This window comes from Pristiophorus japonicus, chromosome 20, assembly GCF_044704955.1.
Source record: "Pristiophorus japonicus isolate sPriJap1 chromosome 20, sPriJap1.hap1, whole genome shotgun sequence".
In the NCBI taxonomy this organism is placed as follows: Eukaryota; Metazoa; Chordata; class Chondrichthyes; family Pristiophoridae; genus Pristiophorus; species Pristiophorus japonicus.
Genome location: NC_091996.1, coordinates 20,505,518 through 20,627,413, shown reverse-complemented (window position 1 = coordinate 20,627,413; position 121,896 = coordinate 20,505,518). Strand labels below are relative to the sequence as shown.

At 45.4% G+C, this 121,896-nt stretch overlaps 1 protein-coding gene across 4 annotated transcripts; it reads right to left on the bottom strand.

The window, feature by feature from the left end:
- Window positions 1–23,120: 23,120 nt before the first annotated feature.
- Window positions 23,121–75,252, bottom strand: LOC139232426 (ras-related protein Rab-14). Of its 4 annotated transcripts, none has more exons than XM_070862584.1 (9): window positions 75,078–75,252; window positions 69,833–69,935; window positions 51,604–51,662; window positions 45,730–45,783; window positions 41,967–42,144; window positions 33,305–33,371; window positions 31,815–31,902; window positions 26,551–26,581; window positions 23,121–25,501 (listed from the first exon to the last, which is right to left on the bottom strand). In XM_070862584.1, the coding sequence occupies exons 3-9, from the start codon at window positions 51,653–51,655 to the stop codon at window positions 25,324–25,326; spliced, it is 648 nt and encodes a 215-aa protein (XP_070718685.1). In that variant the 5' UTR covers window positions 51,656–51,662; window positions 69,833–69,935; window positions 75,078–75,252; the 3' UTR covers window positions 23,121–25,323. The 4 variants fall into 4 exon arrangements, with proteins under 4 accessions (XP_070718685.1, XP_070718686.1, XP_070718684.1 ...); XM_070862585.1 differs by lacking the exon at window positions 75,078–75,252 and adding an exon at window positions 74,753–74,773; XM_070862583.1 differs by lacking the exon at window positions 69,833–69,935.
- Between the last annotated feature and the right edge of the window lie 46,644 nt (window positions 75,253–121,896).

Genomic DNA, 121,896 nt, shown 5'->3' with positions numbered 1-121,896 from the left:
TGCACATGTTAGCCCTACCAGTACCATCAGGACCAGGCCTTGTATTACTACAAGTGCATGTGATATAATTCTTATCCATGGGTGGATCTGAATATTAAGTCCAATGTTCCACAGTTTTGAGTACCAAGGCTGGTTGGCCAGCATCGCGTTAGTGTCTCTTTGTAGGTTTGTCTATTTCTTCCATCAGCTGGATATTGCACCAATCGTTCCTCACTTAATTCGGGTATCTGTTTTTCTTGCGGTTCCCATACTGCCTCCTTGTACCCTTCTCGGAGGATATTCATGACCGTTCCGTGGATGATTTTGTTGTCTCGGGAGTATGTGGTATCCATTTATGTCTATTTTTCCCATGGGCCTGAAACAGAAGATGGGGTTGGTGATGACACAGGGGGGCGACTCCTCCCCTGGTCTTAATCGTCGGGTTGGCTGCTCCTGTGCTCACGCACCAAATCTCCATTCCCTTGTGGAGCAGCAATTGTTTTGGAATCGTGTTCGAGAGGAGTGATACTCAGCATGCATCCGTTTGTTTGGTGGAATCTGCAATCATCATTCGTCATTCGTGGCGTACCTCGACATAAAACCACTTGGTTAATTTTATTGCAGTCGGTTATGTCAATGCCTTTGGTACTATTGTTAATTTTAATCACCCGTCTGGCGGGCTGATGGTAACGCAACCGAGTTTGGTTTCTTACTTCACCGATATTATCGATCAGGGTAGTGGATTCCGGGTCTTCGAGGAGCCGTTGTGTCAGGTTCTGGTATGGACTTATAGTTTCATTCCCACAGAAGCTAGGAAGAATGATATCCATTAGATTTAGGTTAAGTAGTCGCTGATGCACCCCAATTATATCCTTTCTTTAGATTCTTTTATTACTAGCCCCCCTTTGGCTCCAGTCTTTATGGACGGGCTTATGAGGGGACTTGGGTGGTTGTGCTGGGAAGAGTTGTTGTCCCCAGGGTGGTTGTCGGGGCAGCGGTAAGGCTTCCCAGGGTCCCTTTGGGCGTGTTTGGTGTCCCAGCCGGACTTTTATTGTCATCTTTCCTCCACATTCCATCCGCCCCCCTTTTTAGGTTGTATTCCTTCTTGTTTGCGCTGCGCATGATCAATACCGGCTTCTCCGAGTTGTTACTGTGTCACGCTTCAGGACATACACCTTATATTCCAGAGACCTCCCTTGGTCTTCATTTTATCCCACTGGCCAGTTTTCCTAAACATCCTGGGGTCCCACCCCCCTTTTTGCTCCGTTCTGTTCCCACCCTTCTGTTTCTTGCGGGGTGGATTTAGCTGCTTGATTTGCAGCTTCATCCACCCAGGCATGAGCTTCAAGAACTGAAATTCCATCCAGTTGGATTTCTGCGCCCTTCCCCTTTTGTTTCTATGAACTTGCTCCTGTCCTCGGAATCTACTGGTGCCCATGTCATTGGCAGCCTGCTGCATTACAACCTTACTTAATACACTATACATAGCCATGCGTTAAAATAAGTTCTGTCCTTGCTCCAGTCCTTGGCTGCTGGGATGCATATTTCGTCAGTTAAATTAAACAAAGATAGTTCATGTAGTTGTGTCTTTCCTGTGTGTGCTATATCTCTCGTAGTCCATCTGTATTATCCAGTGCTTGCGTGGGCCTTAAGGTTCTCAGTATCCTGAGTCTCCAGAGTCGAAGTAGCCGCTGTGGTCCCATCTCGGTGAGTGTTTTATCTGCAAATTTTAAAGAGATAGCCTGGTCGTCACCAGGTGTTAGGTTCTGGTCTACTCATCTTTTATCCATGCATGTCGAGGTCATTCTGTGAAATCGGAGGTAAGGGTTAGGTTGGGTTTGTGGACTACACTTATCCATCGTGAGGTACATTGGCTCTATTGCCATAGGTGATGGTGCTATGGCTGCGCACTGCACTATCCGTCTGGTCCCGTTTTTAAAAAAATCTCTTCCAGCTTATTTATCTTGGCTTTTAACTCTTGAATTTGTTTTGTTTGAGTATCTTTCTTTTATTTGTATCAGGTGAGTATTATTACATAGGGTAGTTCTGTTTTATTTTTATTCTGACTATCCCACCATTTCCTCTATCTGTCAGGTGAGTCTTTTTTATTCTATTAAGAAATCCAAATTAATAATGTCCAGTATAAAACAGCTGTCAATGGAAAGGGTTAACTCCTTTACAGGTTTGTAAGAAGGCCTGATGTCATTACGTGACTTTGCGTAATCATCCGAAAAATTTTTTTTAAGTCTTTGTGCCTTCAAAACTTGCTTAGAAATTAGGAATCCGTTAAAACAGCAGAAATCATTAGTAAAGCTGTCATAATAAAAGTCTTCTCATCAGGAAAGACGGCATTTTAGATTACACTCCAATTTTTCAGTAAGATTCTCTAATTCCCAATTTTTTTCTTTCTGTGCTGAGTTCGTATAGCTTAGATCTTTTCTCCTCGTTATTTTCAAAACCTTCCTGCTTGTTTAGACTGTTCGGGACTTTTCTTGATAAACAACGTCCATTTTGGAAATCTTTCAAACTGCAGTGAAACTTTCTCGTAATTTAAAATCATTAAACCAATATCTTTTCACAGCCGATATCAACTAGTATTTAGTAAGTTATGTCTTTTTCCATCACAAACACCCCTTTTTTTTGTCAGCACCTTTTTAGTACGTTACGTCTTTTTTTTTCCAGATCTCCTTTCTCCAAATTAGGTTTTGTATTTTACACGGAGGGCTCGTGTCTCTGTAAATTTGTTAATTTAATATCATCAGACAATCGAAGACACCTTTTCTTTCAAATTCGTTCAATTTGTTTTCTTTCCAAAGTTGCGTCTTTATCTTTTTTTCTTTTCTTCATAACTAGAATGGAGTCTAGCACGTAGGCTTTGAGGGCTGCTTTTCATTATCTCAAATGTTCCAGTTTCAAGGCCGTTACAATCTCCTTTTTTCTAAACTGCTAAAGCTTGCCGTTTTAACCTTTTTTTTTTCAAAAGTCCCTTTTATACCTTCGCAGATAGCTTGCCACTCGCCCAGGAGTTTGACCTGATCCCTGGAGGTATTTATAGATTGTTTCCAAACCTTTTGGTTTTATTCCTCCTTTTTTTTAAGAGATCAGATTTAATTTAATTTTTTTTTAGTTTGAATCCATCTCAGTATTTTGCTGTGCCTTCTCTTAATATCATCCGAATAAATCCACACCTGCGTTTCTAACTTAAAACTTCCTACATACAGGACAACACTACAAAGGTTAAAAAAAACTTTCACACTGTCTGAAAAAGTGGATGGAACTAAAACAAACAGACAACTCCCCCATTGTTCCAAACAGGCTTTCAGACACAGGAAAAATTCAATCTGCAGTCAAAAAATCACACAAGGACTCTCACTCAACGACAGACATTCACAAAAGTCTCTCTTCATTCAACAAAGCTTATTAATTGTTTGGCCGGCTCTATTTTTGGATCCATATGTCACTTAAGATAGTCACTATCAGCTTTTTTATGGCATTACGTAGTTACGCAAGTTACAATTAATGATTGGTTTTATTCGTCTTTTTACTAGCCATGTTACCCATCTTCTTCCGTGCTATCTTGGGCACTCTCTTTAATTTGTGTTAGGTATGCAGGACGTTATTTATATCTATATGTCTTCCCTTGGCGCCGTACACTCATACTGCCACGCTTTGGGTCAATATGTCTCGTCACTGCGGGGACGTCGTCTCCATGTCCTCACTCTCTCCTCCCTGCACCGTGCGCTCGTACCACTTCGGGTCAATAGACCTTCCCCTATAATCTTCCCTTGCGTCGTACCCTCGCACTGCCGTGCTACCTCCACGCGTGCATTTTAGGATGTACCTTTTGACCCCTTTCCACCCCTAGATCGTCCTTGTCCTCCGTCTCCGTCCCTCCTGGACCTGCTACAAATGGTTCTTTGTACAGATGTCCTTCCCTTGCGGTTTACAATGACACCGCTCTAATCTGAAGGTGGTAAATTAAAACATACTCACCCCAACAGCTGGGTCATTGTTCCGTTCGGGAAGTCCGTACCCTGCTCGCAGCGCCAAATGTAAGGGGAAAATGGGAAGGCTTCTCCTCCCACGAGCGGGCCCCCTGATATAGAGGGTCGACGCTCGCCCCAACCCGCATAACAGCCCCCGGAGTTAGAAGACAGAGACGAATGGCAAGGTATAACGATCTTTTATTACGAACGTCCGAGAGCACCTCTCATCACAGCCGCCTGTGAGTGGAGATGCTCCCCGAACAGCACAATCATACAACTTTTATACATTTCAAAAACCCCTCCGTTCCCTGGTAAGAGCACCCTAGATCTCTAATTGGATTACCTTATCAGTGCTACTCCGGATTGACAGGCCAAGACCCTCGTGACCACCTTAGGCCGTGACTAGAATGACTTCATTAGGTCAGAATTTGTTGATTCTCCTTGATGCCCGTGAGTCTGCCTCGAGCCTCTTCGCAAGGTCTTATCAATGTCTGTTAAGGTTCTCACATCGTATCCTGTCGGAATATTATTGAATTGATAACTTCTGGAGCCTTGGTACTGGAATGTACAAGGCCAAAGAGAGGCCTTTTACCTCCTTATGGGTCGGTGCAGGAACCAGCACTTTAACCCTTGTCCCGCTGGTACCCCTAATGCCAAACTTTTCTCTTACAGCGTGAAGTCGCTGTATTTGCTCAGTAGATTTGAACTAAACTCACCACGGAAAGTTAAGTCTTGGCATTACAAGCGCAAGTACCCTTTTAACGACAATAATAAGTGTTAATTATTGGCAATCAACCTGTCAGGCACTGGAAATTAGCTAGTAAATGTGTGGAGTCTCATTCCTTCAGGTATTAATTGTTGAAGATTTTTTAAATGACACATCTTTAAAAGAAATTAAAATGTACGTTTCCTTTGTCACTTTTCTCTCTCGCTTAATCCAATCTTTCTTTCCCTCTCTATTTGTATTTCTGTCCCTGACTTGACATTGAATTCACCTGCTCTAACTTACACTGCCTTCTCCGTCATCTCATTATTTCACTTTATCACAGACAATCCTTCAATCTGATTGGTTAAGGAGATACGCAATTGCTTTCCCTGTTCGCTCAGGTCCCAGATGCCCTGTTTCCCTTGCTGTGATCTCATCAAAATTAAAAACCTAACTGCAAGGACAAGTCTAATTAATGGCAGACAGCATTAGATGCCTGGCTACAGCAACATCTAGGCCAACGTATTTTGAATTAGCAGTTTCTACAAGCCTGAAATGACATGGACATCAAAATTACAGTAGTACGGTTTACATATAAATTACATACTTTTCAATTTGCCAGAGGCCTTTTTGCAGTAGGTTATTTCTAAAATCCATTTGCAAGCAATGTTTATATTATAGCAGCACCTTAAACATCCACCATCGGTGCATCGTGGCTGCAGTGTGTACCATCTACAAGATGCACTGCAGCAACTCACCGAGGCTTCTTCGGCAGCACCTCCCAAACCTGCGACCTCTACTGTTACGTATGCAACACTATGTAACCAGCATTCTACTGCCACCAGAGGGCCTATCTGTTGGAGTCCCAAGGGATCTCAGCATCCCTTGGGAGCACTGTATATAAGCAGGCCTCCCATGCTGTACCAACACTCTGGAGTTAGAACAAAGAGACTGAGGTCGCACTTACTCACGTCTACAGTACTCAGTCACAATGCTTTATTCAAGACATAAAAACTGTCGACAAGATAACGGACCATGCAGAGAATGCAGAGAACTGTTGGTATCCTGGAGAAATTCTCAGAAGGGGACGATTGGGAGGCCTTCGTGGAGCGACTCGACCAATACTTCGTGGCCAACGAGCTGGGAGTGCGAATGCTGCCAAATGAAGGGCGATCCTCCTCACCATCTGTGGGGCAACAACCTATGGCCTCATGAAGAATCTTCTTGCTCTGGTGAAACCAACAACCAAATCGTATGAAGAACTGTGTACGCTGGTCCGGGAGCACCTAAATCCGAAGGAGAGCGTTCTGATGGCAAGGTATCGATTTTACACGTGTCAACGGTCTGAAGGCCGAACTAAGGTGCCTTGCAGGACATTGCGAATTCGATGGATCCCTGGAGCAAATGCTAAGAGACTTTTTTGTGCTTGGCATTGGCCATGAGGTTATCCTTCGCAAAGCATTGACTGTTGAAACAGCGAACCTGAGCAAAGCCATAACGATAGACCAGACATTTATGTCCACCAGCGATAACACCAAACAGATTTTGTAGCATAAAGATGTTCCAGCAAGTACTGTACACAAAGCAATGTCGTTTTCAGGCAGCAATGCATATGGCAGAACGTACACGCTTGCAGCTGCATGACCTCAGATGATTCAGATTCCACCATCAGGCGTTAATGCGAGGCAATTGACAGCATGTTGGCGCTGCAGAGGTGATCATCGAGCCTGTAAAGCCCTGTCCCTGCAGTACAGACTCACACAAGGCACATGCTGATGTCAAGGTCACTCAGGACCTGCACCTTTATTACACAGCTCTCGAATGCCTCACTTGCCTGAGACCTGCCTTTATATACCTGTATGGGCATCCAGTGTCTCCTGCAAGTGCACCCCTGGTGGTAAGGTATGCTTGTGGTTACAGGTCATCTCTAGTTAGTCATGTATAGCATGGTAAGATACAGTTATGTACAGTAGTGTGAGATACATGACATCACCCTCCCCCAAGGTCTTATTGTCTTTATAGATTCAGTCTGTCAGGTGGTCTACGCTCTCGTGTGGAGCATCTTAGTTGTGGTTCAGTTGTTTGCCTTGGTGCCTGTTTTTCTTTCGGTGTGATTGCTGGGATCTCGCCTGGGCTGTCTGTTTCATTCAGTATGATTGCTGGTATCTCGCCTGGGCTGTCTGTTGAGATTGCCCATTCCTCAGGTTCTTCCCTCTGTCTGTCCACCAGATGTGGTGTGAGTTCCACATTGTAGTCTGCCTCTGGTTCTGCAGTGTTGTTGGTGAATCTACTTTTTACTTGGTCTACATGCCTCCGGCAGGTTTTGCCATTGTCCATTTGTACAACCATTAGCCTGTTTCCTTCCTTGCCTGTTACTGTCCCTGCAAGCCATTTGGGACCCCTGCCATAGTTTAGCACAACCACTTTGTCCCCTACCTCATTCCACTCCCCTTCGAATTTCGGTCATGGTACTCAGTTAGCATACGGCGCTTTGCCTCAACGATTTCATGCATGTCTGGGAGGATTAATGAGAGCCTTGTCTTTAAGATCCGTTTCATCAATAGATGCGCGGGGGGAACCCCAGTCAATGAATGCAGACGAGATCTGTATGCCAGCAGCAGTCACGAAAGGCGGCCCTGCAGCGTGGAACCTTGGATTTTGAGCATGCCTTGTTTAATGATTTGCACTGCCAGCTCCGCCTGGCCGTTGGAGGCCGGCTTGAACGGTGCCGTTTTAACGTGATTTATACCGTGGTCAACTATCAAATCTTGGAATTCTGCACTGTTGAAGGATGGACCGTTATCACTGACCAATATGTCAGGAATTCCGTGCGTTGCGAACATGGTTCCAAGGCTCTCCACAGTGGTGGAGGTGGTGCTCAAGTTTAAAATGATGCATTCGATCCACTTTGAAAATGCATCTACAACTACGAGGAACATTTTGCCCATGAATGAGCCCGCATAGTCTACGTGCACCCTCGACCATGGTTTGGTGGGCCAGGGGCTCAGGGGGGCCTCCCTGGGGGCATTACTAAGTTGGGCACAAATGATGCACCGTCGGACGCAGAGCTCCAAGTCCGTGTCAATGCCAGGCCACCAGACGTGGGATCTGGCTATGGCCTTCATGAGAACGATCCCCAGGTGCTCGCGGTGGAGCTCCCGGACAAATGCGTCTCTGCCTCGCAGAGGCATGACTACTCGGCTGCCCCGCATCAGGCAGTCTGCTTGTAGTGATAGCTCATGCATGCACCTATGGAAAGGTTTGATCTCCTCGGGGCAGGCATCGCGAGCCTCTGCCCAGTCGCTGGTTAAGACACATCTTTTTACTAAGGATAACGTGGGGTCGCTGGTTGTCCAGGCTCTGATTTGGCGAGACGTCATGGACGGACCTGTGGACACAAAGGCATTGATTGCCATAACTATCTCACAGTCCTGTTCATCAGACCCTTCCGTGGTCGCCAGGGGTAGCCTGCTAAGCGTGTCGACACAGTTGCCTGTGCCTGGTCTGTGCCTTATTGTGTAGTCGTAGGACGCCAGCATGAGTGCCCACCGTTGAATGCGCGCCGAGGCGTTGGCGTTTATTGTCTTGCTCTTGGATAGCAGGGACGTGAGGGGCTTATGGTCGGTTTCTAACGCGAACTTGGCCCCGAAAAGGTATTGGTGAATCTTTTTGACACCGTACAGGCACGCGAGCGCCTCCTTCTCCACCATACTGTACCCACGCTCCGCCCGTGAAAGTGACCTGGAGGCATAAGCTATGGGTTGTAATTTACCCGCACTATTGACATGCTGTAAAACGCACCCGACCCGTACGCTGACGCATCATGTAAGAACTAACTTTTTACCTGGATCAAAAAAAGCCAAAACGCTGTTGGAACATAGAAGGTTGTGTGCCTTATTGAAGGCGCGTTCCTGGGCGTCCCCCCAAAACCAATCGCACCCCTTTCTGAGTAGCACGAGGAGAGGCTCCAGCAGCGTGCTTAAGTTCTGCATAAAGTTCCCAAAGTAATTGAGTATCCCGAGAAAGGCACGCAGTTCCGAGACATTCTGGGGCCTGGGTGCCAGGCGAATTGCTTTGGTTTTGGACTCTGTTGGGCGGATTCCATCAGCGGCAATCCTTCTGCCCAAAAATTCAACCTTGGACGCGAGAAACAGACACTTGGATTTCTTAACTCGTACGCCTACTTGATCCAACCGCTTTCGTACTTCCTCCAAATTGCGGAGATGGGAGTCGGTGTCCCTGCCCGTGATAAGTATGTCATCTTGAAATACAACCGTCCCCGTGATGAACTTGAGCAGACTCTCCATGTTGCGCTGGAATATGGCAGCAGCCGTCCTGATGCCAAATGGGTATCGATTGTACATGAAAAGGCCTCGATGTGTGTTGATGGTGGTGAGTAGCTTAGACTCTTCGGTCAGTTATTGCGTCATATACGCAGATGTGAGGTCTAGTTTCGAGAAAAGTTTTCCTCCAGCCAATGTGGCAAATAGGTCCTCCGCTCTGGGCAGCGGGTATTGGTCCTGCAGGGAGACTCTGTTTATGGTAGATTTGTAATCCCCACAGATTCGTACGGATCCATCAGGCTTCATGACTGGGACGATGGGACTTGCCCAGTCGCTAAATTCCATGGGTGAGATAATGCCTTCCCGCAGAAGCCTGTCCAGTTCATGTTCAATCTTTTCCCTCATCACATAGGGCACAGCTCTAGCCTTGTGATGGACCGGTCTAGCATCCTGTGTGATGTAGATTTTAACTTTAGCCCCTTTGAAGGTGCTCACACCTGGCTGAAAGAGATGTTCAAATCAACTTAAAACTGTTGAGCAGGAGGTCCATTCCTCTGACGACATGGCGTGAACATCATCCCATTTCCAATTTAGTTTTGCCAGTCAGTTTCTCCCCAGCAGTGCTGGAAGATTTCCGGGGACAATCCACAGGGGAAGTCGGTTCACTGTCCCTTTGTGTGTGACTGAGAGCATGGCGCTGCCAAGGACTGGGACGATTTCTTTGGTATAGGTCCTTAGTTTGGTGTCGACCCTTGTGAGTTTTGGTCTGTTGCTTTTGTGCGGCCACAGCTGTTCAAATTGTTGAGCGCTCATGAGAGATTGACTCGCTCCCGTATCCAGTTCCATGTTGACGGGTATCCCGTTGAGTAGGACCCTCATCATTATTGGAGGCGCCTTGTTGTAAGAACAGTGTCCATTGATCGTGTTGACCCGCTGTATCTCGGTGTCCCGGGCACTGTCCCCATCGTCTTCTGGTCCGCTTTCCGACCCTTCCGATTCGTATACCAGCCGAGCTGCTGGTTTTTCTTACACATGCGGGCCAGATGCCCTGTATAGTTGCAGTTCCTGCAAACGGCATGCTGAAATCGACACCCCCTTAATGAGTGACTTCCCCCACATCTCCAGCACAGACCGCTTCCATTGTTTCTGAAGGATGAGCTGCGTCTGGCTGATCTCTCTTGAGCTTTTCTCAGTTTGTAGTTGATTGCTCGCATTGTGGGTTGATGAGGTGTGAATGGCCGTTCATGTGGCCCTTGATGGCTTCTGGCACCAGTGCCTGCTGTTGAGGGCCTGCTCTCCTGCCTTTGTCTGTGTGTGGGGGTAGCGGCTTGTTTCACGCTGTGAACCCCTTGTTCCGATGTTTCGTTAGTTGTCGTACCCGCAGTGTAGATCAACCTTGTTTCTTCTTCTCCTGCCAAGAATGTCTGTGCAACCAGTGCTGTTGCCGCTAGGGTCAAGTTCTTGGTCTCTATAAGCTTTCGGAATATGCCTGCGTGGCCTATTCCTTCAATAAAAAAGTCTCTCCGTACTTCTCTCCTTAATTCATCGGAGAACGCACATAAGTTAGCCAGTCTCCGAAGTTCCGCCACAAAGTCGGGTATGCTCTGGCCGACACAGCGTCTGAAGTTGTAGAACCTGTGTCTGGCCATGTGTAGGCTGCTCGCTGGCTTCAGGTGGTCTCTTACCAGTGTGCTCAACTCTTCAAACGACTTGCTTGCTGGTTCCTCGGGTGCCAGCAGGTCCTTCATTAAGGCGTATGTTTTCGAGCCACAGCTGGTCAAGAGATGGGCTCTTCTCTTGTCTGCCTTATCATCGCCTAACCAGTCTTTGGTTACGAAGCTTTGCTGGAGTCTTTCTATAAAGTCCTCCCAATTATCTCCAGCATTGTATTTTTCATCTGAGCCGATGGTCGCCATTCTGTGGATTCTGTGATCCCGTAACTCGTCACCACTGTAATGTCCTGTCCCTGCAGTACAGACTCACACGAGGCACATGCTGAAGTCAAGGTCACTCAGGACCTGCACCTTTATTACACAGCTCTCGAATGCCACACTTGCCTGAGACCTGCCTTTATATACCTGTGTGGGACAAATATGCAGTGTCTCCTGCAAGTGCACCCCTGGTGGTAAGGTATGCTTGTGGTTACAGGTCATATCTAGTTATGGTCATATATAGCATAGTAAGATACAGTTATGTACAGTAGTGTGAGATACATGACAGAGACCATCAATGCCGCTTCAAACACTATGCGTGCAAAGGCTGTGGAATAATGGGACACCTCCAGTGATTGTGCAGACGAGCTGCAAACCCTGCAAACCATCATGTTGCAGAGGAAGACCGATCCATGGTGGATCAAACTGAACTAGAGTGAACTAGAGACTCAAACCGAGGAGGCAGAAGTGTACGGGGTACACACCTTCATCACGAAATGTCCACCGATCATGTTAAAAGTCGAACTGAACGGGATTCCAGTATCTATGGAATTGGACATGGGTGCGAGCCAGTCCACCATGAGCAAAAAGGCCTTCAACAGGCTGTGGTGCAACAAGGCACACAGGCCCAAGCTGAGCCCCATTCATACCAAGCTGAGAACTTACACTAAAGAGCTGATCCCTGTAATTGGCAGTGCCGCAGTGAAAAGTCTCCTATGATGGAGCAGTGCACGAAGTCCCACTACGGATTGTACCAGGAGATGGCCCTGCACTGTTCAGCAGAAGCTGGCTGGAACTGGGACGACATCCGAGCGCTTTCGTCCATCGACGACGCCTCATGTGCCCAGGTTCTGAACAAGTTTCCGTCGTTGTTTGAACCAGGCATCGGAAGTTTCTCGGGGGCGAAGGTGAAGATCCACTTGATTCCCGGTACACGACCCATCCACCACAAGGCATGGGTGGTGCCATATATGATGCGAGAGAAAGTGGAGATTGAACTAGACTGGCTGCAACGAGAGGGCATCATCACACCGGTGGAGTTCAATGAGTGGGCCAGTCCGATTGTTCCGGTTCTCAAGGGCGATGGCATGGTCATAATTTGTGGGGACTATAAAGTAATGATTATCCGTTTTTCGCTGCAGGACAAGTACCCGCTACCCAAGGCAGACGACCAATTTGCGACGCTGGCAGGAGTGGGGTCGTTCACCAAGTTGGACCTGACCTTGGCCTACGTGATGCAGGAGCTGGCGGAATCTACGAAAGGCCTCACCTGCATCAACATGCACAAAGGTCTGTTCATCTACAATAGATGCCCGTTTGGAATTCGATCGGCCGTGGTTATTTTTCAAAGGAACATGGAGAGTCTGCTAAAGTCGGTTCCGCGCACCGTGGTTTTCCAGGACGACATATTGATCACAGGTCGGGACACCATTGAACACTTGAAGAACCTGGAAGAGGTTCTAAGTCGGCTAGATCGTGTGGGACTCAGGTTGAAACGCTCGAAGTGTGTTTTCCTGGTGCCAGAGGTCGAGTTCTTAGGGAGAAGAATCGCAGCAGACGGCATCAGACCCACCGACTCCAAGACGGAGGCCATCAAGAGTGCGCCGAGACCACAGAACGTAACGGAGCTGCGGTCGTTTCTGGGACTCCTCAATTATTTTGGTAATTTCCTACCCGGGTTAAGCACCTTGCTAGAACCTCTCCACATGTTGCTACGCAAGGGAGATGACTGGGTATGGGGTAAATCACAAGAGACAGCTTTTGAGAAAGCCCAAAATCTGTTACGGTCCAACAAACTGCTTGTCTTGTATGATACATGTAAACGTTTAGTACTAGCTTGCGATGCGTCTTCGTACGGGGTCGGGTGTGTGTTACAACAAGCTAACGAATCGGGAACATTGCAACCGGTCGCTTATGCGTCCAGGAGCTGGACCAAGGCCGAAAGGGCCTACAGCATGATTGAAAAAGAAGCTCTGGCATGCGTATACCGGGTAAAAAAAATGCACCAGTATCTGCTTGGGCTTAAGTTCGAGTTAGAAACTGACTATAATCTGCTCATATCGCTATTCTCAGAGAGCAAAGGTATCAATACCAATGTCTCTGCTCGCATCCAAAGATGGGCGCTCATGCTGTCTGCATATAACTATGTAATTCACCACAGGCCAGGCACAGAGAACTGTGCTTGATGCTCTCAGTCGGCTACCATTGCCCACCACGGGGTGGAAATGGCACAGCCTGCAGACTTGCTCTTGGTGATGGATGCATTTGAAAACTAAAAGTCACCCGTTACGGCCCGCCAGATCAGGACCTAGACCAGCCAGGATCCTGGTAAAAAAAACTGTGTCCTTCATGGGAGCTGGTCCAGCGTCCCAGTGGAGGTGCAAGAGATCAAGCCGTTCCAGCAGCGTAAAGACGAAATGTCCATACAGGCGGACTGTCTTTTGTGGGATAATCACGCGGTTTTGCCTAAGAAAGGCAGGGAAATGTTCATATGCGACCTACACAGTACCCACCCAGGCATAGTAATGATGAAAGCTATAGCCAGAGCCCATGTGTGGTGGCCCGGCATCGACTCAGATTTGGAGTCTTGCGTGCGCCAATGCAACACTTGCTCCCAACTGAGCAATGCACCCAGGGAGACACCGCTAAGTTTGTGGTCATGGCCCTCCAAACCGTGGTCCAGGATCCACATTGACTTCACTGGCCCATTCCTAGGCAAAATGTTTTTGGTTGTTGTGGATGCTTATTCAAAATGGATTGAATGTGTGATAATGTCTGTAAGCACGTCCATGGCCACCATCGGAAACCTACGAGCCATGTTTGCCACGCACGGCCTGCCTGATGTCCTTGTCAGCGACAACGTGCTGTGTTTCACCAGCACTGAATTCAAGGAATTCATTACCTGAAATGGGATCAGGCACGTCACATCTGCCCCGTTCAAGCCCACATTCAACAGCCAGGCAGAACGGGCAGTCCAAACCATCAAGCAAAGCTTGAAACGCGTGTCGGAAGGCTCCCTGCAGACCCGCCTGTCCCGAGTCCTGCTCAGCTACCGCACCAGACCCCACTCGCTCACCGGGGTTCCCCAGCTGAGCTGCTCATGAAAAGGGTGCTCAAAACAAGGCTCTCTCTAGTCCACCCTGATCTCTAGGATCATGTCGAAGGCAGGTGCCATCAAAAAAGCATGTACCATGATCGTGCAAATTTGTCACGCGATATTGAAGTCAATGACCCTGTATTTGTACTCAACTATGGACATGGTCCCAAATGGCTTGTTGGCACCGTCATAGCCAAAGAAGGGAGTAGGGTGTTTCAGGTCAAACTCGCAAATGGACTAACTTACAGAAAGCATTTGGATCAAACCAAACTGCGATTAACAGATTGCCATGAGCAACCTGAAGAGGACACCGCCAACTTCGACCCTCCGACACACACACAAGTGGCAACCAGCATCACGGCTGACCATGAAGCTGAACTCATCATCCCCAGCAGCCCAGCGAAGGCCCAACCAACTCACCTGCACTTGTACTGAGACTATCGACTCAGGGAGCGGAAAGCCCCAGATCGTCTCGCCCTGTAAATAAGTGTATTATTGACTTTGGGAGGGAGTGATGTTATGTATGCAACACTATGTAACCAGCATTCTACTGCCACCAGAGAGCGTATCTGTTGGGAGTCCCAAGGGATCCCAGCATCCCTTGGGAGCCCCAAGGGATCCCAGGATCCCTTGGGAGCACTGTATATAAGCAGACCTCCCATGCTGTACCAACACTCTGGAGTTAGAATAAAGAGACTAAGGTCACACTTACTCACGTCCACAGTACTCAGTCACATTGCTTTATTCAAGACATAACATCTAGTATCTAGAAGGGCAAGGGCAGCAGGCATATGGGAACACCACCATCTCCACGCTCCCCTCCAAGTCAGACATATTCCTGACTTGGAAACACATTGCCGTTCCTTCTTTGTCAGTGGGTCAAAATTATAAGAATATAAGAAATAGGAGCAGGAGTAGGCCATTTGGTCCCTCGAGCCTGCTCCGCCATTTAATAAGATCATAGACTCGGCTCCACTTCCCTGCCGGCTTCCCATAACCCTTTATTCCCTTATCGCTCAAAAATCTGTCTATCTCTGCCTTAAATATATTCAATGACCCAGCCTCCACAGCTCTCTGGGGCAGAGAATTCCACAGCCTTACAACCTTCTGAGAGAAGAAATTCCTCCTCATCTGTTTTAAATGAGCGGCCCCTTATTCTGAGACGATGTCCCCTAGTTTTAGTTTCCCCTATGAGTGGAAATATCCTCTCTGCATCCACCTTGTTGAGCCCCCTCATTATCTTATGGAACTCGCTCCTGAACAGCACTGTGTGAGTACCTTCAACACATGGACTGAAGAAGGCAGCTCACCAGCACCTTCTCAAGGTCAATTAGACATGGGTAATAAATGCTGGCTTTGCAAGCACTGCCCACATCCCATGAATGAATTTAAAAAAAAATAGTACGCAGTGTAGGTAGGGCTGGGAAGATTGCCAATCAGATCAGGTTACAGGCAGGATCAGGCTTCCGAAACAATAAACAAATTTAGCTTTTATTGGATTTGTGTTCAATAGCTGCTAGCCATACAAATGGGGGAGTTCAAGATTGACAGTAACTGCACAGATTGTGCAAAGGACTAATGGGAAGGACATGGATCAATACCTGGAATTTCTTCCAACTGGTTAAGAATAAATTTCATTGTTAAATGACCCAACCTGTTTTTTTTTTGGGGAGGGATGTTACACTTTTATGGCTTTTTAATACCAGATGGCTTTTTGACCAAATGACCTATTTGCTCCCAGGGCTTTTATATAGAATTTACAGCACAGAAACAGACTATTCAGCCCAACAGGTCTGTGCTGGACAGGTTTAAGCTCCACATGAGCCTTCTCACACCTTCCTTCATCTCATCCGACATCAACATATCCTTCTATTCCTTTCTCCCTCATGTACTTATCTCGCATCCCTTTAAATGCATCTACACTATTCACCTCAACCATTCCATGGGTAGCAAGTTCCACATTCTAATCCCTCTCCGGGAAAATAACTTTCTCCTAAATTCCTGATTAGATGTATTCATAACTATCTTATATTTATGGCCCCCCATTTGGACTCCCCCACAAGTGGAAACATCTACTCTATCAAACCCTTCATTATTTTAACAGACCCCTATCAGGTCCCCTCTCAGTCTTATTTTTTCTAGAGAAAAGACCCTAACCAGTTCAGTCTTTTCTGATAGCTGAACCCTTTCAGTTCTGGTATCATCCTTGTAAATCTTTATTGCACTTTCTTCACTGTTTTTGTATCCTTTTTGTAATATTGGGACCAGCACTGTGTACAGTACTGCAAGTGTGGTCTAACCAAGGTTCTATATAAGTTTATCACTTCTCTGCTTTTGAGATCTGTTCCTCTAGAAATGAATCCCAATGCTTTGTTTGCATTTTTTATGGCTTTGTCAACCTGCATTGGTACTTGTTGTGTATGCAATAACTGTTAGACTGAGTACTGTTTAACTCCCAAAAGGTATGACCTTGGCTCTGCTTTATTAAGGCCCAAAGTGACAAAATGGCTGGCCTTTTATACTTGGGCTGCACACACGTGCGTACAGCCCAATAGCCTCCAACAGTGACGCCAGCTAGTGGCTAGTGATTCCAAAAGTACATACACGACAGTATTTTTAATGATTTATGAATCTGTACCCCCGGATCCCTTTGCACTTCTATCCAATTTAGACTCTTAATTTCCGAGGAGTAATAGGGCTCCTTATTCCTCCTACCAAAATGCACCACCTCACACTTACCTATATTGAAATTAATGTCATTTGCACACCCATTCTGCAAAATTAGTCTGAAAGTGCATGACTGAAAGCTTGGTGCGGATGTGACTGGTCTCACGACTCATCTCTCAACCGCAGCTCTGACGAACTGTGTGGGTGGAAGACTAGGTATTCATCATTCTTATACTGTTTTGCAGCCGGTTAGCATTCCAATGTCTGAAATATGCTTAAAGATGTTCTTAGTATGCATGAACTGATCAAATAATTACCAGTTTCACATGAGCACTAATTTTGACCAGTCTATTGTTCCTGTAGCTTGCAGTCATGTGAAAGTTCAGCGACACCCCGCTCCATCTTCTCCAATACTGACTATCTTAGCACGAGCGGGGCCCCAGTGCTTGCCCTCAGCCGGGAACTAATACCTGGAGAGCAAAGCATTCCCTCAAGTTTCTTACTCTCCAAACATCGGCTCCCTCATCATCTCTCCTAAAGACGCTGCTCAGCTTACGGTTCACATCCAACCGTAGGCAACTAGACCCATAAATTAAAGCCTGGCCTCCAGTCGTCTTGGATTCCCTTGCCACAGGGCCAAGACCTCGCTCTGCTAAGCCCGTGTGGTAGCTGGTGTCCAACGGCCACCCCACATTAAAAGAACTCGGGCACAGGCGTCTTCCACACTTCAAAATGAAGTTCAGGACCTGGAATGGCAGGACCCTCATGGACAATCCCAACAGCGACAGACGGGAACGTCGCACTGCCATCATTGCCCGGGAACTCAGGCGCTGTGACATTGACATCGCCACCCTAATTCAGACCTAGCGGGCAGGGGAAGGCCAGCTCAAAGAGCAAGGTGGTGGTTACACCACCTTCTGGAAAGGCAAACCAGAAGAACGCCGCTTCCATGGAGTTGGCTTTGCCATCAAGAATGAACTGGTGGGACGTCTCAGAGACTCCCCTTGCGGGATAAGCAAACGCTCCATGACTCGTTGGCTCACTCTAGCCTGGAACCAGTGCGCTATGGTCATCAGCGCGTACACCCCAACACTGGACGCTGCAGATGAGACCAAAGAGGGATTCTACTCCAGCCTCGAACAATCCCTGTCCCGAGTCACAATGAGCAACAAGCTGATCCTCCAACATCAGGGTCGGAAAGGACACAGACCTCTGGGGAGGTGTGATCGGCAGAAAGGGGGTAGGGAAAACCAACTCCAGTGGTACCCTGCTCTCGACAAAATGCCTAGAACAGGACCTTGTCATTACCAACACCTCCATCCCTAGCATGCTACCCGTCACCGTCTCAGTACAACCCCAGCCCACCACAAGGTAGAAAAGGCCATCCGTCAGCTGAAGAAAATATCAGGGGCAGATGGAATTCCTGCTGAGGCACTAAAGCATGGCGCAGAAGCACTATTAGCACAAATGCATAACCTCATCTCTCATCTGGAAGGAGGAGAGCATGGCAGATCTCAGAGATGCCGTAATCGTGACCATCTTCAAGAAAGGGGACATGTTCGACTGCAGTAACTACAGAGGAATCTCCCTGTCAGCCACAGGGAAAGACATTGCAAGAATCCTCCTCAATCGTCTTCTCCTTGTGGCTGAAGAGCTCCTCCCAGAGTCGCAATGCGGATTCTGTCCACTAAGGGGTAGAACGGACATGATCTTCATGGCGCGACAACTGCAAGAATAATGCAAGGAACAGCACCAACCCCTTGTACATGGCTGCCTTTGACCTCAAATGGATCCTGACCAATGGATCCACCACAGACCGAATCCACACCCGGACCGGCGTCAAGCAAGGCTGCATCATCACACCAATGCTCTTCTCGATCTTCCTTGCGGCAATGCTTCATCTCACCCTCAGCAAGCTCCCCGCTGAAGTGGAACTAAACTATAGAACCAATGGGAACCTGTTCAACCATCGCCGCCTCCAGGCTAGATCCAAAGTCATTGCATCCTCGGTCATTGAACTACAGTACGCAGACAACGCTTGTGTCTGCGTACACTGAGGCCAAACTCCAAACCATAGTCAACACCGTCACCGAGACATACAAAAGCATGGGTCTTACACTAAACACCTGTAAGAGAAAGGTCCTCCACCAACCTGACCCCGCCACACAGCACTGCCACCCCAGTCATCAAAATCCACGGCGAGGCCTTGGACAATGTGGACCATTTTCCATACCTCGGAAGCTTATTGTCAGCAAGGGCTGACATTGATGACTAGGTCAACACCACCTCTAATGCGCCAGTGCAGCCTTTGGTCACCTGAGGAAGCGTGTTTGAAGATCAGGACCTCAAATCTGGCACCAAGCTTATGGTCTATAGGGCAGTTGTGATAACCACCCTTCTATATGCCTCAGAGATGTGGACTATATACACACAACAGACATCTCAGAACGCTGGAGAAGTACCAACACCGCTGCCTTTGCAAGATCCAGCAAATCCATTGGGAGGACAGACACACCATCAAGTGTTCTTGCTCAAGCCAACATCCACAACATCAAAGCACTGACCACATTCGATCAGCTTCGTTGGGCAGGCCACATCATCCGCAAGCCCGAGGGGAGACTCCCAAAGCAAGCGCTCTATGTGGAGCTTCGGCAAGCGAGCCCCAGGTGGGCAGAGGAAATGCTTCAAGAACACCCTCAAAGCCTCCTCGATAAAGTGCAAGATCCCCCCCAGGCACCTGGGAATCTCTGGCCCAAGACCGCCCGAAGTGGAGGAAGAACACCCGGGAGGGCGCTGAGCACGTCGAGTCACATCGCAGAGAGCAAGCAGAAACCAAGCGTAGACAGCGGAGAGAGCATGCGTCAACCCAGGCTCCCCATCCACCCTTTCCTTCAACCACTGTCTCCACCTGTGACAGAGACTGTAGGTCCCATATTGGACTCTTCAGTCAGCTGAGAATTCACTTTTAGAGTGGAAGCAAGTCATCCTTGACTCCGAGGAACTGCCTGTGATGGCGAAAGTTTAGGCAGCATTGACCAGAAGGCACATCACAGACAAGCCCAATCCTGTCCCCACCCTACAATCACACACAGTTCTAAGTTTTTAGAAAAAGGGAAGGGTGTGACTCACTGTCGAACCTGCTCCCTGTGGCAAGAAAACCAGGTAGCTCTCATCTACAGATAGTATACAAACTACCAAACATGCAATGGAGAAAAATCCATAACTGGACAAGTATAGGCAGGGAAAGCAAAGCGCACACCATAGCAGGAATCACAATAAAAGGATACCCGAATAGGTATATGTGTTGGAAGGCTGAAGTTATCACAGGGATTTGTGCTAGCTTTGTGCTCTTTAAAATGATTAAAAGGGCATTTTCTGTGAATGAGGAATAAAAAAGACAATGTAAAGCTGGAGAGAGCTTACTTCTTGACCCAGTTGGGAATGAAAATTCAATACAGGTACATAAGCTTCAAAAGGTTTCAATGAATAACGGAGCAAAAATCCTGATTATAGAAATCATAGAATCGTTACAGCACAGGCGGCTATTCGGCCCGTCAAGCCTGTGTCAGCTCTCTGCAAGAGCACTTCAGCTCGTCCCAATCTTCCACCCCTTCTCCGTAGTCCTGCAATGTTTTTTTTCCTTCAGGTACTTATCCAATTCCCTTTTGAAAGTCACAACTAAATCTGCCTCCACCATCCTTTCAGGCAGTGCATTCCAGATCCTAACCAGTCACTGCTTAAAGTGTGTTACCTTTGGATCATCTGCCAATCCTCTGGTTCTCGAACATTTTCTCTATCTAGACCCCTCGTGATAGAGTTCAGCCATGAACTCATTGAATGGCGGTGCAGGCTCGAAGGGCCGAATGGCCTACTCCTGCACCTATTTTTTATGTTTTTATGAACACCTCGAGGAACTATGAGCAATATTGCTCACTGTTAAACCTTGATAAATGTATGCTTAGGTCAGTTATTAGGATATTCTTAGAGTGCATAGAACTTTCAAATTAAAAGTGCAGTTCAAGATCCATCAGATTACAAATACAGTAACTTTGTATTTAAATAACTAGATATTTTGCAAATGAGATTGTGCCAGTACTAAACTCCAATGCAAAAGGTCTTGCATTTGATTCCTGGTTAATCAGTTTCAGTCAGAGCACTGGGAATGCTACTACACTTGCATCTGTAATGCAGCAAAACTTCCCACACCACGAGAGAGAAGTAGATGACGATAAATTAGGCAAGATAACCCAGAGCATAGGTGAAGCAGCAAGGATGAAGAGCCATTTGAAGTTAGGAAGAGTTTAGTTTAGGAGCTCGAACAGGGCCGGGACCGTTGGAGGTTCTTCCAACTATGGCAAAATGTGACAGTGGGGAAAAGATTAAATTTAATAAAGGGAAGAGTTTAGTGAGGGGGCCGCAGTTGGAGAGAACAAGGGTGTACGCTGACTATTTACAAGAGTGAAATAAGTGTTCTTGGACAAGGGAGATGATTTGAAGCTCAGCATCAAACAGAACATTGAGCTTTTGTAGCCTCAGGTTCAAGGATAGAATGAAGTCAGTCAGTGTCAATGGTAGTTTTTAGCAGGAGCTGAACAGAATGCTTTTGGAGTTGCTAATGTTAAGATGGAAAAAGGTCTTGCTTATCCAAAACTTGATGTCAGACAAGTAATTGGACAGAGTTGTGGAAAGGTAGAGCAGGTGTTAATGTAAATACATCAGCTGACTCCATGCCTATGGATAAGATCACCAAAGGAGAAACATGTAAGCTAGGACAGGGCCAAGGATGGATCCCTAGAGCACACCAAAGGTGTACGTGCAGGACAAGGAAAAACCATTAACAGATATGCTGGATCCATAAAAGTGGAAGCAGGCAGGGACAGTCCCACAGAAATATCATTGAAATTCCACAAATACATCAAGGAGTTGGTGACTTTGACCAGGAATTTAAACAGTGGCAAGGAGATGCAAACCAAGCCGAGTAACAACAATGCGTTCAAGTACCCGAGAAGGGTTTAGTGAGGGAGCCGCAGTTGGAGAGAATTGAGTCAAGGGTGTACGCTGACTATTTACAAGAGTGAAATAGAGTCTGTACAAAACAAGCAGTTTACATTAGTAAGTACTGAGACAAGGAAAGTTAATTGTGCAGCAAGAATTTGGTTTGGGAGGATCATATGGAAGAAGTGAGCCATCACCACCGCTAGTGACCTCCACTGTCTCTAAATTGTCAGACTGCTTGTCCAACATCCAGTACTGGATGAGCAGAAAGACCGAAGCCATTGTCTTCATTCAGCGCCACAAACTCTGATCCTTAGCCACCAACTGCATCCCTCTTCCTGGCAACTGAGACCGAATCTGACTGCTTACAAACTTGGTGTCGTATTTGACCCAAAGGTGAGCTTCCTACCACATATACTTGCCATCACAAAGACTGCCTATTTCTACCTCTGGAACAGCACTCAACACAATCCCTGCCTTAGCTCATCTGCTGCAGAAACCCTCATCCATTCCTTTGCTACCTCTAGACTGGACTATTCCAACACACTCCTGGCCAAGCACCCATCTTCTACCCTCCTAAACTTAAGGTCATCCAAAACTCTGCTACTCGTGTCCTAACTCGCACCAAGTCCCACAGACCCATCACCCCTGTGCTTGCTGACCTACATTGGCTCCTGGTTAAGCAATGCCTCAATTTTAAAATGCTCATCCCAGTTTTCAAATTCCTCTATGGCTTTGCCCCTCCCCAACTCTAATCTCCTCCAGCCCCACAACCAAGATGTCTGCACTCCTCCAATTCTCTAGCACCCCTGATTTTAATTGCTCCACCATTGCTTTCTGTGCCCTCAGCTAAGAAGACACTGCACTCTGGAATTCCCTCCCTAAAAACACCTCCACCTTTCTTCTTGTAATGCTCCTCAAAACCTACCTCTTTGACCAAGCTGTCGGTCATCTGCTCCAATATCTCTATGTAGCTTGGTGTCAAATTATGTTTTGGAACATTCCAGTGAAGGCTTTGGGACATTTTACTACGTTAAAGCCATTATATAAATAAAATTTGGTGTTGTATCAGCTATGGTTTGAATTCCTGACAGTTATCCAGGAATCTATGAAAATCAGGAGCAAAATAGCACTGGCCCAATGTTGGTTATCTTGGTCAAGAATGCCTAGTGACTATGAATAATCGGCTAGAGGGGGCACCGGTTATAGAACCATACCACATTTGGAGGTGCAACCATTAGGAGAAAATAAAATAAAATGCTACGAATGCAGTGTTTCACAAGCTTCAAGACCACCCGTCTTACAGGAAGTTCTTGTTGCTGTATTTAACTTTTTTTTAAAAACTGAAGAGTGAAGTCTGCATCCCGCTTTGCTCCGGCCTCTTATTGTAGCATAAAAAAAATTCAATGTTTGAAATTTGTCCAAGCTGATACTTTATGAAAAGTTTCTTCAAAAAAGTAAAAGGCAACTCAGATGGGTTTGCCAACTTCCATCATTTATTCCACAAATCCCAAATTCAGTGCCATTTGGCTACAACGCAACCTGGCATGAATGGTTTCTTTTCCAAGTACTTAAGTATACACTGCATTGCCAGGGCACTGCACACATCTAGCTCCTTATGTCACATTAAGGAATGTCAATTAACAACTGTTTAGAGGCAGGAGGATCATATGTAGTTACATTCTTAAAAAGAGTACAAGGACAAATTAACTAGATACAGGTACTTTATTTACAAATATTCAGATTAATAGCATTTTGTTCCATCAAATGAAAGGTACAGCAGTTCAAAGTAATTTTCTTCGTCACAGATATAAACAAGACCTACTGTAAGCTGTTCAGGAGTAGTTCAGATCTCATACCACCTAATAACTAAAGCAAACTTTAGCAAATTTAGAATGAAACACCTTGCCAAATCCCTGCGTGTTGTCTCTGCAGGCTGTGGTCCCTGGGCAACAACTCACTAAAGCAAAGGCTTAAACATTGTAACCAAGACAAGAGACTCCTAACTATATTGCCTTTGACAATACTCCCATATACTCAACAAAAAGGCTCACATTCTTAAAATTAATAGCAAGACACTACAAACAAGGGACAGTGCACAAATGGACAGAATTTCCAATATATTGCAGATTCCAGTTTTGGCCTTCCTACAGCATTTCTGTACAGGATCCCATTTTTCTACAAGGGTGTGAGGATTTTCAACTGCGTGTCCATATTATGGGGGATTTGAACATTATTCTTAATTTCTTGATAGAAATAATGCTTAAATAGTACAGACTCATTTTATACACAAACTGAAGATGTAAAGCATCAATCAGCATTTTAACCACAATTATGCCACCCGGGGCAAACGTGCTGAACCACTATTTGAAATTTAAACTACTTTCATCCCTTGAAATAAAGTTAGGTCAGAATCACCTTCCCCGAAGTGTTTAATACAATGAACAACATTTTTTTTTAAATAAAACAACTCTCCCTTAAAGTCTGCTTTTTTTTTTTTAAATGGAATTTGGCTATCCAGTTCATCAAGGACAATTGCACCTAAATGCGTTGAGTAAAAAAAGCACATGTATGCATTCATTCACCCAGTTTGTTTTTGAATGATGTAAGGCAGTAAACACAGCCATAAATGCAAGACATCTACAGAGAACAATTACACGGTCGATTGCACAACAACAGGATTATTAACGGTAGAGATTTTCCACAGTGCAATGATGGAACAAGACGACAAGAGAATACGAAACTCAACTAGTGTTAAAGTACTGCTTGTTTTCTTTTTAAAATGTGATTATATCCACTCTGTGCTTAAAGGGGCAACATGGTCACTTGGATTGTACTGTACAAACTGGCACCTTAGTGCCAGTAATCAATTTGTTTCTTCATTAAAATCATATACACAGATGTATTTAAATGTTAGTTCAGTTCCTTCAAATTTTATACATATTTACGTATGTTAATAAATGTAAAGAATAAAATGACAAAAAGCACACTAAAGCCTTCTTTTGCGTCGTAAGAGGGAAAGATGAGTAATAGCCATTTCCCTGTGCAAGGTTAAGACAAGAGCTGGAATTAGAACCCCATGAAAACATGTAACTGGGTGGGGAACTCATGAACAGCAACAAGCACACTCTACATGTTAGACACCCTATCCGGTTTGAGTTGGATGTCAGTTCACAGTCAAAGAACTTCTCAGTAACTTTGAACATCATAGACAACAGTTGTATGGCAGAACAGAAGGATTTTTACTGTACAACATTTTTTTTGAATGAACAGCAAGGTTATGTCTATAGCCCCGTCCCTGTGAGGAGGAGGAGGAGGGAAGTGGAGAATGGAATTAGGCAATGTCAGCGTGACGTTTAGCCAACAGGGGCACTGAAATCAGATCACAGATTGAGGGATGATGATGATGAGGAACTACCACAAGAACGAGTAAGAAAATATTTCAATTCTAAATTCCATGCAGGAAAGGTTTTATTACTCTACTCATTTTCCTTGTAACCTGATAAACATCTATGGTGGTTTAGCGAAGAGCCATTTATCATCGTGTTAAACTGTTGTCACAGCAGCAAAATTTATCCTGTCAGATTATCAGCAGACAAGGAGGCAGCTAGAAATACTGCTTTGACAAAGACACAAGAGAAAGATGTGAAAGGTCAAGAGGTTGGCTGGCTGAAGATCACTAGCAGCCGCAGCCTTCTCTCTGGGGTTGGGGTTCACTGATTAATCGGCCGCCTTGAGGAGCAGAGGGTTTGTGCTGTACTCCAGATTCAGCAGCATTGAGATCCAGGCTACCATCCTGTATGTTCTGGTAGATTTTCTTGGCAGCCTCCAGGAATGCGTCCTCAACATTCTCACCTCTAGGAACAAAAGGAAGTGAGTCATTTTTATTTATTGTAGCTTAATTAAAAATATATATTCAATGCTAATATGAGCCCCGATTGAAAACATGGCCTAGACATATTTATACATTTAATCATCATCATCATCATCATCATAGGCAGTCCCTCAAATCGAGGATGACTTGCCTCCACATCAAAAAGTTCACAGGTGTTTCAATGAAGGACCTAAAATTCCAGGTCGGAACTAAATCTTGAAGGGTGGAAGATGCCTGGCCGTGGATTTATTTTTAAAAAAACGTGGGGTGACCGTTGCACACCAGCCACCACACGGGCTTGACAGAGCTAGGCCTTGGTCCTGTAGCAAAGATTAACCAAGATGACTGGAGACCTGCTCTGCTGCACGGACCTAGTGCGCACACATATCGCAGTGTGGGCTGGCTCGTGCTGCCCCTGGGCCCTCACCCCTTATGGGCCTCAAACTCACGCCGCTCCTGCCCATGGCTCCAATCAATATACATTTATACATTCCTTTCCCCGACATGAATGGAACAGACAATTTAAGATCAACAGAATCACTGCTCACTTTTTTTCTCCCACGTTGGGGAGGACTTTAGGTTCTTCGCAGGTTTTTCAGTGAAAAATATTCACTCTGCAGAGTCACTTCTGTATAGTTACTTGCTGAGTTTACAACACCAGCCCAAATATTTTTCACTGAAAAACCTGCGAAGAACCTAAAATCTTCCCCAACGTGGAAAGAAAAATGAGCGGTGATTCTGATGATCATAAATTGTCTGTTCAATTCATGTCAGGGAAAGGAATGCATCAATACAACTCAGCTTGGAAAAAAAAATCTCAATACAATGAGATTCGCTTTAAATGAAGTCAAAAAAAATGACAGCTGTGTTATACCACAGTTTAAGACAGGAACAGCAGCAGGAAAACCACACTTAAAAGTCAGTCGTTTTCATCAAAGCCTTACACTCCGATTCATGAATTTGAAGTAGAACTATTCAAAGACCCATGAACTAAGTTTATTTTTGGTGATTGATGTCGAGAAGCACACTTACGTCTTTGCACTTGCTTCAAGGAATAGCAGACCTGTCGCAAAATAAAGCAAAAAAAAAAAAACTTTAGAAGCAGCAGAAATTCTATTTACAAGATTTCAGAGGTTAAAAATTAAACTTCACGGGTTACAAAGACCACAGATCAAATTCAACCAATGCATCTAAAATCCCACAATTACATTTTAAGCAACATTATTCTTAAACATCCATTGCCATCTTGTTATAAAGAATGATTCTACTCTACAATACTGATCAGAGGCCTGCCGTCGTGGGGGGTGTTGGGATGAGGGAGGGGGAAGAAAGATAGGAGGAGGAGGGTAGGGAAGAAGCAGGTGTCTCATTTAAAACTGAGATGAGGAGGAATTTCTTCTCTGAGAGCTGCCTCAGAGCTGTGGAAGCTGGGACACTGAATAAATTTAAGACAGACAATTTCTTAACAGATAAGGGGTATGGAGCGGGCAGTGAAGTGGACCCAAGTACATGATCGGATCAGCCATGAGCGTATTAAATGGCAGAGCAGGCTCAAGGGGCTCTTATTTCTTATGTTCTTATTATTCAACTTTAGTGGATTCAGGAGTGAAATGTAGATCCAATTTCCAAGTTGTATTGTTATTCCTTTTGGAAAAGAATGCAAGATAGCATTCCATGTTGTAACAACATTGCACCAAAGTTGAAACCAGTGGTAAAGTGGTGGTCTTGCTCTCTATGACAGCAGTTCTTCACCCCACCCACAACACATTTGCAAGTGGACCAACTCATGATGGTACAGTGAAGATTAGCCACACCAACAGCAATACAAGACAAACTGTACAGGTCATTCAATGATACCAATCAGATTTTCAACCTAAACTTCGCCAACATCAAAAGAACCATTTTAGTCTCACTTTAAAAAAAATCAGCTAAGCAATGGAACCATTTACAGCCATAAAGAATCACCATTATTTAAAAATACACTTGATAGTTGGACTTGAAGAAAAATTGTAGGAAGAATTTATACTAAAACAGTTTTAATATTTGAGGTGCATACAGGGAGCTTCTGGTCTTTATGTAAACAGCATTATAGCTGTGAGGGGACTTGTACAATGAGGATTTACAGTTTTGAACAGTCATGTTATTAACTATTGCCTACACAAAAGCACCCAGTTAATAAGACAGACTTACTTATCTTAATTAGTAAATGGGTTTATAATAGGTAATGACAGCTGCTTTCCAATTATTAGTGTGTGTGTGTGTGTGTGTGTGTGTATACAGGATGAGAGTGTCGCTAGCAAGGCCAGCATTTATTACCCATCCCAATTTCCCGAGAAATGGGTGAACCGCTGCAGTCTTGTGAAGTTACTCCCACAGTGCTGACTTTGTCACAGCAGTTTGGTACAACGGAGTGGCTTGCTAGGCCACTTCGGAGGTCAGATTTCCTTCTCTGAAGGACATTAGTGAACCAGTTGGCTTTTTACAACAATCTGGTGGTTTCATGGTCACCATTACAGATACTAACTTTTTAATTTCAGATTTATTTTTTAATTAACTGAATTTAAATGCCCCAGCTGCCGTGGTAGTATCTGAACTCACATCTCCAGAGTATGGCTTCAGACCTCTGGATTACTAGGCCAGTAACATAAGCACTATGCTATTGTACCCCTCTTATGGAGCAAGCAAGTCCTCACAATCCAATATCCAACCAAACCCTGCTCCTTCCTCAGACATTGAAATGATTAATATGCATCGGCATCTACAGCTTTGAAGTCATTTAGCATTCGGAATGGCAGTCTGGATAGACTCAATGATATTGAAGAGCTCTGGAATTATCCCTAATCAGTTTTGCCCTCTTATGAAGGCACTGACTCTTGCTGGAGTACAGCTCCATTTTACATTAATATGGATACAACCAAGGCATTCACATATTACATATCAACTGAATTTTATAATGATCCAACTTGTGAAATCAGAATGAAAAGTTACACTGCATTTGGTTCTGTAAATGGATGTCACCCAAGCCACAATAAAAAAAGTGAAGCGCGCACACTGTTGGGTAAACGGAATGAAAATAGGTGGTTTTCAGGCTCACCAGAACTTCATTTAAATGGACTACTCATTGAGCTAACTTCAGATGGTGAAAGCACCAACATGACATGAATCATCCATAATTTTAGATAAAATTAATGAGCATTTAGAAATGCGCAAGTCAGTCAAGGGTAGCCAGCCAATCTGTTAAAGGCAAATAGTGTTAACAAATGTAAGGTTTTTTTTTATTAGTGATAATGGGAATGCAGCAGATTTTCAGTTTGATAAAGTATCAGAAGAGGCTCGTTAGAAACATTCAGGCATATCGTAAAAGAGAAAATGCAATAGCAAGGAACGAAAGTTGCTTGATGGACGAGAAAGTGTGTTAGAGGAAGTGGATGTTGCTTGGATTGGAGAAGGGGTTCCACAGGGTCCAGGGTCTACTTTTATTCACAGTACAGATAGCTGATTTGGATGTCAGTACAGTATAGGGACCCGGATCTCAATTGGCTGATAACATGAAAGGGGGGAGGGGAGGTGGTTGGCCAACAGTGTAGACTAAAGACTTGAATACAGACTGCTTAGTAGAATGGGCAGATAGGCACAAATTTAACATGGATAAAATGTGAGGCAATACATTGAGATGAATAGGAACATAGAAAGACACAGCAGGTATGGATAAACAGACCTCAAATAATCAAAGCCATAAAAAGGGCAACATCATTGAGTTTTATAAATAGGGGCTATGGAGCACAATAAATGTGTATGAAATATTGGTTCGGTACCATATGCAGTTTTGGACATCCCATTATAGGAGAGACATTAAAGTCTTAGTGAGCATACAGCATAGATTCACCAGGAACATGCCAGTGATGAGAAACTAGAGTTATGAGGAGAGAGACTCTAGATAATAGGACTACTTCCACTGGATCAGAGAAGGCAAAGAGCAGATTCAAGAGGTTTTTCAAAATTATGAAAGGTTGATAAAATGAATAGGGACAGACTATTTCCTCTGGTTGGGAAGTCAATGATAAGGAGTTTTCAATTTAAGAGAGTCAGTGAGGAGGGAGATTAAAATAAAAAAATGTTATGCAGAAGGTTGTTAGGAGCATGGAATGCTTTGCTCAGAGAGTGGTTCAAGCAGACCAATGCATTTAAGGGAAAATTGGTAAATATTTGATGAGAGATCAGTTTTGGATAGTTGGCAGATACAATGTGCCAAACGGCCTCCTCCTGTTCAGGAAATATTAATGGAATAGTTTGTGGCTTGATACAGTGGAAAATGTTACTAATGGATTCGTAACCTGAGCAGAAACAATTCACTGTCTTTTCTGCACAGTCTGGGTTTAATTATAACCAGATCTTGGATAAGTGATGCTGCACTGGAGAATGGCATGGAACCAACATTTTTAACGTAGGCACTGTGGAATCTCATGCTTGGCAAGGGACTTCAGATAATCTCAGATGACGATTCACTTACTTTAGTAAACATTTTAATACAAACCATTTCCTGGACATATTTGGGTTACCTTTCTGTGAAGTGCCCAATGTAAAGTGTTGCAAGAGAGTCATACTTTAAAAGGTTCTTTCTCCAAGAAGTAAAAACAGATCAATACTCCTCAACCGTCACTATTTCAGGACTAGTTATTTAGTGCAGTTTCACATTTTCTTTAATGGAGGTATCATCTTTTTTTAAAGGGTTGCTCAAAGAACAGCAAAAGCATAATTGTTCCGGAAACCCTTCAACCCAACCATAACCTCCCATTCTACATTAAAGAACCACGTTAGTATCAAACAGCCATCTTCCCAAGCCATAAAATACAAAACTTTATACATGTGCAATGTCGAGAATCCGGAGTTCCTGAATCTGGACCTGTCCGGTGGCAGGGTTGTCCAGAATCCGCAAAATGTTTCAGAATCCGGACCCTGCTGACCTCTGGGTCCACCCGATGACGACATTCTCGGCGGGGCCGAACAGCCCTTCGGCAGGAATCCGCCCCACCTTTGACGTTCCGAAATCCGGAAATACCCGAACCTGGGCTCGGGTGTTTCCGGATTCATGACGTCAAAAAAAAATGCGGAACGGCCTTGGATTTTAGTTGCTGCACCTGTACGCACGAGTCTGATGCAATTTATATCAACAATCACTGCAAAGTAAAGATTCAGTGGAATTTTACAATGTTTTAGCCTGTGTTTAATGTCTGATAACTCAAAACAGAAGAAATCATGACTAGAAACATCAGTTCATTATAGCATCTTCTGTAACTGGTGACAGTTGAAAAGAATGAGCAGGAAATGCTTTTTGTTGCAGACTTTCATTCCTCTTCACTTTTCTGTGTATCCCCACGCCATGTGTCATTCCCAGTTGAAAAGGTAGGTCGCCCACTTCTAAATGTTATTCTGAAGCCAACCACGAGGAGGTACAAGCGCAGCCGGAAGAGGTGAAGTGTCTCACCTCCGCAAAATGGCAAAGCCGACAGCTCAGCCTTGATGATAACATGCGAACTGCTGTTCTACCTCTTTGTAAGACAGCAAGTTATGAGGCTTTCCTACATTGAGATCAAGCACTGAATCCCCATTAAAATCAAGTGGAGTGGGGAGGGGAGAGCGCGCGGAGAGGGAGACACACAGACTTCTTTTCAAACGCAAAGAATTTATTTGCACAGCAGTATTTGAAATCTTCCTTTTGATAGAGTTTATGCAAGTTATCTTAATAAGGAAAATGGGTAAACAAAAAACAAAACCTGCACCACTTTTAGATTCCAGAATTCACTGCAAGGCCAACATGTTAAAGGATCTGCCCAGAGAAAGGATGCAAGCCTGAAGGGGCAATAACCAAAAGGCAAAGCACAAAACACTTCCAACCCACAGAAGTGCGTCACTGGCAAGAGAGAAAATGGCTACGATTTTTTTTTTGAAGCGTGAGATCTTCACATCAACTCAGAAGTATTTATCAAACATTAATGATAGTCAACATAAAAAAGATATTGAAAGAAGAATATTCTATTGAATTTTATGTTGCATCATTGAGGAAAGTGACTGACTGCAGACACCACTCAAACCTTCAGATACTTCGTCTGGACCTCTCCTTTGCAGAAGGTTAAGGAATTATGCAGCAAGTCAGTATAATTTAGATGTCATTATCCCTTGCACAGAAACATTTATTCAGATCAAGTTTCTGAATTTAGGCCATCTCTACAGAGCCCTCCCATCAATTATTGTTTTTCAAAGACTAAAATGCTAATACCTGCAGCCAGGAAACCTACCATTTTCTTCAGCAAATTGCTTGGCTTCTTCGTACGTTACATCTCGTTGAGCTTCAAGATCTGCCTTATTTCCTATAAGAATAATCACCTGTGTCAACAGAAAACAAAGTAAATATTGCAGATTTCCACCAGCTCATTTTAATCTGTCCAAGTTGGTCTGAGCATTGCAAAACTAAAGTGGGGGCCTAGAAGCTGGAGGCTTGCCTGGTTAAAATTCTGGCTTTATACAGAAGTGGATTTAAACAAATGTACTGACTGTTCTGGTTATAAAACAAAAAGCAATGCTGTAACTGAACTATACTGTAAAAACATTTTCAAACAAGTACACATGATGGCTAATAATCTGTAAATTCCCAGTGACAGGAACATTAAACATTCCTGCAGCCAGTGAACATGACCAGGTAACATTAACCCGCAAGTAAATGCGTGGTATTTTCCAATTAATATAGTCAGATCACATCACAGGATCTATTCTTTGGCATTAGCTTTGCACATTAGTTTACAGTATGCATTTGGGATAGGGAGACAGCAAGCACATTGAGGTTCTGCCATCAGAGCCATTTGCCAGCCCTAAAATTTGGCTTGTAATGCTTCTATATAGTTTCATTGTAAGGAACATTCACTATGTGGATCAAGCTCTTTTGGTGCTTGGCTGATTTAAAACTTAGGTGAAAACTGAGTAAGTCAACGTGGATGTTTTACCTAATTTTTTTTCGTGCCACTATCTGGCTGCCCAAAACATGCCAGGCCTCCAGTCAATTACTCAACTACAGCCGTTTTGTAAGCTACCAAAAGTTGGCTGCTAAAGAAAATTGTTTTTAAAAAAAAAAAGTGTGTAAAGCACAGGAATCGTATGCTGCTTTTAATGTGCAATTTTAATTCAGATTCCAGGACCCGGCTCCCAGTGCTTAAGCTGCTAAATCCAGATTTCATAATCTGGCAGTAGACTTATAGATTCAGCTCAAAGTGGGAAAAAAAGCTTAAACTTGAGAGCTGACTCCTGAAGTATGAATTAAAATACAACAGGAGTTTTGCAGTGTTCAGTTCTGCTGCAGAGCTGATGAATGCTGTAAAAAGCTATTTACACATTAAAGGGTCAAACAGTCGTCCTAGTTGTGTGTATTGCAAAGTGTGTATATAGTTAAGATCCTTGCTTCTGTAAGTCAGCTAACTGCAAACAAATGATCGGTTTTAGTCTGTACAAAGTGAGTATGTTTTGACATTTTCTTTCCAGATCAACAGGAAACAGTGCAAAGCTCTACACAAGTTCTAGATCAGTGCTACTGCTAAATAAGATTATTGGCCTGGACTATGCCAACTCAGGCGAGAGTGTGAATGGTGCAGGTTTCAGCCTATAAAAGGTTACAGTCCTCCAACACGCTCAGGCTGCTTGCGCTAAAAAATGGGGGGGGGGGGCAGGGAAAGAGAGAAGAGAAAGTTTGAAAACCAGCAAGATGCACACCTTTTAAAAGTCATTCAATTTAACTTACGGTATTTGGATTAGTTAAGTTTCTTGCATCTGTTAGCCAGCTACTAAGGTGGTTATAAGTACTTCTCCTGGAAAACAACAGAACAATTCACAGGGAATTACAACTAATACACAAGCATTATTCAATTTCATATTTCAAGAGTATGTTTCATCTGCAGCTGCAAGAAGGCACAAAAGTTAAAATACACAGGCTCTTTCTCCTGTCCAATATATGAATTTAAATTGCTAAAGGACAGACTCTTAAATGAGACCTAATGGTGACATTGGACTTGGTTTAATTTCAGGTTACTGCTTGAAGCTAATCATGCACACCTCGTAAACTGGAGATATCTTGAAGTTTAATATAGGTTTGTTGCTCACAGCTAGTGGTCATGCATGCCATACCAAACTAGAGATGTTCTGCAGTAATATCCTCTAAAACACACTGCATAATGAAGTCAAAAGAAAAATATAGCCTACATTACAGCTCCAGCTCCTCTGTACTCATTTCATCTTTTAAAAAAAAACAGCTTTCCCCAGTTGCTCAACTTGTAAACACAGCTGCACCCAACACACACTTAGTGAGTTAGCAGGCTTAAGCAAGGATGGAGTTATTACAATGGTTCTCAGCACTACTGGAGAATAATATTGGTCAAGATTACAGCTCCTGAAAATTAACCAGCTATGCCAGTTGAAAGTACTTGTGTCAAAAGGGCATGGTAGTGACGCCAGCCCCTCAGCCAAATAAGCGACTGTCACTATCTAGACTCACAAATCAAGAATGGCAACTTGAGATACTTCAGCTTTTAATGGCACTCCAAGTCATTAAGTGGACAATACATATGGACCACAGAAACTAAAAGTGTGTAATTCACATGATTTAACAAACTATGAAACTCAATTTTTTTTTAAGTAGTGAAGCATTTCTAAATTAATGGAATTGATTTGTTGCTGTCTATGGAAACCATTTCTAATACATTGTCTGGAATAAAACCTCCCAAAAAAGGATACTCCAGGTACAATCTGTGCAGACTAGTACACTACTGTAAAAAGCAACACAGCTACCACTACTCAAATACACTGGCTTTGGAGGGAGTTTAGTTAGTTGGCTTTGCCCTTACCCAGATGAAGTGTTACACTAAGCAACAGCAATGAGATGGTAGATATATCTCAACAGTTGTTAGAGTAGCATGGACAGCACACGTAAAAGATTATGAAAAGTCCAGGAGGGAATTGAAAAAGTTAATATGGAGGCAGAGAGCGCTTACGAGAAAAGATTAGGAAGCAACATTAAATTGAACCGTAAAAAAATAAACATAGACCCATAATTTGCAGTCAGTGGCAAAGCAAAGAAAGCTTCCCACAAAGATCAGGTGATCTGTGTCAAGTTCCACTTTTCTGACATAATTGAAATCAACACAAGTTAATGGGAAATCCCCAACATGAGCAGTTGTGGTGTCAGCAAGCTGTCTAAGCAGCCAATCACAATGCAGAATTCTCAGACAGCGAACCATGAAGTGAGTAATCGCCTTTGATTCTAACTTTTTAAAAATGTTAGCGAGCAAAACAAAGATTGGGGCTCTTACATGGGGAAAAGGCAAACCAGAAATAAAGATGGGAATTTCTTTAAAATTTTATTTTAAAATGGATAAATTTGACAGTCCACAAAATTTAAATTATTTAACAGTGATATTACTGCGGAAGAGCCAATGTTTGCGTCAGTTTCCATAACGTATCAGATTACACCGATTGCTGGCTGTGGGGAGGAGTGGGGATGGGGGAAGAGAACGCGCACAGCACAGCCTGTGCAGGACCGTAACTTCAAGATTGCCATGTTAGAATGCGCATGTGCTACATCCTGAAGTTGGTCAGTTTCAAAGGGGTAACAACAACAAACGCGGTTCATTCGCTCTTACTGCACACCGCAAATTCCAGGTCATAAAATGTAAACCGTTATAGCTCGGGGAAAGTTGGGTCTATTAAGGGCCCAAAGGGAAATCTTTATGTAGAGGCAGAGGACATGGCAAAAGTATTAACTGAGTACTTTGCATCTATCTTCACAAAGGACAATGTCAAGGTTAGACTAAAAGGAGAAGGCAGTTACAGAAAGGATAGTAATAGATAGAGATGATGTACTAAAAAGATTTGCATTACTGAAAGTTGGCAAGTCATCTGGTCCAGATGGATTGCATCCTAGGTTGCTGAAAGGAGGAAAAGGTAGAAATAGTAGAGGCATTAGTCACAATCTTGCAATCCTCTTTGGATACAGGAGTAGTGCCAGAAAGACTGGAGGTTGTAAAGAAAGGGGAGATAAGCCAGGAAACTACAGGCCAGTCAGCCGAACAGTGAATGATGAAGTTATGGGAAATTATTAGGGACAAAAATAAACTTTCATTTGGAAAGGCATGGGTTAATCATGGATTTATTAAAGGTGTCTAACTAACTTGATTGAATTATGTGAGGGAACAGACGGTTGATCAAGATTGTGCAGTCGATGTTGGACTTTCAGAAGGCATTTGACAAAGTGCCAGAGGAGGCCTGGAAGAAGATGGAACAGAATTGAGGGGAAAGTGGTGTTATGGATACAAAATTGGCTGAGAGGAAGCAAAGCGTGGTGGTGGATGAATGATTTTCACACTGGGAAGTGGTCTTTTCCAAGGGTCAGTTTTGGGCCCATTACTCTTCAATTTTTATAAAAGACCCATTCTTGGGGAGTAGGGAGCAGTATTATAAAGTCTGCAGATGATACAATACCTGGCAAAGTAAATGATTTGAGACTTCAGGATGGCAGATAAGATGGTGAAATGGGCAGAAGCATGGCAGATGGAGTTCAGTGCAGAGAAGTGTGAAGTGATGTACTTTGGGAGGACTAATATGGAAAGACAGCATACAATAAAATGACACGCTTTTGAAAAATGTCAGTGAGCAGAGACACCTTGGTGTCAATATACACAAATCCTTAAAGGTGCAGGGCAAGTTAATAAGGTGGTTAAAAAAAGCATATGGGTTACTTGGGTTTATAAATTGAGGCATCGAACATAAAAAGCAAAGAAATCATACTGGAACTTTATAAATCACGGATTAGGCCTCAGCTGGAGTATTGTCGGCAATTCTGAGCATCACACCAGGAAAGATCCAAAGATCTTAGAAAGGGTACAGAGGAAGTTTACCAGGAATGAGGGACTTCAGTTAGGAGGTTGGAAAAGTTAGGATATTCTCCTTGGAGCAGAGGTTAAGATGTGACCTAGTAGATGTTTGCAAGGTGACGAGTGGTTTTGAAAGAATAGATAAAGATTGTTCCCTCTGACGAGTGAGTCAAAAAGCAGAGGTCATAGACTCAAAAATCATTGGCAAAAGATCTAGAGGGAAGAGGAGGAGAAATGTTTTCACTCAGTTGTCGGGATCTGGAACACTATCTTTGAAGGCCAGGGAAGCCAATTCCATAAATAATTTTGAAAGTGAGTTGGACAGGTATCCAAGGAGAAGGAACCTACAAGGTTACAGACAAAAAGCAGGAATGTGGGACGAAGCGCGACTGGTCTTTCAAACAGCCAGCACAGGCACGAAAGACAGAATGGCCTCCTGCTGTGCTGCAAGTTTCTATAATTCTATGAATAAGTCCTTTTTGCAAGACCTTTCTATCCTCGAGGCTGGACAGGAATAGGCGAAAACAAAAAGTATTGTGTATAAAAAAAAGATAAAAAGGGCAGAATTGTCAATTTTAGCAATACTCGATTGCAATGTCTGCTTGCATGGAGAAGATCAGTTAAATATCAGTGCTCAAACTTGTGGGAAATCCATTGCAAACTTTTGCCACGCTCCTCAGCACGCCATGTATTAACTCAGACACTGTCAGCTATCAAAAGCAAAACTGGACTAGCTGATCAAAACTATACCACATTGCTGATTGAAAATAAAATCTGATCAACCTGAAGCTAATATGCCCTTACCATACAGTATAAATGCACGAGGCCCATGCTTGAGAGAAGGTCACTGTGACCAGCAACTTTTATTCCAGCACTGAAGTGATGAAGGTGGGTGGAGCTTCCCCTTTTATACCTGAAAGGCCAGGTGAGGAGTGTCTCCCACAAGTTCACCACCTAGTGGTCAATGTAGTCAGTTTATACATGGGTTACAATGTCAGTTAAATACATGACATCACCTCCCCCCCAAAGTCTTATTGGGATCACAGGTTAAGTCTCTCAGATGGTTTATGCTCCATTGTAGAGCGCCTGAGTTGGGGCTCCGGTTGTTGGGCGCTGGCCTGAGTGTCTGCTGTGTGCGGTGTCTCAGGCCCATCCGGACTGCCCACAGTGACTGGGCTCTCCTCCACTTGGTTCTGGTGTTTGGCACCTGTGGGAGGAATAAACTCTACATCGTGTTCTTCCTCTGCTTCTTTTATGGGGTTGCTGAACCTCCTTTTTGTTTGATCCACGTGTTTGCGGCAGATTTGTCCACTGGTAAGTTTAACTACCAGAATTCTATTCCCCTCCTTGGCAATCACAGTGCCTGCGAGTCATTTAGGCCCTGCAGCGCAGTTGAGAACAAAGACATGGTAATTGACATTAATACATCGCGCCCTCGCATTCCCGTCGTGGTAATCACATTGTGACTGGCACCTGCTCTCAACAATTTCTTTCATGGTGTATAAGGGATAACCTGGTTTTGAGCGTCCTTTTCATTGGCAGCTCTGCGGGTGGGACCAGTGAGCGAGTGTGGTCGGGATCTATTGGCCAACAGGAGGCATGATAAGCAGCTTTGTAGGGAACCCCCTTGTATTCTGAGCATCCCGTTTGATTATCTGCACTGCTCATTCCGCCTGGTCGTTTGAGGCCGGCTTGAACGGTGCCGTTCTGACATGGTTGAGACCATTTTCTGCCATGAAGTCCTGGAATTCAATGCTTGTAAAGTATGGGCCATTGTCACTGACCAAGACGTCAGATGGACCATGGGCGGCGAACATTGCCCGTAGACTTTCTACCGTGGCAGAGGATATGCTTAAATTGAGAATGTCATACTCGATCCCTTTGGAGTAGGCGTCTACTACAACCAAAAACATTTTTCCCATGAAATGACCTGCGTAGTCCACATGGATGAGTGGTCATGGTTTGGCGGGCCAGGACCTAAGGGGGGCTTCCCTGGGCGCATTGCCCAGCTGGACACACGTGTTGCACCTGCAAACAAAGTTCCAGGTCTGCATCTATCTCTGGCCACCAAACATGTGACCTGGCAATTGCCTTCATGACAATGCCCGGGTGCTCATTGTGGAGTTCTCTGATGAACATCTCTCTGCCCATCTGGGGCATGACTACTTGGTTTCCCCAGAGTAGGCAATCGGCCTGAATCGAGAGTTCATCCTTGCGCCTGTGAAATGGTTCGAATTCCTCAGGGCATGCCCCGTATGTGGCTGCCTAGTCCCCATTCAGGACACATTTCTTGACTAAAGACAGTAGCAGGTCTCGATTTGTACAGACTTTTATTTGACGGGCTGTCATGGGTAAGCCTTCACTTTCGAAAGCTTCCACAGCCATGACCATCTCAGCAGCATGCTCAGTTGCCCCCTCGGTGGTGGCTAGTGGGAGCCTGCTGAGGGCATCTGTGCAGTTTTCAGTGCCCGGTCTGTGCCGAATTGTAGTCATAGACAGCTAACGTGAGTGCCCACCTCTGTATGCGGGCCAATGCATTTATGAACTTGTTGTTGGCCAAAAGGGACGTCAGGGTTTTGTGATCTGTCTCCAGCTCAAATTTCCTGCCGAACAGGTACGGACGCATTTTTTTTAATTTTTTATAAAAGCGTTTCCTTTTCTACCATGCCGTAGCCCTGTTCTGCCTGGGACAGACTTCTGGAGCATAAGCTACCGGCTGTAACTGACCCTTGGCATTAACATGCTGCAACACACACCCGGCCCCCTAGGACGACACGTCGCACGTTAAAACAAGTTTCTTACATGGGTCATATAGCGTTAACGGATTGTTGGAGCATAACAAATTTCGTGCTACATCAAAAGCCCTTTCCTGGCTGTCCCCCCCAGACCCATTCACGACCTTTGCATAGGAGCACGTGTAGCGGCTCCAACAGCGTGCTCAATTTGGGAAGAAAGTTACCAAAATAGTTCAGGAGCCCGAAGAGCAAACGCAGCTCCGTCGTGTTACGGGGTCTGGGTACTCTCTGGATCGCTTCTGTTTTGGACGCAGGTGGTCTGATCCACTCTGCTGCTGCCCTCATACCCAGGAATTCTACCTCTGGAGCTAGGAAGACGCACTTCGCCTTTTTCAGTCGCAGATCTACCCGGTCGGTCCAGGTTGCGGAGGTGCTCTTCAGTATCACAACCTGTGATGATGATGTTGTGTTGAAAAACCACTGTCCTTGGAATCGACTTGAGGCGACTTTCCATATTACATTGAAAGATTGCGGCGGCCGAGCGAATCCCAAACGGACATCTGTTGTACTCAAACAACCCCTTGTGTCGTGATGGTGGTCAGCTTCTTCGACTCACTCGCCAGCTCCTGGGTCATGTAAGCTGAGGTCAGGTCCAATTTTGAAAAAAGTTTGCCACCGGATAGCGTCACAAAGAGGTCCTCCGCTCTCGGTAGCGGGTACTGGTCTTGGAGTGACACCCGATTGATGGTGGCCTTGTAAAATCACCACATATCCTGACCGACCCATCCGCCTTGAGCACTGGCAATCGGGCTCGCCCAGTCACTGAATTCGACTGACGAGATGATGCCTTCCCTCAGCAGGTGGTCCAATTCGCCTTGTATCCCCCCCCCCCAGCACGTACAGCACTGCTCTGGCCTTGTGGTGTACTGGCCGGGCGTCCGGGTTTATGTGAATCACTACCTTGGTCCCTATGAAAGTGCCAATGCCGGGCTGAAATAGTGAGTCAAATTTGTCCAGGACCTGAGAGCATGATATTCGCTCCACAGAAGAAATTGCATTGACATCGCCCCATTTCCAGTTCATGACAGCCAGCCAACTCCTCCCCAGTAGTGCGGGACCATCCCCTGGAACAATCCAGAGTGGCAACCTGTTCTCCGAATCTTTGTGGGTCATGACTACTGTGGCGCTGCCTAGCACCGGAATGATCTCCTTTGTATATGTCTGCAGCTGTGCGTCAATCGGCAAACATTTTGGCCTCCTGGCCTTGGATGCCCACAACTTGTCGAACTGTTTGATATTCATCAGGGACTGGCTGGCCCCTGTGTCTAGCTCCAGTAATACTGGGATGCCATTGAGGAGCACTATTATCAGTGGCGTCCTGGTGTATTAACTGTATATGTGCGCCACATGAACTCGCTGAACTTCAGCTTCCAGCGATTCCCCCCGGTGTCCATTTGGCCCCGTAGGGCTTACATCGTCCCCGTCCTCCTTGTACATCAACCTGGCTGCAAGCTTCCTGCACATACGTGCCAAGTGACCACTGATGTTGCAATTCCTGCAGGTGTATTGCTGATACCTGCAAGCTCTGGCTGTGTGTTTGCCTCCACACCTCCAACATGAGCCGTTGTTGGAAACAAAGGGCCCATTACCAGTCGATCGTCTGACTGTCACTGTTTTTAAGCACACCATTAACAGGTGTTGATGGCCCCATTACTGGCCGCATTGTCCCTTGCGATGGTGTGAATCGCTGTTCAGCTAGCCATTGTCTCTGTTGAATTCCCCCTTTGGATTCGACTACATGCTCAGGCATGTCAGATTGCCCCCGTCTGCCTGGGGAACTGTGTGCCACGTTAACAATGTTGACTCCCTGTCCATTTGCTGCATTTAAACCAAGATTTTTATCAATCATTCTGGTCTCTTACTCCCTTGAGATATAAATGTCTGGGTCATCAAAGTCACCGTTTCCAGGGTCAAGTCTTTGGTCTCAATCAGTTTCCTGAAAACCCCAGCGTGCCCGATGCCCCCAATAAAAAAGTCTCGCAGCATCTCCGCTCTGCATGCATCTGGGAACTTCTAGGCTCGCCAATCGCCGGAGGTCTGCCACGAAGTCTGGAACGCTTTGCCCTTCTCACTGCCGGTGAGTGTAAAACCGATGTCTCGCCATGTGCATGCTGCTCGCCAGTTTAAAGTGTTCCCCGATCAACTTACTGAACTCTGCAAAAGTCTTGTCCGCCGGCTTCTCTGGCGCTCGAAGGTCCTTCATCAGGGAGTATGTCCTGGACCCACAAACAGTCAGGTGAGCCCTGTGTTTGTCGGCTGAATCCTGTCCCAGCCATTCCTTAGTGACGATGCTTTGCTGTAGTCTCTCAATAAAGTCGTCCAAATCATCAACACAGTACCTCTCGTCTGTGCTGCTAGTGGCCATGCTAGTGTGGTTTAAATCCCAGTTTCTCATCGCCAATGGTATGTCCTGACTATTCAGTACAAATGCACACGAGGACCATGCTTGAGAAGGTCAGTGACCAGTAACCTTTATTCCAGCACTGAAGTGATGAAGCTCTCCCTTTTATACTTGAAAGGCCAGGTTAGGAGTGTCTCCCACAAGTTCACCACCTCGTGGTCAATGTTCTCAGTGTACATACAACTAGTCAGTTCATACATGGGTTATAATGACAGTTAAATACATGACAAATAAACAGCACAAAAATCATCTGGTTTCATTGGTGGAAGCTACCACTTGAAGCCACTATTTCAAGAGCAGAATCAATGTGTGCGTATAGAATCAATGTGTGCGTATAATTACCTGGTGATATCATAGACCATGAGCGCTCCAGCAGCACCTCTGTAATAGCTTCGTGTGACAGCCCGAAACCGCTCTTGGCCAGCTGTGTCCCAAATCTGAAGCTTGATCTTCTGACCACTAACTTCAATTATTCTGGTTCCAAACTCTACCCCAATCGTATGGGGACAATCAGCCATAACTAGGTCGGAAGAAAATTGAGATCATTTAAGAGGAATGAGTTGTAGGCAATATGCCTTGATATTACTGGAGCATCTTATTACTAAAAGCAACACAAAATGCCAACTCTTTGAATCTTCAAGTTTACGAAGTTTTCAGTCACCTCTGCACATGGCCTCAATTAACAGTGTGATAGTGAACATCTGCCATATTCTGGATTTGGTGTGTATGTGCGGATACACAAGAGCACACAGCTTAAAAGCAGATCTCCCAAACTTTCCTCCGGCGTATACATCAACAGCTACGGAATGCCAGATGATTAGGTACAGTAATCGTTCCTCTGAAATTTGAATTAAAAATAAAATAAAGCATCCTGGAGCACTAGAGTAGTAAGAGAAATTCTCCACAGTCCGACTTCTTGACTCGTGCTCTTGTAGCACATGCCTGGACAGCATCCGCTTTATGGGATCACAGAAGAGCGAACGATAAAGAGGTGGGCAACGGAAAAAAAGAAAACATGAATGTTGCCTCATGCTTATGCTAAGTTAGCAGCCGGAACATCGGTAAAGATAACTGCCCAAGGTCAGAGCTTCCAGCAGAAGACAGGCACAACTGACTGGGCAAAATTCACCCTATTTTCCAGAATACATCCTGGAAAACACAGGATATCAGAGGCCAAAGAATCAAACAAACTGGATGAAATTATTCCAAAAATCAATCAAGTACAGTGGATAGATAGATGGTTTATATTTTGTGTGATCCTCAGTAGACCACCAGAGAACTCAAGCGTCTATAACCAAAAAGGGAAAAAAAGGGCTTTAGTAGAAACATAGAAATTAGGTGCAGGAGTAGGCCATACGGACCTTCGAGCCTGCACCACCATTCAATAAGATCATGGCTGATCATTCAACCTCAGTACCCTTTTCCTGTTTTCGCCATACCCTTTGATCCAAGGTAATGAAGACGACCTACCGATTAGGATTTTTGACATGAGACACTTAAAATACCAATACATACTTCAGTTATTAGATTCTGAATCATCAATTTATAAGATTACAGTTTGGGAATTCTTCAAAGTAACTGAAAATGGATAGATATTAAGTAGCTATCCTGGGAATGGCATCGCAAGGTGTCGCAAACAGCAAATGAATAAATGACCTATAGTCTGTTTTTGGTGGCATTCGTCAAGAAGGGGCTGCTGGCCAAGACAGAAGAATTTCTGCTTGTTTTATTAGTGTTGTAGGATCTTTTGTCCCCACTTAAACAGGCAAAGGTCTCATTTTAATATATCTCATCTGAAAAACAGCGCAGTATTGTACTGAAGTGTTAACGAAAGATTATGTGCTCAAGTCCAAGAGTGGGGCTTGAACTCAATCTTGTAACTTAGAGACAAGAGTGCTACCACTGAACGAAATAAACAGTTGGCCAAATCAGATTTACCAAGAGATTTATTGGAAATCATGATCTTTTCATGTAAAATAATTATCCTCATTTTTAATGCTATTGGATTTTCAATTCAATGATGATAGAGAAGAGAGAGAGAGAGAGAGAGAGAGAGAGAGAGAGGGAGAGAGAGAGAGATAGAGATAGAGATAGAGAGAGATAGAGAGAGATAGAGAGATAGAGAGAGATAGATAGAGAGAGAGAGAGAGAGAGATAGAGAGAGAGAGATAGAGAGAGAGAGATAGAGAGAGAGAGATAGAGATAGAGAGAGATAGAGATAGAGAGAGAGAGATAGAGAGAGAGAGATAGAGAGAGAGAGATAGAGAGAGAGAGATAGAGAGAGAGAGAGAGAGAGAGATAGGAGAGAGAGAGATAGAGAGAGAGAGAGAGAGAGAGAGAGAGATAGAGAGAGATAGAGAGAGATAGAGAGAGAGAGAGATAGAGAGAGAGATAGAGAGAGATAGAGAGAGATAGAGAGAGAGATAGAGAGAGAGATAGAGAGAGATAGATAGAGATAGATAGAGATAGATAGAGATAGATAGAGAGATAGATAGAGAGGATAGATAGGAGAGATAGAGAGAGATAGAGAGAGAGATAGAGAGAGATAGAGAGAGAGATAGAGAGAGATAGAGAGAGATAGAGAGAGATAGAGAGAGATAGAGAGAGATAGAGAGAGATAGAGAGAGATAGAGAGAGAGAGAGAGATAGAAGAGATAGAGAGAGAGAAACTTTAGTAGCACTCACTGCAAGTAGCAAGAAGGTCTGATAGGGAGCAAAGCTTCCTCGACAGCAACTTTGCCTCATTCAAGAGCAGCTAAACAAGAGAACTTTTCTCATTAGTCAGGGCTTAATTCAAACCTAGTTCGAGATGGCTGGACAATATAGTAACAACTCACAAACCCCTCCCTCCCGCTCTCATTTAAAGACACATCTCTTATGAAATAGCTACAACAGAGCCTCAATTATCTGGTCATGGAGGTCCTGCTCTTGCTGGCAAGAGTGCCCAAATTACTGCTGATTGGGTGAGGAGAAACCGAGCACTCAGTCCTCTACAGCAGCTCTCACCGATCAGCTCTTGAACTCTGGTTCAAATCTTGTTCAGTGTGATGGGATGAAAAATGTATCTGCTGGTTCTTACAGAATCATAGAAAAATTACGACACAGGAGGTGGCCATGTGGCCCATTGTGTCTATGCCAATCAAAAAAGAGCTGCCCAGCCTAATCTCACCTTCCAGCACTAGGTCCGTAGCCCTGTAGGTTACGGCTCTTTAAGTGTACATCCAAGTACCTTTTAAACGTGATGAAGTTTTCTGCCTCCACCACCCTCTGGGTGAAGAAATGTTTCCTCATCTCCCCACTACTTTAAAATCAATGCCCCCTGGTTATTGACCCCTCTGCTAAGGGAAATGGAGTCGATAGGAAGGACCTATCTAGGCCCCTCAATTTTATACACTCAATTAAATCTCCCCTCACAGCCTCCTCTGTTCCAAGGAAAACAACCCCAGCCTATCCAATCTTTCCTCATAGCTGAAGTTTGCCATTCCGGGCAACATCCTCGTAAATCTCCTCTGCACCCTCCTGTGCAAATCACATCCTTCCTGTTACTGGTTGATCGTTGCTGACTTGGCTTAAACTGTTGCAGCAAGAGCTCAACTACTGAAATTTTGCACGTGGGATCAATATATGTGCAATTAAATAACAGCATTTACAATGAAAAGTAAATTACAAATGTGGTCATGCAAGCATGCCAGTTTTGAATGCAGTGCTAGAGGGCATGGGTGTATACGAGTGCACCCATTACTTGTGACAACCTTTTCTTCCGGTTATAAATGAGTTTTATTCATTTTTCACATAGCTGTGTACACACGGAATTCAAAGCAATGACAGCAAAACACAGTGGGAAATTTCCCACTCACAAATAGCTTGAGAGTTATTTCCATAGTGGGCTGACACAATATTATTTCCCTTTGTTTTTAAATAGGCTCATCTCTAAAGTGCACTTTCAGGCGAGACAAAAGTACTAACCAGATTTCAATATATAAAAGTTGGGGTTACAGCATTGGATTAAACTGGAGTTAATACTTCGAATCAACTCAGCAGCCACAGCTCAGTAAAGAATGGTCCATACGTGTTTAGAAAATTGACTTCCATGGCATTTACTTACATTTCTTTTCTGTAAACTGATGAAGCAAACATGACTTCCCTACACCCATGTCTCCTGTTGTAAAAAGAAATGTTAAGGTCAGTCATAAGATTTAAAAAGTCAACATTAAAAATAAAAACACTCGTTTAGCTGCCTCTGTTCATACCCTTTTGCTCTAAACCTAGTCATCCTTTCTGGGAATCCCATCTTCCTGCTTCTATTCCAAATTCATCTGCTAGTAAATTCCTTGGGAAGAAATGTAGGACAGGGATTTAGCCAGAAGTTCTACAAGGTGTCAGCTTTCAGTTCAAAGTTTTAGGTACTGATTGTGTTATGTGATGCATTTAATGTTGAAATAACCTTCACTAATTTAAAATACAGTAGGGCCTGATCAGAATACAAATCACTAAGAAAAGTTTCCTGTAAGTTTTGAAAATTGTGGCCTGGTTAAGTGGAAAATGATTATGCAACTCTTTCATGCCACAGTTGCAGAATTAATACACAAGTCCCCACCCAAGAGAGATATTGGGACAATCTCAAAGTTCCACCTTAAGTTACTCATCCATTTCCTTTTTGCAGTATTCTTCTTTGACCACACCGTAAAATAGATTTGTGGGTAATGCCGTTTGCCTATGAGTAGTGCAGATATAGCATTATATTTACCAAAGGAACTATACAATGTACATCCGCTTTAGAAGTTACCATAAAAGATATTAGGAACCTTGTTTTCATGTCAAAGAACAGTGTTAACATTACGGTAACATTTGGATGTCGACATCTTCAGATTTCAATATTGAAACCATTCTAAATTATATAAAGCCACAATAAGTTCAAAATGTTATGGTACAGCTCCTGGATCCAAATTAGTTTTCAATATTGTGCACAGCAGAGACAAAGATTCAGAATTTCAGTTTTCAGACAATAAAACCCAACTTCAAGGGTGGGATTAACAAATCTAGAGCCCTCTGGATGTCAAGGGACATACACAGTAGGATAAAGAAAAAAAAAAGGGAGGCTTATGATAAATACCGAGGGTTCAATGCAGCAGAAACTCTAGAGTATAGAAAGTGCAGGGGTGCAATTAAAAAGGATATTAGGAAAGCAAAGAGCATAAAAAAATGTTGGCAAGTAAAATCAAGGAAAACCCAAAGATGTTTTATAAATACATTAAGAGCAAGAGGATAACTAGAAAAAGAGTGGGGCCTATTAGGAAACCATAAAGGTAATTTGTGTGTGGAAACAGAAGACATGAGTATGGTTCTTAATGTATACTTCACGTCTGTTCTCACAAAAAAAAGAGGGGTGATGCAGACATTGCAATCAGGGAGGAGTGTGAAATATTAGATGAAATAAACAAGAGAGAGCATGTATTAAGAGGCTGAACAGCTTTGAAAGTAGATAAATCCCCAGGCCCAGATGAAATGTATCCCAGGCTGTTAAGAGAAGCAAGAGGAAATAGCAGAGGCTCTGACCATCATTTTTAAATCCTCTCTGGCTACAGGTGTGGTGCCCGAGGACTGGTACTTCTGTTTTTTTTTTAAAAAGGGAGAAACGGATAGACCGAGTAATTACAGGCCAGTCAGCCTAACCTCGGTGGTGGAAAAATTAGAAAAATTGAGGGACAGGATAAATCTTCATTTAGAAAGACCAGGATTAGTCAACGACAGTCAGCATGGACTGGTTATGGGAAGGTTGTGTCTGACTAACTTGACTGAATTTTTTTTAAGGAGGTAACAAGGAGGATCCATGAGGGTAGTGTGTTTGATGAAGTGTATATTGATTTTAGCAAGGCTTTTGATAAGTCCCACATGGCAGACTGGTCATGAAAGTAAAAGCCCATGGGATCCAGGACAAAGTGGCAAGTTGGATCCAAAATTGGTTCAGTGACAGGAAGGAAAGGGTAATGGTTGATGGGTGTTTGTGACTGGAAGGCTGTTTCCAGTGAGGTTCCACAAGGCTCAGTACTAGGTCCCTTGCTTTTCATGGTACAGATCAATGATTTAGACTTGAAAATAGGGAGCATGATTAACAAGTTTTCAGATTATACTAAAATCGGCTGTGTGGTTGATAATGAAGAAAGCTTTAGACTGCAGGAGGACAACAAAGTGGTCAGGTGGGCAGAATAGTGGCAAATGGAATTCAAGCCAGAGAAGTGTTAGGTAATGCATTTGGGGGAGGGCTAACTAGGCAAGGGAGCACATTAAATGGTAGAACACTGAGAAAAGTGTAGAGGAACAAAGGGACCTTGGAGTGCATGTCCATAGATCCCTGAAGGTAGCAGGATAGGTAGATAAGGTCGTCAAGGCAGCATACGGAATACTTGCCTTTTTTAGACGAGGCATAGAATATAAGAGCAGGGAGGTTATGCTTGAACTGTATAAAACACTAGCTAGGTCACAGCTAGAGTACTGTGTGCAGTTCTGATCACATTACAGGAAAGATGCGATTGCACTAGAGGATATTGCCTGAACTGGGCAATTTTTAGCTATGAGGGAAGATTGGATAGGCTGGGTTTGTTTTCTTTGGAACAGTGGAAGCTGAGGGGAGACCTTATTGAGGTGTATAAAATTATATGGGCCTAGAGAGTGGATAGGAAGAACCGATTTCCCCGTAGCAGAGGGGTCAACAACCAGGGGGCATAGATTTAAAGTAATTGGTAACATAGAAACATAGAAAATAGGTGCAGGAGTAGACCATTTGAGCCTGCACCACCATTCAATATCATGGCTGATCATTCACCTCAGTACCCCTTTCCTGCTTTCTCTCCATACCTCTTGATCCCTTTAGCCGTAAGGGCCATATCTAACTCCCTCTTGAATATATCCAATGAGCTGGCATCAACAGCTCTCTGCGGCAGGGAATTCCACAGGTTAACAACTCTGAGTGAAGAAGTTTCTCCTCATTTCAGTCCTAAATGGCTTACCCGATCCTTAGACTGTGTCCCCTGGTTCTGGAGTTCCCCAACATCAGGAACATTCTTCCTGCATCTAACCTGGCCAGTCCCATCAGAATTTTATATGTTTCTATGAGATCCCCTCTCATCCTTCTAAATTCCAGTGAATACAGGCCCAGTCAATCCAGTCTCTCCACATATGGCACTCCTGCCATCCCTGGAATCAGTCTGGTGAACCTTCGCTGCACTCCCTCAATAGCAAGAATGTCCCTCCTCAGATTAGCAGACCAAAACATTACATAATATTCCAGGTGATGCCTCACTAAGGTCCTGTACAACTGCAGTAAGACCTCCTTGCTCCTATACTTAAATCCCCTAGCTATGAAGGCCAACATACCATTCGCCTTCTTCACCGCCTGCTGTACCTGCATGCCAACTTTCAATGACTGATGTACCATGACACCCAGGTCACGTTACACCTCCCCTTTTCCTAATCTGTCACCATTCAGATAATATTCTACTTTCCTGTTTTTGCCCCCAAAGTGGATAACCTCACATTTATCCACATTATACTGCATCTGCCATACATTTGCCCACTCACCCTGCAGCCTCTTAGCATCCTCCTCACAGTTCACACCGCCACCCAGCTTAGAGATATTACATCAATGATTTTAGATGAAGGAATTGAGTATCTTGTAAATAGCTGGGGTCCCAGCATTGAGCCCTGTGGCACCCCACGAGTCACTGCCTGCCATTCTGAAAAGGACCCGTTTATCCCGACTCTCTGCTTCCTCTCTGCCAACCAGTACATTACCCCCAATACCATGTGCTTTAATTTTGTAGGAGGTTTAGAGGAGATAGGAGGGGAAATTTCTTCACCCAGAGGGTGGTGGAGGTCTGGAATTCACTGCCTGAAAGGGTGGTAGAGGCAGAAACCCTCACCACATTTAAGTAGTACTTGGATGGGCCCTTGAATTGCCATAAGCTGGAAAGTGGGATTAGGCCAGATAGCTCTGTCAGCCGGCGCGAACACAATGGGCCAAAATGGCCTCCTTCCGTGCTTTATGATTCTATGATTTAACGTAGGCTGAAGAACGTTACTGCACATTGGACAAATCTGGCAGAGTCAGTTATAAAGTTTAATCTGGGCAGTTTGTTTTCCGGCTTCAAAACTGAAATTCTATTCAGTGCTAGTATCCTGAAGCATGCACAACATTGCCAAGCTCCACAATTTTCTATCCTCACCTCCACGTTACAGGTTACAGAAATTCAAGCCAATTCCCTATTCAGATCTTGTAGCTAATTTTTTTTGGCAATATAGTTTTGTGTCATTATCTTTTGGTTAATAAAGGCTACACAACACTACAAAGTACCAGATGAGGACACTACAGCTTTAATATAAAAGTTAAACTCTTGCCATATCATTAAACAATTTAAATTTTACAGAGACTATGTCCTTTCTGTACTGAAGCCCGGATCTACAATATTCTGCTTATCTTCTATAATAGTGTGTGTCAACATGTACTACAAAATTTTCCATGTATGGAATATAAAATGTTGGAAAATTAAGATTAATGTACCATATTTTTACACACTTCGACTGGAGGCTATTCAATGTAAAAAAAAGGACACTACAACAGCAGTATAAATTAGAACTAGGGCACGTCTACATTATTGAGCTACAAAAACAGATAAACCAAAATATCAACACTTGCATTAATCTGGATTTCAATCAAAAACTCAAAACCTCATTGGCTTAAAAGGAAGATTTTCCATCAAAATTAACTCTCCTGAGCTTCTGACATTGTAGTTGGTTCCAGGGAATGCAACATCTTTTAGAAGTACTGTATAATGAAATCTAAACAACCATTACAAGACCACCAATTCATGTGTCAATTAGGTGATAAACAGGACAACTATTCTGCTCTTGCATTTCAACTTTTGGTTTAAAAATAACCAGGGCCACAAGTTTTCAGTGTATGAACACGCCTGATTGCATTTTAAATGCAAATTCAAATTCTCACCCCACTGTTGTGTGTACTAAAATCTGCCCATTATAATTAAGATATTGGTTTATGCTGACTTTCCTTTTTAGTTAAAAAAAACTTGGTCATCACATCTTTGTTACATCCGAAATTACAAAGTACATCACAAGCAATAACTTTTTGAAATCCACCCACTTATGTAGGCATTAGAAGTGCATCCGGGAGGGTGCTGAGCACCGAGCCTCATCAGCAAAAGCATGCAGAAATCAAGCGCAGACAGCAGAAAGAGCGTGTGGCAAACTTGTCTCACCCACCCCTTCCCTCACCGACAATCTGTCCCACCTGTGTGGCTCTCTTATTGGATTGTTTAGCCACCCAAGAACTAATTTTGAGTGGAAGAAAGTCCTCCTCGATTCCGAGGGACTGCCTATGATGACGTGCATAGCACGATCCCACAACTTTTGATGGTGAATTAAAAAAGCTGGCCAACCAGGACATGGAGAATTCCCTGTTACTCTTTGAATAACGCCGAGGAATCTTTTATGCCCACCTCAGACAGATGGAGGTCAGAGTTCAATGGTTCATCTGAAAGACAGTGCAGCAATTCCTCAGCAGTACACTGGGCCAGCCTAAAGTAATGCTTGAATCCACAATCTTCTGACTAAAGGACAAGTGTCATATCATTTATGACATCTACAGTTACAATGTTACATAGCTAAGACTTCTCACTCACTTGGTTTTTGTTTGAGTAATTCAATATAGCACGGTTAAAGAAATGAGCTTATAAAAAGTGCTGCATGCATTCAAACAGCCAGCAAGTGGCAATACTTGCATGGGGGGGTGAAAATGAGAAAACTTGCATATAAATCAGTTTTGTACTTGTATTTCAATAACTCAATTTTCATCCAATGTTTTGACTTTCCTTGCCCTAATGGAACCCGTTACCGTATTACTTCATGTACACTTAAATGCACAGAATTCAATCTCTAGGAATTAAGCCCAACATAATGTACTCACCAATAATGATATATTTGAAGATGTAGGAGTAGTTGTATGGAGCAGTGGCCATCCTGGCTCTACAAGGGAAAAAAATTAAACCACGAGATTAATCCAAAATTCAGAATGCTGTCGTTACAACATTCTATAAAATGTGCAGCGATATAAACTTCCTTGCACTGCGTTTGTTGACATACTCTACCACTAGCAATGTACATTGTTATATGAAATCCTCTGGTCAATGTAATAACAGCCTACAGTAGTTTATCCCTACATTGGCACACAAGCTACACTAAATGTTTAACCTTTAAGTCACTTCCAACTCTCCCTATGACATGACTTTTGCTCTGCTCGATGGCCCAGGTGACTCAGGAAATCCATTTTGTTTGGCGAAGTAGATGTAATCTGGTCTCTACCTTCCACAACAGCGTGCACCATTTCTAACAAAAACATTTGACTATATTTTTAAAAGCCATTTAAGTAGTTTTGTTGGATAACTTCACTTGAAATTGCATCTTACTCAAATATACTTGGTATATCATGTAATTATGTACATCAGCTACCTCCGATCGAGACAGAGAAACTGGTATTCTGCATTACATTGTTAGATTACAAACTTCAGGTTATTTTTGCGTGACTACTTTCAAAAATCACAGTAATTTAACAATTATTTCAAGAAACAAGAATTTAAAATCATGTTCAGATTACATAAATTGTAACTGAAGACAAAAGAATTCTTGCAACTCAACCAAGAATTTGGTACATTTAAGTCAATCGTTTGCTGCATGCTGTCAAGAGTTAAAATGTTATCAAGATTTTCTTCACGTATTTGACTGCCTTTAATTCTATGCATAGACCACAAAACATTTAGTGCATGCCAAAAACAAATTATGTCTATTGCAATTTTAAAAAGCCATGTTTAACTTTATAAAAATGTCATTAGAAAGTTATTCCCCAACCCTAGTGTTGTCACTAGTATTTCAATAAGTCCAAGGAAAACTCAACTGTTGAAATATTAATTTTATTTGCACTAGACAAAACATTGAATGCATTTGACCATTCTAAACAGGAAGCTGGCTTCCAACATTTTGTAGTGGCAGAATCCAGAGCAAGGGTGTCTAATCTTAACATTAGAGCCAAGCCATTTAGCAATGAAATCAGGAACTCTCTCCATTAAAAGACTGAAACTTAAGACCAAGATCGATACATTTTTGGTAGATAAGGGTATAAAGGGATATGGAGCAATGGAGACACAGATCAGCCATGAATCTAATAGCATGCATATCATGCTCAAGGGGCTAAATGGCCTATTTCTGTTCCCACATTCCTATGGCAGATTTGTAAAACCACATTTTCCACAATCCCTACCATCCAACAGTACTTTCTTCATCCACCTCAGGCACTCCGTCACTCTACTCCCTCTCCCTTCACCTACCCATCAACCAGCTCCGACCTGAAGGGTCACTATTCCAGAAGCAAATTCCGTGTCATGCACTACAGATAATTATATGATTTGGCAAAAACTATGTGCAGCAGTGTCTCGACCTCTGGAACAAGGGAACTGCTTCAAATTGAGAGTAGAGCAGTCGTTATCAGTATGCTAAATAAGCATAGAGAACTTTAACAGGAACAAAACTAAAGATAGTACTATATTGAAATTAAGTGGTGACAATATTGGTGCTCAAGAAGCCATATGTATATACACACACACACACCTCTTTATCCAACAGATACTGCATCATTTCAAGATCGTTGTATGGCAAGTGCTTGGAGATGACACAAATAAAAGGTTTAACTGAAGACTTATCAAATACATATTTTGAATTAAACACATGGTTAGAGAAGTAATTTGTTTTCTACCGTATTGCATCCTTAACAGTTCTGCACAAAACAAAAATATGCAAGAAAATGCAGCAAATATAGACATTAGAATCATCACTTTGAATAATTTCCTTTTTATAAAAAAGGAGAATCATGGGTTGTGTTTTTAAATGCAACAAGACTGAAGGTTCATTCTATTCTGGTTGTCCCAAGGTGATTCACTGTGTACAGCATACTTCACCATACACAGTGGATGGCTCAGCACAGCCAGAATGGAATCTGCAAATAAGCATCAAGGCAATTACTGCAATCAGAAGGGGACTGCACTGGAGGCAACACTACACAAATGTTGTCTGGGCAAGAAATACCAACAAGCAATGGTCCTTGATCCTTACAAATATATGACCAAACCACCACAATACAGATTTTACTAGGCCAAGGTAGCAACACCCACGATCACAATCCCAGTTATTGGTCTGTAATGAATTTTCAAAACACACAAGTGCTGTGAAAGTTTCTTGCGACAATTTCTGTACACAACACTGTTTTAGCTATCTGCTAACAGAGCCTCTTGTACAATGCATGGACCTTTCATTTTCACCTATTTGCCCTTGACTAGCAGTTTCTTTCAGCCTGGAGTCGGGATAAATGGTTCATTCTCGGGTTGGCAATCAGTAACTATTGGGGTGCCGCAGGGATCAGTGCTGGGACCCCATCTATATTAACGACTTGGATGAAGGGACTGAGTGTAACGTGGCCAAGTTTGCTTTTCCTCCCATCTTTGTATCGTCAGCAATGTGTGAGGAGGATACAGAAAACCTGCAAAAGGACATAGACAGGCTAAGTGAGGGGGCAGAAATTTGGCAGAAGGAGTAAACATAGAAACACAGAAAATTCAGCCCTTCGAGCCTGCACCACCATTCAATATCATGGCTGATCATGCAACCTCAGTCCTGCCTGCTCTCCATACCCCCTGATCCCTTTAGCCATAAGAGCCACATCTAACTCGCGCTTGAATATGTCCGAAGAACTGGACTCAACCCTCTGTGGCAGAGAATTTCACAGGTTCACAACCCTCTGGGTGAAAAAGTTTCTCCTCATCTCGGTCCTATATGGCTTACCCCTTATCTTTAGGCTGTGACCTCTGGTTCTGGACTTCCCCAACATCAGGAATATTCTTCCTGCATCTAACCTGTCCAGTCCCGTCAGAATTTTATGTTTCTGAGATCCCGTCTCATTCTTCTAAATTTGAAAACAAGCCGAGCTGATCCAGTTCTTCCTCATGTCAGTCATGCCATCCCGGGAATCAGTCTGGTGAACCTTTGCTGCGCTCCCTCAATAGCAAGAACGTCCTTCAGATTAGGAGACCAAAATTGAACACAATATTCCAAGTGAGGCCTTACCAAGGCCCTGTACAATTGCAGCAAGACCTCCCTGCTCCTGTACTCAAATCCCCTCGCTATGAAGACCAACATGCCATTTGCCTTTTTCACCACTTGCTGTACCTACATGTCAACTTTCAAATGACTGATGAACCATGACACCCAGGTCTCGTTGCACCTCCCCTTTTCCTAATCTGCCGCCATTCAGATAATATTCTGCCTTCGTGTTATTGCCCCCAAAGTGGATAACCTCACATTTATCCACATTGGACTGCATCTGCCATGTATTTGCCCCCTCACCTAACCTGTCCAAGTCACCCTGCAGCCTCTTCGCATCCTCCTCACAGCTCACACCGCCACCCAGTTTAGTGTCATCTGCAAACATGGAGATATTACAATATACATTAATGATTTGGATGAAGGAATTGAGTGTAAAGAGCTGGGGTCCCAGCACTGAGCCCTGCAGCACTCCACTAGTCACTGCCTCCCATTCCGAAAAGGACCAGTTTATCCCGACTCTCTGCTTCCTGTCTGCCAACCAATTCTCTATCCACACCAGTACATTACCCCCAATACAATGTGCTTTGATTTTGCACACCAATCTCGTGGGACCTTGTCAAAGGCCTTTTGAAAGTCCAAATACACCACATCCACTGGTTCTCCCTTGTCCACTACTAGTTACATCCTCAAAAAATTCCATTAGATTTGTCAAGCATGATTTCCCCTTCATGAATCCATGCTGACTTGAACCGATCCTGTCACTGCTTTCCAAATGAGAGTTTAATGTGAGGTTATGCACTTTGGCAGGAAAAAAAATGAGCGCAAGTTATTTAAAATGGAGAAAAATTGCAAAGTGCTGCAGTACAGCAGGATCTGGTGCATGAAACAAAAGATTAGTATGCAGGTACAGCAAGTGATCAGGATGGCCAATGGAATATTGGCTTTTATTGCAAAGGGGATGGAGTATCAAAGCAGGGAAGTCTTGCTACAGTTATACAGGGTATTGGGGAGGCCACACCTGGAATACTGCATACAGTTTTGGTTTCCATATTCAAGGATATACTTGCTTTGCAGGCAGTTGAGAGAAGGTTCACTCGGTTCATTCTGGAGATGAGGGGGTTGTCTCCGGAATCAACCTAGTGAACCTTCTCTACTCATTGGAATTCAGATGAATGAGAGGTGATCTTATCAAAACGTACAAGATTATGAGGTGTAGAAATGTATTTTTATCTAAGCTGATACCACATGGTATTTTTGTGCCCTTTGCAATATATAACAAAAGAGAGTGTCCTGGTCCTTCTAGAAATTTCTGCATAAAGCAGTCGGCTTGCATAAACAGCTAAACCTGGCTTGAAATGGCTGATAGCCACCAGACAGCTAGGAGGCAAGTCCTGCTGAGACAATACCCCACCCCGCCCATGGTGCTCTCCTATTGTCTATACAACATCAGTTCCACTCCACCCCACCCTTTTCAAAGCACTCAAACCACCAGCCATTATCTCATAGAGACCTCATCCATTTGATGCAAAAACATAACTGACTAGGAAACTGGACAATCCTGACATAATGCAAGACAGGTAATAGCTCATTACCACACTCTTATAGAGTAATGACCAGCTGGCCAACTAATAACCCTGACAAAAGGAAATATCTGGAAACCATGTCAGGACAAGGATGTAGTAATTAACTCTATCTGTATTCACTGACTGCGAGACAGAGCCAATACACAGGGAGAGGCCATAACTTGGATTTTACTGTATAAATATCTCGTGAAACTGTACCATTTCGGAGGTGTTCACTTAGCCATTGACTGAGTGTGATCTTTCCCTTGCTAGCAAGTAAATTAAAGAAACTTCTGTCGGAGCTGAAGGTGTCCGAGTCGTTTATCGGAGGTCGAGATTTCAACAGAGGGGGCTTGATAAGGTGGATGCAGAGAGGATGTTTCCACTGATGGGGGAGACTAGAACTAGGGGCATAATCTTAGAAGGGGCCACCCATTTAAGACTGAGATGAGGAGGAATTTCTTCAGAGGGTCGTAAATCTGTGGAATTCGCTGCCTTTGAGGGCTGCGGAAGCTGGGTCATTGAATAAATTTCAGAGATAGACAGTTTCTTAACCGATAAGGGAATAAGGGGTTACGGGGAGCAGGCATGGAAGTGGACCCAAGTCCAAGTCCATGATCAGATCAGCCAGGATCGTATTAAATGGCGGAGCAGGCTCGAGGGGCCGGATGGCCTACTCCTGCTCCTATTTCCAATGTTCTTATGTTCGTATGAATAGTCCCATTACAAATGACAAAGATACCTATTACATAAAGAAAATTAAAGTTCAATGCGTAACAAATGCATAACTACATTACAGAATCTAATAGTCGTAAACTCCCTCTATATACATCTTTAAATGATTACAGAAAACTAGTTTCACACAGCAACAGATCAGATATAAATTTGGAACTATAATGGGCCCGTACAGGACATATTTGGCAATTTACATTTGGATTATTCATGCACAACTTGACATCCTGCCTGATAACTGGAATCGATTAATTAACTTTTACGCTTTAGGCAATGAGGACTTTTTTTTTTTTAAACTCAATGTATATTTAATATCAGTATTATAAACCGTTTAAATGGTAGCCAACTGAACAGGTCCTACACTTGCTCATGACAAAGACTGGGGTAATTGGCAGGTGAAGAACATCCATATTTGAATCAGAAGTAGTTATGAAAATCTATCCTCAAAACCCATTTACATTATGCCACTTATTTGAGTTGATGACTTTGCTGCCAGAACTCTGCTACACATAGCCCGCCTTGGATTAATTCCCACGCCCATTGACCCGATCTCGTTGATATGCCCTGGTTACTTGCTTGCCTGCCCTCCAACATACTAAATTTATCACCATTCCCATCTCCAACACCTTCCTTCCCAGCTCTATCTCTATCATTACCAACAGGACCAGCAATATCACAGCAACACCTCCACAACCCATGTCCCTGCCCCTCCCCCACCCACCAAGAGCTCATCCAAATCACACAACTACCCTAATTTGGACATGCATCACTTTTCCTTTCATCGGTGACAACATTCGAGAACTCCCTGCCTGCCCAAGTGCAAGGGGTGGTCCTGGGGGTTAGGTTCATCTCTGACCAACTTGAGCAGTTCGAATCGCTCCCAATCCCTTGGGTTCTAGACTCTGCATTTTATCACACCCCCCAAATAAATCCAAAGGAACTTTGATTTTAAGAAAATACACACACTTATAATCACTAATAAAGAATACATTGCACATTAAAAGGGGGTTACAGTAAAAATTACACCTCCCACCTCAATACCTAATCCGAGCGAGGTTAGACTCCAGGGCAGGCAGGGATTATGCTTACTAATCCTTTCTGGTCAGTTAGCAGTAGTTTGCAATTTCGGGGTTCTTTGAATTCTGTAGGTTCTGCTTGCCGTACCCCGAACATCGGAGAAGACTTCTTACTGCACAATATTCAGTTGGGTTTAGTCCGCTGATGCGGTAAGGCGCTGTTAGATCTCTCTCAATTTCCAATGAAATACAAAATCCGATGGTAATTTAAACTTTTTAATCTTGGCAGAGAGCAACAAACTGCTGGCTAATTGCCAGTTTCATTGTCTTACTGAGACACATGGTCAAAATGGCTGTATTTTATACCTGGATCAATTTACAGAAAATAACTCGCCTTCTTTGACCTTATTGGCTCAATTGAAAGTCTTTTAACGTTTTAATTGGCTCGCTACCAAAGGTCCAAAAATGTCAAGTTGATTGATGACTTAATGCAATGTGGCCTGTGTTTTTTCACAGCCTGTTTGAATTCTCCATCAGGCACGTTTTAGATCTATGGGGTAAGTACCTGGTTTCCTTAGTTAGAAATAGGCTCAAAGTCTCTTTAGGTAGTGTTTTCACCTGTTGGTAGTCAGGACTGAGATTATTGAATGGAAATTTGCGATTTCTTCCTTGTGGAGTTTCGTTACGAAATTGGTTGATGGTGATTTTTCGGTGGTACCATGTTGGCTGTGGTTGGTTGCTGCCGCGATGGTGATGTTCTTCCTTGCTTTTGGACTTCGAGGCTAGAGAAGTTAGTTTACAATTGTCGCATTGGTTTCTCTCCCTTCTTGATGGCATAAGCGTAATATGGTATACCCTCTTAAAACAGGGGGCCAGTTATACGGTTTGAGTTGTCCTAATCTTCACGGCAAATCAGTCCAGAATTCTGTTTAAATTTGGCGGGCTTGACATTTTGTTATATTTTGGCGGGCTCGTTAAGTTAATATGTCTTGGGTGGGTTGCTCTTCTAAATCTGTTTCCTGATGGAAATATTAGCTTGGTAATCACAATGTCCTTTTGTGCTTGGTTTTTGCATACAGGCTGTGGTGGGCCCTTTGTTCTTATTCATGCTGTAGAAGGCTTGTCTCGGTTCAGTTCGATGGCTGGCCATCTGAGTTATTGTTGTAATGTTAATGTCTCTTGAGAAGGGTTTGTGAGTATCCATTTCTCCTGACAATTTACCTTAGTCCCAACACCCAGACAGCTCCAATAATCAAGTTGGCTCCTTTAGTTCTTTCTGCGCACCCACAGACTTGAATTTGTCTTGTGAAAGTCCAAAATTCGATTAAAGTTTGTAGTTTCTTCCATAAGCACTTTAGGATTTCAAACTTTCCGGTTGGTAGCCCCAAATTAAATTTCCATTCCAATGAGTCTCAATACTGGAGGGGGTTCCCGTGAATTTTGACCTTTCACAAGACAAATGTGGAAGCATCACCATAAGGACTGCAGCTGTTCATGGAAGCAGACGACCACCTTCTCAGCGCAACTAGCGATAGCTGCTAAATGCAGTCCTACCAATATTGCTCACATTTCTTCAATGAAATAAAGTTCCTCCATAACCTGCCCCACCCTACCATTGCAGCCTAATAGTCCCTTCCTTTAAATCTAGCCTTTTGTATATCCCTCTCTGCCCCACTGTTGATGGCACAGCCGCTGTCCTACTTCAGCTCCATTCCTAAATTCCTCCATCTTTAAAAACCTCAAACCTCTCGCTTCAAAACAAGCCTTCATTCAGCCTTGCCAAATCTTTCCTTCCCTGGCTCAGTGTCCTTTTACCTTACTTACATTCGTTTAGAGAAGCACGCAACTTATTTTTTACATGAAAATTGATCAAACTGTAGGTGATTTCAAAGTTGTTCAATAAAGTTTCACAAACACAAGTGGAAATCAAAGCAATGCAAAATGATGCTGTCTTCTACAAGCTATTATAATAGACAAGCATTTGTGCGATTTCTCCAGGAGATAAGCAGGGAGACAGGAGTGATCAATTATCAAAAGTAACAGCATGTTTATTGTGGATTGATAAACAGCATTTCTTATCTCTTTCCCTCCACCCCCCCCCCCCCCACCGACACCGCCGCCCACCACATTTTGAAAATCTGGAGGGAATCTATGTACTTGACCTTAACAGTTTCAACAGCTACAGCCATTAAGATCAGAACTTGCATACCATTACTATTCATTACTTAACATTTACAGCTTGCAAGTCAGCAACTTAGCAAAGACTACTGCAGTCATTTCAAAGTTGTATTTACAATTGGCTTCTAATAACAGTACTTGCATCAAATGGAAAAGTGTGTGTGAAGGCAAGAGTCACAAACTTCTATTTCAATAGGCATGGGTTACCTGCGAGACCAATACATTTACTAGTTTTATACATTTTAGATGAATATGACTGAAATCACTTGCCTGATTTACACATACTCGGGTTTGAAGGTTACAGTTCCCCATCACCTCAATGGGTAAATGCACCTGATCACATAGTACTGAGGGTTCACATTTGAATTAGCCGCTCTCAGTTGCAATGAGGGGGTCAGCAGGGTGGAAGGGAAGGGAAAGGAAAGGGAGCTGGCTTGCTACAAGTGATCTCTTTTGTATCCAGGCTATGGGGGAAGGTGAAGGGGTGAGAGGGACAATAGAGAGAGAGAGAGAAAAAGTGTGAAGATTCACATTCCTGACAGCATCAGGCTCGGCTATAGCATCTCTCACTCTGAGCATATCAGCCTGTTGACATTAAACATGCAGGGTCACAAATGAACAATGAGCATGCTATTGAGAGGACTGTTGGTACAAGTCACTGCTGTTCAGAAAAGCAGTAGTGTTCACGGAATGGTGAAATGAATAATAATGGTGGATAACGCTCTATACAGTACACCACTTGTTAATCTATATGTGCGAACAGAGCAGTACTTCAATCTACTCCAAACAGTTGGCACAATTACTAAATTCTGAATGGCGATCTGGGGGTGGGGGGGGGGGGGGATGTGCAATTTTCCAAATCTAAGAGATTTATGGCTGTATGATCTTTGAGGAAATTTACACATACCCAATATTTACAGCTTAGAAATGGGCTAGACATGGTAGAACATTGACTTTGCACACGATAAAATGAGCAGTCCAAACAGAACATACTTTTTACTACAGATGTTAAAACACTGATGGAAGAGTCAAATTACATCAAATCTACACCTCGACCTTTAATTGGTATACATCAATTTCTGAATAGTAATTGACGAACAATGATTTCAAGTAAAATGGGATAGGCTAAAAGATGTATAGTATGCAGACGTTCTGCACTTTTTCCATAGTAAAAACTGTCCACTTCACTTAGTATTGCTAGAAAATATTGAATATTCAAACTTCAGCTAATTACATTATGTTCCCTCATTTTTAGATAATTCCTTTCAACCATAAACACAAATCTTAAAACGCCATTTCAAAAATATGTACATTCCAGTTCAAACAACTTCCGATAATTGGCCTTGCAAAATTTGGAGTTCGTTTCAGGTCAAGCTCAGAACTGGAATTCGAGAATGTTGTGGATTTCAGCAACAACAACTTGTGTTTAGATAGCATCTTTAAAGTAGTAAAAGGTCCCAAGGCGCTTCACAGGAGTGTTAAGACATAAATTTGACACCAAGCCATACAAGAAGAAATTATGTCAAATGATCAAAAGCTTGGTCAGAAGTCGGTTTTAAGTTGCGTTTTAAAAGGAGGAGAGCACAGAGGCTGGGAGGGAGTTCCTGAGCTTAAGGCCTAGGGCGCTAAAGGCATGGCCACCGATGGTGGAGCGATTATAACCAGGGATGCTCAAGAGAGCAGAATTTAAGGAGCGTAGATATCTCCCCGGGAAGGTGGGGGGGGGGGGGGGGTGGCTGGAGATTACAGAGATAGGGAGGGACGAGGCCATGGAAGGATTTGTAAACAAGGATGAGAATTTTGAAATCAAGGATTTGCTTAACCGGGATATAATGTAGGTCAGCGAGCACAGGGGTGATCGGGAATTGGTGCAAGTTAGGACACGGGCTGCCGAGTTTTGGATGACCACAAGTTTACCCAGGGCAGAATGTAGGAGGCCAGCCAAGAATGCGTTGTAGTCGTCAAGTCTAGAGGTAACAAAGGCAGGGATGAGGATTTCAGCAGATGAGCTGAGGCAGGGGCAGGAGCGGAGACAGGCAATGTTAGAGGTGGAAATAGGCGGTTTTAGTTATGCTGCGGATGTGTGGTCAGAAGCTCATTTCAGGATCAAATATGACACCAAGGTTGCGAACAGTCTGGATATGGATGGAGTCGGTGGCTTGGGAACAGAATTTGACAGCATTTTCTACAACTCCAACATTCACTTCAGCTGGCAACCCATACCTCCCTTCAAAAGCAAATTTTTTGACAGTGTAAAGAAAGGATCAGCATGGTCTCAACTACAAATTAAAGCAACTTGGTTGGAAATAGCCAGCTACATTTAGCATTTTCCTGTAACTTTGATCATAAGCCCTACATCAAATCATATTACGCTGTGACTTTCAGTACCTTCCTACAGCATTTTACTGGTACTCGTGTCACACCAAATCTACTTGGCTCTTGGCCCCTCCTTATAGTTAGCATAACTAGAATTATAAATTTCCATTTGTATGGGTCTATGCAAGATATCTTCATTACAGGTTCAAGTTCTAGGAGCAGCAGCAGCAGCTCTTAATAGCTCTCATCACTGGCAAAAATTGCTGGTTGGCTGCATTTCTTGTTCAGATACTCAGACCCATTTCTCAGTTTAAAAAGATGAACGTTAAGTAGATTTTGCATCGAATCCATCAATTTTAACTTTAAATTTAAGTTAATCAAGTAATCTCAAGTGCAGATAGACCGCTAGGGCTCTTCTTTTGCTTTGTATTTTTTGTGCTCAAGGCGAGGAATATTTTCATGCTGCGAATGGGAAATGGAACTTTTACCATTTCAGATACCCAGTGTCCGCAGGTAGGTACATCACAACCAGATGCAGAGTACAGCTCCCTGTGCTTTGCTCCAACAAGGTGCCTTGCCCCCAACTTCAGAAGAACATTCCCTTGGCTGACATTTTTAGTCTTTCCCACATGAACCTTGAAGTGCCATTGTCAATGTGTCAAATTAGCAGACTTGTCCCCCTCAAGGAACTTGACCAAAGCATCCAGGAAAGTTTCCTTGAACAGTATGTTGCAGAACCAACCAGGGATCAGGCTATCTTAGATCTAGCACTGTGTAATGAGGCAGGATTAATAAATGATGTCGTAGTAAAAGAGCCTCCAGGAATGAGTGACCATAATATGGTTGAATTTCAAATTCAGTTGGAGGGCGAGAAAGTCTCAAACCAGGGTCCGAAGCTTAAATAAAGGAGACTACAAAAGGTATAAGGGCAGAGTTGGCTAAAGTGGACTGGGAAAATAGACTACAGAATGGGACGGTTGAGGAGCAGTGGCAGACATTTAAGATGATATTTCATGACTCAACAAAAATATATCCCAATGAAAAGGAAAGACTAAGCGAAGGGATAACCATCCGTGGCTAATTAAATAAGGGAGGGTATCAAATTGAAAACAAAGGCATACAATGTGGCCAAGACTAGTGGGAGGCCAGAGGATTAAGAAATTTTTAAAAGCTGCCAGAAAACGACTAAAAAAATGACTGAGGGAGAAGATAGATGAAAGTAAACTAGCACAAAATACAAAAACAGATAGTAAGAGTTTCTGTAGGTACATGAAAAGGAAGAGTGGCTAAAGTAAATGTTGGTCCCCTGGAGAATGAGACTGGGGAATCAATAAAGAATAGGGAAATGGCAGAGATGTTGAACAAATATTTTGTATCGGTCTCCACGGTAGAAGACACTAAAAACATCCCAATAGTGGATAATCGAGGGGCTATAGGTAGGGAGGAACTTAATACAATCACTAATGAAGTAGTAGTAGGTAAAATAATGGGACTAAAGGCAGATAAGTCCCCTGGACCTGATGGCTTATGTCCTAGGGTCTTGAGAAGTGGCTGCAGAGATAGTGGATGCATGGGTTGTAATCTACCAAAATTCCTTCTATTCTGGGGCGGTCCTAGCATATTATAAAACGGCAAATGTAACGCTCAGATTTAAAAAAGGAGGCAGACAAAAAGCAGGAAACCATAGACCAGTTAGCCCAACATCTGTCGTTGGGAAAATGCTGGAGTCCATTATTAAGGAAGCAGTAGCAGGACATTTGGCAAAGCATGATTCAATCAAGCAGAGTCAGCATGGTTTTATTAAAGGGAAATCATGTTGACAAATTTGCTGGAGTTCCTTGAAGATGTAACGAGCAGGGTGGATAAGGGGGAAACCAATGGATGTGGTGTATTTGGATTTCCAGAAAGCATTCGATAAGGTGCCACATAAAAGGTTACTGCACAAGATAAAAGTTCACGGGGTTGGGAGTTATATATTAGCATGGATAGAGGGATTGGCTAACTAACAGAAAACAGAGGTGGGAAAAATGGGTCATTTTCCAGTTGGCAAACAGTGACGAGTCGGGTGTCGCAGGGACCTCAACTATTTATAATCTATATTAATGACTTGGATGAAGGGACAGAGTGTAAGTTTGCTGATCATACAAAGATGGGTGGGAAAGCAAATTGTGAGGAGGACACAAAATCTGCAAAGGGACATAGACAGGCTAAGTGAGTGGGCAAACATTTGGCAAATGGCAAAATAATGTGGGACAATGTGAGGTTATCCACTTTCGCAGAAAAAAAAATGGAAAAGCAAATTACAATTTAAATAGAGAAAAATCGCAAAGTACTGCAGAGAGACCTGGGGTCCATGTGCATGAAACACAAAGTTAGTATGCAGGTACAGCAAGTAATCAGGAAGGCAAATGGAATGTTGGCCTTTATTGCAAGGGGGGATAGAAACATAGAAAATAGGTGCAGGAGTAGGCCATTCGGCCCTTCGAGCCTGCACCACCATTTAATAGGATCAATCATTCCCTCAATATTCTTTTCCTGCTTTCTCTCCATACCCCTTGACCCCCTTAGCCGTAAGGGCCATATCTAACTCCCTCTTGAATATATCCAATGAGCTGGCATCAACAACTCTCTGCGGTAGGGAATTCCACAGGTTAACAACTCAGTGAAGAAGTTTCTCCTCGAGTATAAAAGCAGAGAAGTGCTGCTACAACTGTACAGGGTATTGGTGAGGCCACATCTGGAGTATTGCGTTCAATTTTGGTCTCCGTATTTAAGGAAGGATATACTTGCCTTGGAGGCTGTTCAGAGAAGGTTCACTTGGTTGACTGCAGAGATGAGGGGGTTGATGTATGAAGATAGGTTGGGCTTATACACATTGGAGCTCAGAAGAAACATAAGATAATGAGAGGGCTCGACAAGGTGGATGCAGAGAGGATATTTCCACTCGTAAGGGAAACTAAAACTAGGGGACATAGTCTCAGAATAAGGGGCTGCCCATTTAAAACTACGATGAGGAGGAATTTCCTGAGGGTTGTAACTCTGTGGAATTCTCTGCCCCAGAGAGCTGTGGCGGCTGGGTCATTGAATATGTTCAAGACAGAGATACAGATTTTTGAGCGAGAAGGCAGTAAAGGAGTTATGGGGACCGGGCAGGGAAGTGGAGTTGAGCCCATGATCAGATCAGCCATGATCTTATTGAATCTGTTTAGACAATAATATAATGTTCAGATATTTTCCAATTCACATGTTCAAATAATATTCATTTAAATATCCTTTGAGAATTTACCAATTTTAAAGTGGCCGATTTTTAAATGCGGAGTCCCACTGAAATCACAGCAAGTGTCAGATCCTATTTAAATGTAATATTTAAAGTAAAATTAACAATCTGGCTTTACTCAAGACACAAAAGATTATAAATGGGCCATCTTAAAAATAAATTTCATATGTATAGCACCCAAGAAAAATTCCTGTAAAAGCCAACACCATTTTGTTTTATAAAACCTGCCAACTATTATTGAGGATCCTGTCACAACTTGCTGATGACAACCTCCTTAGGCTCCACTGTTCTCTCACTACATACCAGAAGCAGGCCACCTTTATTTTTATTTTTTTTAAATTAAGCCACCTTCACTTCATGTTGAAGTCGCCATACCAAAGACATTTGGAATACTACAAACAAGCAACATCTTTACCCAAGGAATCTCAACAATTGGCTCGGAGGAGAACCCAGAGTATCAACTGGGGAAGTTTAAATACATGTTATGTTTTCTGGTCAGGATAGTTGCTTGCGTGCGTACAGGTTTTCCACACTAGCTGCACACATTAAATCAACACAAAATAAGAGAAATTGCATTTGATCTTGCCACACTCAGTTGGTTACACTTCCACCCGTTAATGACAAATTTGGTGGCAATTCCTAGACCGACAAAGCAGTAGATCTCTGCTGGTGCCAGAATGAGGTAAGGCAGTAAGTTGATTATTAATTGTAGGTAGGAACAGAACTACATGTTTACTGTCAACACAATTGTTAAAAAAAAAGTTTTAATGTTCTTTAAATAAGCACACTAAATGTAAATAAACATCTCTACTCAAATTTAGAAAGCATGGTCACTGGTGCAAAATTCGACTCCGAGAGTTATTCGGTTACAAATTTATAGGTAGTGTCAAGGGAGGAGAAAGAGTAACTTGCAGGAGGAAATGATCTTTCTCCCCTTCTCTTCACTCTTTCTGGAGTAGTTTCATGAGCACCAGTAGCCTCCAATAACACATACAAAGGGTCATGCTTCATGAGAGCCTGGACAGCAAATTATTGTCCAAATGCCAAGCTCAATTCGGTTCTCAGAAGCTCAAACATATTTGCTCCCCAACAATGGTCACAGGACGATCAGGAACAGGAACCCTGGATGATTTTTCTCCTCCAAAACCCCAGAAAATCTTCATACGCAACTGAAAAAAAAGAGATAAACCCTTAAAGTGTCATTATGCAACAGCACCTTATGGGGTGCTGTTGCTCTGGTTATTTAGCACTCAGTATCCTAAGCTCTACATAGGCATTAATCGTATTTGTGCGGATTAGCAGGTTGGCATTGAATTTGAATACTTCGCTAATTTATTTGCAAGAAAGCTCCTTAAAAAGGAAGGTTGAATTTACTGTCTCAGAAAAATAATGAATGCAGAATTGTCCATGTAAATTTAAGTTTTACAAAAATAAAAGTTGTTCATCAGTCTTTTCTTTAATCCTCATCACAGCCCTCAGGCAAAATAGTCTCACATGCTATAACCAAGACCACTACTATACTAAATCTCAACATCTGGATAAACCAATCATTCAGCACTCACCTTGCTGTGGTCAAAAGACATGCCTACCTCCAAAAAAGCAAACATTCACATTATTGGAAGTGGAGCTGATCACTTTCTTCTTCCTCCTCCTCCCTCCCGCCCCCTCAAAAAAAAGGAGCCTCTCACTGGCAAGAAACTGGCCATTAACCCATACAGACCAGCCAAGTTTAGAACCCATTCATCATCGGAAGTCCCTCGGACATGAGTTCTTAGGTGGCTGTACAGTCAGAGAACCACAATCTCCGTCACAGGTGGGACAGATCGTCGTTGAGGGAAAGAGTGGGTGGGACTGGTTTGCCGTATGCTCTTTCCGCTGCCTGCGCTTGGTCCCTGCATGCTCTTGGCAACGAGATTAGAGGTGCTTAACACCCTCCCGGATGCACTTCCTCCACTGAGGGCGGTCTTTGGCCAGGGACTACCAGGTGTCAGTGGGGATGTTGCACTTTTTCAGGGAGGCTTTGAGGGTGTCCTTGTAATGTTGCCGCTGCCCACCTTTGGCTCGTTTGCCATGAAGGAGTTCAGCAGGGTGCTTGCTTTGGAATTAACTTGTAACTGAATAACTTTTTGCAACACAATTTACTAAATTTGTGTAATAGTGATGTTATTTACATTTAACATGCCTATTCAGAATATTAAAGTTTTTTTAAATTTTTGATGGTACTACCTAGTTAATATAAACTTACTGACTTAACTCATTCTGGCACCAGCAGAGATCTTAGTCCTTTGTAGGTCTTTCCTTCAACACTCCCCACTGTCGTCCAGCTAGGTGGGACTGCAGTCGCCTGGTTCCATTCTTATCTATTTAAATCATAGCCAGAAAATCACCTGCAGCAGCCTCTCTTCCTGCCCCGCAATATGACCTCTGGTGTCCCCCAAGGTTCTATCTTTGACCCCCTTCTATTTCTCATCTACATGTTGCCCCTTGGTGACATCATCCGAAAACAGAGCGTTAGTTTCCACATGTACACTGATGACACACAGCTCGACCTCACCACCACTTCTCTCGACCCCTCCACGGATTCTAAATTGTCAGACTGCTTGTCTGACATCCAGTTCTGGAGGAGCAGAAATTTTCTCCAATGAAATATTAGCAAGACCGAAGCCATTGTTTTCTGTCTCCTCCACAAACTCCTTTCCCTAGCCACTGACTACATCCCTCTCCCCAACTTCTGTGAGGCTGAACCACACTGTTCATAACCGTGGCGTCATATTTGACCCCAAAATTAGTTTTCGACCACATATCCTCAACATAACCATGACCACCTATTTCCACTTCCCTAACATTGCCCGTCTCCGCCCTTGCCTCAGCTCATCCGCTGCTGAAACCCTAATCCATGCCTTTGCTACTTCTAAACTTGACTATTCCAATGCATTCCTGGCTGACCTCCCACATTCTACCCTACATAAAATAGTGATCCAAAACTCTGCTGCCCGTTACCGAACTCGCACCAAGTCCCACTCACCCATCAGTCCTGTGCTCTTTGACGGTTCAGCGACTCGATTTCAAAATTCTCATCCTCGTTTTCAAATCCCTCCATGGCCTCGCCCCTCCCGATCTCAAATCTCCTTCAGCCCCACAACCTCCCCATGCCCAGAGATATCTGCACTTCTCTAATTCTGCCCTCCTGAGCATCCCTGATTATAAATCGCTCAACCATCGGTGGCTGTGCTTTCTGTTGCTTAGGCCCCAAGCTCTGGAATTCCCTGCCTAAACCTCTCTTTCCTCCTTTAAGATGTTCCTTAAAACCTAGCTCTGTCACCTGCACTAATTTCTCTTTATGTGGCTCGGTGTCAATTTTTGTGTGTCATAATACTCCTGTGAAAAAATACAAGTTGTCGTTGTCTAGGAATTGCCACCAAATTTGCCACTACCAGGTGAAAGTGTAACGTGAATTGAAGTTTAGGATAGGTAGAGGTAGGAAGTAGGAGATCTTTGTGACAGAGAGCATATGGGGTCAGAAGCGAATAGGAAGCAGAGGATGAGAACTGACTTGTTCAACCGGAGAACGTGTGCACATGTGGGGGGATGGGGGGAAGTGAGAGAGAAAAAAAATGGAAAGGAGAAAGAAGCTATTGTTAAAGGTGTTCTGGCTACAAGTGGATAGTGGAACCAAGCGAGGGCAGTCCCACCAAGGTGGACAACAGAGGAGAGGCGCTGGAGGAAGATCATGTGGGCAACCTGCACAAAACAGAGGGGTAGCGATCAGTTGATAAATATATTTCCATCTTTGAACTATCCAATGAATTAAAGCACAAATGCATTGTTTCAAGGACAATCACTACTGGCTAGTGCACTAAAAAAATAGCCTTCACCCCAAAAGCAGTTGGTGCTAGCTGGCCCAATAAATGGATCCCACAGATATTGTACAGTAATATCTATACACCGTACACAACTAAATCATACCTCCTCTATTATACACCGGTTGATTATTCAGGGTGCATCAATTTGATATTACACACACCACACTGTCATCAGTTACTCTTCCTCAAAAATTACCTCAAGGCAACTGCAAGAAAAAAAAGAGGAAGCCAGGTTTGTATGCAACAATAGAGGAATGCACAGAAGTCAAATTTTCTGATACAAGCCACAATATCACTGGAGATATTTGCAATATTGGATAAAATATTATCCCTCTTGAGTTAAATACTCCATCAAAACAAAACATCTTGCTCCAATTTGTACTCGTCGATCCTCTGTATATATGATGCAATGAAAGAATCGAGGGTAGGCCCCTTTATACAAGAAAGCAAGGGAAATTACTCACGAGGAAGTAACATCCAGTGGAAAAACATTCTGCTGTACGTTTAAAAATGGCAAGTTAATGAGGATTGAAATGGAAAACGATGGTGTAACTGTCAGGTATACAAATTCAGATTATAATAGAATTTAAAACACTGCTCTCCCGAGCCAATTTTAAAATAAGTTACAAAAACAAAATGATATGCAATTTATAGCCAAGCTGGATTCTCATTGATGCCCTCCATTTTGCATGAAGCTTTGAAAAGTCAGGACAAAGTTACCATGTTTTTCATCAAAATTCGTAGAGGCAACAATGGTTCATTCTAAACCCACCTCCCAGTTTTATACTATCAGTGTGGTTTATCCCACTGGGATGAGATACAAAATGGAATAGATACTTGCCAATTTAAATTCATTTCCTATAGACCACTTATGGCTCTGCAGTTCAATTAATGAAACAATTTCCATAATACTTAAATCACTTGGTTGTTGCTACCGAGACAGATTCTGCATCAACTACTTCCTCACTGCTGCCGCTGGCGGCCTGCACTTCAAAGGGTTGTCCATACTCTGCAGTGGTACTGAATACCGCCCCATCAGTCTGCGACAAGCCACTCCTATTTGTTGCTATTAATGCTGCATAGATTCAGCTTGTGTTTCAATAGGCACTGAAGATAATCCTACAGCCCAAGCAATGTTTGGGAAGTCTTGGGCGGCAACAATCCAGACATGTTTAGCCCAGCAGAACTCTGCCTTTATTTGCATTGCCTCAACATGCTTTCCTGCCATTTCACATGCACAATAGGTCTGAACTATGACACAACAGTGATAGCAAAGGCAGGTTCACACCACTGAAGGGAACCAATATCACCACTAAGAGAATTGGTTGTAGCACAATTCCATGTATTATATTGATTTCCAAACTTGGCGCTTTAGTTTGCGAAAGAAGCAATTCCCCTTTCTGATGGCAGCGTGCACTTATTGATAATGAGGAGCCATGGTCAACAGCACACTTCTCTATGAAGTGAAAACCATTAAACATTCAAGCTAAAATCAGTGAATGGTGGTAGAGGTTTACTGGGTGCAGGCTGGTACATTGCCTATTTTAAGTTTGTAACAAACAGACATCTAAATATTATACAATTATTTTCCAAGTGCCTTTATGCCAACTGCTTTGATACCACTCCAAGGAATCATCAATTATCCTGTAACGTCTTGAGTAACCATGGGAACTTGGAAGCAGAATGTGTTTACTTCAGTTAACAGGCTTTATTTGACACCCAGTGCAGCATGCTGAGCCGCATCTTTTCCAAGAAAATCAGGAACACAATTGAAATTACAGGTGATAAGCCACACTTTGCATGGACCTACATAGAATCAGCATGTGCATAATCACAAGCATAAGGCAGCTTATTTTAATTTCAGGGCTCCCCTCAAAATATATATTGTTCTCGTCACATTTCGCCAACCAAGGAAATTAGGCAACCCATCCTCAAACTTGCTGGAAGGTACAAGATCAGCCAAAGGTATATTCACCCATAGGGGTGAGGGAAGAACTGGAAACATCCAACATGCATTCTACATCTCTAACAGACAAGACTAAGTCAACATACATGTAAAGGTGAGTCGTACACACAGCTATGATCACCACCAGAAATACATTAAGCAATAACTGATTATTTTACATTGTATGTCATGTACATTAACTGCTCTGCCATACACAGTTCACTGTGGCCACAATTATTGCAACACCAACTTCATGCAACACACACAACAGAAGCCAAGTTGTAAAACAATGACTGAACCTATGGGCTAGCAGTTAACTGGACTACAGTAGAAATTCCAAGCAGGAATATTGGTGCACCAGCACAATAATTTATGCATTACAAATAGTGTCACAAAAAAGAAAAACAGGAATTACTACTATGGATTTAAAAGCATTCAGCTTCCAAGCTCCACCTCATTTGAAGTCCAACTGCCAGCTATCACGTGGGATTAGCAATGCTCCACACCCATTGACATGTCTATTCCAAACCCTGTAAAACTTAGATCGAAACTATTTGTCAATATTGCACGAGCATTACCCACACAATCTGTTGCCCATACACAATCAGAACTCATTTTAAAATGTGAACTGTATGTTAACCAAAAAACAGTCCATCAGTAGCCAGCTTCTGCAGTATCTCTAAATTAACGTTTCTACTTTAAAAGTGTAGCAATTCAATTCAGGCTACATCTCTGGTAACATATTCTCACAATGGAAACATAATCCAAGATTAAGACCAAATATTCTATGACACATTGGCATCCATTACAGTGCTCAAATACTTAAATATATTTTAATAAAGTTAGGGTACTTGTACTGCTTATTGGATAAGTTGATTTTTTTTTAAGTAAAAAGACAACTTTGAATGATCAGGAGTCAACTGCACACCATACATTGCACCGAGTAACACAAAGCAAGACCTTTCTATATTCTGTCCCGGGACGTACTTTATTAGGCGATTTCAATCAGGATGGCCATGAACGTGCTACAATTGATCTTGACTTCCCAGCATTAGGCGAGAGGTCAGGAAAATCATGCATTCCTTAAAAACTGCTATTGACAGTCTGTGATTACATAATGGAATATGTCGAGACATGAAAATACACATTATAAAATAAATTTGGATGAAAAGTACATTTCAGGGTTAGTGCAGTGGGTTCAATACTTTCACCCCTGGACCAGAGTGCAAATTGAAACGAGAGTCATGGGGTGAAAGCCTTCTCTCTACTGGCTGCAAGAATCCAATGAGAAATCAGCTTGAGCAGTCTCAACCCATTTCAGGATTTGACACAAGCCTGCAGCACGTAACTGCCCCCAATTTGACACTAATTAGCTAGCTCAGGAAGTGACACAGGATGGCTGGTATGGGCAACAATTAAAAAAAGTCACACTGGTGCAGTAGCAAGTGCTGTGACATCAGGACTAATGTATCTTGTTGGGCAGAGAGAAGAACATAAGAAATAGGAGCAGGAGAAGGCAATACAGCCCCTCAAGCTTGCTCTGCCATTTAATAAGGTCATAGTTGATCTGATCATGGACTCAGCTCTACTTCCCTGCTCGTTCCCCATAACCCTAATCTATCTCCACCTTAAATATATTCAATTACCCAGCCCCCACAGCTCTCTGGGGCAGAGAATTCCATAGATTTACAACCCTCAGAAGAAATTTCTCTTCATCCCAGTTTTAAATGGCCCCTTATTCTGAGACTATGTTCCCTAGTTTTAGTTTCTCCTATGTGGAAATATCCTCTCTGCATCCACCTTGTCAAGCCCCCTCATTATATTTCGATAAGATCACCTCATGAATCCTTGGAATTCTCTACCCCAGAGAGCTGTGGAAGCAGAGTCATTGAATATATTCAAGGTGGAGATAGACAGATTTGTGAACGATCGGAGAGTCAAGGGTTATGGGGAACAGGCCAAGTTGAGGCCAAGATAAGATTAGCTATGATCTTTTGAATGGTGGATCAGCCTCAAGGGGCCAAATGGCCTACTTCTACTTATGTTCTTATGCAAGGACATTCTTCACCTTGATCAGCAAAAGACCTTTTGTCCCATGAGTTTATACTCCCAGAATATCAACTTTATTATTTCCCCCCCTAAAAAAGTAAGTCCACCTTACCAACTGGTATTCCCCTCCATGCAAAAAAAGCTACTTCCTGGTATCTGTCCTAAACTTATCTTCTACTACATATGTACAAAACGTTATTAGTCATTATCAATTTCCTTTTTCCAATGAAATCATACACATTCTAATAAAATCAACTTAATTAATGCCTTAATTTGAAATAAATTAGCACTTGACTAACTATCTGCATCATTCAGAACTTAATGGTATATTCCACACTAGTTTTCTTTACAATTTAACTCAACATGCATAAAAGTACTGCAGACAAGGAGAGATTGTCATTACTACATACATCTGTGAAGAGGCATTTATATTCACAAATGAATCAATTGTTGTTCCCCAGATGAATTCGAATTATCCCAGTACCAACACTGCAGAGGAATGTCAGATTTGCTGCATGAATATACCAAATCTCAACACTACAAACATTTGGCCCTCAAGATGACTAAATATCCAAACGTTTTAGTAACAAAACAAGCTGGAGACTCGACATTATGCTGCGAATACCGTGCAAATTGTACGGCAATAAGGACTGACAGCCGAATACGAATGCAACTGAAGTTGCTCGTATTCATGTTTCAGTCGGGCACCCGAGGCTCATAATTCATGCGATGCAGAAGAAGAATTCACTTCCCCACCCAAACTGGCATCAGTCCTGCACAAGTGTCAGCGAGATGATGCGGTCAGACTGTTGCCAAAGAACCGACCCGAATCGCTGTTTTATTATTGAAGGTGGTGGGGCGATGTGGAAAGCCAGACTGCAGGCCTCGTCCTTCCCTCCCCCTTCTTTCAGTTGTGAACAAAACAATTAAAAAATCCAACACAAATCCCCCCAAAAAACACACAGCGGCAGCCCTTTTACCGGAAATATAGCAGCTGCAATAATAATATATCTACACACACACACATACAGCTGAAAGTGGACACTCTGAGCAGCAGCGGCGGCGGTCAGGCCAAGACTCCGGCACAAATTGAGCAGGAAGGGGAGCGGCTTCTCTGTCCCCACACCCTCCCCCTGACTGCAGTGTTAACTGGGCAGGCCGAGCCCAAGCGGGGCGAGCCGGCCTTCCGGGATGAAGGCAACAGGAACCGCTTCAGGGCAGAGGAAAAAAACCCTTACACAACACAAAAGGCCATCGAGCAACCCGAACCCACACTTCCAACCCTGTCCTCTTTCATCCGCACCGACACCTCTCTTTATATCACGCCGCTCACTTGTTATTTTTTTTCCCTTACCTATTCTTCGGCAAACGTCCGCAAATTAACCTTTTTTTTCTTAAAATTAAAAAAAAACTCACTCTCTCTCTCTCTCTCTCTCTCTCACTCACTCACTCACACTCACAAACACAATCACTTGTTAAAAGTCTCCCCCGCTCCCCGCAACTTCCAAGATGGCGCCTACTTCCGACGGGGTTTCCTGTGGCTCGTCACACGGGCGGGTCAAGGGTCAGCGCCTTCTCGGCTCCGTCACTGATGCGCAGGAGGAGGAGGTTCTTATGGCTGCAACTGTTGGGTGTCATCATCAGGCTCACTACTCCTCCACCACTGTCAACAGCATCAGCAACTTAAAAAAAAAAGAAATATTCGCTCATGGGATGTGGCATTTATTACCAATTCCCTAATTGCCCTCGAGAATGCAAGAAATAAAAACATAAGAACTAGGAACAGGAGTAGGCCATCTAGCCCCTCGAGCCTGCTCCGCCATTCAACAAGATCATGGCTGATCTGGCCGTGGACTCAGCTCCACTTACCCGCCCGCTCCCCGTAACCCTTAATTCCCTTATTGCTTAAAAATCTATCTATCTGTGATTTGAATACATTCAATGAGCTAGCCTCAACTGCTTCCTTGGGCAGAGAATTCCACAGATTCACAACCCTCTGGGAGAAGAAATTCCTTCTCAACTCGGTTTTAAATTGGCTCCCCCGTATTTTGAGGCTGTGCCCCCGAGCTCTAGTCTCCCCGACCAGTGGAAACAACCTCTCTGCCTCTATCTTGTCTATCCCTTTCATTATTTTAAATGTTTCTATAAGATCACCCCTCATCCTTCTGAACTCCAATGAGTAAAGACCCAGTCTACTCAATCTATCATCATAAGGTAACCCTCTCATCTCCGGAATCAGCCGAGTGAATCGTCTCTTTACCCCCTCCAAAGCTAGTATATCCTTCCTTAAGAAAGGTGACCAAAACTGCACGCAGTACTCCAGGTGCAGCCTCACCAATACCCTATACAGTTGCAGCAGGACCTCCCTGCTTTTGTACTCCATCCCTCTCGCAATGAAGGCCAACATTCCATTCACCTTCCTGATTACCTGCTGCACCTGCAAACTAACTTTTTGGGGGATTCATGCACAAGGAGGGTCGTTCAGCCAGACTGCCTGCCTCTCTTCCGCGCCTACATCCGGTCCAGGGTGTCCTTGGAGATGGAGCACGCGGTGTCCACCGGTACGCTCGCAGCCTTCCGCGAGGGGTGGACACCGGAGGGACTGGAGTGCATCATCACGCCCGGCAACCAAATTTTAATTTGATTTTATGTTTTTAAGTTAATTTGTTTTAATTGCCGGTGCTTTTAGTGTCCCCCTCCCCTTTTATAGGGGGCACTTGGAGGAAAATACGATTCTGTGCAAAAAAAAAACAAGAAAAAGGGCCTTGGAAATGTTTGGTGCACCCCCCAGATCGGGGGGACACTATTTTATGATTTAATGTTTTAATTTTCTCCCAAAAAGAGTTCATGCACAAGGACCCCAAGGTCCCTCTGCACCGCAGCATGTTGTAATTTCTCCCCATTCAAATAATATTCCCTTTTACTGTTTTTTCCAAGGTAGATGACCTCACACTTTCCGACATTGTATTCCATCTGCCAAACCTTAGCCCATTCGCTTAACCTATCTAAATCTCTTTGCAGCCTCTCTGTGTCCTCTACACAACCCGCTTTCCCACTAATCTTTGTGTCATCTGCAAATTTTGTTACACTACACTCTGTCCCCTCTTCCAGGTCATCTATGTATATTGTAAACAGTTGTGGTCCCAGCACCGATCCCTGTGGCACACCACTAACCACCGATTTCTAACCCGAAAAGGACCCATTTATCCCGACTCTCTGCTTTCTGTTAGTCAGCCAATTCTCTATCCATGCTAATACATTTCCTCTGACTCCGCGTACCTTTATCTTCTGCAGTAACCTTTTGTGTGGCACCTTATCTAATGCCTTTTGGAAATCTAAATACACCACATCCATTGGTACACCTCTATCCACCATGCTTGTTATATCCTCAAAGGCCCAACTTGCTCAACCTTTCTTCATAAGACAACCCCTTCATCTCAGGAATTAACCTAGTGAACCATCTCTGAACTGCCTCCAATGCAAGTATATCCCTCCTTAAATAAGGAGACCAAAACTGTACGCAGTACACCAGGTGTGGCCTCACCAATGCCCTGTACAGTTGTAGCAGACTTCCCTAGCAAGGAGGTGGCGCGCATCCATTTCAGATAGTCAACCACATTGCTGTGGGTCTGGAGTCACACGTAGGCCCGACCGGGTAAGGGAGTCAGCTTTCCTTCCCTAAACGACATTAGTGAACCAGATGGGGTGTTAACGATAATCTGGTAGTTTTTATGGTCACCATTACTGACCGGGGTAAAGCAGGGTTGTGTCATCACTTCAACACTCTTTTCAATCTTCCTTGCTGCAATGCTCCATCTCACCCTCAGTAAGCTCCCCGCTGGAGTGGAGGTAACCTACAGAACAAACGGGAAACTGTTCAACTGCCGTCGCTTCCAGGCCAGATCCAACATCATCCCATCCTCTGTCATTGAATCACAGTATGCAGATGACGCCTGCATCTGTGCACACTCAGAGGCCAAACTCCAAGCCATCGTCAACACCATCACTGAAGAATACGAGAGAATGGGCCTTACACTAAACATCCGTAAGACAAAGGTCCTCTACCAACCTGCCCCCGCCACACTGCACTGCTCCGCGATTATCAAAATCCACGACGAGGCCTTGGAAAATGTGGACCATTTTCCATAACTCGGCAGTCTACCATCAACAAGGGCAGACGTCGATGACAAAGTCCAACACCGCCTTCAGTGTGCCAGTGCAGCCTTCGATCGTCTGAGGAAGAAAGTGTTTGAAGACCAGGACCACAAACCCGGCACCAAGCTCATAGTCTATTGAGCAGTAGTGATACCCTCCCTCCTATATGCTTCAGAGACATGGACTATGTACAACAAGCACCTCAAAGCACCGGAAAAGTACCACCAAAGCTGCCTCCGCAAGATCCTGCAAACATCCAACATCCCCAGCATCGAAGCATTGACCACGCTCGATTAGCTCCGCTGGGTGGGTCACATCATCCGCATGCCCGATGCTCGACTCCCAAAAGCTCCAACACGGCAAGTGAGCCCAAGGTGGACAGAGGAAACGCTTCAAAGACACCCTCAAAGCCTCCTTGAAAAAGTGCAATATCCCACCGACCTCTGGGAATCCCTGGCCAAAATCTCTCAAAGTGGAGGAAAAGATCCAGGAAGGCGCCGAACACCTCGAGTCTCTCCGCTGGGAACAAGCTGAAGCCAAACGTAAACAGCAGAAGGAATGCACAGCAACCCACGCACCCCACCCACCCATTCCATTAAACACCGTCTGCACCACCCATGACAGAGAATGTAGGTCCCACATTGGACTCATCAGTCACCTGAGAACGCACTTTTAGTGTGGAAGCAAGTCATGCTTGACTCCGAGGGACTGCCTAAGAGAGAGAGATTACTGATACTAGCTTTTTATTCCAGATTTATTTAATTAAGTGAATTTTAAATTCCCCTGCTGCCGTGATGGGATTTGAACTCATGACTCTGGATCATTAGTCCAGGTTGCTGGATTACTAGTCTGGTAACATAACCACTATGCTACTGTATTCAATTGTTAACACTTCAGCTTACTGTACCTCACAAATGTTAACATTTCAGCTTACTGCACCTGACAACTGTTACCGAAATCTCCTCCTTCCGTGCTGTAAATTTCTATGATTCGATGATTCTCACAACTGTTAACATTTCAGCTTAATGCATCTCGCAACTGTTAACATTTCAATTAACGGTTAAGGTTCTGATGAAGTTTCATCAACCTGAAATGCAAACTCTGTTTCTGTCTTCACAGATGCTGCCTGACCTGCTGAGTATTTCCAGCATTTTCTGTTTTTATTTCAGATTCCAGCATCCGCAGAATTTTGCTTTTGTGTTAACATTCCAGCTTACAACATCTCACAAATGTTAACATTTCAGCATATTTGTTTTCCTTCTGTGCTGTATAATCCAGTCCATTCTCTTGGAATGATGCATTTGAACTCTGCTGATTTTTCTTAAAGTTTTTTATTTTAAAGTGGCCCCTACGTCATCCATTTCCTTGATTGCAGCAACTTTGAGCTGCCAAGCAGTCCAAAGTGATCATTTTATCATCAAATATTAATCGGAGCATCACATTGATTAGCAAGCCTTCATATTTTTGGAAATGTGGATTGAAGGAGAAGCTAGACGACATGAGGGAGGAAGAAATAGATAGGAATAGAAGATACGGTTAGATGATAAGGAGTGTGAGGAGGCTTCTGTGGAGCAGAAACCAGTTGGGCCAAATGGTCTATTTCTGTGCTGTCCATTTTATGTAATTCTATTTTTCCATTGAGCTCAGGGCTATACTTTTGGACATCATTCATAATTTATACAATACAATAGCGTGTCCAATATTTTTGTAACCAGTCAACACACTTTTAAAGCACCATTTTTTTTAATGCCCCGATGATTTTTCGCCTGAATTGTCCACAGCAGTGCCCTGGAGTTTATTCTTTAATTCCTGGCGACTCCAGGGCAATCCGAGAGGGTTGGTAACTCTAGTCTGATGATGCACAGATGATTTTTTCGGATATGCTAAATGAAAAGAAAAACAAAATACAGTTATGTTGGACATTGCACATGAGCTATTTTATACTTATTCTGCAAGAGGAGACAGTATAACTCTTCACAAATGTGTTACTGTATTGCCAGTCTCCATCCAGGAATCAAATAAACACCAACAATTTGTATTTATATAGCCCAAAAAACATCCCAAGGTACTTCACAGGGGCATTATTAGGAGTAGAACGGCTTCAGATCTATTTATTGTCATAACAGCCGTGAGTGCACTCGGTGTGGGGGAAAGCATGAGCCCCCTTCATACATTCAGTTATATATCTTCACGTCTCCAAGTGGCATTCAACGTGTGTAATATAAACTGCATGGAATGTTTAAAAAATTTGTAAGTTAACATAACAAGGGGTCAGGGGCAGCACGGGCCTGCCCACACTACGATATGTGTGTGCACTAGGTCCATGCAGCAAAGCAGGTCTCCAGTCGTCCTGGTTAACCCTTGCCACTGGATAAAGGCCTCGCTCTGTCAAGTCCGTGTGGTAGATAATGTGCGATGGTCACCATATGTTCAAAAAATCCACGCACAGGCATCTTCCACCCCCTCAATTGGAGTTCAGGACTGGAACATCGGGTCCTTCATTGAAACATCTGTGAACTCGTGTGGAAGCAAGTCATCCTCGTTCGAGGGACCGCCTATGATGATGATGATAAAACAAAATTTGACATCAAGCCACATAAGGAGAAATTGGGCCAGATGACCGAAAGCTTGGTCAAAGTGGTAGGTTTCAAAGGATGAAAGAGAGGCAAAGAGGTTTAGGGAGGGAGTTCCAGAGCTTCGGGCCCAGGCAGCTGAAGGCACGGCCACCAATGGTCGAGCGATTATAGTCAGAGATGCTCAAGAGGCCAGAATTAGAGGAGCGCAGACATCTCGTAGGGGTTGGGGGGCGGAGTTGTGGAGCTGGAGGAGATTACAGAGGTAGGGAGGGGCGAGGCCGTGGAGTGACTTGAAAACAAGGATAAGAATTTTAAAATCGAGGTGTTGCTTTCATGGCATTCAACAGAATCATATCAAGTATTTTATTTATATGATATATGTTTATGACAAAAATTTGTGAACTCAAGTTAAAGGAAGTTGCAGACATTGCAACAAGCTGCATCCCTCAAACAAACGCAAAATACTGCAGATGTTGAAAATCCGAAATATAAGCAGAAAATGCTGGAAATACTCAGCTGATCAGGCAGCATCAGTGGAGAGTAAAACAGAGTTAATGTTTCAGGTCAATGACCTTTTGTCAGAAGCTGCATCCTTGCTCTGGACAACAAAGACCTACACTGATCTGTCTGCAAAAACAACACGAGTGCGAAGGTAAGAATTATGAGTTGGCTTCTTCAAGAAATGGTGGCCGGGAGCTCTTGAAAAATACGTTGACTCCATAAAAAGGACACTAAAACAATCTAATGAGAATAAGCGAAGGCTAACTAATGGCTCAGCAAGTACATCTAGTGGGTAACTAAGCTGTACAGACCAAGAGGCTTCCAGGTTTGATCCCTGGGCTACACTCAGTTAATTAATAAAAGAATGATTAAATATGTTCAGAAGGAAGAAGTGAAAATTGGCAAGGAAAAATATAGATGAGCATTATTAAAATACCTTTTTTCCATACCCAATATTCCCTCCTGACCGCATTGACTCCTTAATGAGTACAAAAATCTAGGCTGACACTCCAGTGCAGTACTGAGGGAGTGCTGCACTGTCGGAGGTGCCATCTTTTAGATGAGACATTAAATCGCGGTCCCGTCTGCTCTCTCAGGTGGACGTAAAAGATTGCATGGCACGATTTTGAAGAAGAGCAGGGCAGTTATCCCCGGTGTCCTGGCCAATATTTATCCCTCAACCAACATCACAAAAAAACCCAGATTATCTGGTCATTGTCACATTGTTGTTTGTAGGAGTTTGCAGTGTACAAATTGGCTGCCGTGTTTCCTACATTACAACAGTGACTAAACTTCAAGAAGTACTTCATTGGCTGTAAAGCACGTTGGGATGTCCTGAGGTTGTGAAAGGCGCTATATAAATCCAAGTATTTCTTTTGTTTAGACCCATAGTTTCCAGTTGTGCATCCATAACTCATCTAATTCTCTACCCCAGTGGGCTGTATATTCAAGACAGAGATCGATAGATTTTGGGATATTAAGGGATTCAAGGGATATGGGGACATTGCAGGAAAGTGGAGTTGAGGCAGAAGATCAGCCATGATCTTATTGAATGGTAGAACAGGCTCAAGGGGCCGAATGGCTTACTCTTGCCCCTAGTTCTTATGTTCTAATTCGCCATTTTCCATGTGTGAACTTGAAGTGAGGGCTACCAGGGTGTTTGACCACAAAGGACATCTCAACCAAACCCAATCCCATACTCTCCCTGTGTCCATGCACAAAACTCGAAGCACCGGTTGCTGGATAGCACTCAAGACAAAGGTCTATGGTGAATTAAATCTTCTTTAACCAAGTGGTGTTGAGGCCAATTATAGTGCCCTACCATGGAGATCAGAAAGCTCAGTGCAAGACCAAGGCTTGAACCCGAGATCTTCCTAGTCTGTACATCGTAGCCTCTCGCTGAGCCACTGGGTTCATGAGATTTTTTGTTGATCTTAGTCTGTCCTAATTAAGTGATTACTAGTATTTCTGAGCAAATATTTGAAGCAGTTTCACAGTTTTGCTCTAATGTGACTTAAAAATATTGAATTGAGTTCAATTTGTGATATTTTCTTCAACTGCCACAATTGCGGTGAAAGAGATGTGCATCAGAACTCTATTTGAATAAAGTTATTGAATAATAAAGGCAAGGAGACAAGGATTATGGGAACCACTGCTCACAATCATTTCCTCCTTTCAAATAAGTCCCCTAAGATTAAATAGTTAACACATATTATTATTGGTACTCTTATCTTTTGTAAAAAATAAATTTGCACCGTTTGTCAAACATGGAAAGATATAAAATGTTCTTATCACCTTCTTCCTTTAAAGCACACATATTGTGGAAACAGTTTGTCTATGTAAGGTTCAGGCATTTTGAGGAGTGTCTTTGAATGGTTTACAGTCAATAAAGCAACAAAATTCCATGTAAACAAGTTAGAACTCTCAATAGTGTCAGTGTTGTGTGTGCATGTGTGTGTGGGGCAGAGGGTGTGAGGTGGGGGGAGGAGCTGGTGAGGTGGTGGAGAGACCAAGTTGTACAGTGGGTAATTTCACCTCTGGGAGTTTGGTTTGAATCCAACCTAGAATGTTAAGAGAGGAATGTTTCCTCTTTCTGAATATACCACGTAATATATTTTCTTAGGCTGTCTTAATCCAGCTTCTAGTTGGCAAAGACCTTTATTATAAAACTACCTCTAACTTGATACTAAATTGGCAAGCTCACTCAGCGAGGTCACAATCATTGACGATGTAGGAATGGAAAAAAAATCATACTGGTGTAATCTGAGAGTAGAATAAAGCTTCCCACATAAATTGTTCAGTTTCATTATTTGCCAAATTTCCCTTAAATCCATTTAGCTCTCCGACACTATTTCTGAGAATGTTTTATGGGCGGGGGGACGGGGGGTGTGGGGAGTGGGGGGGAGCGGTAGCTATTTAATATGGCCCTCTATGAACATAACTATATATTCTAAATCCAGGTGTTTGCTGTTGTTTATTCTAATAGACTTCTGGAGAGGTCTGATGACTCAGGCAACCGCTAATATTGGCGTTATCAGTGGGAAATTGACATTTCATCGTACACCTCATATCAAGAATTCTCTGCATCTCTGGCTATGGTCGTGTAGTGGTTATGTTACTGGACTAGTAATCCAGAGGTCGGGATTAAAAATCTATATGAGCTTGAGTTCAATCCCCACTATGGCAGTTTGCAAGTTTTAATTCAATTTAAATATGAATTAAAAAATCTGGAAATAAAATGGGGTATTCGTCAAAGTGACAGTGAAACTGTTGGATTTTTGTAAAAGAGACGAGTTCACTAATGTTTTTTTAGGAAAGGAAACCAGCTGTCCTTACCCGGTCTGGCCTATATGTGCCACTCCAGTCCCACACCAACCCCTGGTTTCCTCTTAACTGTCCTCTGAAGTGGCCTAGCAAGCCAATCTGTTGTATCAAACCACTAGAAAAGAACAATAGAATAAAACCGGACTGACCATTCAGCTATGACCTCAGCATCAGATCAGGAAACCAGGGCTTGGTGTGGGACTGGAGTGGCCAGACCGGGTAAGGACAGCTGGTTTTCTTTCCTAAAAAAACATTAGTGAACTCGTCAGCATTGACCTTAAATGGAACTGGACCAACCACAAAAATCCCGTGGCTACTAGAGCAGGTCAGAGATTGAGCATTCTGCGGTGAGTGGCTCACCTCCTGACTGCCCAAAGCCTCTCTACCACCTACAAAGCACAAGTCAAGAGTGTAATGAATACGCTGCATGCTTGGATGAGTGCAGCCTTCGGCCGCCTGAGGAAGAGAATGTTCGAAGATCAAGCCCTCAAATCTGGCACCAAGCTCATGGTCTACAAGGCTGTAGTGATACCCGCCCTCCTGTATGTCTCAGAGATGTGGACCATATAAAGTAGACACCTCAAATTGCTGGAGAAATGTCACAAACGATGTCTCCGCAAGATCCTGCAAATCCCCGGGGAGGATAGTCGCACCAACTTTAGCGTCCTGGATCAGGCCAACATCACAGCATCGAAGCACTGACCACACTCGACCAGCTCCGTTGGGCGGGCCACATTGTTCACATGCCTGACACAAGATTCCCAAAGCAAGCGCTCTATTCGGAACTGTAATAAAATGCAATATCCTCACCAACACCTGGGAGTCCTTGGCCAAAGACCGCCCTAAGTGGAGGAAGAGCATTCGGGAGGGCGCTGAGCACTTCGAGTCTCGTCGCCGAAAGCATGCAGAAAACAAGTGCAGGCAGCAGAAGGAGCATGCGGCAAACCAGATTCCCCACCCACCCTTTCCTTCAACAAGTGTCTGTCCCACCAGAGACTGTATTTCCCATATTGGACTGTTCAGTCACCGAAGAACTCACTTTTGGAGTGGTAGCAAGTCTTCCTCGATTTCGAGGGACTGCCTATGATGATGATGAGCTCCAATTCAACACAACACTCAAGAAGCTCAACACTATCCAGGACAAAGCAAGACGCTTGACCGACACCCCATCCACTGGCTTAAATATCCACTCCCTCCACCATCGGCGTACCATGGCTGCAGTGTATGCTATCCACAGGATGCACTGCAGCGACTTGCCAAGGCTTCTTCACCAGCACCTCCCAAACCCACGACCTCCACTGCCTAGAAGGTCAAGGGCAGCAGGTGCATGGGAACACCATCACCTCTGAGTTTCTCTCCAAGTTGCACACCATCCTGATATAGAATCATAGAATGATACAGCACGGAAGCCGGACATTTGGCCCATTGTGCCTGTGTCGGCTCTTTGAAAGAGCTATCAATTAGTCCCATTCCCCACAGCCCTGCGATTTTTTTCCTGTTCAAGTATTTATCCAATTCCCTTTTGAAAGCTATTATTGAATCTGCTTCCTCTGCCCTTTCAGGCAGTGCATTCCAGATCATAACAACTCGCTGCGTAATTTCTTTTTCTTCATGTCGTCTCTGGTTCTTTTGCCAATTACCTTAAATCTGTGTCCTTTGGTTACCATGTCTTCTGCCACTGGAAACAGTTTCTTATTTACTTATCAAAACTATTCATAATTTTGAACACCTCTATTGTTCCCATTAACCTTTCCTGCTCTTTAGGAGAACAAACCCAGTTTCTCTAGTCTCTCCACATAATTGAAGTCTTTCCCTGGTACCATTCTCGTAAATCTCATCTGCAACCTGTAAAGCATGTGCTCCCATGTTCCGCCACCAGGGAGCACATCCCCTGAAGTCCCAAGGGATCCCAGCATCCCTTGGGAGCACTGTATATAAGCCGGCCCCCAAGGCCTGTTCCTCACGCTGGAGTGTCTTAATAAAGACTGAGGTAACTGTTACTTTAACCTCCCTGTGTGCAGTCTCATCAGTGTTAGGAACACAATAACTGGCGACGAGAATACGAATCCAACGCAAAGATGCAACAAACTGTGGGCATCCTGGAGAAGTTCTCAGAGGGTGAGGACAGGGAAGCCTATGTCGAATAGCTAGACCAGTACTTTGTAGCCAATGAGCTGGACGGAGAAGGAAGCGCTGCAAAAAGGAGAGCGGTCCTCCTCACGGTCTGCGGGGCACCGACCTACAGCCTCATGAAGAATCTTCTGGCTCCGGTGAAAACTACAGAGAAGTCGTATGAGGAGCTGTGTACACTGGTTCAGGAGCATCTTAACCCGAGGGAGAACATGCTAATTGCGAGGTATCGGTTCTACACGTGCCAGCGATCTGAAGATCAGGAAGTGGCGAGCTACGTCGCCGAGCAGGACAATGTGAGTTTGATGGCTACCTAGAGCAGATGCTCAGAGACTTTTTTGTACTGGGCATTGGACACGAGACCATCCTACGAAAACGTTTGACTGTAGAAACATCGACCCTCAGTCAGGCCATTGCAATAACACAGGCGTTTATGTCCACCAGTGATAACACCAAACAAATCTCTCAGCACACAAGTGCTAGCAATGTTCATAAATTAACTGGAACTGTGTTTGCGAGCAGAAATGTACAGGGCAGAAACCACAAGTCTGCAACTGCCAGCAAGCCTCAGGTGACCCAGATGACTCAGAGTCCGCAACAAAGGATGAATGCAAGGCAATTCACACCTTGTTGGCGTTGTGGAGGCTTCCATTCAGCCTATACATGCCGCTTCAAAGGGTATGTTTGCAAGAGCTGTGGAACAATGGGACATCTCCAACGAGCTTGCAGACAAGCTGCAAGCTCTGCAAAACCTGCTAACCACCACGAGGCAGAGGAAGATCGGTCCATGGTGGATCAAAGCAATTTCGAGCCTCAGAGAGAGGAGGCGGATGCTGAAGTACATGGGGTGCACACATTTTCGATGAAATGTCCAACTCTAATGCTAAATGTAAAATTGAATGGCTTACCCATAGCCATGGAACTGGACACTGGCGCTAGCCAATCCATCATGAGTAAAAAGATGTTTGAGAGACTGTGCTGCAACAAGGCACTCAGACCAGCCCTGAGCCCCATCCACACGAACCTGAGAACGTACACTAAAGAGCTCATCACTGTCCTGGGCAGCGCCATGGTCAAGGTCACCTACGAGGGCACGGTGCACGAACTGCCACTCCGGATTGTCCTAGGCGATGGCCCCACACTGCTTGGAAGGAGCTGGCTGGAACTGGGATGACATCTGAGTGCTATCACATGTCGATGAGGCCTCATGTACCCAGGTTCTTAACAAACTTCCTTTCCTTTTTGAGCCAGGCATTGGAAACATTTCCAGGGCGAAGGTGCAGATCTGCTGCACAGGAGGGCAGGAAAAAGAGTGGGAGAGCTATAGTGATAGGGGATTCAATCGTAAGGGGAATAGCTAGGCGTTTCTGCGGCCGCAACTGAGACTCCAGGATGGTATGTTGCCTCCCTGGTGCAAGGGTCAAGGATGTCTCGGAGCGGGTGCAGGACATTCTGAAAAGGGAGGGTGTACATCCAGTTGTCGTGGTGCACATTGGTACCAACGATATAGGTAAAAAAAGGGATGAGGCCCTACGAGACGAATTTAAGGAGCTAGGAGCTAAATTAAAACGTAGGACCTCAAAAGTAGTAATCTCAGGATTGCTACCAGTGCCACGAGCTAGTCAGAGTAGGAATCGCAGGATAGCTCAGATGAATACGTGGCTTGAGCAGTGGTGCAGCAGGGAGGGATTCAAATTCCTGGGGCATTGGAACCGGTTCTGGGGAGGTGGGACCAGTACAAACCGGACGGTCTGCACCTGGGCAGGACCGGAACCAATGTCCTAGGGGGAGTATTTGGTAGTGCTGTTAGGGAGGAGTTAAACTAATATGGCAGGGGGATGGGAACCAATGCAGGGAGACAGAGGGAAACAAAATGGAGACAAAAGCAAAAGACAGAAAGGAGATGAGTAAAAGTGGAGGGTAGAGAAACCCAAGGCAAAAAACAAAAAGGGCCACTGTACAGCAAAATTTTAAAGGGTCAAAGTGTAATAAAAAGGCAAGCATGAAAGCTCGGTGCCTCAATGCAAGGAGTATTCGCAACCCAAGAGAGGGCTCTAAGCTCGATAGAGTGGGTGAGAACTCAGATGAACAGGACCCCAAGAAAGAATGCAAAAGGCAGGAGGCAACAGAGCAGAGTAACACTGGGGTAAGTGTAAACCACAAGGTGACAGGAAGGGACAATATGTATGAATATAAAGGGGCTGCAGGAGGGGTCAAAACTAAAAATCATGGTTTAAAAACTAGTATTAAAACACTCTACCTAAACGCATGCAGCATTCGAAATAAAGTAAATGAGTTGACGGCACAAATCATTACAAATGGGTATGATTTGGTGGCCATTACAGAAAAGTGGTTGCAGGGGGGCCAAGACTTGGAATTAAACATACAGGGGTATCTGACAATTCGGAAAGATAGATAAGAAGGGAAAGGAGGTTGGGTAGCTCTGTTAATAAAGGATGATATCAGGGCAGTTGTGAGAGACGATATTGGCTCTAATGAACAAAATGTTGAATCATTGTGGGTGGAGATTAGAGATAGTAAGGGGAAAAAGTCAATGGTGGGCGTAGTTTATAGGCCCCCAAATAATAACTTCATGGTGGGGCGGACAATAATCATGGGAATAATGGAGGCATGTGAAAAAGGATACGCAGTAATCATGGGGGATTTTAACCTACATATTGATTGGTTAAATCAAATCGCACGGGGTAGCCTTGAGGAGGAATTCATAGAATGCATACGGGATTGTTTCTTAGAACAGTATGTTACAGGACCTACAAGGGAGCAAGCTATCTTAGATCTGGTCCTGTGTAATGAGACAGGAATAATAAATGATCTCCGAGTAAAAGATCCTCTCGGAATGAGTGATCACAGTATGGTTGAATTTGTAATACAGATTGAGGGTGAGGAAGTAGTGTCTCAAACGAGCGTACTATGCTTAAACAAAGGGGACTACAGTGGGATGAGGGCAGAGTTGGCTAAAGTAGACTGGAAACACAGACTAAACGGTGGCACAATTGAGGAACAGTGGAGGACTTTTAAGGAGCTCTTTCATAGTGCTCAACAAAAATATATTCCAGTGAAAAAGAAGGGCGGTAAGAGAAGGGATAACCAGCCGTGGATAACCAAGGAAATAAGGGAGAGTATCAAATTAAAAACCAATGCGTATAAGGTGGCCAAGGTTAGTGGGAAACTAGAAGATTGGGAAAATTTTAAACAACAGCAAAGAATGACTAAGAAAGCAATAAAGAAAGGAAAAATAGATTACGAAAGTAAATTTGCGCAAAACATAAAAACAGATAGTAAAAGCTTTTACCGATATATAAAACGGAAAAGAGTGACGAAAGTAAATGTTGGTCACTTAGAAGATGAGAAGGGGGATTTAATAATGGGAAATGTGGAAATGGCTGAGACCTTAAACAATTATTTTGCTTCGGTTTTCACAGTGGAAGACACAAAAACCACACCAGAAATTGCTGGTCACGCGAATGTGGGAAGGGAGGACCTTGAGATAATCACTATCACTAGGGGGGCATTGCTGGATCGGCTAATGGGACTCAAGGTAGACAAGCCCCCTGGTCCGGATGAAATGCATCCCAGGGTATTAAAAGAGATGGCGGAAGTTATAGCAGATTCATTCGTTATAATCTACCAAAATTCTCTGGACTCTGGGGAGGTACCAGCGGATTGGAAAGCAGCTAATGTAACACCTCTTTTTAAAAAAGGGGGCAGACAAAAGGCAGCTAACTATAGGCCGGTTAGTTGAACATCTGTAGTGGGGAAAATGCTTGAAGCTATCATTAAGGAAGAAATAGCGGGACATCTAGATAGGAATAGTGCAATCAAGCAGACGCAACATGGATTAATGAAGGCGAAATCATGTTTAACTAATTTACTGGAATTCTTTGAGAATATAATGAGCATGGTGGATAGAGGTGTACCGATGGATGTGGTGTATTTAGATTTCCAAAAGGCATTCGATAAGGTGCCACACAAAAGGTTACTGCAGAAGATAAAGGTACGCGGAGTCAGAGGAAATGTATTAGCATGGATCGAGAATTGGCTGACTAACAGAAAGCAGAGAGTTGGGATAAAAGGGTTCTTTTCGGGTTGGAAATCGGTGGTTAGTGGTGTGCCACAGGGATCGGTGCTGGGACCACAACTGTTTACAATATACATAGATGACCTGGAAGAGGGGACAGAATGTTGTGTAACAAAATTTGCAGATGACACAAAGATTAATGGGAAAGCGGGTTGTGTAGAGGACACAGAGAGGCTGCAAAGAGATTTAGATAGGTTAAGCGAATGAGCTAAGGTTTGGCAGATGGAATACAATGTCGGAAAGTGTGAGATTATCCACCTTGGAAAAAAAAACAGTAAAAGGGAATATTATTTGAATGGGGAGAAATTACAACATGCTGCGGTGCAGAGGGACCTGGGGGTCCTTGTGCATGAATCCCAAAAAGTTAGTTTGTAGGTGCAGCAGGTAATCAGGAAGGCGAATGGAATGTTGGCCTTCATTGCGAGAGGGATGGAGTACAAAAGCAGGGAGGTCCTGGTACAACTGTATAGGGTATTGGTGAGGCCGCACCTGGAGTACTGCGTGCAGTTTTGGTCACCATACTTAAGGAAGGATATACTAGCTTTGGAGGGAGTAAAGAGACGATTCACTAGGCTGATTCCGGAGATGAGGGGGTTACCTTATGATGATAGATTGAGTAGACTGGGTCTTTACTCATTGGAGTTCAGAAGGATGAGGGTTGATCTTATAGAAACATTTAAAATAATGAAAGGGATAGACAAGATAGAGGCAGAGAGGTTGTTTCCACTGGTCGGGGAGACTAGAACTAGGGGGCACAGCCTCAAAATACAGGAGAGCCAATTTAAAACCGAGTTGAGAAGGAATTTCTTCTCCCAGAGGGTTGTGAATCTGTGGAATTCACTGCCCAAGGAAGCAGTTGAGGCTAGCTCATTGAATGTATTGAAGTCACAGATAGATAGATTTTTAACCAATAAGGGAATTAAGGGTTACGCGGAGCGGGCGGGTAAGTGGAGCTGAGTCCACGGCCAGATCAGCCATGATCTTGTTGAATGGCGGAGCAGGCTCGAGGGGCTAGATGGCCTACTCCTGTTCCTAATTCTTATGTTCTTATGTTCTAATGGATCCACTTGTTCCCAGAGGCACGACCTATTCACCACAAGGCGCGAGCGGTACCTCGCATGATGAGGGAGAGAGTGGAAATCGAGCTGGACAGGCTACAATGCGAGGGCATCATCTCCCCAGTGTAATTCAGCGAGTGGGCCAGCCCGATTTTTCCAGTACTCAAAAGTGATGCCATGGTCAGGATTTGCGGCAATTATAAAATAACTGTTAATCCTTTCTCGCTACAGGACCAATACCCACTACCTAAGGCAGACGACCTATTTGCGACGCTGGCAGGAGGCAAGACGTTCACCAAGCTCACCCTGACTTCGGTCTACATGACGCAGGAGCTGGAGGAGTCTTCGAAGGGCCTCACCTGCATCAACACGCACAAGGGACTGTTCATCCACAACAGATGCCCGTTTGGAATTCGATCGGCTGCAGTGATCTTCCAGAGAAACATGGAGAGCCTACTCAAGTCGGTACCACGCACGGTGGTTTTTCAGACGACATATTGGTCACGTGTCGGGACACCGTTGAGCACCTACAAAACCTGGAGGAGGTCCTCCAGCAACTGGATCGCATAGGGCTGTGGCTGAAGAGGTCGAAATGTGTCTTCATGGCAACAGAAGTGGAGTTTTTGGGGAGAAAGATCGTGGCGGACGGCATTCCGCCCACAGACACCAAGACAGAGGCTATCAGGAACGCGCCCAGGCCACAGAACGTCACGGAGCTGCGGTCTTTCCTGGGACTCCTCAACTATTTTGGTAACTTCCTACCGGGGTTAAGCACCCTCTTAGAGCCCCTACATGTGTTATTGCGTAAAGGTGAGAACTGGGTATGGGGGAAAAAACCAAGTAATTGCTTTTGAAAAAGCCAGAGACATTTTATGCTCCAATAAGCTGCTTGTATTGTATAACCCGTTTAAAAGACTTGTGCTAGCATGTGATGCATCATCATACGGAGTCGGGTGTGTATTACAACAAGCTAACGTTGCGGGGAAGTTGCCACCTGTCGCCTATGCCTCCAGGAGCTTGTCCAAGGCTGAGAGGGCCTACAGCATGATTGAGAAAGAGGTATTAGCGTGTGTGTTCAGGGTAAAGAAAATGCATCAGTACCTGTTTGGCCTCAAATTTGAGCTGGAAACCAATCACAAGCCCCTCATAAACCCTGTTCGCTGAAAACAAGGGGATAAATACTCATGCCTCAGCCCGCATACAAAGGTGGGCACTCGCGCTGTCAGCATATAACTATACCATCCACCACAGGCCAGGCACCGAGAACTGTGCGGATGCTCTCAGTCAGCTACCATTGCCCACCACGGGGGTGGAAATGGTGCAGCCTGCAAACTTGTTGATGGCGGCGCAGCCCGCAGACTTGTCGATGGTCATGGAAGCGTTTGAAAATGATAAATCACCTGTCACGGCCTGCCAGATTAGGACTTGGACCAGCCAAGGTCCTCTGCTGTCCCTAGTAAAAAACTGTGCGCTGACTGGGAGTTGGGCCAGCATCCCCGTTGAAATGCAAGAGCTAATCAAGCCGTTCCAGCGGTGAAAGGACGAGCTGTCCATTCAGGCAGACTGCCTGTTGTGGGGTAACCGCATTGTGCTACCCAAAAAGGGCAGGGAGACGTTCATCTCGGATCCCCACAGCACACACCCGGGTATAGTAATGATGAAAGCGATAGCCAGATCCCACGTGTGGTAGCCCGGTATTGACTCTGACTTTGAGTTCTGTGTACGGCAATGCAGCGCGTGTGCTCAGTTGAGCAACGTGCCCAGAGAGGCACCACTAAGTTTGTGGTCCTGGCCCTCCAGACCATGGTCGAGGATCCATGTCGACTATGCGGGCCCATTTCTCGGTAAAATGTTTCTGATGGTGGTGGATGCTTTTTCAAAATGGATTGAATGTGAAATAATGTCGGGAAGCACTGCCACTGCCACCCTTGAAAGCCTGAGGGCCATGTTTGCCACCCACGGCGTGCCTGACATGCTGGTCAGTGACAACGGGCCATGTTTCACCAGTGCCGAATTTAAAAAATTCATGACCTGCAATGGGATCAAACATGTCACCTCGGTCCCGTTTAAACCAGCCTCCAATGGGCAGGCAGAGCGGGCAATACAAACAATCAAACAGAGCCTCAAACGAGTCACAGAAGGCTCACTCCAAACCCGCCTGTCCCGAGTACTGCTCAGCTACCGCACGAGACCCCACTCGCTCACGAGTGCCCCCGGCTGAGCTACTCATGAAAAGGACACTTAAAACCAGACTCTCGCTGGTTCATCCCAACCTGCATGATCAGGTAGAGAGCAGGCGGCAGTAACAAAATGTAAACGATGGTCGCGCCACTGTGTCACGGGAAATTGATCTGAATGACCCTGTGTATGTGCTAAACTAAGGACATGGTCCCAAGTGGATCGTGGGCACGGTGATAGCTAAAGAAGGGAGTAGGGTGTTCGTGGTCAAATTGACAATGGACAAATTTGCAGAAAGCACCTGGACCAACCGAGGCTATGGTTCACAGACTGCCCTGAACAACCCACAGCAGACACCACCTTTTTCGATCCCACAACACACACCCAAAGGATCAACGACACCACCCCGGACCAGGAAATCGAACCCATCATGCCCAACAGCCCAGCAAGGCCAGGCTCACGCAGCCAGCCCAGCGAGGGTACAGCCAACACACCAGAACAGGCATTTGTACCGAGGTGGTCCACCAGGGAAAGAAAGGCTTCCGACCGCCTCAACTTGTAAATAGTTTTCACTTTGACTTTGGCGGGGAGTGATGTTGTGTATCTGTAAAGCATGCACTCCCATGTTCCGCCACCAGGGAGCGCATCACTGGCCCCTAAGGCCTGTTCCTCACTCTGGAGTGTCTTAATAAAGACTTAGGTCACTGTTACTTTAACCTCCCTGTGTGCAGTCTCATCTGAGTTAGGAACACAATACATAGGACTACTGAACTACTTTGGTAACTTTCTGTCTGGGCTGAGTCCTTTGCTTGAACCATTACATGTACTGCTCCGTAATGGTGATGACTGGGTCTGGGGTAAAAATCAAAAAACTGCCTTTGAGAAGGCCAGAAACTTATTGTGCTCATACAAACTACTGTCACTGTATTATCTCTGTCGGCATCTTGTTTTAGCGTGCGATGCGTCATCCTATGGGATCGGGTATGTGCTTCAGCAAGCGAACGTGTCGGGTAAGCTCCAACCTGTAGCTTATGTGTCCCGCAGCCTTTCCAAGGCTGAAAGGTGTACAGCATGGTCGAAAAGGAGGCCCTAGCTTGTGTGTACGCGGTAAAAAAAGATGTGCCAGTACCTATTTGGTCGCCAGTTCGAACTAGAAACCTACCACAAGCCACTTACGTCGTTATTCTCTGAGAGTGAAGGCATTAATACCAACTTCTCAGCTTGCATTCAAAGGTGGGCATTAACACTGTCAACTTGTGACTACACGATCCGCCACAGACCAGGCACCGATAACTGCGCAGATGCGCTCAGCCGGCTCCCGCTCGCCATCACCGAGGGTGAAGCAGAGCAGCACGCGGAACTGGTCATAGCCATGGAAGCCTTTGAGGGCGAAGGGTCGCCCGTCACGGCGCACAAGATAAGAATCTGGACCAGCCAAGACCCACTCTTGTCCCAGGTGAAAACTGTATATTAAGTGGAAACTGGGCAACCACGTATGGAGAGATGCAAGGCGATTTTAAGCCGTTTCACCGGCGCAAGGACGAGTTATCCGTCCAGGCCAACTGCATTTTGTGGGGAAATCCCGTAGTCCTGCCCAAGAAGGGCAGAGAGATTTATTTGTCAAGGATCTCCATAGCACACACCCCGGCATCGTAATGATGAAAGCCATTGCGAGATCGCACATGTGGTGGCCCAACATCGATGCAGACTTAGAGTCATGCGTACGCCGGTGCAACACGTACGCGCAACTCAGCAACGCACCCAGGGAAGCCCTCCTGAGCCTGTGGTCCTGGCCCTCCAAACCCTGGTCCCACATCCACGTAGACTACACGGGTCCCTTTCTTGGAAAAATGTTCCTAGTTGTAACTGATGCTTATTCTAAATGGATTGAATGTGTTATAATGTCGTCCAGCACATCCACCGCCACAATAGAGAGCCTGTGGACAATGATCGCCACCCATGGCCTGCCCGACGTCCTAGTTTGTGACAATGGACCATGCTTTACAAGTTCCGAATTTTGCGAATTTATGTGCTGTAACGGCATAAAGCATATCAGGTCAGCCCCGTTCAAACCAGCCTCCAATGGCCAAGCTGAACGGGCCATACAGATCATAAAGCAGGGCATGCAGCGAGTGATGGAAGGCCCCTTGCAGACCCGTCTGTCTCGCGTGCTGCTTGCATATTGGGCGAGGCCCCACTCACTCACAGGGGTTCCGCCCACCAAACTCCTCATGAAGGGGACCCTTAAAACAAGGTTGTCCCTCGTGCACCCGGTTTTAAGTGAGATTGTCGAAAACCAGCGTTTTAAGCAATGTACATATCATGACCGCAATTCTGTAACGCGTCATATCAATGTCGATGACCATGTTTTCGTACTGAACTTTGGTACGGGCCCCAAGTGGCTCACTGGCACTGTTGTAGCTAAAGAGGGGAGTAGGGTTTTCGTGGGAAGACTCATTAATGGCCAAACCTGCAAGAAGCACATCGATCAAATCAAATTGAGGTTCACCGGTGATCCAGAACCACTGAATGACTACAGTGACATCGACTTCCAACCACAAGCAACAGAACCAGCAGTTCACCAAGAGACAGAACCCGTCGCATCAGACAGTCCGACCAGAGCTGCAGCACCGCAAGGCAGCAACACTCCGGCCAGGCTGCCCACACCCAGCGTCCAACTCAGACGCTCAACCAGAGAGCGCAGACTCCCGGTCAGGCTTGACCTGTAAACCGCATCTAAGACTTGGGGGGAAGTGTTGCGATGTATTTGCAGCCATGCTCTGTACCATGCATTGTATGGTGCAGCAGGTAATCAGGAAGGCGAATGGAATGTTGGCCTTCATTGCGAGAGGGATGGAGTACAAAAGCAGGGAGGTCCTGCTGCAACTTAAGGAAGGATATACTAGCTTTGGAGGGGGTACAGAGACGATTCACTAGGCTGATTCCGGAGATGAGGGGGTTACCTTATGATGATAGATTGAGTAGACTGGGTCTTTACTCGTTGGAGTTCAGAAGGATGAGGGGTGATCTTATAGAAATATTTAAAATAATGAAAGGGATAGACAAGATAGAGGCAGAGAGGTTGTTTCCACTGGTTGGGGAGACTAGAACTAGGGGGCACAGCCTCAAAATACGGGGGAGCCAATTTAAAACCGAGTTGAGAAGGAATTTCTTCTCCCAGAGGGTTGTGAATCTGTGGAATTCTCTGCCCAGGGAAGCAGTTGAGGCGAGCTCATTGAATGTATTCAAATCACAGATAGATAGATTTTTAACCAATAAGGGAATTAAGGGTTATGGGGAGCGGGCGGGTAAGTGGAGCTGAGTCCACGGCCAGATCAGCCATGATCTTGTTGGGTGGAGGAGCAGGCTCGAGGGGCTAGATGGCCTATTCCTGTTCCCAGTTTTTATGTTTATGTTCTTATGTACCATGTAATTACATGTAACAGCCAACAGATGGGGAAAGCGCAGGAGGCACACATTATTGCACCTCGTGCTGCCTCCCTATATAAAGCAGGCTCCCCCTGCAGGGTTCACTTTTGGAGTTTCCATTAAACCTAAAGGTCACAAGGTGATCAGCTCCAGCATGGGCCACTTTCTGTGCCATACATTTCTATGATTCTATAATATATATACTCTATATATTATGTGAGACATGTAAACCTTAGACATCTATCTATCTAGTTTCATCACACAAGCATCAAAACTTCTCTATTTGCTCAGGAAACAGTCCATGAATTCCACATACAAGCAACATTGATGGAAGTGTTGCAAATTGATGGGACCTCAGTTCGATGATTCTTCTAAAGAAACTGAATCCCAGTTGTGAACTGATTATTCGGGTGTTCTATGGGCTTTGCAATTCATGCTTCTATCATAGTCTCACCATAAATATCACTTTACCCACTTTTATAACATGTAATTGAGACCAGCTGCATTGGTTCATCCCGAACACCAAAATCTGATTTTCTCCAATATATCAAATTGATAGCTGACTGATTGATTACCGATAAATTATCGACTAAATCCATGTTGATGGATTTCAAAAGCTGTGTTGGGAACTGTGGATGGGAACCTGCCCCCTAGAATATTCAAGTGCATAACAGGCCTGTAACTCTGTTTACTGCTTGACTGTATATCTTTTTCCTGCTTTCTCATGTCAGAGAATTATGACTCGAGCGGTTTCACTGCTGGTGCCAGGGAATACACTGCACACTGCCCAGAGAACAAGACTGAGTCAGCAGTGCTGGTAAAAATAGTTCCTGCAATGGCTCACGAGAGACATAAATCATGAGAAATAAACCATTGCTGGAATTGCCACACATGTGGAGTAAACATCTTGAATTAAGCTCTAGGTCTGGACTCGCACAGGAAGAGTGGCCACGTGTACCAGAGAGCTGAGGGATGCTCCTTGAATCGTACCTGGCATGCGATAATACTAGTAGGAGAGGAACACAGAAAATGGGTAAAGGAGGAAAATAAATCAATAAACCTTTGCTTGTGTTTTGTACATTTAAAAATGGGAACTATAAATGCTAGTGTCCATCATTACTGATCTCTAATACCTGAACTGTCCAGAACAATCAACCAAATAATTACATTTAAATACACAAACTGAGTAGTTTGAAAGCCTACTCTTGTGTTAACTTGGCTTAGTTCACAGCACTATTGGCTTTTTCTGAGATTATTGTTGGTTTAAACCTCACTCCACGGGTTTGAGCTCATAGGCTGGCTCTCTGTTGGGAGTGTCTTTCTTCAGGTGAAACAGTCAGGAAATAAGGACTTGCATTTACATAGCGTCTTTCACGACCACCGGACATCCCAAAGTGCTTTACAGGCAATGAAGTACTTTTTGAAGTACGTTATTGTTGTAATGTAAGAAACACGGCAGCCAATTTGTGCACAGCAAGCTGCCACAAACAACGTGATACTGACCAGATAATCTGTTTAAATATGGACCAGGACACCGGAGATAACACCCCTGTACTTCTTGGAAATAGTGCCATGGGATCTTTTACGTCCACCTGAGAGGGCAGATGGGGTCATGTATCTCGACATGTTGCTGCCTGTACTATTACATATGATGTGCCACAAGAGGGCACTATTATGGGAAACTTGTACGCCAGTTGTATGGTCACGAAGGTGTGCCACCAGAGGGCACTGCAGTGGGAGACTTGTAGGTTACCTGTACAGGTGGGCCAGGCTTAGTATAAAAGGCAGGCCACCAAGTGTGATCTTCACTCTGGAGTTATATTAAATGGACTACGGTCACTACAGTTCAAGTACAATACATTGCCTCATGGAGTCATTATCAGAGCATCTAAAGACATAATAATTGGCGACGAGATTACGGATTTCCACGCGAAAACGGCTAACCTTGGTACATTGCAGCAGTTTGCCGACGGTGATGATTTGGACGCTTTTGTGGAGAGGCTTGACCATTTCGTCACAGCAAATGACCTGTCAGGCGACAACCCGGCCACACTGGCTGATAAGCGCAGAGCTATCCTGCTAACTTGTTGTGGGCCCACCGTCTATGGCCTCGTCAGGGACTTGCTGGCACCAGCGAAGACACCGACCAAGACGTACAAGGAGCTTGTAACACTGATCCAAGAACAACTCAAGCCCAAAGAGTGCATCCTCACAGCCAGACATCGGTTTTACACCCACCGACGGCACGAAGACCTCAGGAGGCTGGCGGCACCATGTGATTTCAGCGACCACCTCACCGAAGCGCTGTGGGATATCTTTGTCATCGGAATCGGCCACGAGGGCCTTCTTCACAGGCTACCATCTGCGGATACCACAGTCACACTGCAGAAGTCCATCACCATGAGACAGGCATTCATGACCTCGACCTGCGGCTCTAGGCGGATGACCAATCCTTAGGACTCAAACCCGGCAAGTACTGTACACAGAATGGCGCCTTTTCGAGGCTGGACTGTAGAACGTGAATCTGCTCAGGGGAGAGAGAACAGGCCCCCGAGTCCTTTCACTCAGAGTCCGCCGAGGGGGGCTAATCGAGTAGCACCATGCTGGCGTTGTGGAGGGAATCACAGGGCTCACCAGTGCCGTGTTAAGGACTATGTGTGTAAAGGTTGCAGCACAAAGGGCCACTTCCAGTGAACGTGTAAAAGAAATACGACTCACTGCGTTGATGAAGAGTCTGCAGGTGGCCATGAATCCAGCGCGGATTATCAAGCGATAGTCAGAGAGGCAGCTCAGCCCACGATGAGGTGTCTGGCATGTTTACCTGCACCACAGAATGTTCCCTGTTGAGGATGGAAGTCGAGATAAACGGCGTTCCAGTCTTCACGGAAGTGGACACGGGGTGAGCCAGTTCGTAATGAATCAATAAGCCTTTGAGAGGCTATGGGACAATCAAGCTGAACGACCCAAAGCTGCGCAAAGCTGCGCACCTACACCAATGAACTTATCCCAGTCGTTCATAGTGCGGATTGTAGGGGAGGATGAAAACCCCTCATTTTACCCAGAAGGAAAAGAGCTGTGGGATCTGTCTGTGCTGCAGCAGGCCAGTGTCCTGGAAGGAACAGGGAACCCAGAACCAGATGTGCATTGAAACCAAGACAGTGTGGCCTTGGCAGGGCAGTGATTGGACGGGGGAGGACATCAGAGGGCCAATGGTGGGACAGAGTCAGCCCGAAGCAAGGGACTCCAAGCCAATGGGAGTGCCTTTGCTCGAAAACTTGGGACTGACTCACCGATACCAGGCTATTGTCTCCCCCACATTTACACTATGGAGGGATATTATGCAGGCCTTAAGAAAACTAGGGAACCCAAAACTAACCGAGGGCCTACACAATGGCTACAGGAGGCCCACACCCTGCCAACCCAATTAACACCTACTCAACCCTTGATTAGGTTAACATCAGGGATGGCCAGTGGAAAAAACCCCGCAAAATCTAACACTGCTACATTTTTCAAAAATCACAAGCCCACCAATGGGAAGGATTTATTTCAGCACGAAAGTCTGGCTGGATAACTGGATATAAGAAGGGGTTTCTGCCCCGACAAGTTGTTCCGTTCTCGTGTTCCAGCAAACAGTCAGCCTTTCGACACAGAAGGAAGACCAGTGTCCGAAGACACCGAAGACAGAAGAAGCAAACCACCATCCCGAGACGGCATCAGTTCAGCCTCCTTTCGCTACTGGAGACTGAATCTTTTCTTTTTCCACAAGGACCTTCCCCTGAGAGCTGGACTCGGGTAGATCCACAGCAACAACAAGACGCAACAACAACCAAGTTTCCAAGAAAATCACAACCGAAAAAGTAATTTCCAGATCCTGAAGATAGCAAAATGAGAACCTCGAAACCGCGTTTTGACCTGGAAAGACTGTAAAGGCTGTGGTGAGTATAATCTCTGGTCCCCAGAACTCCCAACTCAGTTAGGAAGGTGGGAGGTTGGGCATTGCACTGCTGTTAAACTTGTGTAAAAATTTTCGTTGTGTCCGTTTAGTGGGATTTAGGGGGATTGTTTTGTTGGTGTATTGCTGTTTGTTGAGATACACCTTGTCAAATAAATTGGAAGTTTAAAGTTCCTCTTGGAATCGCCTCGTCTCAGTTCTGTTGTATTAGATCTCCTGATCTCTTGTGTCAGAACAGTGTAAGGGAAGCCAGGATCGCCTCGAAAACGCTCAACTGTGTGCCACAGGCTAGGGAAGAAAGGGGTTAGGAGTGTTTGACACTCACAGGTGCCTCACAGGCCAGTCATAAACTGTGGGGACGCACTCGAAACCCCCTTCATAAGCTGTGGACACAGTCTCTCCAGGATTGCTCTTCCAGCACTCAGGGTGCCTCATAGGCCAGGCATAAGCTGTGAAGGCAGAAGCCCACAGAGAGATACCCAAGGCACAACACTCCCCAGAACCCCTTACAGAACATGGTGACCACAGCAGGACATAAGCAAACAGGAGATGTTAATATAACAGATGAGGTGATAAGACAGGAAACTAAAATGGAGGAGAGAATTTCCTCATACATTTTTGGCAAGGTGAACCTCACCAAACATTGGGTGCAAACCCTCACACGGGCAGAGCGCCCAGTGGATGCTGCTGCTCAGTGGACAGCAGGGAAGGACCACAACCGCAGGGTGGAAAAGGCTATCTGGCTTATCTGGTTCACCCGCAAAGTCCGAAAGCTCGACCAGCGGGTGAAGGACTTGGAACAGAGTCTTCAGAAATCAGAGGAGCTCTCTGCTATCCGGGCTGCGGTTGGGGACAACCTGCTGGCCGAATTAGCTGAGGAGCAGCAAGGGAAGAGGCAGTTGGAGGAGACCTTCTGAAATAGCCGGGACTATCTTCAGTGTCAGGTCACTGAGGCCCAGGCTAGTGAGGGGTCTCTCTGGGAATGGAACTCTCGGTACACCCAGAAAATTAGGGAACTGGAGAATAAATTAAAAGACGTGCAGACAGTTTATAAGGTGGCCAGTAGCAGTGAGTTTCAAAAGGCAGATCACGGTCCCTGCCAGGAGAGGAATAAAGCTCTCACCCACGCTCTATCCCAGGCAATGGGGATGATCGCCCTGATAGGACCTGGAGGGTCCACAGGGGACAAAGGAGAGTATTGACAGGTAGAGGAGAAACCAAAGGCAAGGGACGCCCGACTATCTCCTGAGGCACCGATGGTTTGTCCGGTGGGGTACCAGGAGGAGCGGGGCACACAAGTAGTAACATACCCAGGGCTGGGGGCAGGACCAATGTGTCCCACTCGGCAGCAGGGATGTGAGGCTCCAGCCGAGGGTCAGTTAAGGGCGGGAACAGGTGACCAGGCACTGTCTGCTGCACCGGGTATGGTGGGACAGCCGGAGGTAGAGGGACCAGCGCAGAAAGATCATGAACCAGGGCGGATGTGCCCGGTCAGGCAGCACAAGTACGGTCCTCCACAGGGAGGTGGCCAAGGTCGGGGAGCGCTGGAGAACAACTTTATTATTCCCCATGGAGTTCAATCACTCAGGGCCATGGTGGCCCATTTGGCCAAACTCACTCGCACCGGGGACCCGTCTATCCACTTCATGGAGGTGGTGCAGGCAGGGGACATTAATGGGTGCAACGAGGAAGAGACAGCCAAGCTGCTGCTCTTCTTTCTGGACAGCAAATTGTACTAGGCCCTCCCGGCAGAATGCCGGAGGGGGCAACGCACATTTGCTGAGATCCAGAGGGCTGTCCTTGAGGCTATGACAGCAGTCCTTTCGAACGGGTCCAAAGGACAAGGCAGCTTGCAGGGGAAACCCCGCAGGCGTTTGCGGACCGGCTGTGGGTGGTATACCACGCAGTCTGTGGGGAGCTCCTCGACCGGGCGAATCTTTCCGCAGTACAGACTGGCCACTGGCTGAGGATGCTGGTGGCAAACTGCTTGCCCCGGCTCAAGGCCAGGGCAGAGCTGTGGTTCAATTTCCGGGACCCCCAACCTCACCAAGGAAGCAGTGGTCAGGCAACTGGCACTGATCCAACGGAATGGAGGAGGGGAGGAGGAGAAAACCTCCAAAGGTCGGGTAAATGAAGTAAAACCCAACTCGATTCCCAAAAGGGAATGGCACCAGGAGGGTGGCCACTCGTCTGATAAGGAGGGAGTGTGCTACGAGTGTGGGAAAGCTGGGCATTTTAAAAGGGATTGCAGGAGCCCAGTAAAGAGATATGGGGGGTGAAGTCCTTCAGGAGCCGCCCAGAGTGGGGGAAGTGGAGTGAGCTCCTCACCATCCCTTGACGAGATAGTAGCTGCAGTGAGGACAGCGCTGAAGGGGACTGGGAAGGTAGCCACGGCAACAGGCAGGGAAGAACAAGCAACCCTACCAGTACAGAGGCCGTGATACCCCAGACACAGCCTGCATACCTGTGCCCACTAGAATACGACCCCTGGGGATGACCCTGGGTCAAAATGGAGGTTGAGGGTGTACTGGGTACTTACCTTCCGGACACCGGTGCATCCAGCACGATAGTCCATTTGGAGGACCCTGCAACCTCACCTCTATCAAACGGGGTGCCGTATCAACTAGTTGGGTTCACAGGAAATGAGAAGGCTGGGTTTTTCTCAGTCCCGCTCGCAGTTCATTTAGGAGCACTCCAAACACAATGGAAGTGCGTCCTGATGAACTGGGAGCAGGTGGGAAAAGGGATCTTGGGGGCCGATTTCATCATCGCTCGCCAGATCCTAGTAGACTTGAGGAATCACTGCTATGGGGCATAGTGGATATGGGAGCAGAGGGAGAAGTCATGGTTATTGATAAGAAACAGGGAAAAGGGACTCTGTGTACCGTGAAGCCAAAAGGGGGTTATGACCTGAAGGTTCTGGCCGGTAACACCCCGGCAGAGTACCGGGCCTATGTGCAAGCAAATCTTGCAGCATTTGCCACCCATAAACACGATTGTGGGAGAGTCACAGGAGTGGAGGTTAGAATAGATAGGGATCCCATGTCCCACTCGCAAAAGCAGTATGGCTTTCCCTGAGAGGCAGAAGCAGATTTGGAAACAGCTTTAAGCTCGCTTGTCGAGCAGGGTGTTTTGAGACCCATAGCCACCCATGTCAACTCCCCGCTTTGGCCGGTTAGGAAACCGAACAATTCTTGGAGGGCTACGGTGAATTATAGGGTGCTCAATAAAAACATCCCAGCTTGTGCCCCCACAGTAGCGGCGGTTGCGGATCTGATAGGGGAAATCCCTGCATCCGCAACCACGTTCACAGTGTTGGACATATCCAACGGGTTCTGGTCTATCCCTGTACGGAGGGAAGACCAGTACAAGTTTGCCTTCACCTTCCGGGAACAGCAGTATACATGGAGCTGCCTCCCGCAGGGCTTTCATAACAATCCCAGCATTTTTCACCAATGCGTGGCGAACTGCTTAAAAGGCTTCAAGCAACCACACCAGCTGGTCCAGTACGTGGAACACGGTCCACTGCTGGCCGAGCTGCTGGTCTTACTAAAGGAAGGGGGTTTTAAAGTTAACCCCAAGAAAGCCCAGATAGGTCTAGGGGAAATAGAATTCCTGGGCATGACGATAAGGGCAGGAGAAAGGGCCATTGATGAGGCTAGAAGAAAGGCAGTGCAGGAACTCCCTGCACCTGCAAATGTGTCGGGGGCAAGGTCTTTCCTGGGAATCACTGGCTACTGTAGGGTCTTCATCGAAGACTATGTAGCCACTGCCGCCCCTCATATCAAGTCTGAGCAGGTCCTTATTATACAGTACAAATGCACACGAGGCCCATACTAGAGAGAAGGTCATTCTGTGACCAGTAACCTTTATTAGCCAGCACTGAAGTGGAGAAGATGGGTGGAGCTTCCCCTTTTATACCTGAAAGTCCAGGTTAGGAGTGTCTCCCACAAGTTCACCACCTAGTGGTCAGTGTTCTCATGGTGCACAACTTAGGTCAGTTTATACATGGATTACAATGACAGTTGAATACATGACATCACCTCCCCCCCCAAAGTCTTATTGGGATCACAGGTTAAGTCTCTCTGGTGGCTTACGCTCCCTTGTAGAGCGCATGAGTTGGGGCTCCGGTTTTTGGGCGCTGGCCTGAGTGTCTGCTGTTTGCAGTGCCTCAGGCCTGTCTGGACTGCCCACAGTGACTGGGCTCTCCTCCACTTGGTTCCGGTGTTCGGTCACCTGTGGTGGAGTGAACTCTACATCGTGTTCTTCCTCTGCTTCTTCTATGGGGTCACTGAACCTCCTTTTTGTTTGATCCACGTGTGTTAGCGCGAATGTTTTCCTGGAAGAATCACTCGACACTCTGGGTCGATTCCAACATCAAAACGGCCTTTATTACGCCGGCAGGGAGAGAGCCTCTGGTTCAACTCCAGGCACTCCACTCCACCGAACAAAGAAATTCATCGATATTTATATGTTTTACAATAGTTCATTACAATTACTCAGCCCATGTCGGCTGGACACAATCCAATCATAACAATTACAAATCGATTCCACTGGGCCAATGGAATTGGCCCCCAGGCACCAGGGTACTGCGTGATCATCTCATGTTTTAGCTGGGGCTTATTCATGGCCTCGTGATATTCTCCAGACCCCCTTATCTCTACTGTCCTTGGGTTCTGCTTGCACCTAACCTCCTTATCCTTACATAGTCACAGGAATTTCTTTGTTCAATATTCTGCCTGGACATCTTGTCTGTGGTTTGTTGATTAAGGTCGTTCTGCTGAGCTCGCCCTTTCCAGTGTTCCTGTACACGGAACTGCAGTGTCATCAGCTACCCAAAAATGTAGTCAAGCTAACTGTTAGCTGAATTCCCCTAGTGCTTTACGGAATTCCTGGCAGCCATTTTATATCTGGCTACCATTTTACACATACATACATGCATACATATATTCAGCAGGTGCCTTTGCCTTTGAAAGTGCCCTACAACAAGATTTGTCCATTGGTAAGTTTAACTGCCCGAATCCTATTCCCCTCTTTGGCAATCACAGTGCCTGTGAGCCATTTGGGCCCTGCAGCGTAGTTGAGGACAAAGACAGGGTCATTGACATCAATACATCGCGCCCTCGCATTCCCGTCATGGTCGTCACATTGTGACCGGTGCCTGCTCTCAACAATTTCTTTCATGGTGGGGTGTATAAGGGATAACCTGGTTTTGAGCGTCCTTTTCATTAGCAGCTCTGCGGGTGGAACCCCTGTGAGTGAGTGTGGTCGGGATCTATTGGCCAACAGGAGGCGTGATAAGCGGCTTTGTAGGGAACCCCCTTGGATTCTGAGCATCCCCTGTTTGATTATCTGCACTGCTCGTTCCGCCTGGCCGTTTGAGGCCGGCTTGAACGGTGACGTTCTAACATGGTTGATACCATTTCCTGCCATGAAGTCCTGGAAATCAATGCTTGTAAAGCACGGGCCATTGTCGCTGACCAAGACGTCTGGTAGACCATGGTCGGCGAGCATTGCCTGTAGACTTTCTACCGTGGCAGAGGATGTGCTTGAATTGAGAATGTCACACTCGATCCATTTGGAGTAGGCATCTACTACAACCAAAAACATTTTTCCCATGAAATGACCTGCGTAGTCCACAAGGATGCGTGACCATGGCTTGGCGGGCCAGGACCAGGGGCTAAGGGGGGGCTTTCCTGGGCGCATTGCCCAGCTGGGCACACGTGTTGCACCTGCGAACACAAAGTTCCAGGTCTGCATCTATCCCTGGCCACCAAACGTGAGACCTGGCAATTGCCTTCATCATGACAATGCCCGGGTGCTCATTGTGGAGTTCTCGGATGAACGCCTCTCTGCTCATCTGGGGCATGACTACTCGGTTTCCCCATAGTAGGCAATCGGCCTGAATCGAGAGTTCATCCTTGCGCCTGTGCAATGGTTTAAATTCCTCAGGGCATGCCCCGTACGTGGCTGCCCAGTCCCCATTGAGGACATATTTCTTGACTAAAGACAGTAGTGGGTCTCTATTTGTCCAGACTTTGATCTGATGGGCTGTCACGGGTGAGCCTTCGCTTTCGAAAGCTTCAACAGCCATGACCATCTCAGCAGCATGCTCGGTTGCCCCCTCGGTGGTGGCTAGTGGGAGCCTGCTGAGTGCATCGGCACAGTTTTCAGTGCCCGGTCTGTGCTGAATTATATAGTCATAGGCAGCTAACGTGAGTGTCCACCTCTGTATGTGGGCCGATGCATTTGCATTTATGACCTTGTCGTCGGCCAAAAGGAACATAAGCGGTTTGTGATCTGTCTCCAGCTCAAATTTCCTGCCAAACGGGTACTGGTGCATTTTTTTTACTGCATATACACATGCACGCACTTCCTTTTCGACCATCCCATAGCCCCTTTCTGCCTGGGACAGACTCCTGGAGGCATAAGCTACCGGTTGTAACTGACCCTTGGCATTAACATGCTGCAACACACACCCGACCCCATAGAACGACGCATCGCACGTTAAAACAAGTTTCTTACATGGGTCATATAGCGTTAATGGATTGTTGGAGCATAACAAATTCCGTGCTCTATTAAAAGCCCTTTCCTGGCTGTTCCCCCAGACCCATTCGCGACCTTTGTGTAGGAGCACGTGCAGCGGCTCTAACAGCGTGCTCAATTTGGGAAGAAAGTTACCAAAATAGTTCAGGAGCCCAGGAACGAACGCAGCTCCAACATGTTACGGGGTCTGGATGTTCTCTGGATCGCTTCCGTTTTGGACGCAGTAGGTCTGATCCCGTCTGCTGCTACCCTCAGCCCCAGGAATTCTACCTCTGGAGCTAAGAAGACGCACTTAGCCTTTTTCAGTCGCAGACCTACCCGGTCCAGTCTGCGTAGCACCTCCTCCAGGTTGTGGAGGTGTTCTTCAGTATCGCGACCCATGCTGAGGATGTCGTCTTGAAAAACCACCGTCCTTGGAATCGACTTGAGGAGACTTTCCATGTTTTGTTGAAAGATCGCGGCGGACGAGCGAATCCCGAACGGATATCTGTTGTACTCAAACAACCCCTTGTGTGTCGCGATGGTGGTCAGCTTCTTCGACTCACTCACCAGCTCCTGGGTCATGTAAGCTGAGGTCAGGTCCAATTTTGAAAAAAGTTTGCCACCGGATAGCATCGCAAAGAGGTCCTCCGCTCTCGGTAGCGGGTACTGGTCTTGGAGTGACACCCGATTGATGGTGGCCTTGTAATCACCACATATCCTGACCGACCCATCCGCCTTGAGCACCGGCACAATCGGGCTTGCCCAGTCACTGAATTCGACTGGCGAGATGATGCCTTCCCTCAGCATGCGGTCCAATTAGCATTCTATCTTTTCTTGCATCACGTACGGCACCGCTCTGGCCTTGTGGTGTACTGGCCTGGCGTCTGGGTTTATGTGAATCACTACCTTGGTCCCCATGAAAGTGCCGATGCCGGATTGAAATAGTGAGTCAAATTTGTCCAGGACCTGTGAGCATGATACTCGCTCCACAGAAGAAATTGCATTGGCATCGCCCCATTTCCAGTTCATGACAGCAAGCCAACTCCTCCCCAGCAGTGTGGGACCATCCCCCGGGACAATCCAGAGTGGCAACCTATTCTCCGAATCTTTGTGGGTCACGACTACCGTGGTGCTGCCTAGCACTGGAATGATTTCCTTTGTATATGTCAATTGGCAATAATTTTGGCCTCCTGGCCTTGGACGCCCACAACTTGTCGAACTGTTTGATACTCATCAGGGACTGGCTGGCCCCCGTGTCTAGCCCCATTGATACTGGGATGCCATTGAGGAGCACTTTCATCATTATCGATGGCATCCTGATGTTTGAACTGGATAAGTGCTCCACAAGAACTCGCTGAACTTCAGCTTCCAGTGATTTCCCTCAGTGTCCATTTGGCCTCGTAGGGCTTACATCGGGCCCATCCTCCTCGTACATCAACCTGGCTGCAGGCTTCCTGCACATACGCGCCAAGTGACCGCTGACGTTGCAATTTCCGCAGGTATATTGCTGATACCTGCAAGCTCTGGCTGTGTGTTTGCCTCCACACCTCCAACATGAGCCGTTGTTGGAAACAAAAGGTCCATTACCAGTCGATCATCTCTGACTGTCTCTGTAACTGTTCTTAAGCGCACCATTGACAGATGTTGATGGCCCCATTACTGGCCATATTGTCCCTTGCGATGGCATGAATCTCCGTTCAGCTAGCCATTGTCTCTGTTGAATTCCCCCTTTGGGTTCGACTACATGCTCGGGCATGTCCGATTGCCCCTGTCTGCCTGGAGAACTGTGTGCCGCGTTAACAATGTTGACTCCCTGTCCATTTGCTGCATTTAAACCAAGATTTTTGTCAAACATCATTCTGGTCTCTTCCTCCCCTGAGATAAATGTCTGGGCCATCAAAGCCGCTGTTTCCAGGGTCAAGTCTTTGGTCTCAATCAGTTTCCTGAAAACCCAGCATGCCCGATGCCCTCAATAAAAAAGTCTCGCAGCATCTCCCCTCTGCATGCATCTGGGAACTTACATAGGCTCGCCAATCGCCGGAGGTCTGCCACGAAGTCTGGAACGCTTTGCCCTTCTCGCCGCCGGTGCGTGTAAAACCGGTGTCTCGCCATGTGCATGCTGCTCGCATGTTTAAAGTGTTCCCCGATCAACTTACTGAGCTCTTCAAAAGTCTTGTCTGCCAGCTTCTCTGGCGCTAGAAGGTCCTTCATCAGGGAGTACGTCCTGGATCCACAAACCGTCAGGAGGTGAGCCCCGCATTTGTCGGTCAAATCCTGTCCCAGCCATTCCTTAGTGACGAAACTTTGCTGTAGTCTCTCAATAAAATCGTCCCAATCATCACCAACACAGTACCTCTTGTCTGTGCTGCTAATGGCCATGCTCACGTGGTTTAAATCCCAGTTTCTCATCGCCAATGATATGTCGTTACTATATAATACAAATGCACATGAGGCCCATACTAGAGAGAAGGTCACACTGTGACCAGTAACCTTTATTTGCCAGCACTGAAGTGGAGAAGATGGGTGGAGCTTCCCCTTTTATACCTGAAAGTCCAGGTTCGGAGTGTCTCCCACAAGTTCACCACCCAGTGGTCAGTGTTCTCATGGTGTACAACTTAGGTCAGTTTATACATGGATTACATGACAAGATTCCTACACAAGGGGGTCGAGTGGGAGTGGGACGAGGGCTGTGAGGCAGCATTTGTCCATCTGAAGAGAGACCTGCAGGTAGCACCGGCCCTTGGGGCATTTGATGGGGGAGAGGAATTCTTTCTGGAGGTGGCAGCCAGAGGCGACAGCTCAAGTGCAGTGTTGCTCCAGGAGCGAAACGGCCAACTGAGACCGGTGGTATGCTCCTCTAGGGTCCTCACAGAGGTAGAAAAGAGATACTCCAATTGTGATAGGCACTTGCTTGCCACTCACTGGGCAGCAAAGAGAGCTCAGATCTTTACTGGAGTATCCCCCATTACACTCCTCACCTATCATACCCTGACGCAGATGCTGTTGGACGGGAGGATTAAGGACGGGACAGTGAGCAGTGCTAGGATCACTTGCTGGACCCTCCTCCTCCCCCAAATGGCATTAAAAGTCAAGGGCCTCTGCGAGCCCAGGCTCGCAGCAAATCTAATCTATCCAGGACAGCCACATAGATGCTCTGTGAAGTGGGTATGGACATCAACTTTGGATTTCGGGCAGGGATACACCCCACAGGCCGCGAGATCTACGTTGATGGTTCCAGTTCAGTGTCCGCGGGTACAAGACTCACGGGCTGCGGAGTTTGGGATCTAAAGGCAGAGATTGCCTTGGCTCTTAAACTCCCATGCACCCTGAGCACCCAGCAGGCAGAACTCTCGGCGGTGATTAATGTGGTCACGCATCCCGAGGAATTCCCTATCCCATATACGATTTGCTCAGACAGTATGTTCACTTGCAATTCATGTACAGAATATCTGGCGATTTGGTCACGCCGGGGGTACACCTCTGCGGATAGGAAGCCCCTTGTAACCAAACCCCTGCTAGAAAAGATCGTGGCTGCAGTGGGAGAAACCGGGGATGTGTATATCCATAAGAAAAAGCCCACTCCAAAACTGAGCCATGGGGGGGAGGTAACCAGCAGGCAGACCTGCTGGCAAAGGAAGGTGCTCGTACAGGTCGCCTATGGGACCCATACGAGGCAGGCAGGATAGTAGCAGCAAGAAGAAAGCCAGGGACACAAGGGAGTGTAGGGGTGGCGGTGGCCCCGGACTTTAAAGTAGTGCAGATGCAGGATCCGGTCCTGAAGGCTGCCTTGGCTGCTATCAAAAAGGGGGAAAAGGCTGAGGGCCCGTACAGTGCTGCAGATATTGCTGTGCGGGAAGGCATGTTGTTTAAAGGGGACAAATGAGTCGTGCCGCCACAACACCGGAGGTAATTCCTTCAGCTGGCCCATGAGGGTCCATGTGCGGGACATCCCGGGCCGGAGTCTACCTGGCAACGGGTAGAAAAGGCAGCGTGGTGGCCAGGCCTCCGGGAAGACATCCGCGACTTCTGTGCGGGCTGTCTGGTTTGCGCTGCAAACAACCCGGACCCCCAGAAAAGGAAGGTGTCCATGGGACACGTCAGGCGGGTAGAGGGACCATGGCAGTCAATCCTGGTCGACTACATCAGACCCCTACCGGCCGCCCAGGGAGGTTATAAATACTTCCTCGTCCTGGTGGATGTGTTTTCCAAGTGGGTGGAGGCTTTCCCTTGCCGAACAGCTACCGCAGTGGGGACTGGAAAAATCCTGGTGAGGGAGGTGTTCTCTCGGTGGGGTCTACCTCAAATCGTGGAGTCCGACCGGGGAAGCCACCGGTCAGGTGATGCAGGCCACCCTAAAGGTGCTGGGGATAAGAGCCAAATGGCATGTCGCCTACAACCCTCAGTCCTCAGGCCCCATAGAACAACTGAACCGGACCCTAAAGGAAAGGCTGCGCAAGGAGACGGGAGACTCACCGAACAAGTGGGTGGAGGTCTTACCGTTGGTCCTCATGGGAATCCGGGCCAGTCAGTCAAAGAGCACAGGGTACTCACCCCATGAGCTGATGACTGGCCGGATCATGAGAACCCCAGTGCATGTGTTGGCGCCGGTTTTCACCGAAGGGCAGCTTCGAGAGGTGAACCGGGACCGCTTCGTCAGGAATCTGTTCAAACAGCTTCACCAGATTCACTGGCAGGCGGCCAACAACATGGGTAAACAGCACCGTGCCAATCGGCTGCTGCTGGAACCCCGCAGTCACCATGATTGGGAGGTGGGCGACCAGGTGATGGTGAGAAGCTTCACCCGGGTCGGGGTATTTGAGCCACTGTATATGGGACCATACAGCATAGTCGACAAGGCTAACTCTATGGTCTATGTGATTCAATTGCCTCGCCGAGTGAAGTGGTATCATATTAACCAGTGTAAGTTGTTTGACCCCAAAAGGGGTAACAAACAGAGGGGACGAGCAAGGGAAGGGAACCAGGCACTGGGGGAAGAACAGGCCCCGGTGGATGTGGAGGCTCCAGAGGAGGCAGCGGGCCCCGAAGCTTGACAGCCGGGGATGGTTCACTGCTCCAGTAAGGCTATCCCACCACTGGGTAGGGGTTCCCAGCCCACTAACAGAAGTAGGGAGAAAGGCTCTACCATTAGCAAGGTCCAAAGGGAAGCAGAACCTCCCATGGTGGATCAGCTGGGTTTAGCCCAAGAGGTGGAGGAGATAGCATTGCAGCCCATAACGTGGGACTCTGCACTGACTGTAAGAAGGAGTGCTAGAGTGCCACGGCCCAGGGCGCCATGGTCCCCCGTTTACTTAGCTCCCCGCCCCAGACCGAGAAGGCGAAAGACAACAGGAAGGGTGCTCTGTTGCGCCAGCAAGGGTCTCCCACCGATTATCCTGGGCCTGGGAGGGCCTTGGAGGGCAGCACCGGACCCATTAAGGGGGACTATTCGAGCCCCTCAGCGGAGGGCATCCTGGTCCCCGGGTACGGTCAGCCGAGTGGTCGACGACGCCTGTACAGTGACAGGATGTAGCCTGGCCACCCAAGGACGAGTGGCGGTGTATATATTTTCCCTTCCTGTTTTGTTACTTTGTGTTGTGTGTATATATCTTTAGGTAAAGCAGTGACTATTAGGTACAACATGTTACGCGGGCCAGGCCTGGAGAGGTCTCTCAAGGCAAGGTCATGTTCTTCTTGCCTTTAAGATGTCAACACCTCCCTACTGGACGTTAATGATGCTAGTATCGCTAAGGATCTGCACCGGGCACCGAGAGGACACCGAGGAGTTCCTGGTTTTCGGATGCTCCGGGGGCAGAGCGCCAACAGTGACCACAGGAGAAGGGACTCTGGCGGCGGATGGCCGGGTCACCTATTCCCACGAGGGGAGATAGCCTGGGTGGTTGGGATCGAACTCCACCAAGTTCTCCAACCATGAGGGCTTCACCTACGGAGAAGCGTCCATCCCCTGCCCGGAAATCACTGTGGCCACTTCCAAAGTGAGAGTGACAGAAGGCAGGAAGGTGTGCCTAACTTGCCAAGGGGACACACCTCTGGGATGGTGGTGGTGGCTCAGAAGGCTCAAGAGAGACGTGGGAGACCGACACTTGGACTGGGAACGTCTGGATAATGATACCTATCGAACCATCACGGGGTCATCTGGCGGGGTCACGGTGTGCTGGGAATTTATTTGTGTATGTGGGGATCCACTCGTGTGTGTTCAGCGGGGGTCTCCATTGCTTTCTATAGCTGGTGGCAGGATGTCAGGGATGGGGTGGAATGGGATCACAGCAGGGAGGCGTGTGTGACCCCCAATCCCCGGGTACCAGTAAAGGCCACTGAACTAGTAGTTCAGGAAAGGAAGCCCCCACCCATGGCCAAGCCCACCGTCCCACACGGGTGCCCAACAACAACCAGGGGGCCGGGGAATGGTTTAGTGTTGGTCCCCACCGAGAAACTACTTTATCAGCGGGTACATTACGCGGTGGCCTCAGTGGTGCTAAATCTGACAGAAGTCCGCCCACCTATGTGGTGCCCCCGGGAAACCAAGCTGTTGTACCAGGCTCTGCTGCGGGAGATGTTCCGGAAGTTCTACGAACTGGATTCGGGGATGTCTGTGTGGCAGACCTGTATAAACAGTGGGATAGGGCCGAACCGAGCAGGCAGAGGCGAGGGACTTTAAATGACATTTTCACGGGGTTTAACACTGGGGCGTCCGCCATAAACAGTTTGGATAACGTGCAGCTGGCCCTCCAGATTAATGGGTTGAAGAACCAGTTGCGCAAAATCCTGGGGGACGAGAATATCATAGTGGGATCCGCGCTCCATGAAGAGGTGGCAATGACAGTTCACTTCAAGGAAATTATTTCTCAATTGGAGGCACAGGCCAGGGCTGTAAACGCTTTGATTCGGGAGGATAGAAACGCCTCCGATCAAGCCGCCCAAAATGAGGTGTGTGTGCTCTATGGGGCCTGGTTGCTGGGAGAAGGTCGGAGTAACCTCGAGGATCTGAGACAGGGTCAGATCCCCTCCTGGATCAGCAACCAGCACTTAGCAGCACTGCACCCTTATGATAATGTTTTGAGTCCTTGCCAACTTTGTGTAGCGTCGGAAGCCTACCCGGTACCGGTGGACTGTGGAAAGTCAAATCATACCATCATGGGTGTGGTGGTCAGGATGGGGGCGCCCCCACGACCAGCACCCCTATACCGAGTGGAGAATGTGGGAGTCATTCGTGGAGGGGTGCATGTTCTATTCCAAGAGGTCCCACCTTATGTCACAATGTGGGAGCACACTGTGACAAGTACAGAACTCTCGGGTTGTCGGAACAGGGGAGCACAGGTAATCCTGTGCCCCCAGCACTTGAACGCTTTTGCAAGGCCACAGTGTGGGTTCAGCCCTGCTGGGGCAGAGCCTATCAATTGCACAATGGAGGTAATGGTCCCTAACCACATGCCTCCACAGTTTGCCTATGTAAGCCTATGGGACATATTGTGTCACCACAAGTGCCCAACAGTATGAACACGGACCGGGAAGGTGTTGTCCAATACCGTACAGCAGCTTTTGCTTTAAACCCAGGGCAGAGGTTCAAGGGTCACACACCAGAATCACACCCATCTCAGAACCTTCCACGATTCACCTCACGGTACAAAACAACCTCAGCCACCTACAACAATATGTTGCCCATTTTGGCTATCCCATTGCCCCGCTACCTCAGAAACTTACAGCCTTCCTCCAGGCAGTGGATTTGTCTCAAAAACACTTTTACACCATGGAGCAGAAAACTGAAATTCTAGCAGGGGAGATTGCCCAGATTAAACCCCCAGCATGGTGAGATTTGGGGATACGGGCAGATATACCTGCGTGGATCCGGGTGGGATCGTACGCCTTGGTGATTGGCCAACTCCTGATTGTAGCATATCTGCTAGCTACAAGCTGTAAGCTCAGGAGAAAAAGGAAAATAAATCAGTTCCTAAGGCTACTACACAGAGAGGAGAGCCGTTGCTAAACACTCAAGTCGTGTAAACAAAGCTTGACCGTAACACTCAGGCTGTTTGTTATTCCAAGGGATTACCGTGTTTTCATACATGGCCCCTGGGGAGTTTACAGGGCAGGTTTGTTTGTTTTGCAGTTAAGACTGAAATGACAATGTTTGGGGCAGCCAGAATGAGACTCAACGGACAAATACTGCTGTAATCTTAGGCACATGTATATATGGCTGTTGTAAGTATTGGAACCTGTTGGATTCTGTGTTCTGCATTGTGTTAAACAGGGATTACGATATATATGGACTGGGACAAGTTTAGAGTTAAACTGGGGAAAGTTGGGCAATTTGGGAGACCAGGGGTTTTCTCACCACACTGAACTTTGACACACTCGAGTGGTGTCTGACTGTCAGATGGGGGATTATGTAGGGGAGGATGAAAACCCCTCATTTTACCCAGAAGGAAAAGAGTTGTGGGACCTGTCTGTACTGCAGCAGGCCAGTGTCCTGGAAGGAACAGGGAACCCAGAACCAGATGTGGATTGAAACCGAGACGGTGTGGCCTTGGCAGGGCAGTGATTGGACAGGGGAGGACACCGGAGGGCCAATGGCGGGACAGAGTCAGCCCGAAGCAAGGGACTCCAAGCCAATGGGAGTGCCCTTGCTCGAAAACTCAGGACTGACTCATCACCGATACCGGGCTATTATCTCCCCCACGTTTACATTATGGAGGAATATTATGCAGGCCTTAAGAAAACTAGGGAACCCAAAACAAACCGAGGGCCTACACAATGGCTACAGGAGGCCCACACCCTGCCAACCCAATTAACACCTACTCAACCCTTGATTAGGTTAACATCAGGGATGGCCAGTGGAAAAAACCCCGCAAAATCTAACACTGCTACATTTTTCAAAAATCACAAGCCCACCAATGGGAAGGATTTATTTCAGCACGAAAGTCTGGCTGGATAACTGGATATAAGAAGGGGTTTCTGCCCCGACAAGTTGTTCCGTTCTCGTGTTCCAGCAAACAGTCAGCCTTTCGACACAGAAGGAAGACCAGTGTCCGAAGACACCGAAGACAGAAGAAGCAAACCACCATCCCGAGACGGCATCAGTTCAGCCTCCTTTCGCTACTGGAGACTGAACCTTTTCTTTTTCCACAAGGATCTTCCCCTGAGAGCTGGACTCGGGTAGATCCACAGCAACAACAAGACGCAACAACAACCAAGTTTCCAAGAAAATCACAACCGAAAAAGTAACTTCAGGATCCTGAAGATAGCAAAAAGTGAACCCCGAAACTACGTTTTGACCTGGAAAGACTGTAAAGGCTGTGGTGAGTGTCCCCAGAACTCCCAACTCAGTTAGGTCAGGAAGGTGGGAGGTTGGGCATTGCACTGCTGTTAAACTTGTGTAAACATTTTTGTTGTGTCCGTTTAGTGGGATTTAGGGGGATTGTTTTGTTGGTGTATTGCTGTTTGTTGAGATACACCTTGTCAAATAAATTGGAAGCTTAAAGTTCCTCTTGGAATCGCCTCATCTCAGTTCTGTTGTATCACATCTCCTGATCGTGAGTCTTGTGTTAGAACAGTGTAAGGGAAGCCAGGAGCGCCTCGAAAACGCTCAACTGTGTGCCACAGGCTAGGGAAGAAAGGGGTGAGGAGTGTTTGACACTCACAGGTGCCCCACAGGCCAGTCATAAGCTGTGGGGACGCACGAGTCTCAAAACGCCCTTCATAAGCTGTGGACACTGTCTCTCCAGGGGTGCTCTTGCAGCACTCAGGGTACCTCACAGGCCAGGCATAAGCTGTGAGGGCAGAAGCCCAGAGAGAGACACCCAAGGCACAACACTCCACAGAACCCCTTACAGGATGTAACGGTACTCTATGATGGCGCGGTGCACAAGTTACCACTGGATTGTTGCAGGTGATGGACCAACGCTACACGGAAGAAGGTGGATGAAGAAGATCCATTGGAGCTGGGAAGATTTCACCCCTCCAGCGATCGACGTCCCCCGTGCTCAGAGGCTAAGCCCCTACCGGAGGTTGGATCTGGCACAAGGGAGCAGACCAGCACAGCACCCGAGGCACAGATTGCTCAGCACGACTGTGTGGAGATGATCCAGCTGAGACGACCTGAACGCACCTTCCAGGCTCCAGTGGCAGGACTCCGGAGGAAGAAAATCGGATCCAGAGGTGACTTCCCAGCTTCGGTGGCAGAACCTGGGGAGAAGAGGATCACAGCGGTCGACATCATGGATGGAAGAAAGACGGCGCCCAAACCACGAGGTGAAGCGCTGAAGAAAAAGATGGCAGCGGCCAGACCACGAGGTGCAGTGCTGATGGAGCAACACGTGGTATCAAGCGAAGAAGAGGATTGGGGTAAAGATAGCAAGGCTCTCTTAAAGGAGGCCAACAACCCACCACACTTAAAGGGACAGTTCCACATTCTCAATCAATGTAATAGCAACTGTGAGTCAAATGTGAAGCTTGTAATTGATGATCAGAGTTTTATGTACGTAATAAGCAAAGAAAAGTCATGCGATTGCGATCGGAGATCCTGTTTATCTACAATGAGTAATGAAACGTTGTGCGATGTAGGATTTCAACTGTATTCTGATTATGTAGCGGGTAAACACCCATCGGGAGCACACAGATCCAGCGGGCTACCCGATACTGTAGCCTGCGTCCCTGGGACCAGAGTGATGTACCACGGAGTGTGGCCACAAGCAGCTAAAATAGACAAGCTACAGAGCAAGCGATCTCAGGAAGGCAATGGCATCGGTATCGATACCCTGCCCCTGATCGGCTCCACCTCTCAGGCATCCAATGGCACCAACCGCCACGACCCTGAAAGAGCAAAGTGCGCTAAGGCGCAGCCCCCAGATGCTACCGCCCCTAAGGCTACACCCGGGAATGGTCCTCCCAAATGAGACCGGGACCAGCCAGGATCCCACCCCAAAGAACGCTCAGGCAAGCGAGTCAGCAGTTCCCTGCGCACTGCTAGGCGACTGTTCCTCAGGGAGCAGCGATGACCCGGGACACAAGGGAAGGACAGGGAGGTCACAGGCATCTGTGAACCTGCCCGACGCTAGGAGCAACGACAAAGGCCCTGAGAGCAGGCGACTTGAACCAACAGGGTTCCCACTCCCAGCACTGGGCACCGCGCCACCACCAGACTACCTGGACACCACCCAGCAGTTCTGGAACTAGTTTGTCCTCACGCACCGGTGCTGACACCAGCACTGAGTCCAAGTATGTATCAAGAATGTACCTCACCAGTCAAATGTACTTGCCTCACAACTGTACCACAAATGTATATGAATGTAACTAGACACCGGCATAATCTATCTGTGGGGGGGAGAGAATGGAGTGGCCATGGACTCACAAACAGAAACCACCACCACTTCTACTGCCAACGAAACACCACCTACGCACCCAAGATGGAAACGACCCCCCAAGGGTCAACCAGACAGAGCTAAGCCCATAGCACAGTCAATGCATGAAGGCGATTTGCACAAAGGACTTGGGGGAGAGTGATGTCATGTATCTAGACATGTTGCTGCCTGTACTATTACATATGATGTGCCACCAGAGGGCACTACTATGGGAAACTTGTACACCAGCTGTATGGTCACTAAGGCATGCCACCAGAGGGCACTGCAATGGGAGACTTGTAGGTTACCTGTACAGGTGTGCCAGACCTAGTATAAAAGGCAGGCCACCATGTGTGATCCACAATCTGGAGTTACATTAAATGTACCAAAGTCACTACAGTTCAAATACAATACATTGCATCGTGGAGTCATTATCAGAGCATCTCAAGATATAATAGATGGGGTCTCGGTTTAACGTCTCATCTGAAAGATGGCACCTCCGACAGTACAGCTCCCTCAGCACTACACTGGAGTGTCAGCCTTGATTTTAGCACTTATGTCTTCTACTTATGAAGTGGAATCTGAACCCACAACCTTCTGACCCAGAGGTGAAGGTGCGACCAACTGAGCCACGGCTGACATCTTAACCAAGGCCTTGTCTAGATGGTTGTTAAAAAGCCCGTGACACTGTGTACTAGTGCCCTGAGCAAAATTCATCCCTCAACCAGCGTTATCAAAAACAGATTAACTAAATTGGAGTGGAGAAAGAAATCATATGTTCTTGTGTTCTTGTGTTCATATTAAAAAGAGGGAATTTAACCTTCACCAAAATAAATACTTAATTTGAAATGTCTTTGTCCAGCATAATGGAAATTGCAACATGCCAAATTTGCTTATTCAACTATTCGAAGAAGAGCAGGATAGTCCTCCTGGTGTCCTGGCCTACAGTTATCCCTCACCCAACACCTAAAAAAAACAGGTGATCTGGTCACTTGTTTCATTGCTGTTTGTGGGAGCTGGCTACGTATAAATTGGCTGCTGCGTTTCCTACATTACAACAGTGACTACACTTCAAAAATACTTCATTGGTTGTAAAATGCTTTGGGCTGTTGTCCTGAGGTTGTGAAAGGCATGATATCAATGCAAGTATTTCTTTTCTTTTTCATTCATACTATTGTGGAAAAATATTTCCGAAACTGTATAATATATAAAGAGAGGTTTATTAAATCGGAGACAAAGCTTTGGGAGAAGTGTTAAAGACCCCTGTCTTTGAACCATCTTCTCAAATTGGTATCTGCAGTGAAGTTCTTTTATCTTACAAATTACGTCACTTTACAACATATGCTTTAGCACTACAAAGCTTTGACTATCGAAGGCTAAGCTTTTGATATAACCCATCCTGCATTGTGACAGGGCAGTATAAACAAATGCAGGCTTTTGACACCGGTATAAGCAAACCAGTGTTCATTATCTCACTTTCCTATCTTCATTAACTCAAGGCCAGCATACCTTAAAGTCTAACTGTTTAAAGCATAATGCATCAGTATTGTCCCTTACAAAATTCATTAAAGGGGAAAATAAAACAAATGTTTGGTCCTGTATACTAGTCCAGTATATGTCCAAAAATCCGCTCCAACAATATTCCCCCTTTTGGTCCTGGATGATGTTCACGAAATCCAGATGACCACAATGATAGTAGCATGATGTCATATATTCGTCCTTTGGGGTATGTTACTTCCCTGATGTTCCGTATGTCCACATTGCCTGTAGCTCTAGGCTACCTTTCAAAGATAGTGGTCGGTGTCAACGTCGTCTGTTTCTTCATCCTTGTTGTCTTCAGGTATTTCCATCAGGTGTGTTTCTTCTTCGGCGATTACACTGGCTACTGGCATCAGTCGAGCCATCATAACTTTACAGCAGATATTAAAACACCGATAATCAGACAGCAAGTAATTATTATTACAACCAGAATAATTACTCAATGCATAAGATAGGACCCCCAGGATCCCCCTAACAGCCAGTCAAACCAGCCAGATCCTCCTGCTGTTATGGATAACTTCTTTACCTCCCTTCTTATGTGATCAGCGAGGTTGGTTATGTTTTCTGAATTATCAGGAGTGTAAGTGCAACATTCAGCTCCAATTAAGGCACATGTGCCCCCACTTTGTGCTAGTATATAATCTAGGGCCATTCGGTTCTAGAGTACCATTGTGCGTATGGCTACTATTTCAGTCACTATGCTCTCTATTGCTTCAGCAGTGTCGTTAACTATCTGTTCCAGTACCCTCTCTAGGTTACGTAATTCATCCATGGTGCGTCCTATCCCGAATGGGAGCATCATGACCCCAAATAGCCTCTCTACCGGGGTAAGATCTCGTCTTAGTCGACCTGGTGTCTGTACTTCTGCTAAAGTACGTACCCGTCTGACAAAAGGGACCACATATCCCAAATAACAGGACCCCCTCCAGTTCTGAGGCAACCAGGGGTAGGCCTTATGCCCGCACACAAAATAAGTGCCATTGTATGCTGTTAGATTCGATCCCAATCTCTCTCTCAGCCCCCGTCGCCACCTAATCTTAGGGTCCCAGTCCTGGCTACTTGTCTGATTCTTCAAACCCTCTATTTCAAAGAACCCCTGGTTTGTTGTTTCGCTGGCTATTATGTTCCACCTGGTGAGGTTAAAGTATTGCGTACAATTGCTATATCCTGCTACAAAACCTGTTTCCTCACCAGTCAGGTCTCTAGTGAAACAAATGTCAGCGGTGGGCCTTCCAACTCCTGAGGTGTTGGTCAAAACCAGAAACGGGGGTCGTACCGACCTATTGTATTCCGGCTGGTACCATCCGTCAAATGCATCCAAAAGGTAACCCACCGATCTCCACGTTTCTTTATTACCCACTCTGGTTCCAAGTATCATTTACTTCCCCTGTATCGTTTTGTCGCCTTACCACTCCGCTGCTTTCGAAATGTTAAGGGAGATTGACCTCAAGGGGATGCCTCCTTTGCTATGTATGGGGATGTGCGAACATACCCAGCAACTGGAAAAGTTCTCATTTTGCGCATAAACATAAGACATGTACAAAAAGGTATTCACATGTAACTCTCGTTTCGGTCTAGCTAGCAGGCCGGACCTAACACGAACTATGATAATCGCACCGATCGCAATATATAGTTTCATCTTATTACTCTATAATTAACAAATAGTCAAAGGCAAAATGGCCGTATGGCTTGCTTGAAGAATCTCTCGCTGTCAATCTGTAAATAGACAAACAACAACAACTAATACGTGTGCTAAACGGCTGGATCAAAAACCTTAAGCTGGGTCCAATGCTTCCATTGTCCGTTCCCTTTAACATCGATGCAGGCACAAGTGTCCCTGCTGATTATAAC

What these genes read in the sequence shown, in the direction of transcription:
- LOC139232426 (XM_070862584.1), bottom strand. Translation starts at nt 51,655, where the DNA reads ATGGCCACTGCTCCATACAACTACTCCTACATCTTCAAATATATCATT. An exon ending in CTTCAAATATATCATTATTG is followed by an intron (nt 45,784 to 51,603) that starts GTGAGTACATTA and finishes TTTTTACAACAG; the next exon opens with GAGACATGGGTGTAGGGAAG. An exon ending in ACTTAACTAATCCAAATACC is followed by an intron (nt 31,903 to 33,304) that starts GTAAGTTAAATT and finishes CTGTTGACACAG; the next exon opens with GTGATTATTCTTATAGGAAA.